The sequence below is a fragment of the Esox lucius genome, chromosome 24, assembly GCF_011004845.1.
Source record: "Esox lucius isolate fEsoLuc1 chromosome 24, fEsoLuc1.pri, whole genome shotgun sequence".
In the NCBI taxonomy this organism is placed as follows: Eukaryota; Metazoa; Chordata; class Actinopteri; order Esociformes; family Esocidae; genus Esox; species Esox lucius.
Genome location: NC_047592.1, coordinates 26,654,760 through 26,798,938, shown reverse-complemented (window position 1 = coordinate 26,798,938; position 144,179 = coordinate 26,654,760). Strand labels below are relative to the sequence as shown.

General features: G+C 42.2%; 2 protein-coding genes across 2 annotated transcripts; one reads left to right on the top strand and one right to left on the bottom strand.

Annotated features, from left to right (window-relative positions):
- Positions 1–7,553: 7,553 nt before the first annotated feature.
- On the bottom strand, positions 7,554–34,187 carry si:dkey-183c6.7 (urea transporter 1). Its single transcript, XM_034290448.1, is given in 9 exon segments — positions 7,554–7,735; positions 8,104–8,153; positions 9,136–9,270; positions 21,541–21,688; positions 24,266–24,455; positions 28,012–28,022; positions 28,024–28,141; positions 28,269–28,458; positions 34,148–34,187. Coding segments are annotated over 9 exon segments (1,062 nt in total). The 3' UTR covers positions 7,554–7,555.
- A 16,999-nt stretch (positions 34,188–51,186) lies between these two features.
- LOC109615009 lies at positions 51,187–118,424 on the top strand. Its single transcript, XM_034290447.1, has 7 exons — positions 51,187–51,523; positions 51,734–52,007; positions 52,118–52,254; positions 52,354–52,449; positions 52,619–52,735; positions 52,812–52,991; positions 118,260–118,424. The coding sequence occupies exons 2-7, from the start codon at positions 51,836–51,838 to the stop codon at positions 118,422–118,424; spliced, it is 867 nt and encodes a 288-aa protein (XP_034146338.1). The 5' UTR covers positions 51,187–51,523; positions 51,734–51,835.
- Positions 118,425–144,179: the final 25,755 nt, after the last annotated feature.

The window sequence follows — 144,179 nt, the reverse complement described above, 5'->3', positions numbered from 1 at the left end:
AAATCACCTTCCACCATTTCCAGTCAAACACAGGTTTAATCCCAATTCAACATTTAGCTGCTCCAAGCTTTGATAACAAAAGAAGACAGCAGTGGTCTCCCTCAGGTAATTAGGGCTGCATGGCTTGTTTCAGATTCACAGGAATAACCTTTAGTTCAGTTGAAGGGGCAATATGTAAGATTTTGAAACAAGCAAAACATAGACATCTACCATTTAAATGTTTTCAGTGAAGCTTTTACATAATATTTTTCTACAAAAAAATGTATCAGTGACTTATTCCCCATTTATACTCTGTTGCTAGTCTGTTTATCAGCTTGCATTGACGCTTGCAATACTATTTTTCCCAACCTAGACCACCCTGGACTAGCTAGTACTATATCAGTCTCATTCGGTAAGGGAAGATGAGGATATACTACTTTTCAAAAGTTTGTGGTCACTTAGAAATGTCCTTGCTTTCGAAAGAAGAGCACATTTTGCTCATTAAAAAAATATCAAGTTGATCAGAAATACAGTGTAGACATTGGTAATGTTGTAGATGAGTATTGTTGCTGGAAATGGCAGATTCTTTATGGAATATATACATAGGCTTACAGAGGCATATTAGCAGCAACCATCAGTACTGTTCCAATGGCACGTTATGTTTCTAATCAAGTTTAAAATGCTAAATGATCATTAGAAAACACATTTGCAATTATGTTAGAACAGCTGAAAACTGTTGCTTTTTAAAGAAGCAATAAAACTGTCTTTCTTGTGACGGTTGCTCTGCGTGGTGCTGCGCACGCTCTCCCTCTCTGGCGCTCCACCTCTCCAGTGAAACAGCCAACAGGAGACAATGGCAAAAGCACTCCATACACACGCAACACGCGCATGCGCGCACTTCATTAGTCAGTATATGGAAATGTAGGTTCCTTGTTTGTCACTCACACCTCATGTGTTATTGTGTTTGTCAGTTTGACCGTGTGGTACTGCTTTTTTGAAGATCGCATTAAAAGAAGATTAAACATGATTTGCTGTTTTGCAGTGTTCATTTTTGCCTCTCTTTTTACGCATACCTTTTGTAGATGTAGTGATTGTATGAGTTAGTGAACTGTTGTAAGCTGTTGTAACCAATGTAGATGTATTGATTATATAAGTTAGTGAACTGTTGTAAGCTGTTGTAACCAATGTAGATGTATTGATTATATACGTTAGTGAATTGTTATAAGCTGTTGTAACCAATGAAACAAAATATTAAATGTTTGTAATATGAACCGAAACTGAAGGAGCAAGTAGGAGAATAGGAAACCCTGTTTAAGCAGTTGCGGGGGAGAGAAAGATTTAGTATGTCTGTCTTTTGAGAAACAGGACACATGTTAGAGACACACACACATAGTCTGACAGGCCAGACAGAAACCAGGAGGAGACAAGAAGATGTTTGCGTTTATCCTTATAAGGAATAGAATTGGAACTGGACCAATAGCACACTTGTTCTGTGAATTTAATGACTCTTAGACATTGTGCGGCGACACGTGTCTCCAGAAGCTTCTGTAATAAATGGACATATAATACGGTAATTGACCTGACTGCTGGTGTTTTATTCTCCTTTCCAACAAACCAACTCGGGGAAGTGTTAGACTTCAACACTTTGCACCTCACATTTCTTTACACCAGTGGCTCCCAACCTTTTTCTGTTACTGTACCCCCAAAAATTATTTGCACTGCTTGGAGTACCCCTGAAGTACCCCCTCATGTTCATTTCACTAGTAAGTCTATGGTGTCATGAGTGTTTTCAAGTACCCCCTGTGGAAAGGCCAAGTACCCCCAGGGGTCCTAGTAACCCTGGTTGGGAACCACTGCTTTACACAAGTTGAATATCTGAAGAATCTGCAATTGTGGGTTCATTTACATGCCCAAAATGGCCATAAACAAAGAAACGTGTGAAACTCACTTGTGAAACTCACAAATATATTCTTGTTCTGACAAATTAAAGCAATTCAATGCAAGAAATTGACAAGAAACTGAAGACCTTGTACAAAGTTATGTACTACTCCCTTCACAGAACAGCGCAAACAAACTCCCTTAGGGATAGGGTGAGAATCTCAGCCATCCGTGAGGAACTCGGAGTAGAGCCGCTGCTCCTTTGCATCAAAAGGACCCAGTTGAGGTGGTTCGGGCATCTGGTAAGGATGCCCCCAGGATGTCTCCCTAGGGAGGTGTTCCAGGCACGTCCAGCTGGGAGGAGACCTCGGGGTAGGCCCAGGACTAGGTGGAGAGATTATATTTCGAGACTTGCCTGGGAACACCTTGGGATCCCCCAGTCAGAGCTGGCAAATGTGGCTCGGGTAAGGGAAGTTTGGGGTCCCCTGCTGGAGCTGCTGCCCCCGCGACCCGATACCGGGTTTTATTTTTATGTGAAGATGAGACTAACGTACACACAGAAGTACCACATTCAACCAGATGCAATGTTAACACCAGGCATAAGAACACAGTTGTTCTCTTGTGATTGTCATTGCTCATGTAAATTGTTTCCAAAAACATCCAAATCAATATCATTTCAAGCCCCGTATACAGTTTTGGGGCAAAGTGTTTAAACATTAAGTGTTCCATAGAGGATTATGAAGCACTGAGCATACTGCCATTATAAAGTGCAGTTTGTTAGAAATACAAAGACTGTCACAGTGGTTGTACCTGTATCGAGTCGGGCTGCTTTTTAGGCACTAGGTTTTTTGTTGTATTATCACTATATAATGTTGTTGTAATATAATGTCAAACTTCTTGTGAATCTGAATCCTCAACCAGCCTTTTTATAAAGGCCTTTATTCAATGACTCCTTTGTTATTAAATGTTTCCTTTGGTGTCAATGATTTGCCTGTTGTTTCTTGATTGTTTCAAAAAGTGTGTGGCTGTTTTACCATTCACTTCAAATAAAAATAGGATTTTTTTATTTTTTATTTGGCTGAACGTGTGAGGGGATATACAGTACACCCCTCACATTTCTGTAAATATTTGAGTATATCTTTTCATGTGACAACACTGAAGATATTACACTTTTCTACAATGTAAAATAGTGAGTGTACAGCTTGTATAACAGTGTAAATTTGCTGTCCTCTCAAAATAACACAACACACAGCCATTAATGTCTAAACCGCAGGCAACAAAAGTGAGTACACCCCTAAGTGAAAATGTCCAAATTGGGCACAATTAGCCATTTTCCCTCCCCGGTGTCATGTGACTCGTTAGTGTTACAAGGTCTCTGGTGTGAATGGGGAGCAGGTGTGTTAAATTTGGTGTCATCGCTCACACACTCTGGAAGTTCAACTTGGCACCTCATGGCAAAGAACTCTCTGAGGATCTGAAAAAAAGAATTGTTGCTCTACATAAAGATGGCCTAGGCTATAAGATTGCCAAGACCCTGCTACTGAGCTGCAGCATGGTGGCCAAGACAATACAACGGTTTAACAGGACAGGTTCCACTCAGAACAGGCCTCGCCATGGTCGACAAAAGAAGTTTGAGTGCACATGCTCAGCGTCATATCCAGAGGTTGTCTTTGGGAAATAGATGTATGAGTGCTGCCTGCTTTGCTGCAGAGGTTGAAGGGGTGGGGGGTAAGCCTGTCAGTGCTCAGACCATACGCCGTAAACTGCATCAAATTGGTCTGCATGGCTGTCGTCCCAGAAGGAAGCCTCTTCTAAAGATGATGCACAAGAAAGTTCAGTTTGCTGAAGACAAGCAGACTAAGGACATGGATTACTGGAAACATGTCCTGTTGTTTGATGAGACAAGCAGATGGTTTCAAGCATGTGTGGCGGCAGGTGAGGTGTACAAAGACAAGTGTGTCTTGCCTACACTCAAGGATGGTGGTGGGAGTGTGATGGTCTGGGGCTGCATGAGTGCTGCTGGCACTGGGGAGCTACAGTTCATTGAGGGAACCATGAATGCCAACATGTACTGAGACATACTGAAGCAGAGCATGATCCCCTCCCTTCAGAGACTGGGCCGCAGGGCAGTATTCCAACATGATAACGACCCCAAACACACCTCCAAGACGACCACTGCCTTGTTAAAGAAGTTGAGAGTAAAGGTGATGGACTGGCCAAGCATGTCTCCAGCCCTTACCCTATTGAGCATCTGTGGGGCATCCTCAAATGGAAGGTGGAGGAGCGCAAGGTCTCTAACATCCAGCAGCTACGTGATGTCGTCAGTAGTAAATGTAGGGTATACTGTGTCAGATTGGTTATTTATGATCCTGGTGGACAGGACATCCGGTTTTCAGCGTGGGACTTCCTGTATGACGTGTGTTTGGGGGGAACTTCTGGAATGACGTATGCATGTCTGGTGACTTTGTAATTTACAAAAAATGGGCCTTTAGATCAGATCTGCCCATAGTACAAACTGTAGTATGTGCAGGTTGTAAATCATCACACGTTTCACAGTTTGTAGTCCAACAAAGCACTACAGTAAACAAACACTGCATGAGTAATGCTATTATTGTGAAGGAACAGTCATGGCCTGGGCCGACCACACATTATGCCTAGGTTGTTTGTGTCGTGGTTGGGTTTAGAATATTGTTAAAAATAAAAACAATGATTTTGGTACATTGGTATGTATGAGCAATGGTGCTTTTTTTAAATAAAAAAAATTGTTTTAAGTCAGCATTAACTTTTAAGTTGCATTATATGGCAAATTAAGTACATTTCTGATTTCAAAAAGCCTTTTCAAGAGCTTTAAAAGCCAGGCCGGACCAATAATGTAGACGTATGTTTGATTTGCTAATGTGCCAACGCCAACAATATAAAATTTGAAGACAAATCTTCCACTTCACATACGCACAAATCCGAATTAATCTCCACTACACATACACTATAATGCATTGACTGAACAGATTAAAAAATTAAACCCACAATCAGACCCAGCATCACATGCCTTAGACTCAGCTCCATTAAATTCAAGCCCTTCTGATGCATTGCACATACAGTGGGGAGAACAAGTATTTGGTACACTGCCGACTTTGCAGGTTTTCCCACTTACAAAGCATGTAGAAGTCTGTAATTTTTATCATAGGTACTCTTCAACTGTGAGTGATGGAATCTAAAACAAAAATCCAGAAAATCACATTGTATGATTTTTAAGTAATTAGTTAGCATTTTATTGCATGACATAAGTATTTGATACATCAGAAAAGCAGAACTTAATATTTGGTACAGAAACCTTTGTTTGCAGTTAGAGATCATAGGTTTCCTGTAGTTCTTGACTAAGTTTGCACACACTGCAGCAGGGATTTTGGCCCACTCATCCTGTCGTGGAAAACGAAGTCCACAACGACTAAAACAAAAAGCACTTCAACTCGAGGAACTTGTGAATCCAATAGATTTTAATGAAAATCATAGGAGAGTGACAGACATCAAAGCCCTTCTGCAGATACACACAAATTCTAAGTACAGGACCATGGCTTTTATACAAAATGTTCAAACATCACGCCATATGATCATCACCTTTGGAAGTCCCCTTTAAGGCGGGGTTTATCTCTTGCCCCTGTATTTTTTATATCAAATCTTCAAATATCACGCCATCTGACCAACCATCACACCATCTGACCATCCTTCTTTGGAAGTTCCCCTTAGGGCGGAGTTTACCTCTTGCCCCTCATCACTTCCTGAGTGTCCTTAACTTAACTTGAAGATCTCATGGTTCATGTTGGGGTCACACTTTCAGTGAACCCAAGAAGCTGTACATTTCAAGGCCATACATTTCTGGACACAGGATGCTGTTCTGCTGAATTGCACTATTACTGATAAACCCCTATGGAGCATCAAGACCAATTGCCCCAATCTCAAGGCCATATGTTTTCTGAGGCCTTTCTGTCTGTGTGTGTGTGCGTGGGCTGCATCATGTAAGAATTCATAGTGTTTTTGGATCACTCGTTAATATATTCCCTAAAAGGTGGGATTATGCATGCATATTGATATATTCATAAAACGTGTGATTATATATGCAGTTTATAGAAAATTCCCTCACACTCCATACAGACCTTCTTCAGAACCTTCAGGTTTCGGGGCTGTCTCTGGGCAATACAGACTTTCAGCTCCCTCAACCATCTTGAACTTCTTCCATTTTCAAATAATTATGCCAACAGTTGTTGCCTTCTCACCAAGCTGCTTGCCTATTGTCCTGTAGCCCATCCAAGCCTTGTGCAGGTCTACAATTCTATCCCTGATGTCCTTACACAGCTCTCTGGTCTTGGCCATTGTGGAGAGGTTGGAGTCTGTTTGATTGAGTGTGTGGACAGATGTCTTTTATACAGGTAGCGAGTTCAAACAGGTGCAGTTAATACAGGTAATGAGTGGAGAACAGTAGGGCTTTTTAAAGAAAAATTAACAGGTCTGTGAGAGCCAGAATTCTTACTGGTTGGTAGGTGATCAAACACTTACGTCCTGCAATAAAATGCAAAGTAATTATTAAAAAAATCATACAACGTGATTTTCTGGATTTTTGTTTTAGATTCCGTCTCTCACAGTTGAAGTGTACCTATGATAAAAATTACAGACCTCTACAAGCTTTGTAAGTAGGAAAACCTGCAAAATCGGCAGTGTATCAAATACTTGTCCCCACTGTATATGGATTTGTTTCTACCCTTAGGCCATCTCTGGGGGAACGTCTGGCCGAGTCTCCTGTCAGAGAGATCTTTATCTCCCACCTCCGGCAGAGCTTCGACTGGATCCCGAGGGAGGTTGGAGATATTGAGTCCGAATGGACCATTGTCAAAGCCGCCGCTCAGAGCTGTGGCCGTAAGGTCTCCGGTGCCTGTCGAGGCGGCAATCCCCGAACCCGGTGGTGGACACCGGAAGTAAGGGATGCCGTCAAGCTGAAGAAGGAGTCCTATCAGGCCTGGTTGGCTTGTGGGACTCCTGACGCAGCTGACGGGTACCGACAGGCCAAGTGGACTGCAGCCCGGATGGTTGTGGAGGCAAAAACTCGGGCCTGGGAGGAGTTCGGTGAGGCCATGGAGAAGGACTATCGGCTGGCCTCGAAGAGATTCTGGCAAACCATCCGGCGCCTCAGGAGAGGGAAACAGTGCCCTACCAACACTGTTTACAGTAGAGGTGGGCAGCTGTTGACCTCAACTGGGGATGTCGTCGGACGGTGGAAGGAGTACCGTCACGTCTTCCATTGAGGAAGCAGAGGATGAAGGCTCAGAGGTGGACTCCTCCATCACCCGGGCTGAAGTCACAGAGGTAGTCAAGAAACTCCTCGGTGGCAAGGCATATCGTTGTACTGTACTGTACTTGTACTTTTCAATGACAATACAGTTGAATCTAATCTGAATCTAATCTATTGAGCTGTCGTTTCAGATGCTAGTAATATTAGCAAAATTGTGATTTTTTCCAAGGCACTCAAATGCATCTCCTTGTATTATGAAAGAAATATGGTACCATTCATGTTTACATAGTCAGTCCTCAAGATCTTATTCAATTTGTTGTCAAAGAATTCATCTGAGAATAGTTTTTTATTTTTAAGAGAAAACCTTTTCAGTTTATTTTCTCTCTTTTTTCAATTATTGAATGTGTTTGTGTGTGTCTAAACGTCAGTGCTGTCTGAAGTCTCTCCAGCAACCCATTGGCTATGACAGCGGATATTCTGCTCCGGAGCTCTGACTCGACTACTAGGGATGCGGTACACTGACAGGCTCTGCCCTGTTAATAGCAGCATTATAATGATGGTCACAGTTGCTGCCCAGTTGGATGCTGGGAGGCCCACCTAAGAGGCAGGGAGAGAGGGGGAGAGAGAGAGAGGGGGGGAGAGAGGGAGGGAAATGAGAGAATGAGGGAGGGGAGAAATGGAGAGCATGAGAGGAATGAACAATAAGAAATAGAGCAAATGGGAGTTAGGAGAGGAGAATTAGGGTGAAAGAGAGTATGAGGTAGGGGGAGAAGTTGGAGGGAGAGAGAGAGGAGGGAGTGTAATAAGATAGGTAGAGAGGGATTTCAAGGGAAGGAGAAAGGGCGGTTAAGAGAGTCAGATTCTAGGAGTTATGGTGAGGATGGATAAACAGAGGTGAAATGAAATGTTCTTAATTTAAAACCTAGAACCTTGCTTTAGGATTGATTATGTGTGTGTGTACTCACTGTTTCAAGGATATTGCCGAGGGCAATGTCACCGTAAGCAGACAGGAAGGCTGTGGGGCAAAAAATATTTATATACCATTGTATATAAGCTGCACATACACACACAGACTAACGTTTTGCATGTGACTTTGATGAGGATGATGCCTGTGTCCCCAATAGCATTCTGTGCAAAAAATTGATTCCTAGGTGACGTGGTGATGCCAGGCACCAATGTGTGCACATCCAGGTAGCCGAGGAAAGGCCAACCCCTATTTTCTCATTAAACAGAACCGATATTTATGTAATTATTATTTTAAACATAGAAAAAACACTGCTGGGTTCTTACATATATATATTTTTTTGGTCGATTATAGAACAGTTTGCTGACATTTGTTTTATTTTGGAGGCAGTGGTTGTTAGCTAAACAGCTAGCTTACTGTCCTTTTAAATGAACAGGAGCAAAGGCAAGCCAAAGAGTGTTTTTAATGGTGGATGTTGAAGTCACGCTAGACTTACTCATTTGGGTCTGGAGCACTGTTCATTTTACAGGAAAATAGCTAACATGCAGCATTTGAACACATTTTGCAATAGTGATGAACGGAAATGCCTCAGGGTTTTTTGTTATGGGGCTAAGACAAACACGTTTCATTTCTTGCAATTAACATTAGCCCAACTTGTCTGTACATAAAATTCAACTACCTCTTACCATAGCACCGCTATTGTCATTTATTGTGGTTATTCCACATTTCATTACGTTCCTATATTGATAATTTTTCTGTTATTCTTCATCCATAATATTATCCAAAATCCTTTTTAATTCTACAGTATTGTTGTTTACAAAGCATTTGACAAATATTAATGTCCCCACCACAGCATTCAGATGCAGTTACATATTCTGTAGGTGTGCGGTGCAGGAACAATTAAAGAAAATCAAGTTACATATTGGCTTCCTGAGCACCCATTCAGAATCAAGGGCATTTACTGGAAAAGAATATGGACAGTTAGAAGAAAAGGGTGGGGTGAAAGAGAGGACATTTCAAGCCTGTATCTTACCGCTGGCGATGGAGAAGAGGTGTGTCCTCTAGCTGAAGGTAAAGAACAGTCCTCCAATGGCCATGCAACCCAATGCTCCATTAAATCCTGACATCCCAGAGTATAGTACCCCATGACGTACTGAAACTGTTAGACCTATACACACACGGGCACGCAGAGATAACTGTGTGTGAATGTGCAATACCACATATGTCAAGGAGGTGGAGACAGAAACCAGTGTGAATTTGTTAAACCAATAGATTGAGGCAATCAGAATAATCTATGCCATTTTCTTTTTCTTGTACATGATTGTACTGGACTGTGTTTGTGTGTGTGTGTGAATCACTCTGTATCATCTTTGCCTATGCTAATGGTTTATGCGTCAGAGCTCTTCCCCTACTTTCTCATCTGCTTTGTCCTCTCCAGAGACCCTTCAGTACAAGCCAGAGCTTTCCCCTTTTACTATGTTTTGGGGCCTTTTTCTTCTTTCTTTCAACTCTACATGTTCATTCTTCTGTCTACTGCTCTTCTATAGATGTGTGTGTACAACATATAATGGCAGAAAGTACAAATAAGATGGTTGTCTGGACGAGAGTATTCATTTGTCAAAGAGCATGCATGTAGGTTTGTGTGTGCATTTTTATCAGTAAACAGCATTTTGTCACTGGATTTAGATATTTTTTACACTCAATCTCTGAGGTTTTCATAGTTACAGCTCTATACCTGTGTGTGTGTGTGTCTCTATGTGTGTGCATGGGTGGATGTATTCATTGTTTTTCTTTTAAATCTCTGAATATACAGTACAGTAAAAAGGTATTGTAGAAAGTCTTCTTTCTAAAAATTTCCATTAGTCCATGTATTTGAACTATTTCGTAGAACGGTGTCCATTTTAGTCCATGTATTTGAACTATTTCGTAGAACGGTGTCCATTTTAGGCACATCAGGCACATGATTATCCAACAGGCTAAATGTTTAGACTATCTCTTCAAGTAGCCAACCTTATGTATTTTGTTGAATTTCAGAGTAATTTCATAAAGACAAGTATTTGGTTGCGGCTAACCATCCATCAGGAAATCTAGTGTTGACAGGCCCCCGCAGAACCCCAATCTAAACAAATGTTTGCCTACAAATCAAGCTTAGGTGTGATTTAGTGCCGGATCAAATGCCTGCACACTCAGCTGCTCCCCAGATAGGAACTGATATGTGTTTTATACTGTAGACCAGGCATGGGCAACGGGCGGCCCCTATCCCCTCTTTGTGCGTCCCTCAGATGAATTTAGAATACTGTAAAAGGATATATACACCAACAAATTATTGATATAGTATATATATCATGTTTTACCTTTCATTTGTTGAAAGGGGGTAGTATGCTGATGTGTGAGTGTGTGTGTGTGTTCCAAGTTAATCTGCAGCCTCCTGATGACCAGTACATAGATTCTGTGGCCCCCACCACCATCCAAGTTGCCCATCCTTGCTGTAGACTAACATCAATCAATCAATCAAATGTATTTATAAAGCCCTTTTTACAACAGCAGTTGTCACAAAGTGCTTTACAGAGACACCCGGCCTTAAACCCCAAGGAGCAAACAACAATAGTGTTGAATTTCAGTGGCTAGGAAAAACTCCCTAAGAAGGTCGAATTTTAGGAAGAAACCTAGAAAGGACCCAGGCTCAGAGGGGTGACCAGTCCTCTTCTGGCTGTGCCGGGTGAGATATTAAGAGTCCAATTGGAATAATACATTTCTCTGGGCAAAATCCAGAGTCCAAACCCAATATGGGTTTCCAGTCTCTCTAAGAGAAGGTAGTGATCAATAGTGTCAAAAGCAGCACTAAGATCAAGAAGCAACAGGACGGATGCGGAACCTTTGTCTGAGGCCATTAGAAGGTCATTTGTTACCTTCACGAGTGCAGTCTCAGTACTATGATGGGATCTGAAACCGGACTGGAGTATTTCATAAATGTTATTTGTCTTTAGGAAGGCATTCAGTTGTTGGGAAACACATTTTTCTAAGATTTTTGAGAGGAACGGGAGGTTCGATATTGGCCTATAATTGTTTAATATATCGGGATCCAGATTAGATTTTTTTAGAAGAGGCTTAATTTCCGCTATTTTTAGTGAGTTTGGTATGCATTCGGAAGAAAGGGAGCAATTTATAATGTTTAACATTGGTTGACCTAGCACAGGAAATAGCTCCTTAAGTAATTTTGTTGGAATCGGGTCTAGCTGACAACTCATTACAAATTTAGTGAATGTGTCGAGTGATACGGTATCAAAAAGTTCAAGTGTCCCCATTGACACCTGGTCAGGGAGGTTCAGGACATTCTCAGGACAACTGTGATTTTGGGGAATATACCTATTTAAGGAGGAGTCAGTTATTTGTTTTCTAATGTTGATGATCTCTTCATCAAAGTAGTTAATGTATTAATTACAGCTAAAGTGAAGACCCACTTCACTTGTTGAGTGTTGCTTTTTTGTTAACTTTGCAACTGTATCAAAGAGACATGTTTTGATTTATTTTGTTCGCCTTAATCAGAAATAAGCTGATTGAGCAAATGTGAGTCATTTTCGGTATTGTTGTGTTACAATATACACTCACCTAAACTCACCTGCTCAATTTCTTATTAATGCAATTATCTAATCAACCAATCACATGGCAGTTGCTTCAATGCATTTAGGGGTGTGGTCCTGGTCAAGACAATCTCCTGAACTCCAAACTGAATGTCAGAATGGGAAAGAAAGGTGATTTAAGCAATTTTGAGCGTGGTTGTTGGTGCCTGACGGGCCGGTCTGAGTATTTCACAATCTGCTCAGTTACTGGGATTTTCACGCACAACCATTTCTAGGGTTTACAAAGAATGGTGTGAAAAGGGAAAAACATCCAGTATGCGGCAGTCCTGTGGGCGAAAATGCCTTGCTGATGCTAAAGGTCAGAGGAGAATGGGCCGACTGATTCAAGCTGATAGAAGAGCAACTTTGACTGAAATAACCACTCGTTACAACCGAGGTATGCAGCAAAGCATTTGTGAAGCCACAACACGCACAACCTTGAGGCGGATGGGCTACATCAGCAGAAGACCCCACCGGGTACCACTCATCTCCACTACAAATAGGAGAAAGAGGCTACAATTTGCATGAGCTCACCAAAATTGGACAGTTGAAGACTGGAAGAATGTTGCCTGGTCTGATGAGTCTCGACTTCTGTTGAGACATTCAGATGGTAGAGTCAGAATTTGGTGTAAATAGAATGAGAACATGGATCCATCATGCCTTGTTACCACTGTGCAGGCTGGTGGTGGTGGTGTAATGGTGTGGGGGATGTTTTCTTGACACACTTTAGGCCCCTTAGTGCCAATTGGGCATTGTTTAAATGCCACGGCCTACCTGAGCATTGTTTCTGACCATGTCCATCCCTTTATGACCTTTATGGCTACTTCCAGCAGGATAATGCACCATTTCACAGAGCTCGAATCATTTCAAATTGGTTTCTTGAACATGACAATGAGTTCACTGTACTGAAATGGCCCCCACAGTCACCAGATTTCAACCCAATAGAGCATCTTTGGGATGTGGTGGAACGGGAGCTTCGTGCCCTGGATGTGCATCCCACAAATCTCCATCAACTGCAAGATGCTATCCTATCAATATGGGCCAACATTTCTAAAGAATGCTTTCAGCACCTTGTTGAATCAATGTCACGTAGAATTAAGGCAGTTCTGAAGGCAAAAGGGGGTCAAACATGCACAAGGATTTAGTATTTAGAGTGATGAATCTGCTCATCCAGGTCATAAGTCCCAAGTAAAGGAAATCATCCCTGTGACCTTGTATTAAAGACATGATGATCAGTCCAACAATGCTTTTAAAAAGTGATTTGTGTATGTGTGTGTTTCAGCAAATCTCTAACTGTTAATCATGTCTGTCCATCTGCCTGTGTCTGTCTCTTGGCTCCGCTGCCTGCCAGCATGTGAGGGAGAGTGAGGGAAAGAGATGAAGAGGAGGGAGAAAGGGAGCTGTCATGTTTTTTTTTTTAGTTCAATTCTCTCACACAGATGATGCAATCTGTTACACACGTATGCATGCACTTATGCACACACAAATGTATGTCTCTCGCGTTGAGATCTTTCAATTAGGTTTGTGTTATGGGGCAATCTATAAGCCCTTTCAATTCGTCAGACTTCCAAAATGCCAACGAAGAAGTACGTTTTCTGTGGATGTGTTTGTGTTTTCGTATGAGTCATAGGACACTGGAGAGAGAGGCTCAGAGATTGATGGCACAAACTAACAAACACACACACACACACAAAATCACATGCACACACATGGGATCGAGGGTGTCTAGAAGTAATTGTCCCAGCTTTCAATAGCCAGAAGCTGGGGGCTGGACACATCTCTCTCTTTCTTGATCTGGTTCATCCCTATTATGTGCTTGTTAATGATAAAAAGAATGAGACAGAGTAATAAAGAAAGGGGGTAGAGAGTGAGATATCCCACACTAGCTGTGTCTTACAAAACTAGGTACCAGCTCTGAATTACCAGCTACTAAATTGCCTGATATACAGCTTGCTTAACTCGTTTTATTTAGCATATCAGTTTAGACATGCAATTGATGGCAACCAAATGTATATTTTGGTCCCCTTTTTTATTTAATAAAAATACTTTTGTGTAAATGCTGGTAAAGTTAGTTATTGGCAGGTAACACGAGTCAACAAGCATACGGGAATATCAGTTTATTATTGCAAAAAAGATGATCCTGCCCAATCAACTAAGATAAATCATAAATACAATGATAGGGAATTACTGATATTTTTACAATTTAATTTACATACAGATGTGCTCAGAAGTTTGCATTCCCAGGCAGAAATGTTGGCATTGATTTTGAAAATATGACTGATCATGCAATTTTTAAAAATTTTATTCAAGGATAGTGATCATACGAAGCCGTTTATTAAATCCTAATAAAAAATCCTAATAAAAAGAGAAATCACCCAAAAACCCCAGATCAAAAGTTTACATACCCTTCAATGTTTGGCCTTGTTACAGACACACAAGGTGACACAGACACACAAGGTGACACACACACAGCTGAAAATGGCAATTAGAGGTGAATTAAAATTGGAATTAGTGTCTGTGTATAAATTGTCAATGAGTATGTTAGCTCTCACGTGGATGCACTGAGCATGCTAGATACTGAGCCATGGGCAGCAGTAAAAAACTGTTGAAAGACCTGCAGAACAAGGTAATGGAACTTTATAAAGATGGAAAAGGATATAAAAAGATATCTAAAGCCTTATAAATGACAGTCAGTACTGTTCAATCATCTATTAAGAAGTGGAAAATTCAGGGATCTCTTGATACCAAGCCAAGGTCAGGTAGAACAAGAGAGATTTCAGCCAAAACTGCCAGAAGAATTGTTCATGATACAAAGAAAAACACAGGTAACCTCACCTTTTCTGGAAAAAGACAGTATAGTTGTTTCAAGGAGCACAATATGACGATACTTTAAAAAAAGTGAGCTGAATTATCAAGTTGAAATCTCCCTCTCGCGCCCTGCTGCTGCTTGGTCTGTGCTGCTGCTAATGAGTTAGGAGAACACCTGTTAATTAGTGCTTTGATTGTGAGAGCAGTGCATTTGCACTATTGTTTGTGTTAAAATAATATTTGAGTTAGAACATGTTTCATTTGTTTCCAGGGGGAAGGGGAAAGCTATTGTGCTTTAGACAAGAGGCACTGGGTCATACACCACTCGTAGTTTTACTCTGTCTAAAAACACTAGGTAAGAACTGGTCAAACCACCCCCTGTATTTTGGTTAGAGCACTGGTGCTAGAGGTGCTAGTTAGGTTTGTTCTTTGTTTGGCATGTAAGGTAGTGTTTGGGTTTATTTTTGCTTCTTTTATGGTCACATCCATAAGCACTATGTTTGGAGAGGGGTCAACAAGGCCTATAGTGAACAGAATACCATCCCCACTGTGAAGCATGGTGGTGGCTCACTGATGTTTTTGGGGGGTGTGAGCACTAAAGGCATGGGGAATCTTGTGAAAATTGATGGCAAGACGAATGCAGCATGTTATAAGGAAATACGGTCAGACAATTTGAATTCTGCATGAAAGCTGCACATGGAATGCTCTTGGACTTTCCAGCATGACATTGACCCTAAGCACAAGGCCAAGTTGACCCTCCAGTGGTTACAACAGAAAGGTGAAGGTTCTGGAGTGGCCATCACAGTCTCCTGACCTTAATATCATTGAGCCACTCTGGGGAGATCTCAAACATGCAGTTCATGTAAGACAACCAAATACTTTGCATGACCTGGAGGTGTGTTGCCAAGATGACTGGACAGCTATACCACCTGCAAGAATGGGCCTCACACAACTATTACAAAAGACTGCATGCTGCATTGATGCTAAAGGGGGCAATACAAAATATTAAGAACTAAGGGTATGCAGACTTTTGAACAGGGGTCAGTTCAATTCTTTTTTTTGTTTTCATGTTTAGTTTTGATTGTGCCTTTCTGCTAAAGCCTACAGTTGAATGTGAATCCCATAAGGAATAAAATGTTTTGCCTGCTCACTCATATTTTCTTTAACAATGGTACATATATTATCAATTCTCCAAGGGTATGTAAACATTTGAGCACAACTGTGTCAGGAATGGTTTTCTTGTGCAGAATTCAACAGAAAAGAGATGCTTGCTAAATGAGAGTTTTAAGGGTCTCCAAACTTTTTGTTCATTAGTGCTACAATGTAATAGCTTTTTTGTTTTCAATTAGGCACTTTTCTTTCTGGCATTTTACCTAGATCCTTAGAGAAAGTCCTGCAATATTCTCAATATATATCCTGGTCAAAATGGGATTCATCAAGTACTTGTTTATGTCAAAATTGAAAGGTCAATTTTTATATTTTCCTTTTTTACAAAACCTAACATTACCCTTACAGACATACATTTGATGAAAGAAGCCAAATACAAGAATCCAAATGAACATGGCACTTACATCTAAACAACAATTGAAAACAGTAACAGATACAAGGCTCCAAATAACAGTAAACCTTAGAGACAAGTATAACAAGATAAATACAGCATGGATTTTTCCCCTCCATCCCAATCAACAGACAATGAATACAAGATTTCACATAGACATTGCCCTACAAACATCCACATAGACATAAATTAATTAAAGGTAGTGATAATTAACAAAAAAAATGAACTACCCACACACCTGCTCATCACTTTGTCTTTCTTAGTTTCTAATGTTTTTATAACTTTTTGCTATACTACATTAAATTAAAATAAAGTAAAATTTTGTGTCTTTCCAGTGCAAGATTTTTCTCTATATATAAACAATACAACTTGAGGTTTTTCCACTTTCTTAGAAATGGTATATCCTTGATGGTATATTTAAGCAACAGTTTCTTGACTATTATTGCTGAGATAATCCCCCATCCCTTTGGGTATCTCATATCACCCCCATATGTCAGATCCTGAAATAGGCAAATACATATGTAATATGTAAAGCATCATATAGCCAACTTTGCAGTTTGTACCATTGCTGTTTTATTTTATTACACTCCCAGTGTGACGTCTGCGCGGCGTGGCACAGCATCTTTTCTTTTTGGGCCCTCCGCTGTACTAACCACCGGCTGGAGAGTGATGGCAGCAGCACCCCCCAAGGATGCTCCTTTTTCCAATCACCCATTAGTTGTTTATATACAGCTCTGGAAAGTAATTAAGAGACCACTCCTAATATTTCTTTAATCAGCATCTCTACAGGTATGGCAGCCATTCCATTCCAGTGTCTGTTAAATTTCAAAGACGGCGGTTCATAAGAACAATGTCAAGCAACAGACATTGGGGAAAACAAAGCTGCAGACTGGCAGGGAGAGAAAATGACTGTTCACTGACCGAGATGACTGTCAACGAATTCGAATGTCACTCAACAACCGTAGGAATGACCTACAAAAAGTGTGGTTCAAAAGGACGGTTCAAAACAGGCTCCTAGGGGCAGGGCTGAAGACGTGCAAAGCTAGAAAAAAGGCAGAGCTACTTGAATTCTTGTGCCAGGAGTGGTATAAATTCACCCAACAGCAATGTAACTGACTGGTGGAGAGCATGACAAGACGCATGTAAGCTGTGATAAAACATCTGGGTTATTCCACCAAATATTGATTTCTGAACTCTTCCTAAGTTAAAACATTAGTATTTTGTTGTTGAAAAATGAATATGAATTAGTTTTCTTTTATTATTTGAGGTCTGAAAACTATACTTTTTTCTTTTGTTATTTTGACCAGTTGTTATTTTCTACAAATAAATACTCGAAATGACAATATTTTTATTTGGTATTTACGAGAAATGACCTCACAGAGCTGGTGGATGTTAGAGACCTTGCGCTCCTCCACCTTCCGTTTGAGGATGCCCCACAGATGCTCAATAGGGTTCAGGTCTGGTTGACATGCTTGGCCAGTCCATCACCTTTACCCTCAGCTTCTTTAACAAGGCAGTGGTCGTCTTGGAGGCGTGTTTGGGGTTGTTATCATGTTGGAATACTGCCCTGCGGCCCAGTCTCCGAAGGGAGGGGATCATGCACTGCTTCAGTATGTCACAGTACATGTTTGCATTCATGTTTCCCTCAATGAACCGTAGCTCCCAAGTGCCGGCAGAACTCATGCAGCCCCAGACCATGTCACTCCCACCACCATGCTTGACTGTAGGCATGACACACTTGTCTTTGTACACCTCATCTGATTGCCACCACACACGCTTTACACCATCTGAACCAAATAGGTTTATCTTGGTCTCATCAGACCACAGGACATGGTTCCAGTAATCCATGTCCTTAGTCTGCTTGTCTTCAGCAAACTGTTTGCGGGCTTTCTTGTGCATCATCTTTAGAAGAGGCTTCCTTCTGGGATGACAGCCATGCAGAACAATTTGATGCAGTGTGCGGCATATGGTCTGAGCACTGACATGCTGACCCCCCACCTGTTCAGCCTCTGCAGCAAAGCAGGCAGCACTTATACGTCTATTTCCCAAAGAAAACTTCTGGATATGATGCTGAGCATGTGCACTCAACTTCTTTGGTCGACCATGGTGAGGGCTGTTCTGGGTGGAACCTGTCCTGTTAACCCGCTGTATGGTCTTGGCCACCATGCTGCAGCTCAGTTTAAGGGTCTTGGCAATCTTCTTATAGCCTAGGCCATTTTTATGTAGAGCAACAGTTCTTTTTTTCAGATCCACAGAGAGTTCTTTGCCATGAGGTGCCATGTTGAACTTCCAGTGACCAGTATGAGGGAGTGTAAGAGCGATAACACCAAACTGAACACACCTGCTCCCCATTCACACCTGAGACCTTGTAACACTAACAAGTCACATGACACCGGGGAGGGAAAATGGCTAATTGGGCCCAATTTAGACATTTTTACTTAGGGGTGTACTCACTTTTGTTGCCAGCGGTTTAGACATTAATGGCTTTGTGTTGAATTATTTTGAGGGGACAGCAAATTTACCCTGTTAGACAAGCTGTATACACACTACTTTCCATTGTAGCAAAGTGTCATTTCTTCAGTGTGGTCACATAAAAATATATAATTAATATTTGCAAAAATGTGAGGGGTGTACTCACTTTTGTGAGATTCTGTATATATTCTGTAAATTATTTTATACTGGATTAATTACAGATTTTCATTCGTTGAAATTAGTTGATAGTTAGTTCCAGCACTCTGTCCATCTTGTCCTAATAATGGTTATTTTTAAGTCCTGATTCCAATATTGAAAATAAATTTCAAAATGTTATACATTATTTTTGTCTCCTTTTCTGACTCAAAAATAATTTTGATTCTGCTTTTAAGGCCAAAATATTGAAGGTTTAATTTCTGTAGTATAATTTATACATTCATCAAATAATTTATACATTCTATAACTTTTTCTTTTCCATGTAGACCAATTTATAGGTGTATTCTGAATGGTTATCCAAGGATTATTCCATAGGGATGGGTTTTTAGGGGAAGATACAGATATACAGCTTCCTTTCAAAAAAGTTGAAAAGGAAAGTTTTGAGTGAAAACAGAAGCTGTTTTGCAGCGGTCTCTTAATTTTAACCCTTCTGTAACTCCCTCAAAACCTTCCTTTTTGACTTTTCTGGAAAGGAAAGAAAAAAGTGCAGTGGTCTCTTAATTTTAATGTATTTCATGGTATGACAGAGTGTATACAGTATATATGGTTGGGATGGCTATAAAAGTACAAGTGGATAATTGGGGAGTCAGAGAGGGAAATTGAACAAGGTTCAAAGTGTTCATTATATGCAACAATGATGAGAATGTTCCCACAAGACCACAGAGTCTGCTGGTTGTCAGATCAATTCCGTATAGTCTTCAAATGCAACTTTAACCAAAATAACTTTTGCTGAAATTCAATGTGGGCAACAGAACATTTATTAACAACACAAAAGTGTACTCTTGTGAATCCCAAACACTCTCTCAAAATAAAATCCAAAAAGTATTTTGGGTGCATATTACAGCCATTTTTGTGCCCTTTGTTGGGGTTGGATGGGTGGAGACTAGGGGATGGGACGATAGACTATTTTAGTACTACTCGGGATGGAAAATATTTATGAAATTCCATAATCAGGATAATCGTTAATCGGGATAATCCTCACAAGTGACTTGAAAAAGTTCTGCCAGTTGCTGAAGTGGAGCGCACATCTCATCCCACGTTGTACTATGATACTATACATCCTCTGCAGTGTATGGTCAATGAAGCCAAATGGCTCTGCTAGCTTAAGTAGAAGAATAGTGTTAACTACAATAAAAATCGAAATTCTATTCTTAAATGTCATTATGAGTTGGGATTGTATTGTAATGATATAAAGAATATACTTGTTTTCCAATTCCTTTACAACAGTACTAGTCTAACCACTACACTTATTAGTCTACAAAAAAAGCTATATGCAAATACCTGTTCTAAAACAACATTTAATCGGTCGAGTCCAAAGTTCAATACAGGTTTTTTAATTTTTAAATGCGCATGGGATAATCAATATACGGCCACCTAGTATGACCGCACTCCAAGTAATCAAAGAATCTAGGTACGACAGGCGTCTTTGTAACTCCTTCACTGACCATGCCCCCTACTCAAATTACTCACACATTGAACACAGAACAGATGCTATGTCATTCTCTGTTCAAGCTAAGATCTCTTCAACAGATAAACAGAGAACCCTTTGGTCTGTTAATTAGTAATTTACCTAGGTCACAGCATACTAAATTAAAACCACTATAGAAATGAATATAAACTCAGAACTGCCAATGTAATATAAAATAATAATAACATCAGTACTTCTCAATTTCAAATTTCAAATCACACTGTCCATTCCATTACCATGGAAAATAAGCAGTTGAAACAATGTTGAGCTGAAACAAACCAATGATAATAGAAGACATGCAGCAACGATGCATGCGGAAACAACTTGTTAACAAACTGCAAATTGTAGAAAATATAAATAGGTTGGAACCACACATGAAGAGATCATTCATTCACCCCCTTTGTGTCTCATAAAAACACAGTGGTGGGAACCAAAAATCTCACATTTTGACTAGTCAGACTAAAGGGCAGATTTCCACCAGTCTAATGTCAATTTCTTGTGATTCTTGGCCCAAGCAAATCTCATCTTCTCATTAGTGACACTCAGAAGTGGTTTCTCTGCAGTAATTCCACCACAAAGGCCTGGTTCTCCTCTAAACAGTTGAGATGTGTCCATTACCTGAACTTTGTGTAGCCTATATTTGGGCAGCAATCTGAGATCCAATCTGCAGCAGATGTAACTCTGGTTCTTTCTTTCCTGTGCTTTCCTGTGGTCCTCATGAGAGTCAGTTTCAACATAGCATTTGATGTTTTTTGCTGCTGCACTTGAAAAAACACATAAATATTCCAAATTGACTGTCCTAGTTTTGATATATTCAATATTATTCTACAATGTAAAGAAATGACCCTTGAATGAGTAGATCTGTCCAGACTTTTGACTGGTATTGTACATGGTCATCATATTGCATGGGTCGTGACATAAAGAGTCGCAGTCTTTACTAGATTGAACCAGCATGTTATAGTTCCTTATAGAGTCAGATGATATATATTAAATTATCACAAAGTTTACATTCTCTTGCAATAATTTCCTACCTGTCTCCTAAGCAAATAGGGACATTTTTCCTACTTAAATGCAGCAACCTCCATCACTCTCAGAAGAAATATTGTCATCAGACATAAGAAAAATCCATAACAATTGTTCTTAAGAATGTTGTTACTTTGTTTAATATAACGGCAAGGTTTACTGTCAATATCACATTAAAACCAAGTTTCTTGACATTTTGCTAATATTGGGTCGCAACTGAGACAACCTGGTTAAATTTGGACAAAACCAGTTGAGAACCACTAGCATACTCACCAGCGAGGGTACCAGCCCCAGAGCCCAGTAGAGCATGTGTCCCCAGTAGAGGTGAGTAGAGCAACGTTGCACCCAGGATCATGAGAGAGGGGCCTAGGGCCTCACAGGCAACGATCTGGCCCACACCCAATGGCACCCCCTGCAGAAGCTACACAGACACACATTTTATGTTTTACTATCCTTGGGGACACCTCAAAGACAATTCCCATTCATCCATATACTATGCGACAGGCAAACTGTCAGTGCCCAGAGGGCCGTACAAATTAGTGCAGCACCGTATAGGTTGGGTGGCTACTTGCTGTTGGACATAGCTACATTTGCGTTGCACTTTAGCAACACCTTGTGGCAGGTCACAAGCACAAACGTGGTTCATTTTATTTAATTGTAACTTTTACCCTAAAAATAATGCTTATGATAAAACTGTTTTCTTCATGTCTCCTCAAGGTGAAATATTTGTGGTTATACCATCTTTGCAGATTTGTTTTTGTCCCTGCCAGTTTATTAACACACATCTCTATCTTTGTGGGTGCACCAAAGTTTATTACCATTAAAAATACTATATCTCCCTTAAACCAAAAACATAAGCCCAATGTTTTCTGTGCCTAAACCTTAACCCTAAGCCAGAAATAGCATTTTTACTAATGGGGACCATCAAAATGTCAATTTTTTTAAAATTATACAGACATAAAAAAGTCTCAAATATAGATGCACATAAATTATTTACATACTTTCTAAAAACATATCTGTAAGAATATCATTACAGTCTAGCCATGTCTGAAATACTCATTTCCTCTCCTCTATTTTTCTCTCATCTCTTATCCTCCCCTCTTATTTTGTCTATTCTCCTTTCCTCTCATTTTCTCTTCTGTCCACTCCTCTCCCCCTCCACTCTGCCCCTATCCTCTCTGATATTCTCTTCTCTTCATTCTCTTCACTCTTCCAGGCGATGACAGGCTGATGATGTAGATCTTATTAATCTTCTGTCTGTGTCCGAAACCCAAATGTCACCCTATTCCATATCTAGTACACTACTTTTGACCATGGTCTATATAGGTAGATAGTACACTATATAGTGAATAGAGTGCCAAATGGGTTGCAGCCTGTGTTCTACTGCGGATTCCAAGGTCTGAGACGGGCCAGTAAATTTCAAGAACCCCACAAAACCATCGCCCACCAGCACCCACACCCAAAAACACACAGGCACACTTAAATACACACACTCACACACACACACACACACACACACACACACACACACACACACACACACACACACACACACACACACACACACACACACACACACACACACACACACACACACAGCAGTTACCAGTTTCCATGGAGATGTGACGAATGCACCTGTCTATTGCTAAGATGTATATTTACTTGCAAGCCATAACATGATTATAGTGATATCACTGCTATCTCAGTTTTACTTGCTCTCTCCCTCTACCTGTAAATGTTTGTGTGTATCTGTGTGTAACACAATTAAGAATGTCATGCTTTCAGTGCACGAGAATCAGTTAGCATAAATAGGATTAATTTCACCTGCAGTGAGAAGGGGAAAAAGAGCGATAGAGTCCCGAAAAATCCACAGAATTAGAGATTTGCTGTTGGGGGATGGAAATATGGAGAGGTAAATTACAGTCAGAGTTAAAGAAAAAAAATACAAATAAACGATACAGGGGTGGGAGAAAGGAGAAGAGAGGAAATGAAAGAGCAAAGGAAGGGGATGTTGCCATGTCGGTGACAGATAGGATGAGAGGACCAGAATATCAACAAGAGAGAGATGAGATCAAAGAAGGGAAAGTTAGCAGGAGGAAGAGATTGAAAGCAATACAGAAGGTGAAAGTGAATGAATCAGAGATTGAATCAGAGAGAACATTTTAAGTTTTTTTGAGTAATCTTCTCCTCTAAATTCCAGTAAAATCTCTGTTACACTCAACAACAACAGAAAAGTTGTGAGTTGTACTTAAAGGGACACACATGCAAGTAAACACTTTATTATATCCAGAATATAACATTAAAATAGCCAATGGTGTACTTACAGACCATTCTTACTGAACTTACTTAAACACATTGTGATTAAGTGTCAGTATTTTCATGGCCACAGAAATATTTTTGTGCAGTGTGTGCTGTGGAATTCAGCGGATGTTGAACACAACGGAGACGAATGCCGTCAGTCAAAATGATCTCGCTGACCGACAAATGGACTACCGGAATCTTGTCAGGGAGTGCTGAGTCTGCGTTAGGGGTTTTGCAGCACCCCCACCCACCATACGTCCTGCAGATATGATCACTTTTTTCAGCACCCCCACCCACCATACCTCCTGCAGATATGATCACTTTTTTCAGCACCCCCACCCACCATACCTCCTGCAGATATGATCATTTTTTTCAGCACCCCCACCCACCATACCTCCTGCAGATATGATCACTTTTTTCAGCACCCCCACCCACCATACCTCCTGCAGATATGATCATTTTTTGCAACCTTCCTTAGAGTGGAAAAAATGTGCTTTGGTAGAATGTTGGGTAATTTCAAGCAGTGATAAAAACTGGGTATTTTACTGTTTCAATTTTAAGGAGTCTTTTTCACTTGTATATTGTGGATACTGTGTGTAAATGAAGGAGGAGAAAGTCACATGCGATGACATAATACATTCGAAAATGTTATCAATCATCCTTTGCCAATTTCCAATCCCCCCTGCTCTTCTTATACCGGAGTGACACTGAGCTGGCTGGCGTTGCTCTCCATTGCCCCTGGTGGCATGACAGAGTGGTGAGGGTAGTAGGGGTTACAGGGGCCAGTACAGGCCAGGTAGAGCAGGAGGACTGTGTTAAAGGGGAATACACTGACAGGCAAATCCCATTGATCCAACAGGGGGGACAGGCCACTGTAGAGGAATGTACTAGGATGGAAAACAGAGTGGGAGGATTAGAATTTGGACACATACATTACACAAGAATATTGGTGAATCTGTTGATTAATGAAAATAAAAATAGAAGCAGTATGTGGGGATACCAAGCGTGCCGCACAAGCCCTGAAAAGTGAAGCCAAAGCGTCTCGATCGCCCCCTGGTAGTGGTCCCAGTATAGGTCATAAACCCTGCCCTCCCCATGTTATTCAATGGGACGCGAGATCAACTAAACAATTAAATTACCCTTCAAATATATTTTTTCCGAAGCTGGTTTCTGTCATTTACTGTAGTTTGTATCACGCTAATGTAAATTCAAGAGTTTGTTTTTAAAATAAGTTTGTTTTTAGTTAATTATTTAATGCTCTAAAAACGGTGGTGTGACGTCGTGATTCACAGCTGTGATTGACAGCTATCTGAGCCGAGGAGCCACTGAATCTTCGGAGGACTGAGGAGATTGGAACTTTACATTTAATCTCTAAATTTCTATAATTGATATAATTTCACACGGACATCATGGGTTGTTCTGCAGTACATTGTGCTAACCGATCTGGCATTTCCAATCGATCTTTGAATTTTTTTCGGTAAGTTACATTTATAAGCTATTTAATTAGTAAATAAATGTAATGGGCTAGCTAACGTTAGCTAAAAGACAACAAGCCTCGTTAATAGCCATGTTAATAGCTAGCAGGTGATCGTTAGCTAGAAGTTACCAATTATTTTTGTATTAGGCCTATTCTAAATTAAGGTTAAACATGATGTAAGTTAGGCTATAACATATCGTCTAGGTTTAACAAGCAAAGGTTGTACTGTACTTGGACTTGCGATTGATTACGGTATGCGCATTCTGCGAGGGAGAGTGAGGGCGGGGCACAGGGGTGGCGCCGTTGATTTCGCGGCTTTACGGCTTTACTTCCTTCTCGCTACTGCGCATAACTACTGCGCCGAACTGGTCCTAAGATCGCTATCTGCGCAGACGCAAGTACAAGATGTCCGCGCCGTATCAGGACACTGGTGGCTTCATTTTTCACCAATGGAAAAGAGCGAAAGGGCGTCGTCCATTATATATACAGTCTATGGGGTATACAAACATGTCTCTTCTGGAATAATAGAAGCCTATAGTGACCAAAATAATATTTAGTATGGAAATAGCAATTGAGAGTGTGTCAAATAAAATCATGTAAAATAAAATGTAAAAAGTTGGTCATAGCTGTTACAAACTACTCTGTTGAATGTGAACCTCTTCAGCACGTCTGCAAATCTTCTTTGTATAATTGTTCAATCAGCAATCAGTCCTTATTCATGCATAAATGAGGTCACCTTTAAGGTGCTGTTTGTAAGACTGGACCAAGAAAGAGCCAAGCGACGACGGCAAGTATAAAAAATAGGTAGGGAGGCAATAGAGGAAGAGAGGTTCACATGCATGGTGGTGAATTAGCTCAAAGGGAATACAAAGAGCTTATGTAATGTAAAACAGTTAGGAATTGCTCATTGCTTTAACATATATGCAAATGCTAAGCATAATTTTGCAAAAGAGTCAACACAACTCTCTACAAAAGAGGAAAACCTAAGTTGACTAAATCATGTCAAACTAAATTTGGTCAGTATATAACCACTACTCAGTTGAATTTGAAACTCTTCTGCACATGCATTTGTGCTCATAAGTTTGCACACCCTGGCAGAAATTGTGAAATTTTGGCATTGATTTTGAAAATATGATTGATCATGCAAGGATAGTGATCATATGAAGCCATTTATTATCACATAGTTTTTTGGCACCTTTTTAAATCATGATAACAGAAATCACCCAAATGGCCCTGATCAAAGGTTTACATACATTTGAATGTTTGGCTTTGTTACAGACACACAATGTGACACACACAGGTGAAAATGGCAATTAAAGGTGAATTTTGCACACCTGTGGCTTTTTCAATTGCAATCAGTGTCTGTGCATAAATAGTCAATGAGTTTGTTAGCTCTCATGTGTATGCACTGAGCAGGCTAGATACTGAGCAGAAAAGAACTGTCAAAAGACCGGTGTAACACATTAATGGAACTCTATAAAGATGGACAAGGATATAAAAAGATATCCAAAGTCTTGCAAATGCCAGTCAGTACTGCTCAATCATTTATTAAGAAGTGGAAAATGTGTGGGGTCTCTTGATACCAAGCCAAGATTAGGTAGACCAAGAAAGATTTCAGCCAAAACTGCCAGAAGAATTGTTAGGGATACAAAGAAAAACCCACTGGTAACCTCAGGAGAAATACAGGCTACTCTGGAAAGAGATGGTTGTGGTTGTTTCAAGGAGCACAATACGACAATACTTGAGCAGCATGTGTGAGTTGCCAAAAAGAAGCCTTTACTGTGCCAATGCCACAAAAATGCCCGATTACAATATGCCCAACAACATCTTGACATGCCTCAAAGCTTCTGGCACACTGTAATTTGGAGTGATGAGACCAAAATAGAGCTTTATTGTCACAACCATAAGCACTATGTTTGGAGAGGGTTCAACAAGTCCTATAGTGAAAAGAGTACTGTCCCCACTATGAAGCATGGTGGTGGCTCACTGATGTTTTAGGGGTGTGTGAGCTCCAAAGGCATGGGGAATCTTGTGAAAATTCATGGCAAGATGAATGCAGTATGTTATCAGAAAATGTTGGAATTGGAACGATTGGAATTCTTCTGCACGAAAGCTGCGCATGGGACGCTCTTGGACTAACCAGCACAACAATGTCCCTAAGCATAAGGCCAAGTTGACCCTCCAGTGGTTACAGCAGAAAAAGGTGAAGGTTCTGGAGTGGCCATCACAGTCTCCTGACTTTAATATCATCGAGCCACTCTGGGGAATTCTCAAACGTGCGGTTCATGTAGGACGACCAAAGACTTTGCATGACCTGGAGACATTTTGCCCAGACGAATGGGCAACTACACCACCTGCAAGAATGTGGGGCCTCATAGACAACTATTACAAAAGACTGCATGCTGTCATTGATGCTAAAGGGGGCAATACACATTATTAAGAACTAAGGGTATGCAGACTTTTGAAAAGGGGTCAGTTCTTATCTTTTTTTTGTTGTCTGATATACATTGAATGTTTTTGTATAATCCCATCTTCAATTTGCATTGTTCATGCTTTTGCCTCTATATGTGAATCTGGATAGACTAACAACGTGCTAATTTCTCTGAAGCATTCTAGAAAGCTCTTCTGCCCAAAAAAGGACCCAGAATGCTATTCTTTCAGAAGTACAAGTCAGAGAGCTCTGCTTTGTGTAGCTCCAGCCCAAGCCATGTGCTGTAGATAGTTGTAGTTAGTATTCAATGGACTGTTGTCAAATAATAGATAATTTTAGAAATGATTTCGTTGCATGTTTTTACTGTTTTGACTGTCTTAGTGCATTTCATAAAACGTACTCAAGCAATTGACAAAATCTGTAATATAGTGAAGTTGGTGGGGCAGATTACCTTATAGGTGCTACCCTTAATCTAACAGACATCATAAAGTGAACTTTACAGAAATGATTTATCTATTATTCTTTATGGTCTTACCAGGTAGCTCTCCCGAAGACAGACAGGCAGTAGTAGCCACCAATACCAGTCCCCTGCAGAGCTGAACACACCCATTAGCAGAGCCACCAGCATACCATTAAACCCATGCAGACCTCCAGATACTGCCTCACTGTTAACAAACACACCCAAACCAAATTATACTTCATATGCAAATATGAAAAGATTAGTATGTGTGGGTCTCTGTGTGAGTGTCTGCGTGTAATGTTTCTCTCTGCATGTGTGTCTATTTTCAGCACTTGTCCTGTCCAATGATGACAGCAGTGAGCGTAGAGGCCAGAAGACCAATGGTCCCCAGCATGGCCTGCCAGGGGGAGGCCCAGACCAGTGCCCCCAGGATCAGAGCCCCACTCATGGGGTTGTTGGCCAGGATGACCCTGGCTACCCCCCACAGGCACCAATGAATCAGTTGAAGGATGAAAGGTTTGTCTGAGGAGAAGATGAGGAGCAATGGGTACAGTATTCAGCAAGCAAGTAAGTCCACAAAAATGATTATGACATAAGTTAATCATATTTTTGGTCATTTAAAAAACAATGTCATGTGATGTGATGAAGTTAGACTTCTAAACAAATTTTTTAGGTCAATAGGAAGGCCTTAGGCTAAGTAATCCACTTGTTCAGAGAAACATTTTTGAGACTTTTTATAGCAATCCTGTTTTTCTTGTGATCATGTTTGGGGCTAAACGCACCCTCTCTTTTCGGGCAAAATGCCCGGGGCGGGATTTTACACCAGACAATATATTGGGAAAATATAACAAAATTATAACAAAACAATTTGCTGGAATATAACAAAAGCTCAAGATATAGCCTAACATAAGTATTTTTTTGTTCAATAGCTAGTCTACATATACATCTTATACAATAGGCCTATCAGCCTTAACATGGTGGATAGGCCTATTGTAACATAACATATCAGCCTTAACTATAGCCTTAACATGAAATAGGGTGCAGGTCAGGCCACAGGCTGTTAGCCAGCCTGCTAGCATAGTGGAGTCTGTCGATAGCATAGCCAGAGTAGTCAGTACAGTTTTGCCTATTGCCACTGTGACTCGTTCCAGGCTGAGAAAAGTTAAACAAGGTAGTGCTAACAAAAACAACCTTATTAAGATAAAGCCTTCCTCCACCTCGGTCACAAAAAAAAATAAAAATGAATGTATCACCTCGCATCTCAAAATGGGACTCCTAAATGTTAGATTCCTTGCTCCAAAGGCAGTTGTAGTAAATGAATTAATCTCTGATCATAAACTAGATGTTATCGGTTTATGTGAAACGTGGCTAAAGCCTAATGAATTCATTGCCTTAAATGAGGCCTCTCCTCCTGGTTTTACTAGTGATCATATGCCTCATGCATCCCGAAAAGGAGGGGGTGTTGCTAATATTTATGACAGTAAATATAGATTTACTCTCAAACATATCACTGAGTTTCATTCTTTTGAAGTTTTACTAATGAAAGTTAACCAGGCCAATAAATCGTTTTACATAGCTACTATTTATAGGCCCCCCGGGCCATACACATTGTTACTCAATGGGTTTCCAGAATTCTTGTCTAACCTTGTAGTCATGGCAGATAGTATTCTAATTTTTGCCGATTTCAATATTCATATGGAAAAGTCCAATGATCCTTCAAAAAGCCTTTGAAGCCATAATTGACTCAATGGGTTTTATCCAACATGTCTCAGGTCCAACACACTGCCACAATCACACCTTAGATTTAGTCCTGTTACGAGAAATAGATATTGTAGATCTAATAATTTCCCCCCAAAATCCTGGATTATCAGATTACTGTCTTATTACATTTACCGTTAAAACAAGAAATCCACTTGCTCCGCAAACAATGAGTTTCAAAAGCCATACTGTAAATTCTCGGACTACAAATAAAATCCTTGATATTCTTACAAGTTCGCTCATTAACGACAGAGTAAATAAATCTGTAAACGATCAAATTGAGGATCTAAACTCAAGACTGCGAAATACATTAGACACAGTTGCACCACTAAAAACAAAAGAAATACGCAACAAGAAACTTGCTCCCTGGTACACAGACAATACAAGAGCACTTAAGCAAGCCTCCAGAAAATTGGAGCGAAAGTGGCGCTCCACCGAGTTTGAAGTATTTAGACTAGCCTGGATAGACAGTACGTTACAATACCGAAAATCATTCACGTCTGCTCAATCAGCTTATTTCTCCAACCTGATTGAGGTGAACAAAAACAATCCAAAATGTCTCTTTGATACAGTTGCAAAGTTAACAAAAAAGCAAAGCTTAGCAAGTGAAGTGGGTCTTCACTTTAGTTGTAATGAATACATGAACTACTTTGATGAAAAGATCATCACCATTAGAAAACAAATAATGGACTCCTCCTAAAATAGTTATGGTCTTCAAAATCTCAGTTGTCCTAAAAATGTCCTGAACCTCCCTGACCAGGTGTCAATGGGGATACTTGAATTTTTTGTATCGCTCGACACATTTACTAAATTTGTAATGAGTTCTTAACCCACAAACTCTCAGCTAGACCCGATTCCAACCAAATTACTTAAGGAGTTATTTCCTGTGCTAGGTCAGCCAATGCTGAACATAATAAATTGCTCCCTTTCCTCCGGATGTGTAACAAACTCACTAAAAATAGCGGACATTAAGCCTCTTTAAAAAAAAAATCTAATCTGGATCCCGACATATTAAACAATTATAGGCCAATATCGAACCTCCCGTTCCTCTCAAAAATCCTTCCTAAAGACTGATAGCATTTATGAAATATTCCAGTCCGGTTTCAGATCCCATCATAGTACTGAGACTGCACTCATGAAGGTAACAAATGACCTTCTAATGGCCTCAGACAAAGGTTCCTCATCCATTCTGTTGCTTCTTGATCTTAGTGCTCCTTTTGATACTATTGATTACTCCCTTCTCTTAGAGAGACTGGAAACCCATATTGGGTTCTAGCCTGGTTTAAATCCTATTTATCTGAAAGATATCAGTTTGTTAGTGTGGATGGCAAATCCTCTGACAAGTCATAGGTATGTTTTGGTGTTCCTCAAGGCTCGTTTCTGGGCCCATTATATTTCTCACTATATGTGCTGCCTCTGGGTGATGTAATCCAGAATCACAATGTCAACTTTCACAGTTATATATTTCAATGAAGCATGGAGAATCCCCAAAATTTGCTACTTTGGAAGCATGCGTTTCAGATATTAGGAAGTGGATGACTCAAGGAAAACAGAAATGCTCATTTTAGGACCCAAGAAACAAAGAGCGTTGTTAGAAGATCTCACTGTGAACCTCTGCATGTCGTATCCCAAAAAACTGTAAAAAACCATGGCGTTACCCTTGACCCTGACCTCTCCTTTTAAGAACATATAAAATATGTCTCAAGTCTTGCTTATTTTCATCTTCGAAACATTGCAAAAATTTGAAACTTTCTATCAAAAACTGATACAGAAAAACTAATCTATGCTTTTGTTACTTCTAGACTAGATTACTGCAATGCTCTTCTCTCTGGTTATCCAGACAATTAGTGCTGCACACGGCTGCTAGAATCCTAACTAGAACAAAAAAACTGTCCTAGCGTCCTTACACTGGCTGCCTGTTAGGGTTAGGGCTTTTACTCTTTACCTATAAATCAATACATGGACTTGCTCTCACTTACCTTGCTGAATTGATCCAGCCATACATACCTACATGTAACCTTAGATCGCAAGATGCAGGCCTTTTAATTGTACCTAGAATTTCTAAACAAACAGCTGGCGGCAGGGGCTTTTCTCATAGAGCTCCACTCCTGTGGAATGATCTGCCAATTAAGGTTAGAAATGCAAACTCAGTGCAAACTTTCAAGTGTCTACTAAAAACTCATCTCTACAGCACGGTTATAATTATGCGTAGAGTTGGACCAATGCCCATAAGTCATGACCTGGCCTGAGTCATTCTTCTGCTAACCTTATCCATCTAAGCTCATTCAATTACTGTTGCCAGCTGCGCCCTGTCTTACTTGGGTGGGTGGTTGCATTCTTCCAAAACCCGAATCCCCTTCAGTCGTCATAGTTCTTTTGATCTCTTCCACTGAGCAATAGATAATTGATGGGTTATTTTTCCCACTTCCTGAATCTAAAAGTCATCTGGGAACAGCAATATTCCTCTAGGTTGAAGGAAGAGAAATGGTCCTTGGAGGTGGATGATATAGAAATAATACTTGGAGCTGGATGATATGGAGCAAGTGAAGAGAGGTTAGCAACCTATCTAGTGCCTCCCTCCTAGTCACTGTGTGTGTTCCTTTAGTATCATAATCTCAATCCAAGTTTACTAAATAGAGCTGTTGGCAGAGTTCAGTTGAACGCTGGAGGATGCTGTTCCCTAGTCAGAAGTCCTCTGAGATTTGGACTTGGGCCAACATGCATTTTTTCAGTTTCAAAAGTGCTTGGCATAGACGTGGGCACAATAAAGGGAGCACCTTTCTGTAAAAAAAATTATAATCTTAGCACCATGAGATTGAGCAATGTGATAAGTATGTCCCTTCCAGGATGCTGAAGTGTTGAGCACTGAGCATGGAATCGAGGAGATAGTTACAGGGATTTATGTGATCAGATCTGAGGGAGCAGATACTGGCGACCCCACTGCAGATGTCGGAGTGGTGTTGGAAGGAGTCAAAGTTCTTGAGGTCCTTGGTAACATGTTGCCCTACCACTTACACACTTGATTGACATAATCTATCAACAAGTCTATAATTTGAATCAGGTGTGAATGTTAGGGCAAAAACAAAAATGTGCACCACTCTGTGTCCCAAGGACCATAGTTGGGACACACTGACCTACAGTAACAAACAAACTCAGTTTAATAAAATAAAATCCTCGCTAATATTTAACCGTTTTAAACAGTATATCATTGTCACATCTTATCAAAAGAAATATAACAATACTCATTGTTCAGAGTTTCCCTCTCTTCATTTGATGTTTTGTCTGTTGAATAAAATAACTACATGCCCCATTATCCAGATCAAGGTGTTATCAGATTTAATCTAAGGGAAACCTGTTTTTTGTGACAAAGCCAAAGAATTTCCATAGAGACCTTGTCATTTTTTTGTTGCCACTTTTAAGGTTGAGACCATCATGCAGTATCTCCAACTGACATGAACCATTCATCTGCAAGATGATAGTCACACCTAAACTACAAAAAACATGTGGTTAAAATGTTTGTAATTAATTTGTTTAGCTTCAGGTAATAATGAATTTGTATATACATCATTAGGTATGTGTAATGAATGATCAAAGGAGTCAGTTATGTATACATTTTTTGGAATGATGGAAGTACTGTGTAATATAATACAGTATAACAGATTTATGTATGCTTACTGAAAGATGACAGGGATCACACTTTAGAATAAGTACATCATCATATGATATATCAAATGTACGTGTGTTAGGTAAGACCAAAGGGTTCAGACTTTAGACTAAGTGCATTTGCACATATATATAAGAGCTTTATGTATGAGTTATGAATGACCAAATGGTTTAATCTTTTGAGTAAGTTCAATGTCATGTGACATTTTAGTCACATTAAAGTTGTTACACGTGCCATCATGTGCCATCCTGCAGCACAACATGTGCCTGCCTAAGGACAGCCTTTAGTCATGGCCCTTAGTCATATAAAATCCTCTCTGGCCTTGGTCCTCAAACACAACATTTAGCAGTTGTTTTTTTCTCAAAAATGACATAATTTATTATCCTGGTTTCATACAATGGGTGGAGCCAAGAATAAAAACCACTATCCTGGCATTGTATGAAAACTGCCATGTGAAGCCACCACTGAATATATTTTATAAAGCCTTTTCTAAGCAGTGCTTATGCCACACCTTAGGAAGAACACATTTTACATATTGGGTTACGTTACATTTGACATTCCACAGTTATACCATTCTTATTAACCTTTTTTTCGTGCTTTGTAACACGTTTATTTATATTGAGCTGCTCGCTAGAGAGCAGTTATGGTCATGGTATTAAAGAAAAGTACATCCACATTTTACTAGCTATGAATAAAAATAAAAGATACGTTCACAATTCTACTTGAAGAAAATAGGCAAAAAAATGTAGAGTAGGCAGTTAGCTATACACTGGCACAAACCAACCATACTCCATTTTGGCACCGGTTTGGCCTTTTCCGCTACCGACATTCTCACTAAACTTAATCAGCGGATGGTGACAGAAGCCTGCATTCCTTGGGTTTGCGTGTCCAGGTTATTCCTCTCTCATACTTTGTCTTCTTCCCCATCCTCCTCTCAGGCAAAGGATAATGTGATTACTTATAAACTTCAGACCCAGATGCTTTAACTAACTGGGACGAACACAAACACACACACACACACACACACACATGCACACACACACACACAAACGGGACACCATACAAAGTCCACATAGTCTGCAGATGTTTTTTTTTTATCCTTCAATGGATATTCAGTCCCTCAGTCAGTCTTCCATTATCTCCCTTACTTCATCTCTCTGTCACTCATTATAAGTTAACTCTAAGTGACAGTTTAATATGTACTTTGCCCCCCCCCCAAACAATATTAATAATAATATCAAAATACCATGTGCTACACATTATCTAATGTGGTTTCTCTGCCAATGAACCACACAACAAATAAACAAAACAACTGCAAACTGATGACAGATATTACTTTAGGGCTCATACATTTTTGGCCTAAAAGTATTTCACAAAGTATTTTAGCGCTAAAACCAATCTGGTAAGTCCAAAATCACAAACAATCCTAAAAGCTGCTGCCAGCAATTGACCTTGTAATCCGGTCAACATTTTAGAAACACTTTCTAAAATGTATCGGCTTAATAGCGAGAGTATTATGATCATAGTAAAGCTAGTCATTGATGCAGTCACTCCACCAACAAACAGAAACAACCCAATAACACTGGAATTCAAGGTTGAGACAACTCTACGCTACTGTCACAGTATGTTGAGGATCAGTGCCACCGTGCCGTGCACCTCCAATTCCCGTCACTCCAAAAACACATCCCGGACTTGTTTGTGTCACATGTCGTTAATCATTCACACCAGGTCCCAATCATCTCATTAGTATGTGTTTAAATGTTTCTCCTCTGCTCCCCTCACTTGTCATTCATTGTTTCCCTGTCTCCATTTGTGTTGCATGTCAGTGGTGAGTGTCGTTTTGTGCAAACCTTTGCTTTACATTCAGTCTGTTTAATGGTGCTCAGTGTTTATTTTCCATATTAAATATTACATCGCCTGCCACTGCGCCTGGTTCCTCCTCTCCATCACTACATCCGATCGTGACAGCTACTTGGCCACAGGGAAAATGCAGCTATGCAGCGCAGACACACTACATAGCCTATACCTCTGTCATCTGTTAGTTGAATATTACATCAAATAATAAATGCCCTCTCCAAACCCCATATCGTCTGAGAAATAATTTGGTTTCCTCATTTGCCAACTACAGAGAAAAAAAGCAGACTTTGTGCCCACAGCTGGACCCCCCCAGTGTAGTTGGTGCTATAAATGGGTCACATAATTGTACAAATTATTGAAAAGATGCACATAAAAGATGCACATTAAGAATTGTCATTGTTATTTGTAATTTTTTAACACTTGTTAACAACCTTAACAACCTTGGTGCTGCTATCTCTGCATCCTGGTTGCTCATGCTGTTGAGGATCTTTATTATGATCCAAGAGCTGTGCTCATCAAAAAAACTCTGGTTTATCTCCACCTGTGTTTGGATGTCCTTTTTTGGAACATCACATCTGCACATTCCACAGGTAATATACATATACTTTATACTTCTAAATACTTACAATACTTATATCTTGACTAGTCAGTATGTCATTCTTGATTTAATGTTTAATCAGTGACACTTACCCTACATTTTTATTTTAATATCTTTCTTTCAGTACGGCAACATGACACATCGTTCTACAGTATTGTAGAATGATGTGTATTATGATGAATTCACTGACATCAAAAGCAACAGGGTCAACCCCGCCCTTTCTCTTAGCTTAAGACTTCTCCCTATTCCTTCTGCCCAAAAGTTGGTCTTAGCAGCTTTGTGAATAGATTTAAAGAGGAAACTATTAGCTAGGAACATTTACTTCTGTTTTGGGGAAAGTGTTTTGTGAATACGGCCCCTGGCATTAATCAAAATTCTTTGATTGTATCCTTACAATGAAACTCAGGTCACGTCAGAGACTGAGACAGAGACAGCTTGATTCGCAACAAGACCATCATTATCACAAAAAACAAACATTACAGCCTCAGTAACAACAAACACAATTATAATAATAATACATAATATAAAATAAGATGACAAGGAATATAGCACATGCAAACGTACCTAAATGTTAAACAATGTATCACTACCTTAATGTTCTGCTCAACCATTTGGTAGAGCACATTTTGAGTCACAATATCTTATTGAAAGCTGTCTAGAACTTAACCTGATTAAGCCACCTCCCCCACTCGGTTTAGGTATGTTATGCAAGAAAAATCCACTAGATGATGCTGTATTTTTAAATAGTATGCCTTTTCAGTTTGCCTCCTTTCATGAAGTTAGCATAAAAAAAGGCACTCCAGACATGAGGACTCTGTTTGATGGAATTTTAAAAGGTAAGAATATTTTTTTTGACATTATACTTACAGAGGTGTTACTAATTATGTAACTTCATACAAAAAATGTATTCTAATAAGGGTTGATTAACTTTCTAAAAACATTCTCTACCAAACGGTTTGTCACTTTAAGGTAAAGGAAGTGAAGCTAAGCTAATGTAATAAAAATTTATTTGCAACAAAATGAATTACTTAATTTCATTGCAAAACTTAATGTATCATTGTTGTTAAGACGATACATGTAATGTTATTCCATTATATACATGCAGACAATTTTTATATCATTTTAATGCTTAAAAACATGCTTTATCTAACGATTACATTTTTTGTCAGTTACTGATAATACTAAGATAATACATTTACTATTTTATTTTGAAAACATTCACTCTTTTAATATCATATATTTAATGTATCAGTATGATTTTTCATAATTTCTGAGATGTTTTCAAAGTACTATATATATGGTAAATATCTAGACTAGATAAACAAATGTTGGGATACTAACATATTACTGCATTATAATAGTACATGGCTTGTAACTGTGATTTTTCCTTTCTGTTTTACAAATAATAGATGGACCCTAAAACATTATATGGTGCAAGGCCACAAGACTCTGATGCTGATCTGAGTGATGACGATGACAAAATAGAGGATCCTGATTATCAGCCCATGCAAGCAGAAGTCACTGGGGACACTTCCTGCCTACAATCAGCATATGGGTGGCATTGATCTTTCTGACATGCTGGTACATGACCCCAGCCAAGTCAAGGCGATAGTACTTTCCCCTGTTCGGATACATCCTTGACCTGTGCATCTCAAATTCCTGGCTGGTATACAAGAGGGACTGTGGCCTACTGCACGAGAAACCAATGCCCCTCAAAAGGTTCCACCTGGCAGTTGCCCACAGTTTGGGGCAAGTCAATCCAAAGTTGGGCCGGCCATCATCCCCCTCTCCACCACAGATGTCATCTCAGGAGAAACGCTACACCCAAAGACCCTCACAACCACAACCAGATGTGCGTTATGATAACTGCAGACATTTGCCACTTCACTGTGACAAGCGGGGGCGGTGCAACCTCTGTCCAAAGGGTGTGTCGAGATGGAAGTGTCAGATATGCAATGTTTACCTATGTTTGAATGCAAACCAGCAATGCTTTGTAACATACCACCAGAAATAAAGTGGATCTTGTGTCCAAAAAACATTTGTGCTGTTGCACCACCACACAGATGAGCAAGTCTGACTTATTTCTGCAAAGATTTTAGCATTTTGTTTTCTAAATGTTCTTGTTTTTAAAAGTATTTTTATACTTTTACTGTGAAGCAACATCTCAACCGTTTGGTAGAGGACTATATTAAAAAAAACTATTGGGTCTGTAAAAAAACAAACATTGATTGTTGTTGTTATTGCCCCAAGGATATAAAAAAAGCATAGATCTTTTTTTTTCATTGCTTTTTTGTTAGTGAGGAAATTTAAGGGTTAATGTATGATTTATTCCTTTCACATATGCTACATTTTTTTTTAATCTTATTTCAGTTGTTCATGCATTTTTAAGGTTTCAATTGCCTGGTATGTAATGCACTAGATAAATAAACTTGCTTTGCCTTGATTTTCCTAAGTCACTCATGCCTATGTGGAAGATGGAAAATGTTCACGATTCATAGGTAGAAGAACTTCTCAGACTCTGGTATAACAGTTGATTATTTCAAGTTTAATTACGTGGCACCATGGGAACAACCGTCACAATACTGACAGAGAAGGAGTACAGAGACAAGAAAAAGTAGCGTCATGACAGATTGTTCTGATTATGCATTTCAAGTTTCAAGCTTATATCCTCTTCCAACTGTACAGATGACTGAATTAGCATTTGCAGAATGTACATACAAGGCATAGTAGCCACTACGGTCTACTCTAAAAATGCAAGGTTGCACAAATAGCTCCAGGAGAAATCATAGAATGTCGGTTGCGGGGACTTAAGTTGACTATACTCTTCCCAATAAGGAATAGAGCTCTGTTCACCTGTAGGATGTAAGTAATAATAACCCCCTGCTTCCTCCTAGAGAACAGTTTCTTATGACGGTTTTATGGCACAGGCAGAGGCCTGTTTCTCTTACTGCTAAAAGGAGCCAACATTCCATTCATCCCTGCCCCTGAACACAAGACACTGGCCTTATAAGTTGGAGACAGAGAGAGAGACTAGCTTTTCAGCATAGGTGTAATTGATCAAACATACAGAGTAGAAATCCTTTCTAATATGAAAATGAATAAATAAAAATGACAAATTATTTTTCTACACCTAAATTGACATTCTTGGGAGATCATAGACTGTTCTTGTTTAGCTAACATGTCTTAAAGACAAGAGTATAAATAAACCAGTGGCTGTGTGTCGAGCAGTTAACCTAATAACTTCAGAGTAACACTTTCCGATAAGGGTTCATGAACAACCATTAATGAATACAGTAGTTAACGTGAACAAATGATGAACAAAGACATGAACAAACGGTTAATAATGATAGCCCTTGATTAAATATTTTACAACGCAATAAATAACAGTGTGTACTGCACCTTCGAGAAAGGTTGCGCAGACAATGTACCTATACAGAGTAATTAACTGACTAGAGGACGCTCACCCTGAGGCAGCTTTTATTGTTGTTGGCGACTTCAGTTAGGCTAATATGAGGAACGTTTTGCAGAAATACCACCAGTACATTGATTTTCCTACCCATGGGGATCAGACTCTTGACCATTGTTATGCACAAATATGAAACAGCTCCCCCGCCCGGGCTTGTAAGGTGGATCCCACCTCCATTCTTCTCCCAATCTACAGACGTCTACAACAGGACAAACCGGTTTTTCGGGCAGTTCAACGCTGGAATGAGGGATCCATTACAACTCTCTATGACTGCTTTGAAACAAACACAGATGTTCTGTGTTGCAGCTGATGGGGACATTGATGAATACACAGACTCTGTCTCAGCATACAGTGGGGAGAACAAGTATTTGATACACTGCCGATTTTGCAGGTTTTCCCACTTACAAAGCATGTAGAAGTCTGTAATTTCTATCATAGGTACTCTTCAACTGTGAGTGATGGAATCTAAAACAAAAATCCAGAAAATCACATTAGCATTTTATTGCATGACATAAGTATTTGATACATCAGAAAAGCAGATATTTGGTACAGAAACCTTTGTTTGCAATTACAGAGATCATACATTTCCTGTAGTTCTTGACCAGGTTTGCACACACTGCAGCAGGGATTTTGGCCCACTCCTCCATACAGACCTTCTCCAGATCCTTCAGGTTTCGGGGCTGTTGCTGGGCAATACGGACTTTCAGCTCCCTCCAAAGATTTTCAATTGGGTTCAGGTCTGAAGACTGGCTAGGCCACTCCAGGACCTTGAGATGCTTCTTACGGAGCCACTCCTTAGTTGCCCTGGCTGTGTGTTTCGGGTCATTGGCATGCTGGAAGACCCAGACACGACCCATCTTCAATGATCTTACTGAGGGAAGTAGGTTGTTGGCCAAGATCTTGCGATACATGGCCCCATCCATCCTCCCCTCAATACGGTGCAGTCATCCTATCCCCTTTGCAGAAAAGCATCCCCAAAGAATGATGTTTCCACCTCCATCCTTCACGGTTGGGATGGTGTTCTTGGGGTTGTAGTCATCCTTCTTCCTCCAAACACGGCGAGTGGAGTTTAGACCTAAAAGTTATATTTTTGTCTCATCAGACCACATGACCTTCTCCCATTCCTCCTCTGGATCATCCAGATGGTCATTGGCAAACTTCAGACGGGCCTGGACATGCGCTGGCTTGAGCAGGGGGACCATTGCGTGCACTGCAGGGTTTTAATCCATGACGGCGTAGTTTGTTACTAATGGTTTTCTTTCAGACTGGTCCTAGCCTTCTCACCAAGCTGATCGCCTATTGTCCTGTAGCCCATCCCAGCCTTGTGCAGGTCTACAATTTTATCCCTGATGTCCTTACACAGCTCTCTGGTCTTGGCCATTGTGGAGAGGTTGGCGTCTGTTTGATTGAGTGTGTGGACAGGTGTCTTTTATACAGGTAACGAGTTCAAACTGGTGCAGTTAATACAGGTAATGAGTGGAGAACAGGAGGGCTTCTTAAAGAAAAACTAAAAGGTCTGTGAGAGCCGGAATTCTTACTGGTTGGTAGGTGAACAAATACTTATGTCATGCAATAAAATGCAAATTAATTATTACAAAAGCATACAATTACAGACCTCTACATGCTTTGTAAGTAGGAAAACCTGCAAAATCAGCAGTGTATCAAATACTTGTTCTGCCCACTGTATGTGAGTTGGCAGCTGTGAGATACCACCACATTCTTAATTGTTTTATTAAATCTCTAGATGATGCTCAGTTTGACATCATTACCTGTAGCAACATATTTCTCGTCTTCATCAACAATTCAAAATGTGAATTAAAAAACATCTTCCCCTTGTCTGTTTGGACCTTTTTGTGGGTTCTTCCTTCTTTTAATGTCTTCAAATGCACGCTTTACCTCGATAGTGCTTTTATTACATGAATCCAGGCATATTTACTTACCACATTTATACATGTTAACATACAATTCATGTTAATCGTTTTCCACACTATAAACAATCACCAGATCCAACCAGCTGAAATTCTGAATTTATATCATGAACAATAACTCTATTTCTTAGAAAATGTATAGCTACAGGCCTGTGCAGCGTGTATGTATCCTGGGCCAATAGCCTATTATTTGCCACACCATTTTTAAGGATCTCTCTGGTTTTCTCCAAGTATGTTCTTTTCAAACCATCTCTACCCACGTAAGCACCAGCGTTTGATAGGTGGTTGTAAATACTAACCTGTTCAGACATCATTAAGCATTGGGTCAATAATGAGAAGTAATATGTGTTTAACCTTTTCACACGTGAGTTTCAAATATGCCTTAACCGCCCCCCAGCGTGAGTTAAGCACTCACTCAGAGTTCCAGAATTTGATTGTGACATCACAAAACATTTAATCTGCAGCTTCCCAAAAACACCACGCTGCTTACTAGTTATGCATCTAATTTTTTATTTCAATTATATTAACAAACCTCTACCGGTAGTACCTGTTAAAAATGTATATTGAATAATTATGAACCAATCTTAAAAATGCTGTCCTTTTTCTAAAGATCTCGGCGAGAAAGATACTGAAACGCTTCACTTGATGTATCAATAAAACATATGCAATCTATCAGGCAATTGTCACGTTGGTAGGTATGGAGACGGAGGCAAGCGCAGAAGTTCGAGGGTTTCCCACTTTTATTAAACAAAAATAACGAAGAAACTAAACTGAGTGCCGGGCACTACGATAAGTCCAATGGCACAGGAGCACAGGAGCACAGGAGCACAGGAGCACAGGAGCACAGGAGCACAGGAGCACAGGAGCACAGGAGCACAGGAGCACAGGAGCACAGGAGCACAGGAGCACAGGAGCACAGGAGCACAGGAGCACGACAAGTGTACATAACATATACACACACAATGACCAACAAGGACAAGAAGAAAAGGGCTGAACTAAATACACTGAGAAACGAGGAGAACAGAAACAGGTGGGGGCTAAAACACAGGTGAACTGAATATACCGTTTAACAGAAACAAGAACAGGAAAGACCATACAAGGACAAGACAAGGACACACAGAAAACACGAAGTGGAATGGCCCCTTCAGGAAGGGACCATTACAGCAATAGGTGGTGTGTAAATTGTTTTACGTAATTATTCAGAAGCTCTCAAAAAATTATGAATTCCGATTCTTGCATTTAGTAATGGACAAATACGATCAGTGAAAAAGCAGATTGTTTAAGATTACGTTGAGCATTTTTCTCAACAAAAGTAGTGCTATAATACTGTTTTAGTTTGCGCCACTACTAGATCTGCCAATTGAGCTATTGTGCGTGAACTCTACCAAAACAAACTGACTGGATTAACCCCACATTAGCTACATGCTTTGAGTGGCGTTCAGATGGTTGACATGAACAGTCACTTTGCCATCTAAGGAACACATACATTGCATTGCAAGCTTCTCTTTTTGACTCGAATTCAAAGCGCTGCAAAAGCTGGTTTATGTGTAACTGTAGCTAACTAGCAAACGTCAGCTAACTGCTAGCAAACGTCAGCTAACCGCTAACTAACAAAGTTTGACCTGTAATGCAGTGCAGCTAAAATGAAGATCATAGTTTTTTCAGGATGGCAAATCAGTCCGAAAGACTGGCAAATGTAAATGACTATCAGGTCTTAGAGTTACTCACCTTTCTTTATCTTTGGTTGAAAAAAAGCATAGCAGCACCCTCAACAGGTAACGTAACGTTTTTACACAATGATTGTGACCAGTTGTCAGCTCTTTCAGGAAATGTTTAGATGCTCTATAGTAGTCGCTAATATAATTAGTTTTTGCGTATTATGTTTATTGTAGAAAATCTAACTGCTAGTGTTGGCTGCCTGTTGGTACGAAAGTAACACTTTTTTATGCTTGCTACCTGTTTAATATCATAGTGTGGGTTTTGAAACAATTACAATCAGGAAATAAAGTTCTAAATGCTGTTTGAGCTAAATGTGAGTAAATAACAGCGCAGTCTGACCAGCCATTGTTACGTCGCTCGTACCTATGCGTTCTAAACAATACGTTCTAATCACACCGGTGTGATCGTACACTTCAGGAACCACTCTAGACTGATCACACAGGTGTGATCGTATGCGTCAAAGGGTTAACATGTACGGCTCAGACTTGAGTTTGTGCAGAAAGTTCTTAGCTCCCACATGAATTTCATGTGCTTGAAAACCACATGCATTCCAAGCCTTGACTAGCACGTTTCAGTCGCAGTGTTAAAACTCATCATAATGGGTCTAAAAAACATAACCGGGCAGGCCGAGTGGTTGAGTGGCTTGAGTGTCTTTTTGGCTTGAGTGGTTCATTTCACATCCGAGGCATGCTTTGTGGAGAATAGCCACAACAGCGTTTTCCAGGATCATACCCAATGATGCTTTGTTGATCTTTAAAACCTGTGGTGCAAGGCATTTGTCCATTTTGTGATAACTCTTGTCAACATTTGACAGGTATGATAGATTAAGAGGTCCTAGCTGAGCGCCAAGCCGGTCAAGTCAATGGTAGTTTCTTCGTGGGTAAGACAGTTGAGTCAAGGTGTCAGGGCCCGGGAGAACATAGCCGGATTCAGCGTGGTCATCCAAGGCATCACCCAGCCAGTCCTCAGCCTTGGGTTCTTCAAACTCCAGTTGGTAATATTCTTGACACATTTCGTAAAGTCTGCAGGGTGCTTGATAGTCACAGGCAATCTTTCTGTTTTTATGCTGTGTTGAGGATTGCGTTAGCTTAAGGCAGGGCTTCAAGGTTGTACGTCAGTCGAGCAGTCGCAGTCACACTCACACTGTAATTTACCGACATTTTCCAGAAATAGCTCCAATCTAACAGTCATACTGCTTCATTCCTTCGATGACTTTAAACAACACATCTACCGTGTTATGTGTGCCTTGCTTTGGCCCCAAATAAAACACTTTTCGAAAGGTGCTCCATAAACTATCACTAAAGGTAATTTGCTCAGTCAAACCCTGTTTAAACACCTCGCCTTCGGACAATTCATAAAATGTGACTTCTGGTATCTCTGGGTTGAAAATGTATCCACCAATTCGTCCGTCTTCCAACTTCCACTCCTGTGCTAACAGATCCTGGTGTAATTGATGAATTTGAGCTGTACGCTGCTTCGGTTTCTTCATCGTGTCATCGCCACCCAAATGTGTTCTCTTGCCGGCTTGCTGTGCAGCGGTTAAGCTGTTAACCTTCACCGGTGTTTCAAAACCAATGTTGATCGCTGTAGAATCCCCCATGATTTTTAATGTACATGTAGATCTACTCAGGGTAGTCTGAATGACCAACACCTGGGGTTTGTGTGGTATAAATACACAGACCACACCAGCCACCTAAAAACATGCATTGTAAAACATGAAAGGTACCACCAACTGGTTATAGACCATCTGTTATACACACTTAGAACTTATCGTATCATCGATTTCCTGTGTGTTTTGTAATGGAAATTTCATTAATTGATGTGTTCTTACTGAAACGACTGAGCCCCCATGTTTAGATGAGAAAAGGAATGTTGGTTGTGCTGTGGGAAAGGAAGTATGAGGGGTTGAGGTAAATATAAATTTTCAGCAGGACGGGGGTAGATGCAGAACAATGGGTTTTACGACAGGATAGAGGAAGATACACAACCGGGGTAGGATGGATAAGGAACATATGTTGTTTTATGGTACAACCATGCAGATTCCTACCCCCACCCATTTCAAGTATTGCATGTACTTCCCAATGCTTTAGAGCAGAGGTCTCAAACCGGTTCCACGCAGGGCCATCATGTGGTTTTCATCATCCAATCTCTTTAAGGTGTGTATCATCATTCCCCGGAATGTTTGGTGCAGAGGAGTTTTCATACCAGACATTATCTCACAGCCATAGATCTCTCCTTCTCTTCTTCAATTGCCATCTATTGTCTCCTTTCATTCCACTTTCTCTAACTGTCAGTATATTTCCATTTACCTCTTGTTTCTCTGTATCTTTACATCTTTAAGTTCACCTGAATGATTGAGCCCTGATTTCCTGTTTCACTGGGGTATGAAAATGAGGTGACACACAGGCCAAATTCCCATAGTCATCTATCACAATGGGACAGACTTGAGAATACAGTAATAATGTTACAAAACATTGTTAAGATGCACAAAGCAGGAAATGGGTATAAGAAACTAGCTCAATGGTAAAATAAATGACAATTTCCATTCTCAACGCAATAATTAAGAAGTTTAAAGCAAATGAAGATGCCAGCAATCTGCCTGGACGAGGGCATGTTGATTCCATGCACAGTTTTATATACTATGTACCAATAACATAGTTGAGCTACTATAGGTTGTACCACTTTATTGCATATTCCAATGAGAAACCGCACACAATGCCAAGTGTATTTTGGTCTTTATAAACTGTGAAACCTGGATCAAGTTATCAAGTAAGCTACAGACAATGAGGTTCCAGGAAACTAGACAAAGCACTGCACGCGCATAGTTTGAACCTGACCACAACCTCCAGCCTGTTTGCATTGTAACCATCAAAAAGAGCAGACATGTTTACGACAAATCATAAGGAGTCCCAACCGGGTCACTATAGCACAGCAGCATAGTTTGCATAACAGCCCAAAGCAGGGGTGGTTAAACATTTTGGTTTAAGGCCCAAACAGGGATTTTGAAGTTCAACAGAGGGCTGCACATATTTTTATTTTATTTCAAATGTGTTTGTCAAAATCTATTTGCTGGCCAGAAAAGCATTTATTTAGACATTCATAGGTCTGTAATAAGTGCAATGTACTTCGGTTTGAGTTTGAGATGTCCAATAGAGGGTTGGAGTGCTTTTAATAACCTCAAAATACATACATTGAGCTGGACTGAATTGTATTTATGATTACATTTGGAAATATTTGCCATAATGAACAGCAGCCAGAATCAGTATATTAACCTGTAATCAAATGTAAATGTAGAAAGGATGAACAGACCTCCTGAGTTGATAAATAACCCCATAGATTACATGTGGGATGAGCGGAAGAGTGTGGATCTCAAAAACTGAGGGACTGTAGACCTGAAAACCCTTTTTAAGATAATGTCAGCAAATATGAAATTAGCTACTAAATAAACCAACCTAGCTATCTACAGAAGAATACACTTATAGCATTTTTTTCTATTGGTATTTCACCATTCAGTATTTGTTTGCTAAATAAATCATGATACGTCAGTATATTTCTGTGATAAATGAGAGCACTTTAACAGATTTAACAGGAATTAATCAGCAGGAATTAACGAGGGAAACAAATGATGAAATGTTCATGCATAAAGTTTAAAGCATATGTTAGAATGGATGCTTCTGTGAGTATGAAGTAATAATAACATTAAATTGTTTATTTTATATAGCTCTATATAGCCCCATACAGGACTCCATTCAGGATCTCCAAGAAGGCCAAGTATTCCGAAATGCTGTTCGGGGCATATGCACAAACAACAGAGATCCCCCCCCCCACAATCCGTAGGCGTAGGGAGGCGACCCTCTCATCCACTGGGGTAAACTCTCAACCCCCGCCTAGCGCCTCACACCCTGGGCAACTCCAGCGAAGAATAAAGTCCATCCCTTATCCAGGAGTACGGTTCCAGAACCGAGACTGTGTGTGGATGTAAGCCCCACCAGATCTAACTGATAGCGCTCCACCTCCCTCACAAGTTCCTGCTCCTTCCCCCACAGAGAGGTGACGTTCCACATCCCCAGAGCCAGCCCCTGCCGCCCGGGTCTGGTCCGCCGAGGCCCCTGGCCTTCACTGCCACCCATATGGCAGTGCACCCGACCCCAGCGGTTCCTCCCATGAGTGGTGGGCCCATAGGATGGAGAGGGGGGTGCCACATTGCTTTTTCGGGCTATGCCCGACCGGGTTCCGTGGCAAACCCGGCAACCAGGTGCTTGCCAGCGAGCCCTCCCTCTGGGCCTGGCTCCAGACGGGGGCCCCGGGCTTCCTCCGGGCAGGGTAACTCCTCTTCCTTGTTTGTGCGTTTTTTTTAACCATACTTAGTCTGGCTCCTCCCCTGAGACCACTTTGGCATGGGAAACCCTATCAGGAGCACTAAGGCCCAGACAACACAGCCCTCAGGTTCATAGGAACACACAAACCTCTCCACCATGATAAGATGATGGCTCCCAGAGAGGCTGTTGGAACATCTCGCAACTAATTATGTTGATTGGCAAAAGGTCAGTAACATTATTGGTTATTAAAAGAGCCTTTCAGAAGTAAAGATGGAGAGGGGTTCACCACTCTGTGAAACACTGTGCAGGCAAATAGTGCAAAAATTTAAGAATAATGTTTCTTATCTCATCATCTATATTACATTATATAATTTAAAGATTCAGAGAATCTGGAGAAATTAGATTATACTTTGTAGTGTAATGAGAAATGTCTGTTGGGGAAGAGGGGAGGTGTATTTGACAAAGAGGTGATGGAACTGGATTTTGACCAATTTCGATTCATTCCAAATAGTAAATGAATTAATGTAACAATATAATTTAATATATAAGAGAGTATTACAAGTACAGTACAAGTATCAAAGCTTAACCATCCATAGTCGACATCCGCGATACCGCGGACAGTGCTCATTTGCATAAATATTTCGAAAAATAGATTCGCCATAATCGTCCGATTTCCTGAAGCGTTCCGTGTATAATTGGGGTTTTCCGTGTATAATATGGGTTGTGTAGTTGTATAGTTTGGGTTGCTATGAGAACGTTTCACCAGGCAACGACATTGCCAATGCATCTTAGAAAGGCTCATTTGTAGACAAGGATAGATATTATACGCGTGTACATCACTATATATGATGTTTTGAACCATAATACATTGTTTGTATTATATATAAGATATAAAAATTAATATCTAGTCAAAATAGTATGGGGATGTTCTTGAGTTTTTGGGAAGAAGTTGGTAATTTTTCTGAGTTTATAAAATATATAAGTCCAAACGTAACTAGCGATCTAGTGCTGCCATCTGCTGGCCATTTTGAGTCATTACATGCAAGAAGAGGGTTTCATACATTCAATCTTATTTATTTCATAATGTTTTATTTCTAGGTAGAAGAACCAAATTTTTTGGGGGTGCCTATATTTTTTACCTTCTATTATATAATTATTTCATTATTTTCAACCCAATTACAGTGTAATTTGATATTAAAGGCATGAAAGTATGAGGAAATACCATTGACACAAAATCTCATAATGCATTAAAAAAAAAATCTTTATGCTGAATGGCAGAAATGTTTTCCGAAATTTTTTTTTTGCCTTTCAAACAGATGAGTTTTATAAATAGTGACCCAGAAGTTATGTGTTTTTATTGTAGCCAGAGGGGTTGCTATTACCAGGATACATCATAATAGGTTGTATCTGTTACAGAAATGAATCTAGGACCCAAAATGTCCCAGTAGTGAAATCCGTCCGAAAGCCCCATAGGCTACCAATCTATATTTATGCAAATTAGCACTGTCCGCGGGATCGCGGACGTCGACCATGGATGGTTAAAAGGAAACTGTTAACAGTACGGTGGTTGGTCCACTGTGTTAGACACTGGTGTAAGGTATATCTCGCGAAAGGGCTGACGAGCTTATTAACCCATGCTGGGCACATTGATCGAGGTACCAGGGTGACTGGTAGCGGCTTGATGGCCGCACCGTTGTGTTCGCCCTGGAGCCAGTGTTTTTTCGCCACGCTTGGGTTTGCTGGGTTTAATTATGGATAAGTGCGGCGGTACATCTTTGACGGCCTCTCTTGTTTGCGCTGGACCGGCGAACATTGTTTCTGTCGTTTATGGTGTTTTGACATGTGAACAAATGTTTCTTTGAGTGTGATTAGGTTTTCCTGCGACTGGCTTTTTCGTTCTTCTTCCTGGCCGGCAACAAGGGAGGACAGTCAGACAGAGATCAAGTGTTTAGTGAACCAGTACATTCCCAGACATGGCTTCCCAGAGAAAATCAGGTCAATAGTGATTTACAGAAGGTAGAGAGCTTATTGGGCCTAAAACATGCTTTTGGCACTGTATACCACCCACAGTCCCAGGGAAAAGTAGACAGGATGAACCAAAACTTAAAAAACAAGTTGGCTAAGATATGTGCACAGACTAAATTGAACTGGGTAGATGCACTGCCACTGGCACTCATGACGATTGGATGCTCGTTAAATCAGACCACTGGGTTCACCCCATACGAGCTGCTGACGGGGAGACAGTTTCCAGGACCAGCTGCGGGGCCTGCGGTCCCGGAAGGGAAAAAGTGGCCCAAAGATCACTGAGTGTATTTTGATTAATTGCGAGCTCTCGTTTCAGAATTCTCCAACAGAGTCGGAGAACGGAGTAACCTGCACCCGCTGAACCAGAACCTGCCCCAGGCGGAGTGGGTGCTGCTGAAGGTCATCAAGCGAAAGTGGTCGGAGCCAAGGTGGACGGGTCCTCATCATGTGGTGGAGAGAACGAGTCATGCGGTCCGCCTGAGGGACAAAGGAGAGACGTGGTACCATTGGAGCCAGTGTACACCAGCGCAGGAGTGGCAGCAGGAGTCAGGGAGGTCGCTGACGGACCTCATCCAAACCGGGAAGGAGGAGCTTGCCCCAGTGTGGATGGAAGGAGGACCAGAACTAGCCGGACCAGTGCCAGGAGCGGACCCCAGGATACTGCGGGACTACGAGCCAGAGAAGGAGACAAAGGACGGCGCCAGGGGAATATACTTTTAGGGGAAGGAGCTGAAGAATAAGTGGTACATGGGCATTGGTGGAATAATGATGTGTGTTGTATGTTGTTACAGGTTTCCCAGGTTGGCATCGGGTCTTCATTCCCCCAGCAAAGAGGTTCGCGACCCCACCTGAGGACACCTGTTTGAGGAAATCTGGGGGCATTGAATTGGACTAAGTCAAGGGATCGCATACGAGCATTCTGGGATAGATAATCTGCTGGAGGAATGGATGACCTCGATGTTCGGCCAGAGGAAAGGTTTGATAATGTCTGTTCTTTTATCGCTTGCTACATTTTGTGCTATAATGGTTACTTGTGGGTGTTGTTGTATCCCATGCATAAGAGGGCTCGCCATGAGAGTGATTTCTACAGCTATTGAGAAGGCTCCAGGACCGCCACCAGGGATGCTGATACCTCTACTGGAGCAGCATGACCCGGGAGAACTGGAGCTTGGCGAATAGGGGTGATCAAGAGATCAAAAGGGGGAATTGTGGATATATTGATTGAATAAGATGTTAAACTGTTGTGAGCATTCAGGCAACATATTAGATGTCTGTGTCACAAGCTGAAACTGAAATGTTACAAGTAGAGAACAGGAAGTGTAGGAGAGCAGACAGCCTGTCTTTGACAAAACAGGAAACATTAATAACGCACACACATATTGGGGAAATTCAAGATATAAAACATAAAGGGCAAAGATGATGCTTGTGCTGCATTTATACATATAAGGTATAGAACATAAATTGGACCAATGGCACACTTGCTTTGCTAACTTAACGCCTCTATCTTTTGGGCGTATTTGAAGTATAAATAATGTTGTATGACTGTTGATCTTCGGACATTGTGCGGCGACACTTGTCTCCAGAAGCTTCTGTAATAAATGGATATACGATACGATAATTGACCTGACTTCTGTGTGTCATTCTCCTATCCAACTCGGGGAAGTGTTTGACTTCAACAAAAGCAAATGCAGAGGTAGGTGGTGTTGGCCTGTTAGTCAGAACAGGGAGCATAGACAGAGTACACTAGCACTTTGAGATAGTTTTTTCAATGTAAAGTGCACTACAAATAAAATGTATTATTATTCACAATCAGCTCCGGTCACTGGCAGCATAATCACCTAAACATGGAATACACTAGCTTTATTAATTACATAATTTGTGTTCTAGGCAATGGTCCTTGGAACCTTGGCGGAGCATTCAATCCTGTTTTCTAAGGCTCCTGTAATTGTTGAGCTTGCCCAGACCCTTTCCTTAGAAAAAACAGCTTTGCAGGGAATCAAGCTGTCGCGGACGGCAGCTTCATACAAGATGATCCATGGTCTAGGTATTTACATTTTCTTTCTTGTGATGTGGGGCAGCAAGACCGGCCTCGAGACCAGGATGCACCAATACTGTCCCAACCTGCTCAATGTTGATGGGGACTCCTGTCATCATATACACAATGCGGCAAATAAGTTCTCAGAGCGCTTTGACAGCTACTTGGAGAAACTGTTCAGTGATCTCCAGGTTGACCATCAGTGGAGTCCAGACCAAGTAAACAAAATGGCAAGCACATTTGACACTACAGCTCTTTACCTCCCTCTGTTGAGCACACTCCACCTATGTGGATTTGGTATAACCTGAATTTGGCAGCTCTAGTCTACACTACGGCTTCTGGCCCTACTGTACTGTACTGTGGTAAAACTATGGAATCTGTAGAATGTCTATGTGTTACTTTCAAAATCTTTTTCTGTCTTTTGTCAGGTGAAGTACCTTAAGGAGATAGCTATGATTCTAAATCTCCCCGCCTCTAGCCCACAGAGGGGCTTTGTTCCTCATCGCTGGCTGTCTGCATAGGATGCCAGCATGGCAACCCATGCCATGATGCCTGCGTACAAAGTCCTCTATTATGGCTACCTCTCCACTGCAGATAAGGAGCTCTATAGGGAGCCTTTGGAACTGATGTACACCAAGTACCACATCAAACAGGCGGCAAGAGCCAGTATCAAGGTGGTTCAGGAGGAACTCAACAGGAAAGGTGATGAGACTTGATGTTCCAATCCCTTTTAATAATTAGCACTTATACTTGTTATGAAGTTACCAATGATGAGGAATATGTATAAACTTACATTAATTCATCTTTCACAGGCATGACTCCACAAGGCCGTGAGAGAAAAAAGAGGGTATGTCAGAAGCTGTGGCATGAGGAGACGACAACAGTCCTACGGCTCAGCATCTACATGGGTGTGCTGGCTATTCTCAAGGAGTATGTCATGATTTTCCAGGTGGGAGTTAGTTGTGCTTGGAATTACTGCAACATGACTGCACGTGCATGTACATCCAATGTTGGCAATCAATCAATTTCATAAGAATTACATTCACAGGGTAGCCAGACATTGGTTCACAAACTTCATGATCGGCAGCTTGAGCTGTTCCTGGCCTTCCTGGCTTGCTTTGTGAAGGCCAAACACATTACTCAGGTAATTAACTCCTCCTTACACCCACTCTGCCTACATTAGTATATTGATTTTATCCCTATTTTTATGTTGTCTGTGTTATCAGTTGAGTGTTAACTTTTTTGTTAAGCAACCTGGGGTCTTTCAAAAGGTGCTTAAGTTATTACTCCCATTAATTACTTCCCTTACACAGCTGTCTCCCAGGGCTCTGAGGGAGATGGTCCTCGAGGATCATATACTGCTGCCCTCCAAGGAGGTCTATGTGGGAAAGGACGCTGACACGTTCAGGAGCCAGAATCCCAATCATGCTGTAAGTACCCTGCATCACCTGCATGACCTTTTTAAAAAACTTAAAATAATGGTCAGTTTTTGGTGTTTTGTGTCAGCTGTTGGTGCCATTCCTAGCAGACGTCAGGAAAGCCTACATCACCACTGCAGTGTACCTCCAGAAGAAGCTCCCCTTGGCTAGTCCGACTCTGACAGCCCTGTCTGCTCTGGACCCTCTTCTGAGAGGCCACTCACAGGCAACCATCCAGTTAAATTTGTTTTTTTTGCCATATTACCATGTACTTTGGGATTTTTGTAACCTCATCAATCAATCAATCAAATGTATTTATAAAGCCCTTTTTACAACAGCAGTTGTCACAAAGTGCTTTACAGAGACACCCGGCCTTAAACCCCAAGGAGCAAACAACAGTAGTGTTGAATTTCAGTGGCTAGGAAAAACTCCCTAAGGTCGAATTTTAGGAAGAAACCTAGAGAGGACCCAGGCTCAGAGGGGTGACTAGTCCTCTTCTGGCTGTGCCGGGTGAGATATTAAGAGTCCAATTGGAATAATAAATACATTTCTCTGGGCTAAATCCAGAGTCTATTTGATTTTAGACTAGGTCAGAAGTATGACCAGGTGGACAAGGACAGGGACAGCAACGGGCCCCCCCAAACCAGGTAATCCGCAGGTGTGGACCAGGACCTCATCTCCTTCTAAAATGTAAAACTGGAGGAAACTGAGAAAAGTTAGTAGTACATCCCTCATATCCCCCAGCACAATAATATAGCAGCGTAACACCTTGGAACTGAGACGGGGGGGTCCGGTGACACTGTGGCCCTACCCGGGGGAGGCCCCGGACAGGGCCCAACAGGCAGGAAATCAATCCAACCACATTGCCAGGCATCAACCAAAGGGACACCCACCAACCGCAACCCCCCTGAATGACGGAAGAGTATAGCTAGCGGCGTACAGCCCAATTGCACAAGTGCGCAACAGAGAGTCAACAACAAGCCAGTGACTCTTCCCCCGAAAGGCATTGGAGGGAGGGCATCCCAGTGGCGACGAGAACCCACCTGGCAAGACAGCAAGGGTGGACAGTATCAAGCCTACTGGTCACCTTCACGCCCCCGGGCCAGGCTACACCTAATTATAAACTGCTGTAGAGATGAGTTTTTAGTAGACACTTGAAAGTTTGCACTGAGTTTGCATTTCTAACCTTAATTGGCAGATCATTCCACAGGAGTGGAGCTCTATGAGAAAAGGCCCTGCTGCCAACTGTTTGTTTAGAAATTCTAGGTACAATTACAAGGCCTGCATCTTGCGATCTAAGTTTACGTGTAGGTATGTATGGCTGGATCATTTCAGCCAGGTAAGTAGGAGCAAGTCCATGTATTGATTTATAGGTTAAGAGTAAAACCTTAAAATCAGCCCTAACCCTAACAGGCAGCCAATGTAAGGACGCCAGGACAGGAGTAATGTGTTCACATTTTTTAGTTCTAGTTAGGATTCTAGCAGCCATGTGCAGCACTAATTGAAGTTTATTTATTAATTTGTCTGGATAACCAGAGAGAAGAGCATTGCAGTAATCTAATCTAGAAGTAACGAAAGCATGGATTAATTTTTCTGCATCAGTTTTTGATAGAAAGTTTCTAATTTTTGCAATGTTTCGAAGATGAAAATATGCAACTCTTGAGACATATTTTATATGTTCTTCAAAGGAGAGGTCAGGGTCAAGGGTAACGCCAAGGTTTTTTACAGTTTTTTGGGATACGACCATGCAGCCGTCGAGGTTCACAGTGAGATCTGCTAGCAACGCTCTTTGTTTTTTGGGTCCTAAAAGGAGAATTTCTGTTTTATTTGAGTTTAAGAGCAAGAAATTCTCTGTCATCCACTTCCTAATATCTGAAACGCATGCTTCCAAAATAGCTAATTTAGGGGCTTCTCCATGCTTCATTGAAATATAATATTGAAACTGTTTGTCATCAGCATAACAGTGAAAGTTAATATTGTGATTTCGGATTACATTGCCCAGAGGGAGCATGTATAGTGAGAACAATAATGGGCCCAGAACCGAGCCTTGAGGAACTCCAAAGCATACCTTTGACTTGTCAGAGGATATGCCATCCACACTAACGAACTGATATCTTTCAGATAAATAAGATTTAAACCAGGCTAGAACATGTCCATGTAGCCCAATATTGGTTTCCACTCTCTCTAAGAGAAGGGAGTGATCAATAGTGTCAAAAGCAGCACTAAGATCAAGAAGCAACAGGATGGATGCGGAACCTTTGTCTGAGGCCAGGTCCTGTCAGGTCCTGGCTGGGGTCCTCTAGGCATCTCTGTGGTACTCTTTTCTGTTCTCCCCAATTAGTGGCAGCTGGACCTTGTATCTAATTGGGGACGCTATTTTAGATGCCCTTTTGGATCTTCAGTTTGTCGGTCATTGTTTGGGGTTAGTGTTGCTGCTCTTTATTTTGCAGTTTGATGCCTTTTGTTGTTTTCTGTTTCGTATTGACAAGAAGAAAATAAAGTTCTGCGCCTCATGTCCTACCTCTCAACCATGACAACCAGGGTTTGAAACTGTTTCAACTTAATGCATTGCAGATTTCTGCGTGCTGGTTCACCACCCACTGAAACCAATGGCTTTACAATATTTTACCTTTGCTGATTGAACAAGTGTTCAAATAATTGTTGGGTTGTGTTGAAAGTTCCCATTCATGAGTGTAGTTTGTTTTAGCTTTGTTACATTTTCTGAACATGATTTACTCAACTGAGTTTTACATATTTTTGTAGATGTGTAGTGTTTGATAAGCATTGACATTGTGTGTGACAGCAGAAAAATGGTTTTACAAAAAAAGAACACTGCTGTGCTCAAGGTTTTAATGGAAATCAACTTGACACCAGTTTCAGTATGTCAACAATCGAAAAACTGTAATCGCCTATCTAAGTTTAAATAAATAAAAAGCTTTATGGAGCAATACACTTACATTAATATAAGTTTAAAGTTAGAAATGATTTAAAGGATTAGAAGTTTTAATTTGGGAGCCACAGGATTTATAGATAAAACCTCATCTAACCCAGTTTTAAAGTGAATCCATTTTGGTGTGTGCCATCCTCCCTCTCTTGCTCTTTGAAACACACACCACCCTTTCAGCATTATTGATTAGGGATCTATGGATCAATAGCTCTTAAACTGAAGGTTTTACAAGGTGATGTAAGGGTTTCAGAACTAATTATCTTAGCTACTGTATGTGTGTGTGTGTGTGTGATTTTTTTCTGTCTTTGTGAGAACCAAATCTCCTCACAGTAAATGTTTTTGGATTAGAGTTCAGATTACTGTTTTATGGAGACATAAAAAACAAAATGTGAATTTATCGTACTACATACAATTTTTGTAAAAATAAAAACATGAATCAATTATCTCCACACCATTTTGGAAAAGCCTAATCTCTACATCCAGACGTTGAAATAAACATGACTTATGCGACGAAAGATCATTTTTAAAATGGCCCATACAATTAAAGTATTTTTGCACACTCATGCCTATTGTACTGAATGTGCGTGTGCATTCACGGTTGATTCATTGAGAACACCTGTGGAGGACCTGAATGTGGCGTTCTATAAAAAGGACTATTCACAAAAGAGTTGGCACACAGGGGACTATATTGATACAAGGCTGGTGTGTGTGGGGAAAAGCAGTCTCCTGTACCGGACCAAACCAGGTTCATCAAAGGTGGTGGCAGCTACTCTATCCTGTTGTTCCAGTTGGCCCTACCACCATGTACTGTTGGTCAGGAGGGTTTTATTACACTACTATGTTGTATACACGTGTAGGTATTCTGACCTACTGTTTTAAATAGCAATGTATGGACCCTTATATGAACCCTAGAGACGTTTCACTAAGTCATGGCCACCCCTCCCACACTCCCACTTCAGTCTTCTACCGTCTTTCTGTCTTCCACCACATCCACCTTTCACCAATACTATAGCAATAAAGTATTGCAGAATGTGTTACGATACTTCTCTCCAATTTATCCACCCCTCGACAGGGGCTAATTAGGTCTCTAGACGGGCTAACTAGGTCTCTAGACAGGCTAACTAGGTCTCTAGACAGGGACTAACTAGGTCTCTAGACAGGGACCAACTAGGTCTCTAGACAGGGACCAACTAGGTCTCTAGACAGGGACCAACTAGGTCTCTAGACAGGGACTAACTAGGTCTCTAGACAGGGACTAACTAGGTCTCCGAGGACTACCTAAGATATACACTCACCTAAAGGATTAATAGGATTGTGCTGAAAGTATTCTTTGGAAATGTTGGCCCATATTGATAGGATAGCATCTTGCAGTTGATTTGTGGGATGCACATCCAGGGGACGAAGCTCCTATTCCACCACATCCCAAAGATGCTCTATTGGGTTGAGATCTGGTGACTGTGGGGGCCATTTCAGTACAGTGAACTCATTGTCATGTTCAAGAAACCAATTTGAAATGATTCGAGCTTTGTGAAATGGTGCATTATCCTGCTGGAAGTAGCCATCAGAGGATGGGTACATGGTGGTCATAAAGGGATGGACATGGTCAGAAACTATTTGTAGTGGAGATGATTGGTACCCGGTGGGGTCTTCTGCTGTTGTAGCCCATCGCCTCAAGGTTGTGCGTGTTGTGGCTTCACAAATGCTTTGCTGCATATTTCGGTTGTAACAAGTGGTTATTTCAGTCAAAGTTGCTCATCTATCAGCTTGAATCAGTTGGCCCCATTCTCCTCTAACTTCTAGCATCAACAAGGCATTTTCGCTCACAGGACTGCCGCATACTGGATGTTTTTCCCTTTTCACACCATTCTTTGTAAACCCTAGAAATGGTTGTGCGTGAAAATCCCAGTAACTGAGCAGATTGTGAAATACTCAGACCGGCCCGCCTGGCACCAACAACCATGCCACGCTCAAAATTGCTTAAATCACCTTTCTTTCCCATTCTGACATTCAGTTTGGAGTTCAGGAGATTGTCTTGACCAGGACCACACCCCTAAATGCATTGAAGCAACATGTGATTGGTTGATTAGATAATTGCATTAATGAGAAATTGAAAAGGTGTTCCTAATAATCCTTTTGGTGAGTGTAGCATTACGTGATTTGGTCGTTAATTGGTATTGGGTTTTCGACTCCCCAACTGGTCGGTTGTTCACAGTGACCAGGAACAGAAAAGCCAACTTCCTTACGGGTGCACACGCAGTCAGCTTCAGTGTCTTAGAATCTCCAGCAAAAACTGTAGTTTTTCGGTAGAACCAAACCTCCAACCATACGGCTCACAGCACCAACTGATGCTGATCAAATAATAGAGAACCCGCACAAATCAAGGGAGAAAATACATTCAGTATTTATTGGAATAATGCAGCAGAGTTGTCCTTTTCAATTAACGTATATCAAAATCTTTGATATATACAGCTCCGGAAAAAATGAAGAGACCACTGCACCTTTTTCTTTCCTTTCCTAGAAAAGTCGAAAAGGAAGGTTTTGAGTGAGGAACAGCAGGGTTAATATGTAGATACCATTGCAAATTGAACGCTTCTGTTCCTCACTCAAAACTTTACTTTTCAACTTTTTGTGCAGTGGTCTCTCAATTTCTTCCAGAGCTGTACATACATTGAAGGGCAATTTCTAGCACAGATCATGTTTCCAAGACGATAACCCCTTGCCAGATGGTCAATGTAAACATTCCACATTCCTGAGGTTTGGCACAGCGCAACCTACAGAAAGATAATCTAAACACAGATGTGTCTGCTGTTCTCATTATCTAGGCACATTTGTCTTCCAATGAAATGTACATTCATATTGTCGTTATACCATGTGAATACTTCATAGTTAATGCTCATATTCCACATTACTCCTTCAGCTCTATCTCCTTCTTTCCTCCACCTCTCCTCCCCCATTCCTCCCTCCATCTGCTGGTGGTCAGGTCGCAGTGTATCCATGGAAACAGAAGGAGTCTCAAGGTAACTGTTTAGAGCAACAGTAAATCTTTTCAGCTCCAATAATTTAGCATCTGAAGTCTTGTTCAATATGTCTTGGAAAATGTAGTAGAACATAAACAAGCCCTGAGAGAGGAAGAAGAACGAAAATATTAAAGAGTGGGAACTTTCATTCCACCTTTTTCTGTCTCGCTCTTCTCTATCTACATGTATCTGTCTATCAATGCAACGACTTAATTGACATGGAAGATTTTTTGTCATATTTTAAGGCAATACTCTAAAGTAATAGCATTGGCAATAGCAAAATGGCAATACAAATGTGACAGTTTAACAGTGAGCTCAGTTTATTCCTCATTAAGAGGGGCACAAATCAATATTATGTTCTTGTATATAAAAATTGTTTATTGTACATAACAAGATTCAATATCTGCAATATCACAGGTCAGGTCTATGCCTTGTCTTGTCTGAAATGCTGATGTATTTATTCAAGTACATAAAAAAGGCTATAATCTGAAACCAACCAAAAAAACAACATAAGACATCTAACCTAGCAATAACACATTGTTTCAATTAAGATAACATTAAATTATAACTAAATCAATACACAAAGAAATTATCCTACTGAATAACACGTTCCACAGAAGCGCTTTAAATATTAAGCAGTACATGCCACCTAAGTACATCATTTATGTTATTAAATCACTGCCTGAGGAGCCATCCATCCATCATCTACCGCTTATCCGGGGCCGGGTCGCGGGGGCAGCAGTCTAAGCAGAGATGCCCAGACTTCCCTCTCCCTAGACACTTCCTCCAGCTCTTCCGGGGGGACAACGAGGCATAGTCCCTCCAGCGTGTCCTAGGTCTTCCCCGGGGTCTCCTCCCGGTGGGACGGGACCGGAACACCTTCCCAGGAAGGCAATTCCGGAGGCATCCGAAACAGATCAGCTGACCCCTCTCGATGTGGAGGAGCAGCGGCTCTAATCTGAGCTCCTCCCGGGTGACCGAGCTTCTCACCCTAAGGGATTGCCCAGCCACCCTGCGGTGAAAGCTCATTTCGGCCGCCTGTATCCGTGATCTTGTCCTTTCGGTCATGACCCAAAGCTCATGACCATAGGTGAGTGTAGGAACGTAGATTGACCGGTAAATCGAGAGCTTCGCCTTACGGCTCAGCTCTTTCTTCACCACGACAGACCGATACCGCATTACTGCAGAAGCTGCACCGATCCATCTGTCAATCTCCCGTTCCATCCTTCCCTCACTCGTGAACAAGACCCCTAGATACTTAAACTCCTCCACTTGAGGCAGCCACTCTCCACCAACCTGAAGTGGGCAAGCCACCCTTTTCCGATTGAGGACCATGGCCTCAGATTTGGAGGTACTGATTCTCATCCCCACTGCTTCACACTCGGCTGCAAACCGTCCCAGTGCATGCTGAAGGTCCTGAAGGGGCCAACACGACAACATCATCCGCAAAGAACAGAGACGAAATCGTGTGGTCCCCAAACCTGACACCCTCCGGCCCCTGGCTGCGCTTAGAAATTCACCACCCCGTAGAGGGTATAGAGCTGGTCCAGTGTTCCACAGCCCGGACGAAAACCACACTGTTCCTCCTGAATCCGAGGTTCTACTATCGGCCGTATTCTCCTCTCCAGAACCCTGGCATAGACTTTCCCGGGCAGGCTGAGAAGTGAGATCCCCCTATAGTTGGAACACACCCTCCGGTCCCCCTTCTTAAAAAGATGGACCACCACCCCGGTCTGCCATCCCAGAGGCACTGTCGCCGACCACCACGCGATGTTGCACAGGCGTGTCAACAAAGACAGCCCCACAACATCCAGAGACTTGAGGTACTCAGGGTGGATCTCATCCACCCCCGGTGCCTTGCCACCGAGGAGTTTCTTGACTACCTCTGTGACTTCAGCCCGGGTGATGGACAAGTCCACCTCTGAGCCCTCAGCCTCTGCTTCCTCAATGGAAGACGTGACAGCGGGATTGAGGAGATCCTCGAAGTACTCTTTCCACCGCCCGACTTCATCCCCAGTTGAGGTCAACAGCTGCCCACCTCTACTGTAAACAGCGTTGGTAGGGCACTGTTTCCCTCTCCTGAGGTGCCGGACGGTTTGCCAGAATCTCTTCGAGGCCAGCCAATAGTCCTTCTCCATGGCCTCACCGAACTCCTCCCAGGCCCGTGTTGTTGCCTCCACAACCACACGGGCTGCAGTCCGCTTGGCCTGCCGGTACCCGTCAGCTGCCTCAAGAGTCCCATAAGCCAACAAGGCCTGATAGGACTCCTTCAGCTTGACGGCATCCCTTACTTCCCGTTTCCACCACCGGGTTCGGGGATTGCCGCCTCGACAGGCACCGGAGACCTTAGGGCCACAGCTCAGAGCGGCCGCTTCGACAATGGCGGTGGAGAACATGGTCCACTCAGACTCAATACCTCCAGCCTCCCTCGGGATCCAGTAGAAGCTCTGCCAGAGGTGGGAGTTAAAGATCTCTCTGACAGGAGACTCTATCCAACTTCCTCCCCTGCCATCCAACTCACCACCAGGTAGTGATTAGTTGACAGCTCCGCCCCTCTCTTCACCCGAGTGTCCAAGACATACGGCCGCAGGTCAGATGAAATGACAACAAAGTCGATCATCGACCTGCGGCCTAGGGTGTCCTGGTGCCACGTGCACTGATGGACACCCTTATACTTGAACATGGTGTTCGTTATGGACAAACTTTGACTAGCACAGAAGTCCAATAACTGAACACCGCTCGGGTTCAGATCAGGGGGGCCGTTCCTCCCAATCACACCCCTCCAGGTGTCACTGTCGTTGCCCACGGGGACGTTGAAGTCCCCCAGTAGAACAATAGAGTCCCCAGTCGGAGCACTTTCCAGCACCCCTCGCAGAGACTCCAAGAAGGTTGGGTACTCTGCACTGCCGTTCGGCCCGTAGGCACAAACAACAGTGAGAGACCTATCCACGACCCGTAGGCGCAGGGAAACGACCCTCTCGTTCACCGGGGTAAACTCCAACACATGGTGGCAGAGCTGGGGAGCTATAAGCAAACCCACACCAGCCCGCCGCCTCTCACCATGGGCAACTCCAGAGTAGTGAAGTGTCCATCCTCTCTCAAGGAGTATGGTTCCAGAGCCCAAGCCGTGCGTAGAGGTGATCCCGACTACCTCTAGTCGGAACCTCTCAACCGTACACACGATCTCAGGCTCCTTCCCCGCCAGCGAGGTGACGTTCCACGTCCCTAGAGCCAGTTTCCGTGTCCAGGGATCAGGTTGTCTAGGCCCCCGCCTTCGACTGCCGCCCGATCCTCTCCCCACCGGCCCCTTATGGTCCCTCCTGTGGGTGGTGAGCCCACGGGAAGGCGGCCCCACGTCGCTCCTTCGGGCTGAGCCTGGCCGGGCCCCATGGGGAAAGGCCCGGGCCTGGCTCCAGGGTGGGGCCCCGGCTGCGCCATACCGGGCGACGTCACGGACCTCAACATTTTCCTCATCATTAAGGGGTTTTGAACCGCTCTTAGTCTGACCTGTCGCCTAGGACCTGTTTGCCTTGGGAGACCCTACCAGGGCATATAGCCCCAGACAACATAGCTCCTAGGGTCACTGGGGTACTCAAACCCCTCCACCACGTTAAGGTGGCAGTTCATGGAGGGGTGCCTGAGGAGCGTGGACCAAATATATAGATCAGATGTAGACCAGACACCCCACCCACACCAATATTTTATTTATTGCAGATCTACACAGTAAAAACTGCTAATTTCGCCGAAAGGTGACAAGTTTGCACCCCTGCAGTTACTGTCTTCGATGCTAATGGGGAGCACCCCCATCTCAGTCAGTCCTTGGCAAATGGGCTTTGACCACTATCCTCCATTTTGGCACACTGATGCAAATGCTCAACCGTCTTAATGTCTTCCACCCGTTTTTCTTTAGTAGGCCCAGGGTCCAATGGTAACTTTTTTTTTCCTCACTGGCCCTATTAAACAGAAAAAAATAAATAAACACAATACAGTTGTATTGTACAGAAGTTTTGTATGTAAATATCAAATGATCCGAATAAATATTTATACCACAGTTTTGCATGTGATGCATTAGCTAATACAAGCAATTGCTGTTTACATAAATATGATTACTTTTTAATAAATAGTTATCAATATATTGCTGTAAATATCATTTGCATTTGATGTGATACATAAAAGCAAGTTGGTTCATAGGCTTCTTGTGAGTCACTGCTAGTAAGCGTGTAGGCAGCCGTAGTTAACATGACACTTATTGTTGACAAGCCATGTATGAATGGTTTCTCCATACGTATTCACGTACTATGTCATGGACGTAATCCCTGGATGGTATCTCCCTCATCACAAAATGGTAGGCAGTCATAATTAATTTTTCAATTTGGCTATGTGCCACCTTATTCATTCGTAGCAGGCAGACGTTAATTGTTGCAGCCACAAGGTTGTCAGCAGCCCTTTTGGCCGCAATACAAGCCACTAGTTGCAGGAACATAAGAGCATTTATTCGGTAGTTGTTCGTTCAAAAAAGATTACTAGTGTTTCCACCTTTGGCTAGCACAATTCGACGACACAACATACACAGTAACCAAACCATTTCCCAACGAGAGAACAGGCCCCCTTTTTTAACCAGTTCTTTGTCATCCATCTGGCAAATCAACCCCACTAGCATTATTTATCCTTAATGCTTGCTTACTCATGCTAACAAAATAGTTTATTCTAATGAATGTTCACTTCCTCTGCAGTTGCACATGCTTGTTTGTTGACTTTCATTGACTGGCACAATGTGTGCAACATACAGTGGGGAGTATTTGATACACTGCCGATTTTGCAGGTTTTCCTACTTACAAAGCATGTAGAGGTCTGTAATGTTTATCATAGGTATTCATCAAATGAGAGAGACGGAATCTAAAACGAAAATCCAGAAAATCACATTGTATGATTTTTAAATAATTAATTTGCATTTTAGTGCATGACATAAGTATTTGATCACCTACCAACCAGTAAGAATTCCGACTCTCACAGACCTGTTAGTTTTTCTTTAAGAAGCCCTCCTTTCTCCACTCATTACCTGTATTAACTGCACCTGTTTAACTCGTTACCTGTATAAAAGACACTTGTCCACACACTCAATCAAACAGACTCCAACCTCTCTACAATGGCAAAGACCAGAGAGCTGTGTAAGGACATCAGGGATAAAATTGTAGACCTGCACAAGGCTGGGATGGGCTACAGGACAATAGGCAAGCAGCTTTTGGCGCAATTATTAGAAAATGGAAGAAGTTCAAGATGACGGTCAATCTCCCTCGGTCTGGGGCTCCATGCAAGATCTCACCTCATGGGGCATCAACGATCATGAGGAAGGTGAGGGATCAGCCCAGAATTACACGGCATGACCTGGTCAATGACCTGAAGAGAGCTGGGACCACAGTCTCAAAGAAAACCATTAGTAACACACTACGCCATCATGGATTAAAATCCTGCAGCGCATGTCCAGGCCCGTCTGAAGTTTGCCAATGACCATCTGGATGATCCAGAGGAGGAATGGGAGAAGGTCATGGGGTCTGATGAGACAAAAATAGAGCTTTTTGGTCTAAACTCGCCGTGTTTGGAGGAAAAAGAAGGATGAGTACAACCCCAAGAACACCATCCCAACCGTGAAGCATGGAAACATCATTCTTTGAGGATGCTTTTCTGCAAAGGGGACAGGACGAATGCAACGTATTGAGGGAAGGATGGATGGGGCCATGTATCGCGAGATCTTGGCCAACAACCTCCTTCCCTCAGTAAGAGCATTGAAGATGGGTTGTGGCTGGGTCTTCCAGCATGACAATGACCCGAAACACACAGCCAGGGCAACTAAGGAGTAGCTCCATAAGAAGCATCTCAAGGTCCTGGAGTGGCCTAGCCAGTCTCCAGACCTGAACACAATAGAAAATCTTTGGAGGGAGCTGAAAGTCCGAATTGCCCAGCGACAGCCCCAAAACCTGAAGGATCTGAAGAAGGTCTGTATGGAGGAGTGGGCCAAAATCCCTGCTGCAGTGTGTACAAACCTGGTCAAGAACTTCAGGAAACGTATGATCTCTGTAATTGCAAACAAAGGTTTCTGTACCAAATATGAAGTTCTGCTTTTCTGATTTATCAAATACTTATGTCATGCAATAAAATACTAATTAATTACTTTTGTGAATGTGATTTTCTGGAGTTTTGTTTTAGATTCCGTCACTCACAGTTGAAGAGTACCTATGATAAAAATGACAGATATCTACATGCTTTGTAAATGGGAAAACTTGCAAATTCGCCAGTGTATCAAATACTTGTTCTCCCCATTGTATATGCTTTTAGTTTTTCAAAAACAATATTATACGAATTTAAACAAGCCCTCTATTATCACTTGACATATATTTTAAACAAAAACGCTTTATTTAATACATTTATTAACATATCGTGATATCCGTGATATGGCCAAAACCACATCATGGCAGAACGTATTCGCATTCATACCGGTATATCGGCCACCCCTACTATGAACTACGATGGTTAAAAAAATACCAGACATCAAATTTTATTGGACAAAAGGACGACACAGGTACTGCACCACACGGAGGGGGGAGAAGAAGCGGTACAGACACATTTTAATGTGAGAACAAGCGAAATTACTATTAATATAAATGGGTAAATTGAGCACTGGCCATCGTTAATGTTGAAACCAAAGGCCTCTGCCTCCGTCACCAACATCACAGGATGGCCATGGTCACTGGGTCTGCTTGCTGTTGGGCTGCAATAAAGTCAGTGGAATAAACTGCAAAACTAAATGAGGAGCCTTGTTGATTCATAAAAAAAACTGCATTACTAGCACTGATTCCAGCTGCTCTTAACCTCTTCAATAGTTCCAATGGTATCCAGTGGATCCACCAGAGTTCAGTCTTTGTCATTGTACTGTCTGGAAAGGGTGTCTGCATTTCCATTCTGCAACCTGTCGATTTCCAAGAAAAATGTCTTGGAGAATTTGGCATTGCCAAACACTAAGGCTGAAACTAGTTCATTCAGATTCTATATTTGGTCCATGGGAATGCTGAAATCCTTACTATGGTGTGTTTTTGTAGAGATGTTGTCACAAATATTTGTTCCAATTGTTTGCAAATCTCTCCACACAATTGTCATGATGTTGTCATGTAGAAAACATTACCATTCATTAACCCTTTGGCGCGTACGATCACACCAGTGTGATCAATCTAGAGTGGTCCCTGGAGCGTACGATCACACTGGTGTGATTAGAACGTCATGTTTAGAACGCACCATTAGCATACCTAGCTACAAGTAACGTAACAATGCCTGGTAAAACCGCGCTATTATTTACTCACATTTAGCTCAAACAGTGTTTATAACTATATTTCCTGATTGTAATTGTTTCAAGACCATACTATGATATTAACCAGGTAGAAAGCATTCAAATCGGGACAAGAAGTGTTAGTTACGTACCAACAGACAGCCAACACTAATGCACAAAAACGAATTATATTAGCGACTACTACCGATCAAAACCATTGCAAAAACTTTCTAGAAGTTACGTTCCCCGTTGTATGCATTTTATATAGTTTATTCATTTTCACTGCATTGAATAACTGGTCACGATTTGTTAGCTAGCAGGCAGCTGACGTTTGCTAGCGGTTAGCTGACGTTTTCTAGCTAGCTACAGTAATAAATCAACCAACTTTTGTAGCTCTTAGAATTCGAGTCAACGAGAGAAGCTTGCAATGCAATGCATGTAGTGTTCCTTACCTAGCAAGGTGACTGTTCAAAGGCTGGCGTGAGTTCAAATGCTGCAGAGTACCGAAGTCACGTGCAAAAAAACTCACGCTGGGGGGTCGGTAAGGAATATTTGAAACTCACGCGTGAAAAGGTTAAACTAACATCATCGCAATTCAAAATCTTAACAAACAGTTGTAAAGGTGTTAACACCTTTACAATTAGGATGTCAACATTAATAAAAACGGCCGCATACCTGTGTTTTGGAAGAATGTATGACAAAAGAAGCAGCTAGTGTGAACATGTAAAAAACAACATTATACATTTCAAGAAATCCATATCATAAAGAATAATTCCAGCCCTTGGTATTTTTCAAGATGTAGAGAAAATGTAATATCTTCAGAAAATATATAGCCTGAAAAGTTGGTGAAAATCTCTAGCTCAGGTCACTATCTTCCTCCACTTAAGTTCAAGTGTTGGTGAATTATCGTGCAAACACCCCACAAAATGATCAATTATGGTTTTGGGGTATTCTCTGTACACTTCAGAATACTTTCTGGACACAATTTAATGTCTGTAATATCAGGTGAAGTGAAAATTAATAGGGGGAATACTACAACACAATATGGTTATTGATTCATTAATACATTCTTATAACAGTCTTTTCAGTTCTTACCAGATGTGCAAGGGGTATAGAAGTAAAATAATATTTTTTTTAAAGCTTTTGAGGGCATATTTTAATCTATGTATTTAATCTATACCAGATCGTATGGATTTCAATAAAATGTTTGATGTTGTGTTAAAAATCAGTGGTTTGGTCAAAATGGTGTACGTTTAGAGAACTGTTTTATAGTTTTGCGAATATGGCTTGTAAGCCCTTGTTGCATCACAGCCCACTCTAACTTGACTTTAGTTCACCAGTACAATTATCATTGTTAAAGCTGAGGACTTTCTGGATGCTTTTATATAGTCAAAACTTCATATCATTATGAAATCAACAAAGAGCTCAGTATGCTAAAGAAACACATAGGGGCATCCTGACATAAAAATATCATCCAAGTTGCTGCGCTCAAACTAATTTTAAATTTCACTCCTGAAGTTACCTCCCAGACGGTAAAACACAAGGTCTGGTAACAATCCTAGCTTTCATCACACATTCAGAAAAAATAGATAAACATTTTAAGTTATTGGGAACATTTATGTTTTACTGACTTTTACTCAATTAAAATGTTCTCAGCATGCTCTGCTTCAAGTTGATATTTTCAAAACGTTTTATTATCCTTTTTTTGCATGTACTTTGACTGCTTAATTAATCTTAACTACACAAACATCAAACACATACATTTGTCTAAAGTAATCCAATCATTTAGTCACACATATATTTTGCGCCCACTACTGAAATTATTGTAAAAATTCCATAAAATATCCATCTTTGTGTCAGGCATTCTGGTTCCAACAGGAATTATGCATTCCTTTGCAAGCCAATGCCTTGTGGGTAGCTTTGCCAAACGCTGCTAAAGTTCCTAGGATTTCTTAGAAGTCTTAGCAGAAGTGTTGATTGTTATTTTGAAAATCAAGGAATTTCCTAAAGTTATGAATGATTTTTAAACATGACGTTCTAGCTACTGTGCTAGGATTTCAAGCTGACATTTCACAGCATATTTTGACAGCATCTGAAATTACCAGTCCATGAGCTTGTGGTGGGGGTTCACAGTTCAATATTCTATAATGGTTGGCAAGGAAATGATAAAAGGAATAAATGTGTTGAATAACCATGTCTCAGGCATTAACAAATACAGTCATGGGTGGTAACTCTAGAGTTCATTTAAATAGCAATGCATATTGGGAAATAATTTTCTTCTATATTTTTATGTGCAGGAAACTTGAAATAAAAACTTACTATTAAGTTCTAATAAATTTAACTTAAGTAATTAAGTACTTAAAATTAAGTTAGTTGACTTAAATATTTTGATGTAATCAGTTTCCACAAAAGTTTTGAGTATTCTGAACTTATTAGGTTTTACAGTGCAGGCAAAATTAAGCTCTAGCGGATAGGCAATGATGTCACTTTCCTCGGTATGTTTAACCTCAAACAGCCTATTTGGGAAAAAAATTACATAAGTTTTACATATGTCTATACTGTAGCCATTCAAAGACAGTGAAAGTAGAGGTCTGGTTAGAGAGAATATACAATGGGTGATCCAATAATTAGTTGAAGAGAACAGGGAACTGACAGATCATAGGTGTTCAGGGCCATGGAGAACATTTTATTAACAGAACTTAAAATGGTAGGGCAGGAGTTCAGGGAGGAATCAAAAACAGAAAACAAATCACTATGCTGTGAAGGCAACATCGTCAGGGCAGCCTGTTGTTGGTGGTTGGGGAGGAAAAGGTGCTGACAGTTGTAACTTTGGCAGCCTCTCCACCTTCACTGACTGTCTCAACCAAGCTTAACTGTCCTGGTCTCTATCCAGATTTTATTGTCTAAATGCATTAAAAGATAACTTCCTGCTGGAATATGCCCTGGAAATCGTATTTCAGATTAGACTTGTCATATGCAGTATCTTCTCAAAGTTACAAAAGCCAGATGTTTTGTCAGATTGAATATTGGATCTCTCACTCCTAAAACTTACTATAGACAGAAACATAAACAGTTCCGGAAAAAATTAAAAGACCACTGCACCTTTTTCTTTCCTTTCCAAAATACTCGAAAAGGAAAGTTTTGAGTGAGGAACAGAAGCATTCAATTTACAGTGGTCTCTTAATTTTAACCCTTCTGTTCCTCACTCAAAACCTTCCTTATAGACATTTTTGGAAAAGAAAAAGGTGCAGTGGTCTCTTAATTTTTTCCGGAGCTGTATATGTTATGGTTTTATTGGAAACCTAGAAGAATGTGTCTCTAAGTGAGGCCTTTCTGTTGTATTATTTCCATTATGCTTGGAACTTAACTCATATTACTTTACCAATTGTAACCGTAGTGCATTCTGCACAAGCGCAGCACTTACACTGATCAGCCATAATATTATAACCACATGCCTAATATTGTGTAGGTCTCTCCTTTGCCACAAAACAGCCCTGACCCATGAGACATGGACTGTCCTAGGCCTCTGAAGGTGTGCTGTGGTATCTGGCACCAAGACGTTAGCAGAAGATCCTTTAAGACCTGTAAATTGCGAGGTGGGGCCTCTGTGGATCAGACTTGTTTGTCCAGCACATCCCACAGATGCTCGATTGGATTGTAATCTGGGGAATTTGGAGACCAAGTCAACACCCTGACCTCATTGTTGAGTTCCTCAAACCCTTCCTGAACCATTTTTTGCTTTGTGGCAGGGCGCATTATCCTGCTGAAAGAGGCCAATGCCATGAAATGGTGCTCATGGTCTGCAACAATGCTCAGGTAGGTGGTACGTGTCAAATTAACTTACACATGAATGGCAGGACCCAAGGTTTCCCAGCAGAACATTGACCAAAGCACTACACAGCCTCCGCCGGCTTGCCTCCAGATGGCATCTTGGTGCCATCTGTTCTTCAGGTAAGTGACGCACATGCACCCGGTCATCCACGTGATGTAAAAGGAAATGTGATTCATCAGACCAGACCTTCTTCCATTGCTCCGTGCCCATTGTAGATGCTTTTGGCAATACAGGGGTCAGCATGGACCACTTTTGATAGGTACTGACCACTGCAGACCGGGAACACCCCACAAGAGCTGCAGTTTTGGAGATGCTCTGACCCAGTCTTCTAGCCATCACAATTTGTCCCTTGTCAAAGTCGCTCAGATCCTTACACTTGCCCATTTTTTCTGTTTCTAACACATCAACTTTGAGGACAGAATGTTCACTTGCTGCCTAATATATCCCACCAACTGCCATGATAACGAGATGATCAATGTTATTCACATTACCTGTCAGTGGTCATAATGTTATGGCTGATCGGTGTATTTAGTATCAATGTTCCAGGTAGCAACATAAAGTATTGCCTATTGTCTGGTTTCTGTGATGAGGCAAACCGATCAGTATCATTAGACTGTGCTGAGACTTCTCGAGGTGTTGCATCCTGTAGTTAGTCAACATGTCTGTGCCAGATTGTGTTGGGTTCCACAATCAGTGTAGGTTAGGGGTTCTGTCTTTGACACTATATTTCCATTTACCCATCTTTGTGTTGGGTTCCTGTTCTTGGGAAGAACTATCCGTCCAATATCAAAAGTCTGTAGTTGGGTTTATTTCTGATTTGCACAACAATGTTTATTTTTGAATGTGTAGGTGGAAGTTTGGCTTTTGTCTGATTATTTAGTATAATCTTGGACATATTTTTTTGGAATTATTACAGTTTTGATGATAACATTTTTTTTTTTTTAAGGAAGCCTCTCCCCAGGCTACAATAAGAGTGAACGGAGCAACGGTTATAGCATTCGAAAATATATTATATATTTGGTTTTCCAAAATGGGAGTTTACACCCATTCAGCCTAGTTCACACACTCTTAGGCCTTAACCCCACCCAGCTATTTAAGTATTCAAATGGGGACACTGGCCTTGTGCTAAACTGGTCTGGTTGGTCTGTAATACTATATCAAACCAAATAAAAGTTTTTTTCACATCCACTTGATACATCAGGTATAAACGGTACAGTGAAATGTAAAGTGGCTTAGCAGCAGGCTTCATAATAAATAGTAGCAGCAATGTGCAGATAATTTGAGTGCAAGTGGACTGCCACTGAGCTGTTCAGCAGTCTTACTGTACGGATGGACTGGGATGTCCGCATCAGAATCAGGAGTTTCATTGCCAAGTAAGTCTCACAACAAACAAAAGACAATGTAAACATAATAGTTAGGCATAATCACACACACCTGGATGAAACACTGGTCAATCAAGTTGCTTAATATCACACTAAGTGACTTTCTCACTTTTGTGAAAACTATGCAAACATAATAGCTGGTCAAAATTAGAAAGTACCAGGTTTTGAATGTACCTGCGTAAAGTTTTGATGTACACGCTAGCGGACGACACGTTTACATTGTCATAATGCGCAATTGGAATTATAGATGAACAGATCAGTGGCAATTTTTTTATTATTTTATTTGTTCTATTTGAGGTCCATGACTATAGCCCCGGACACCCAGGGCTAACGACGCCACTGGTGTTCAATGCAAGAATCTGTGCATCTTTCATTGTCTCAATCGTAGATTCCATGGTTGTCCTTTGCTTGTAAATGAAATGTTGTTTTATAAAAACGAGCCTGCTTCTTCCTTTTATCCACTGGCATTGCAATGAAATGCCTACATTTTGCCTGAAAGTTACGAACAGTATCCAAGTCAGGGATTTCCTCATCGTTGTCCAATTCATCTTTTGCGTCATGGCATCATTGTCCTCCAAAAAGTAGTATCTCACAACTTGTTCCCACTGAGATTTGTCAATTACACTTCGCAGTCTTGTTTCTTATTAAGTCAAATTAAAGTTAAAATCTTCAAGAAGGCATTTCTGCAAAAAAGACAAAATGTCCCAGAACATGTTTTTCTTCTTACAAACTACTCTCTTGAAAAGTAGTGACATGCGACGTAAGCCCATTTTCCGGAATTCTGTCTAATTTTGATATAGATCTCCGATATAGTTTTCCGAAAACAATCTGTTCCAAAACAAGCATTTAAATGGTTTTTGCTGTTTATACTTTCTGGAAAATGGATAAGCAGCTGGCACACGGATGAATCTATCTGTGAGGATGCTGTATCTGTAACTGGCTTTGTTTATAAAACCTTTGCTCCCGTTAGCTAGTTTAGACTACTAGCTCAAAGACAAATGCCAAAAAGTTGTTTTAGCTGCTGGTAAACCGACGCCAATCTGTCTGCGAGGAGGCTTCATCCAGCAACCAGCTTTGTTTACAAAACTGTAGCTCACATTAGTAGTGGGATTTATTGCTACTTAATACCACCAAGAACCTTGTCCGTGGATGAGGCTGAATCGTCTCCAACGTGTGTAACAGACGGCATTGACTTTCAAGCTCTTATCAACCGGCCAGTTTTGGAAACCTTCCACATTCCCAAAGTAACTGAAAGAATAGGCAGAGTCTGGAGGAACCAAACAGACAACTCTCAATTCTGTAATAAGCATGTAATAGCTTTTTAGATAATTATGTCCAGTTCTGCAGGAATAGTATTGGGGAGGTACTGAAATGATTACTACTACGGAGCATTGGCACAATATTGATACTGTCTGCATTGGCCATGTCAGTTATTTTCCCTGACTGATAACATTCCGGAATGACAGCATGTCTTTTAGACTATTAGCTAGATTTCATTTCATCAAAACAATAGGGGATTAAACATTCTCGAAACATTTTGATAAATGTCCATAAATTGTGCTTGTTGCTAGCTAGTGAACTCCAATTCAGCACCGTAGTTCAGCAGTTTTGGAACAGCACACTGTTAGCTAGAGTGCGGACGTTTACAGATGTTGTGAGGTAGTACATTGTTTACCCCAAAGATTGTTCGGTTTCACGTAGAACATAACCATTGATATAATTCTCATTGTGGCACAATTTGTTCAGAAGAACATATGGAGACCTATATCACTACTACACCATGGCCTTCCCATTTTGGAAAACCGAATGTATCATATTATTTCGAACACTACATTGGTTGCCCCGTTCAATTCAATATTAGCCCAGAGAGAGACGGCAGGAAAAATCTGAAAAACTCAAAACTTAAATAATTTCTGAAAATAATGCTATGAACTAGGATCATGCTAGATAATCTGTAAATCAGCCCAAGTTCAATAATCGTACTGTAAATAATAAAACTTCTCCTTTAACCTTTTCACCCGTGAGTTTCAAATATTCCTTAAAGGCCCCCCAGCGTGAGTTTTGCGCGTGAGTTCAGTACTCACTCAGAGTTCCAGAATTTGAGGTATGCAGCAAAGCATTTGTGCATACCTCAGTGTTTATAACTTCCATGAACCGCACGTTTGAGATCTCCCCAGAATGGCTCGATGATATTAAGGTCCGGAGACTGTGATGGCCACTCCAGAACCTTCACCCTTTTCTTCTGTAACCACGTGCAGCTTTTGTGCAGAAGAGCGCAAATTGTCTGACAGTATTTTCTGACATGCTGCATTCATCTAGCCATACATTTTCACAAGATTCCCTGTGCCTTTAGAGCTCACACCCCCCAAAACATCAGTGAGCCACCACCATGCTTCACAGTGGGGATGGTATTCTGTTCACTATAGGCCTTGTTGACCGGTTTCCAATAGTGCTTATGGTTGTGACTATAAAGCTCTATTTTGGTTTTGTCACTCCAAATTACAGTGTGCCAGAAGCTGTGAGGCGTATCAAGATGTTGTCAAGAATATTGTAACTAAGCTTTTTGTGGAATCGGTGCAGTAAATGCTTGTTCATGGCAACTCAACCATGCAGCTCATTTTTGTTCAAGTATCGTCGTATTGAAACATCTACACCGTCTTTTTCCTGAGCAGCCTGTATTTCTCCTGAGGTTAACTGTTTTTTTTTTCTTTGTATCCCGAACAATTCTTTTGGCAGTTTGGCTGAAATCTTTCTTCGTCTACCTGACCTTGGCTTGGTATCAAAAGATCCCTGAATTTTCCACTTCTTAATAAGTGATTGAACAGTACTGACTGGCATTTGCAAGGCTTTGGACATCTTTTTATATCCTTTTCCGTCTTTATAAAGTTCCATTACCTTGTTCCGCAGGTCTTTTGACAGTTCTTTTCTGCTCCCCATGGCTCAGTATCTAGCCCACTCAGTGCATCCATGTGAGAGCTAACAAACTCATTGACAATTTATATACAAAGACTAATTCCAATTTAAAAAGCCACAGGTATGGGAAATTCACCTTTCATTGCCATTTTCACCTGTGTGTGTCACCTTGTGTGTCTGTAACAAGGCCAAACATTCAAGGGCATGTGAACTTTTGATCAGGGCCATTTGGGAGATTTCTGTTATCATCATGATTTAAAAAGGAGCCAAACAACTATGGGATAATAAATCATATGATCACTATCCTTAATCAAAAGATTTTCATGATCAGTAATATTTTCCATAGCAATGCCAAAATTTGCAAACTTATTTGCAAACTGCCAGGGTATGCAAACTTATGAACCCAACTGTATATGAATATAATTAACCTCCATCCAAAGTTAGACTGGTCTCATTCTGCTTGCCATCGTGCTGGCATTTCCTTGTAAAACACTATATGGCATGCACAATGTAAGGACCATTCTGCCGAATCATTGCCATTTGCATGTTGAAACTTTTCAAAATTAAACTTAATTCTATATATTTTTTAGTACAGTATCTAATAACAAACATGTTTAACTATTCAAAATGTGTTAAGGTCAATCTCAGGCAATTGCATTCATTTATTTACAAGGTTTCTTAATGGAAGATTTCATTTTTGTCTGTCCTTTTTAAATATAAATTAAAAGTCATGCCAACTAATTTCTTTGTTTTTCCCTGAAGTAAAAGGGTATTTTACAGAAATAATTGGTTACATGTTCAAAAAAGATATATCTGTAGCTAAATAGTACGTTTTTTAAATACCAAGCCATTTTTTCATTTTAAGGGAGACCCCCAACCTCAGTATTTTCAAAAGTCGATCATGTGATTTATCATAAAATTGTTTAAAAGATGGACCGAACATAATTGAAATCGAGTTCTTTATCTTTTTTATATATATAAAAAACAATTAAGTAACAGGAATGAGCACTGAGAAACAGGATCGAGTGCTTATGTGTGTGAGAATAACTGGATGTCACGCAACTTTCAAAGGTAAAACAGATTATATTTGGGAAAAATACCTTAGACTTAATAGCAACAGAAAAGCTGCAACAATTGTGTGTGCAGGCTTTTGCAAGAGTGTGTGTATGGAGTGTGTGCTTGTGTGACTGCTTCTTCCCTGAATAATTCTTGCATAGTTTGAAGCTGTGCTTTGGTTCATTGTCCTGTTGTAGGAGGAAATTTGCTCCAATCAAGCGCTGTCCATAGGCTATGATATGGCATGGCAAAATGGAGTGATAGCCTTCCTTCTTCAAGATCCCTTTCACCCGGTACAAAACCCCCACTTTTGTACCACCAAAGCACAACCAGACTTTTACATTGCCCCCACCATGATTGACAGATGCAGTCAACCACTCCTCCAGCATATTTTCATTTGGTCTGCATTTCAAAAATCTTGCTCCTTGTGATCCGAATACCTGAAACCCTGGATTCGTCTGTCCATAACACTTTTTCCAATGTTTCTCAGAAGTGTCTTTATTCTTTTGTTCATCTTAATATTTGCTTTTTATTGGCCAGTCTGAGATATGGCTTTTTCTTGGTAACTCCAGCTCCAGAAGAAGTCCAGCATTTCAGAGTTGCCTCTACATTGTTCACCTTGTGACTGGTGTTTTGAGGACTATTCAAATGTTCACATAGCACAGCCAGAAGAGGACTGGTCACCCCTCCAAGCCTGGTTCCTCTCTAAGTTTCTTCCTAAATTTCGACCTCTCCTTAGGGAGTTTTTCCTAGGCACTGTGCTTCAACACTATTTTTGCTTGCTCTTTGGGGTTCAGGCTGGGTGTTTTGCAAAAGCACCTTGTGACAACTGCTAAAATAAAAAGGGCTTTATTAATACATTTGATTGATTGGTTAATGAAGCTGCCAGTTGAAGACCTGTGAGGTGTCTCTCAAACTAGTCACTAATGTATTTTTCCGCTTGTTTAATTGTGCACCAGGGCCTCCATCTCCTGTTTCTATTATGCTTAGAGCCAGTTTGTGCTGTTCTTTAAAGAGTAGTACACAACATTGTACGAGATCTTCAGTTTCTTGGCAGATTCTCCCATGGAATAGCCTTCATTTCTCAGACAACAGACTGATGAATTTTAGAAGAAAGTTCTTTGTTTCTCGCCATATTGAGCCTGTAATGAAACCCAGAGTTTGTTGGTCCCAATCTCAATACCCTGGATTTTAACACCTCCCTTTGCAACTGGATCCTGGACTTCCTAACGAGCTGACACCAGGTGGTGAGAATGGGCAACCTTCCCTCCTCTGCACTGACCCTGAGCATCAGAGCCCCTCAGGGCTGCGTACTCAGTCTCCTCCTGTACTCCCTATTCACGTATGACTGTGTGGTCCCACACAGCTCCAATGTCATCCTCAAGTTTGCGGCCAACACCACCATACTGGGTCTCATCTCCAACAATGATGAGACCGAATACAGAGAGGAGGTAAGTGACTTGGCAACATGGTGCCAGGGCAACGACCTCTCTCTCAATGCAAGACTAAGGAAATTAAAGTGGACTTCAGAAAGCGGCAGATGGGGGATCACGCCCATATACACATCGATGGAGCTGAAGTGGAGAGAGTCTCTGACTTCAAGTTTCTTGGTGTGTTCATCAAAATTGTATTATATTTGACGACCTCACCTGGACCAGGCAAGCAGACTCTGCAGATTAAACTGCCCAAAAGGGGCATGTCTGCAAAACCTCTCATCAACTTTTACAGGTACACCATTGAGTGCTTCCTCTCAGGCTGCATTATTGCCTGGTACGGCAGATGCTCCACTGCTGATCGCAAGTCTGAGGAGCACAACATTGGCTGCCATCTCTCTTCTGTGCAGGGCATCTACCATACTCAATGCTTTAGAAAAGCACAGAACATTATAAAAGACTACAGCCATCCAGGCTGTGTCTGTTCACACTGCTGCTGTTTGGTAGATCAGGGAGCATCAGGGGCACGTACTTCCGGAGCATCAGGGGCACGTACTTCCACTAACAGTTTTTTCCCAACTAGCAACTTGTGTTCTATTGATCACCTGAACACTTAATATGCTCTGGTCACTTTCTACATACATTCAGTGTACATTAGCATATTGTATTGTATCCATTTATGGGCACTACTACACTTATTTATAATATTAATGATTCCTTTTCATTCTGTCCATATTCCCATTTCGACATTATCTGGAAATGCTGCTTGTTTCTATTGTTAGTGACATAGATCAGCCATAAAATCTGACCACTGACAGGTTAAGTGAATAACACTGATAATCACATTATTGTGGCACCTGTCAGTGGGTGGGATATATTAGGCAGCAAGTGAGCATTCTGACATCAAAGTTGATGTTTTACAAGCAGGAAAAATGGGTAAGCGTAAGGATCTGAGAGACTTTGAAAGGGCCAAATTGTGATGGCTAGACGACTGGGTCAGAGCATCTCCAAAACTGCAGCCCTTATGGGGTGTCCCTGGTCTACAGTGGTCAGTACCTATCAAAAATGGTCCATGCTGACGCCTGTATTGCCAAAAGCACCTACAATGGGCAAGTGAGCATCAGAACTGGACAATGTATCAATGGAAGAAGGTGACCTGGTCTCATGAATCACGTTTTCTTTTACATTAGGCTGACTCCCCCTCCCCTTCAACCTCAGCAGCAATTTTGGCAGCACTCATACGTCTATTTCCCAAAGACAACCTCTTGATATGACGCTGAGCATGTGCACTCAACTTCTTCGGTCGACTATGGGAAGGCCTGTTCTGAGTGGAACCTGTCCTGTAAAACCGTTGTATGGTCTTGGACACCGTGCTCCAGCTCAGTTTCAGGGTCTTGGCAATCTTCTTATAGCCTAGGCCATCTTTATGTAGAGCAACTTTTTTCAGATCCTCAGAGAGTTCTCCATGTTGAACTTCCAGTGACCAGTATGAGGGAGTGTGAGAGTGATAACACCAAATTTCACACACCTGCTCCCCGTTCACACCTGAGACCTTACAACACTGAGTTACTTGACACCGGGGAGGGAAAATGGCAAATTGGGGTGTACTCACTTTTGTTGCCAGTGGTTTTGACATTGATGGCTGTGTTGAGTTATTTTGGGGGGACAGCAAATGTACACTGTTATACAAGCTGTACACTCACTACTTTACATTATAGCAAAGTGTCATTTCTTCAGTGTTGGCAGGGTGCCCCTTCCTCCCACAAAAGGAGCACTCCCTAGGCCGCACTGTCTCCCTTTGTGCGGCGCCCTCCCACTTCCATGGGTTCAGGCCTGAAGATGGGGTGTGCCGGAGGGTGCAGATCATTCCCTGTGCGTCCGCGGGTTGCTAGCAGGTTGTCCAGCCGGATCGCCATTTCAACGAGCTGGTCAAACGTCAACATGGCGTCCCGGCATGCCAGCTCCCTACGGACGTCAGGCTGTAAGTGGCAACGGAAATGATCAGTAGTAAGGAGACAGTCTCTGCTGGTTGGGCTTAAATCCCAGTTCCGGTGACAGGGCAGGAAAGGTATGCACAAAAACAGTGTGTAGGGAAACTACCCTCAGTGTAAATCATGCCGGTATGGCCTCCCTTGGTGGGTTACTTACGGAATTGACGGATTCTTCAAGGTTAAACCATGTCCAGATCTTGAAACAAAGCCTGAGTAGAATGTCTGAGGACACACTATTTCAGTGCTGAGGACACCTGAGAAACATGTTTGATGGTGAGGGTATTAGAATATCCGTGATGCACAATTTGGTGACGATGAGGGGCTAAATTATTAGAATATCCAAGAGAGCGCCATTTGGTGCTGAGGATACCTTGACCCACATAGTAGTGGAGAGGAAATGAGATGATAAGGTTTGGGGATACCCGAGGTATCCTGGTTTGGGATATCTGTTAACATTAACTGTATGAATGGCCGGCATTGAATGGAGTGTGAGGAAACGAGAAAGTATGAGGTATGAATGAAACGAATGGAGAGAACCATCCTGGTTCATGAGCTGTGTTCGAGTTTAAAACATTTATAAAATTTAAATAAAATACAAAAATGTTGTGCGATACAACATTCAAACAAATGAAAGACAGAAACAAAAAGATTATTTTTTATTTGCTAAATAATTTCGCATGAGGTTTAGATTGAGTCGTGCCGATTGGGTCCCCAATCGCATGATAATCCCTGAACAAGTTAGAATTGATGACTGTATTCTGATTACAAACATGCAATTCACTGGTAAAACTTTCCTGTTGAAACGATAGCATTTCATGTACACGCAATTGCTGGACAATTGTGGCCATTGAAAGACCATGGCAAACTTAAATTAGAATCAACGTTGAATGTTAAATGTATTGTTTGTGTGTGTGTGTTCGTTTAAATGTTACATGTCTTTGTTATGTCGAAATTGCACATACTGCTAACTTAAAAAAACTAACAAATAACTGCATGCCTGCTTATTTGTGCTTTAATTGTGTATGTCTAAATGTTTGTACGTTATTTAAAGGTTCACTATGAAAGGAGAGAATAAAATGTGTGCGACATTCATGACAACATTCGTAAAAGGTTATTATCAATGTAGGCTACATATTCTAGTTTAGATATTCTAGTTGCAAGATAAAATAATAGAATAAAGATAGTATTGATCATATTGTGAATACACTGGTTAACTAGTATGAAATTCATCTCTGTGGTTGGTCATTGTCGTTGTCCACGTATGAGTGTTAAGACAGATGCTAATTCCAAGGAGGGTGTTTAATTGGCTTTGAATTAATAGTTAGGAAACTGTGATGGCAATTTCTAAAGTCCAAATAGTTCTATGAAAATGGTAGGTAAGACAGGAGAAATCAATTGCGCAATAAACGGTTTTAATTTTACTTGCAAGGAGAAAGTATACAGGTTACAAGGTAACAGTGAATAGTCTCTAAATAAAAACATCATTTCGACAGTATTTATTACATAGGAAAAGGGGTGTGGTAAGATGCTGCCATCTGTCTTATGTCAATCAAACACATTCCCTTTGTTCTATCACACAAGTCAAATGCTATCTTCCCCCACCTTATCCTTCCTGCCATAATGTTTACTGTAGTGTTTACCCAAAGGGGCCAACTGACCTTACTGCCCCCTGTTGTATTTTCTCCTATCCTGTCCTAAAACCCATTGATCTGCATCTGGACAGACAATAGATGCCCCCTATGCAAATACCAGATCCCCCACATTCCTCTACCTATCTTAACAGTGGGACTCAGTCCTTTACTACATTGTATAAAGAAATTTCCACAACAGAAACCAACTCAAAGAATGTAGACCATGGAATTAACCTATAGATCAGTGGTTCCCATTCATAGTTACTGTAGGGCCCTTGGTGTTTTTTGGCCTCCCCACAGGGGGTACTAGAGAATACTTGAAATTATAGACACACTACATGAGCGGGTCCTGCTGGACTAATCCATGCTGAGTAAAATCACATTGGTGGTATAATTATTTTTTTTAAACCACTTGTGGACAACCGCCATACATAGTCAACAGATATACACATAGTACTGATACACACTCCTCACATGCAGAAACCTAGACTCAGCCACTGTTGAAGATTATACAGGATATTTTTGTTTGCAAACAACAGAGGCTGAATACCATTCATAAGAATTTTTATGTTTATACCATAGATTTTTTCCGGTTCACACCCTCTGGGATGAAATGCTGCATTATAAATATAGGTTGAACTAATTAGAAAGTATCTTCATTAAAATATATATATATATATATATATATATATATATATATATATATATATATATATATATATATATATATATATTAAAATACATTTAAGAGAAAGGAAAGGTTTAACTAGAAGTAACAAAGGACTGTGAGAATTATTTTAAAATATGCCAGAAAGTCATAGAAATTAAAAGCACTTTGTGGTTTGTACTTGTAAAAATAGGTAGTATTTGTAGAACCATATTTAGTCACCACAAAAGATAGTCCAGTTCCCTAAAAGCAAGGTTATATGAATGGAATTAACTAAGCATGGTGATCATCTTACCATTAAAATTGGTTTAGCCCATCATTAATTACGTTTGATAGAAAAGGTATGTAGTCCTCTATTAGTTACTATAATATTGTATTTGAAGTAGTAGTATATGAAAACATTTCTGCTCCCCTAAACATCGAAAAAGATAAAAGCTTGGTCTCCAGAGGACATACGTTTTCTAGAGTAAGAAAAGGGGGAGAATAAAGTTGTTAACTGAAATATAGAAGAATAAGATGGAGTATGAGTTACGGGTTTATGATAACTGAAGTATTTGTGAGGTATCTATTTGGGTGATAAGATAAAGGATAGGGCATGTTAAGGTGATTCATTTAGCAGTTATCAATACCTAGATTTATTTTGTTTTTTTAGTTTTTATTTATTTTGTTCCTAAATGTCCCAGCCTATAAACGTTCCCTGTACAGCTGGGCCAGGCATTTTTGTTTTGTTTCCGGTAGCCCTTGATAGTAACATTAAGATGTTTCCTCAATCAGAGGTTTTAGCAATGGGATATGACACTGAGTACTTTTTGAATTCATACTTTTCCTTTATGGTGGAAAATGCAAGCATTGATTGGCATTTATGTTGTTTTAATGGGTTAGTCTATGAAGCATTGACAACCTTTGATCATATATCTGTTTCAGAATCGATCTGGTCTGGGGCATTACAGTCCCAGTGTAGTATGGATCAATCTGAAACAAATCATTTTAGTTAAATGGAAAGAGGGTTTCCCTAAAGTTAAAAAAAAAGAATAAAAAAGAGAGGGAAAGATATGAAGATGCTAGATTGGGAAAAGGCAATACATAATATTGGTAATACATTTAGGTTAGTTAATACAAAACTCTTTGGTTAAGATTTTTACTTTTTGTTGTGTGAGATTCCATCTTTGTTTCCCACAAAGTAGGAGTTCTGAGTACTGCACCACTGATACACCTTGTCCTGGGGGAAATGTACGGCTCAAATAGCCCAACATTACCCCTGCCATAGACACTGTCACTGCAAAGAAACATTGGCAAGAGCCCTGCATACAGTTAGTGGTGGATGGAAAACCAGTTACTTTTCTGATTGATACCGGAGCCACCAGCTCTTGCATCGGATAGGAAACTCAAGAATTCCCGCTGTCATCCAAAACACAGGCTGCTAGAGGATTCAAGGGAATCCTGACAATAAATAGAATCACCAAACCCCTAAATGTCGAGTTGGCAGACCAGTCCATGGAGCAAGAATTCTTGTATTGCCCAAAAATACCCATTAACCTCATGGGAAGAGATCTCCTTAGCAAATTGAATGCTACCATTCACTGCTCCCCTACAGGCCTGACCTGTTCCTTTCCAGGAGTCTCAACTGAAAGATTGATAATGGTTGTCAACACGCCTATTCAAGACACTGTCTACTGGCTAAAGCTATAAGAAAACAATGTATTAAAGCAGGTTGCTGAGTCCATGATACACAAGACCCCAATAAAAGAGATGTTGTCTGAATTTCACTTCAACCTGGACAGTCTACACATGACCCTCCTCTACGACCATGAGTCTCATCAACAAGAATACACAGAGAAAGCCGAACACTGGTTGGAAGACACTATCATAATGACGTCACATGTGTACATTGGAAAACAAGGAATAGGAGCCAGTGTATCCCTGAACAACGAACAGGACCCACAGTACCTCACCGACCCACTAAGAGACCCACACATCACTCTGGCAAAATCTGAAAACTTTCCTACAAAGGAGCAGATGTGGGAATTATGGTAAAATCACTGAGCACCTTGATAGATTGGGTTCTACTACCAGGCCTCCATTGGCACACTACAATGTATGAAGGATCCAAGGTGTATCGGTGTCGCCGACACTGTCAATCCTGCCACCTACGAGGTACACAAAGTGAGCACCCAGTATGTAGAATCCTACACACGCCCGGAAATCAACAAGATCATTGAAGACGCACTGGAAGGCAAGGTCTGGTCAACTGGCCCAAATGATGTCGGTTTAATCCTATCTGCCCCAACAGTTTATATCGTTCTCAAACCACACATGGACAGGCCCCGGGTCTGACTATACAAAATATCATTGGAAGGAGAGAAGGGAATAGAACCCACCTTCCAAGATCTGAGATGACAAACTGTACTCATTCCTACTGTCAGCCCATTCAACACACCACTTTTGCCAGTGAAAAAGGTAGGCACCGGAAAGTATCGCATGGTTCAAGACCAACGCCTCTTGAAAGACGTTGTTCAAGCGGAATTCCCTGTCGTACACAACCCTGCCAGCATCAATCCCAAAAGACACCAAGTGGTACACTGTGACCTCTGCTCTGCATTCTTCTCAATCCCTCTGCACCCTGACTCCCAAACATACTTTGCCTTCACCTACCGCGGACAACTTTACACATTCACAAGACTTTCACAAGGCTACTGTGAGTCTCCATCCATCTTCAACTGGTTTCTTGCCACTGACCTGGCAGACGTCAGATTGCAGGGAGGTAGCACCCTGATACAGTATGTCGATGATCTACTCCTGGTCTCGCCCACGGAAAATTCCTGTATTCAAGACACCATCAGTCTCTTGCAAGCATTGGAAAAGAAAGGTCACAAGGTCTCACGCCAGAAGGTACAGATGGTTCGCCAACGTGTCATTTATCTGGGTCATGTATTGGAAGGTGCTAAAAAAAGTCTCTCCTCAAGCATCATTTCCGCCATCTCCAACTGCCCGCAACCAAGAACTCCAAAAAAATTGGCCACCTTTCTAGGCATGACAGGATACTGCCGGATGTGGATACCCGAGTATGCTCTCCCACACTTTACGTGAGCTGGATGCTGACGAAACCAAGAAGCTGATCTGGAGCACGGAAGCCCAGAGCACGTTCACTGAACTGAAGCATGCCCTCCAACAAGCACCCGCCCTGGGCCTACCTGACTACACAAAACCATTTGACCTTTATGCAGCAGAAAAGGCTGGGTTTGCAAATGCAGTCCTCATTCAGAAGCACAATAGGGCTAATAGGCCTGTGGCCTGGTACAGTCACTGGCTGGATCCAGTGGAAAGAAGGATGCCAACCTGTGACCAAGGCCTAGCTGCCATTGCCTTCGCACTCAAGACATCAGCAGGCCTCACCCAAGGCAGTCAAATTACCCTTCATGTAACACACAGCATCGCTGCACTGTTGGTACCAAGGACTCAACACATGACTGCCCAACGACTGTCCGGATATGAGATTCTATTGACTGCCCCAAACATCACCATCAAACGATGCAACACTGTGAATCCTGCTGCCTGTATGTCAACAGCCACTGATGGAGAAGAACATAATTCCTGTCTCTCTGAAATTGCCAGGACAATCCCCTGTCTGATGCAGAACTAGAGTTCTTCGTAGATGGATCATCCCGGTGAATGGATGATGGCACTGGACTACAGTCAGGATATGCTGTCGTCTGCATAGACAATGGGGTAATTGAACAGGGTAGTCTACCCACAGACTTTTCAGCTCACAAAGCAGAACTGGTTGCACTGACTAGGGCATGCGAACTTGCTTCTAAAAAATCAGTAAACATCTAGAGTGACTCAAGGTATGCCATAGGTGTAGCTAGCGATTTTGGCATACTGTGGATGCGTAGAGGATTCTTGACCTCTACTGGTACACGCATCACTAACTCACTCCAGGTCAGCTGTCTTTTAAAAGCCATTATAAAATGTTCTGCACACACAGGAGGAAAGGACAGGGTATCCATTGGAAACTCTATGGTGCCCCTCATGGCTGTGGTTAATAGTTCAGCTGCAAAACAAGTTAGTTTAGGTCCTAACTACACTGTGTCACATCTGGGATCTTCATGAATCTGTTGGCCGAACACAATTTGTGGAAATCAGCTGGCTGTAAGCCGGGAGCAGATGGAGTCTAGCTTCATCCCTCTGGGATGCCTGTCGCTCCCACATCCTTACTGCCCAGTCTTTCCCGAGTGGCACATGGGACATGCCACACGGGAAAAAAGGGAATGATGGATTTGGTTTGCCTCAGGTTTGCAAAAGGCATGTGAAAAGATCTGCAGGGAATGCTCAATCTGTAAAGTCCATAACATATGGAGAACAGGCCCTGTGAAACCAGGCAGAGCACCCCAACCACATGGCCCATTTGTACACTTTCAGATGGATCAAATTGGGTGGAAGCTTTCCCAACACGAAACAATGATGCAAAGACTGTCGTGAAATGTTTGATGAGGGAGGTAATACCGAGGTTCGGTGTACCAGAAATACTTTCATCAGATCAGGGAACACATTTCAAGAATGACCAAAGAACTGTGTAAAGCGCTAGGGATCAGTCAAAATTTCTCCTGTCCTTGGCACCCTCCAAGTGCAGGGAAAGTGGAGAGGACCAATCAGACACTGCAAAACAGACTGTCCAAATGCTATTCACACACAGGAAGAAACTGGGTGGAGTGCCTACCCCTGGCACTCATGTCTCTACGCTCTTCTCCTAGCCGGAGAGCTGGGTATACCCCACACAAGATAATCATGGGTAAACCAATGAGAACTCTAGAGCCCCCGCCAAACATTGATTTTCAAATCATGACAGATTCCCTGTTGGATTATTCCACAGAACTAACTAGAACTATCAAGAGTATGCATTCACAGGTAAAAGAGGCCCAAGGACTACCCTTCCCAATGCAGCCGTGCCACAAGTACCAACCAGGTGACTGGGTCTACATCAAGATCTTTCAGGAGAAAATGGAAGGAACCAAGATGGAGCAGACCACACCAGGTCCTTCTAACAACCCACACAGCTCTACATGTATCCGGAAAGGACACCTGGATCCATGCCAGCCACTGCCAAATGGATCAAGACCATCCAGTCAAAGAGGACAACCCACAGGAGACAGAGGAACAGGCCAAATCGAGGAAGGAGTAGACCAACAGTCCCCCAGGAAAAGAAAACCTGGAGCATCCAGAAGTGCCCGACTTTATGCCATTACAGTGTTTGCCATAGTCTCGGTAATACCAGTGGTGGGAACTTTGCTGAGTCTAGAATCAAAGGACCCCTCCAATGGAGTACCAGACAATCCGGCAAACAACAGCGATAAAAGGGACAACTGGACATCAATACGAGTAACTGCACTCATAACCCCCACTTGCACGCACACACACAGACACCCACACCAGAGTTACTAAAGAAGGAAACAGGGAAGGACCGAAGTCAAAGGCATAGAATGTCAAGAGATCTCAGTAGACCACAAGTGGTTTGCGCAGAAACAGAAATATCCTTGTTTTGTAGCAATATTCAAAGCACGGCTACAGAGTACATGCTTCTGGCCATCCAAGAATATGCAACAGGATCATATTGTATGGTGGGACGGCAAAATCAAACCAGTAACGAGGGATAGAACCCAACTGTATTCACCTCTGCGATAGGATACTGTCAGCACACCTTACACGCATATGAATTCTCTACACCCACAATTAGAGAAGGATCTCTCTCATACACATTACACATAGACGGGGAACTAGACTACCCTCACCAGTTCTACTCTGTATGTATGTAAATTGTCCTTACAACTGCCACAGGAAGTTCTATCCCCAATCAAGGTGTTCAAATGCAGGAGACCAGCCATGGAAAGAAGGCAGCCAAATGAGGAGAAAGTGGAGAACTTGCATCCATCTTCTCCTCAGCAAAGAATGAACTGTCAACACCCACATTCAAAGCTCAGAAATATGTCACCCCTGAAGGAATGTTTAGCCGAACCGCCATCTCAAATTCATTTGTAAAACACATTACATGTAAAACAGATAGAGTAGACCTACAGTGTCAGCTTACACCAGGGTCACCCATGACCATTGCTAGCCTAGTCTCTGCCCCACCAAAATCTGTTTTCTTGTGGCCTCATGGGACCAGGAGAATAGAATAGCCATAGTAGGAGAAAGGTGCCCAGAGGAGGTAATGATAACCCATGTACCTATACGATTTGAATTTGGTGTACTGTTTAATGTGGTCCCATCCAAGAACTGCCACCTTAACGTGGTGGAGGGGTTTGAGTACCCGAGTGACCCTAGGAGCTATGTTGTCTGGGGCTATATGTCCCTGGTAGGGTCTCCCAAGGCAAACAGGTCTTAGGCGACGGGTCAGACTAAGAGCGGTTCAAAAACCCCTTAATGATGATTAAAATTATGTGTACCGTGACGTCGCCTGGTATGGCGCAGCCGGGGCCCCACCCTGGAGCGGCCGCTCGGAGCTGTGGCCGTAAGGTCTCCGGTGCCTGTCGAGGCGGCAATCCCCGAACCCGGTGGTGGACACCGGAAGTAAGGGATGCCGTCAAGCTGAAGAAGGAATCCTATCAGGCCTGGTTGGCTTGTGGGACTCCTGACGCAGCTGACGGGTACCGACAGGCCAAGCGGGCTGCAGCCCGGGTGGTTGTGGAGGCAAAAACTCGGGCCTGGGAGGAGTTCGGTGAGGCCATGGAGAAGGACTATCGGCTGGCCTCGAAGAGATTCTGGCAAACCATCCGGCGCCTCAGGAGAGGGAAACAGTGCCCTACCAACGCTGTTTACAGTAGAGGTGGGCAGCTGTTGACCTCAACTGAGGATGTCGTCGGGCGGTGGAAGGAGTACTTCGAGGATCTCCTCAATCCCGCTGTCACTTCTTCCATTGAGGAAGCAGAGGATGAGGTATCAGAGGTGGACTCGTCCATCACCCGGGCTGAAGTCACTGAGGTGGTCAAGAAACTCCTCGGTGGCAAGGCACCGGGGGTGGATGAGATCCGCCCTGAGTACCTCAAGTCTCTGGATGTTGTGGGGCTGTCTTGGTTGACACGCCTGTGCAACATCGCGTGGCGGTCGGGGACAGTGCCTCTGGGATGGCAGACCGGGGTGGTGGTCCCTCTTTTTAAGAAGGGGGACCGGAGGGTGTGTTCCAACTATAGGGGGATCACACTTCTCAGCCTCCCCGGGAAAGTCTATGCCAGGGTTCTGGAGAGGAGAATACGGCCGATAGTAGAACCTCGGATTCAGGAGGAACAGTGTGGTTTTCGTCCGGGCCGTGGAACACTGGACCAGCTCTATACCCTCTACAGGGTGTTGGAGGGTTCATGGGAGTTTGCCCAACCAATCCACATGTGTTTTGTGGATTTGGAGAAGGCATTCGACTGTGTCCCTCGCGGCATCTTGTGGAGGGTGCTTGGGGAATATGGGGTCCTGGGTCCTTTGCTAAGGGCTGTCAGGTCCCTGTACAACCGAAGCAGGAGCTTGGTCCGCATTGCCGGCAGTAAGTCAGACTTGTTCCCAGTGCATGTTGGACTCCGGCAGGGCTGCCCTTTGTCACAGGTTCTGTTCGTAATTTTTATGGACAGAATTTCTAGGCGCAGCCAGGGGCCGGAGGGTGTCAGGTTTGGGGACCACACAATTTCGTCTCTGCTCTTTGCAGATGATGTTGTCGTGTTGGCCCCTTCTAACCAGGACCTTCAGCATGCGCTGGGACGGTTTGCAGCCGAGTGTGAAGCGATGGGGATGAAAATCAGTACCTCCAAATCCGAGGCCATGGTCCTCAGTCGGAAAAGGGTGGCTTGCCCACTTCAGGTTGGTGGAGAGTGCCTGCCTCAAGTGGAGGAGTTTAAGTATCTAGGGGTCTTGTTCACGAGTGAGGGAAGGATGGAACGGGAGATTGACAGACGGATCGGTGCAGCTTCTGCTGTAATGCAGTCGCTGTATCGGTCTGTCGTGGTGAAGAAAGAGCTGAGCCGCAAGGCGAAGCTCTCGATTTACCAGTCAATCTACGTTCCTACTCTCACCTATGGTCATGAGCTTTGGGTCATGACCGAAAGGACAAGATCCCGGATACAGGCGGCCGAAATGAGCTTTCTCCGCAGGGTGGCTAGGCGATCCCTTAGAGATAGGGTGAGAAGCTCGGTCACCCGGGAGGAGCTCAGAGTAGAGCCGCTGCTCCTCCACATCGAGAGGGGTCAGCTGAGGTGGCTTGGGCATCTTTTTCGGATGCCTCCGGAACGCCTTCCTGGGAGGGTGTTCCGGTCCCGTCCCACCGGGAGGAGACCCCGGGGAAGACCTAGGACACGCTGGAGGGACTATGTCTCCCGGCTGGCCTGGGAACGCCTCGGTGTGGGGTGATGCAATCTTTAGATCAGGTGTGAGACCTAGCTATGGAAACAGAACACCTAGCCAATGTCACTGCCATGTCTAGCAATCTGATGTCTAGAGAGATAGGAGCTGTACATTTGCTTGCACTACAGAATGGGGCTGCTTTAGACTATTTGTTGGCATCCCAAGGAGGTACTTATGCACTGATAGGTCAAGACCGCTGTACCTTTATACCAAACTATAACTCCACTGTTGCTGAATTAGTTAATGAAATGAAAGACATCTCTCATCAGGCTCACCTTGAAGAAGTTTCAGGTCCATTCACCTGGTTAACCATACTATGGGGACAGTGTGAGTGGTTAGTGTTTGAATGGGTGGGCTCAGTCATACTGATTGTAACAATTCTAAGTCTGCTAATGTTGCTACTGCGGTGTTGTTGCCGAATTGCCATAAGCAAATGTGCAGGTACCCATGATCAGTTTAGTATCATAATGTGAGACCAATCTAACATCTTTACCCTTCCAGATTTCCCCCCTCTGGTTCACACTGATTCACTGAAGTCCACACATAGTTTAAAAGCCTGGAGTTGTCACAATGGTATACATCAAACCCGGAAGGGGCCCTGGCCCAGTGTGGTGAATAGTCCACCAACACACATGGATGCTATGCGGATATCCAGAAGAAAGAAGACTAGCATATTGATGTATTATTAAAAAAAATCCATTAGGTATAATATAAATGTTTTGTATGTATAACCAGTTATAATTTCTTGTTGACATACCTTATGAAGTAATAGTCAACCACTAGTCATCAAGTCACTGAATGGGAGAGCTATAAGCAGTAGTAAAATGTATGCATTAAAAATTATACCTCTTTTACTTCGGTAGAAAGGGGAGAACATGATTTTGGGGAGTCTCATTACCCCCTCATTCTTACAAAAGCCTAATCAAGGGGTATGGGTGAGACTAATGGAATAAATGTAAATGTGGGACTGCCGGTTTCTTTGTATCATTGTTGGAGAAAACAAAGGAAGATGGCATTAGAATTTGGCGTCAGTTCTCCTGAGTTTTCACACCTTTTGTGACAAAGTTATCTACCTTTTGGTCAAGAGTATATAAAGCCCCCTGTAACAATAAGATTTAAACTACTGCAGGATGGGTTGCTCTATCTTCTGATTCTGACGTGCTGTTGACTTGCTCCCATGCAACCAGAATAAATCGACATAACCAACTGGTATCTGGGTTTGAAGACTTTTGATTGTAAATCGTATTACAGAGAGAGAATTGTTGAGTTTCAACACCTGGAACAGTTCTCTCCTGGTGTGAAATCTCCACAGTTCCTAACCTCTGTCTCCAATGCAACCTTGCTCTAGAAAAACATTATAATTGCACAAGGGGTTTACATGCTTTCATGCAGCACTGTATTATAGAGAACAAAACCTAGATACTTTTACTAGACATGGACTTGACATGGTATGGACATATTGATTCATATTATAGATCCAGATTTATTCAGGTAGATTATTAGTTATTATTGGTTTAAAACAATTATTGTTTAAATACACATATTAAAGACATTTTTCATCACTTTTTACACCCGGTTGTATGTGGGGAAGGAGTAAAACTTGAATGTTACCTATGAGACTTTGACAGAGCAAAGTTACTTTTGTGTATAGTGAGAAGAAGCCAGTGGATAAATACAGCAGGAATAAATCAGAAGAGGGAGAATCAATAATTTTGGAAGGGAGAGGATATAGGGTTGAATCCAGCTCCTCCCAATCGGAAAGATCTCCTTGGTCTGCAACTGTGCATCGACTAGGATGATGATGGTGAGGACTTAGCCAGTGTGGTTTGCTATACTGTTCTTATAAGACTGACTTAACTTTTGTCTTTAAGAGAGAACACAACATCCACAACACTGTGATCACTGAGTGGGGTCTATATCTATCTGTCATATATTTATATTATCTATCATGTCATCTCTTTCCCCCTGTGGTTTGTCTGTCAAAAGTCTAAATCTGTGGCCTTCATACTGTTGCTATGGCGACCCTATTTCTCTCTCTCCCTCTCTTTAATGGAGCATGCTGCCATTAGCTGTGATGCATTAGGATGTATTTTGATTGGTTGTGCAGAGGAAAAAAGAAGGGTTGTCCGTTGATGAAATTCTGAGTTGCCAGGATCCATTACCTTGTTTTCAAATGGTTTTTGTGACAGGTGAGGTCATAGTTTACCCAACCTGGCTTCACAGCTTTTGGAGACATTCTGTATGTATTTCTGAAACACACCATTTTGTATGTGATTTTACATTGTTAGATTACATTAGTCTACCATTTGAATAGCAGTCTTCCAATATGTTTCCAATGTGATGTTACGAATTTGATATGTTTTGAATCTGCTACATGTGTCATCGCCTACAAATTCCACATTTGGGGTTAAGGTAAGAAATTAAGACGTAATTAAGTTTAGGGTTAGGGTGAAGATTAGGGGTTTAGGACTTTTGTATGTCCATGGATTTAAACCAGGAGTGGGCAAACAAAGGCCCGCAGGCCGAATCCGGCCCGTCAGGCAATTACATCGACCCGCAGTAGGTAATAAAATAGTTTTGGGACAAAGTAAAAAAATTCTCTCACCAGCCCATTCTTATACATCTGATTCTAAATTGAGGTTATGTAGACATTATATTGGACGTACGGTATAAATGTTTTAAGTATTGCCTTTTTCTGGCTCGCAAATCATTCATGATAAACAAATAACAAAACATTTGATTTCAATCCTGATGTGGCCCCTGAGCTAAAAAGTTTGCCCTCCCCTGATTTAAACACTCCACCGTTGTTGTCAAGATTATTTCTTATTTTTCTCAATTGTTTGAGTACTTTTGTCAATGCAGACTTCACAATTTTAAAGTTAACATGCACAACCAACTCGCTCTCCCAACTAATGCGCTTGATAAAACAAAGTGAAGAAATACATTGACTATGCGAAAAACTAACAAAATAGATTTAGGTTGATTGACAAACAAGTATAATAAATTTTTTTCCCATCAGTGATGTTGTTAGAGTTATATAGAGTTTACATGCATTTAGTCTTTTAGTGTCTGTTGCTCTTATGAAAATCCAAACTTACTTTTTTCATTATAGGTACTGTATTTTTATTAGCTGGTCATCTATGATAATTGGTTACTAATTTAACCCGTTAAATGTACATTTTTGATTCACAAATGGTGTTCCATACACTAGGTTTCAGATTAGTGTGGGACACTTATCACAACCCCAGTGAGCAATCGCTGGTGCCGCGCCGGCGTTTAGCTGCTGGCGGGTCGCCGGTGGCTATAATGTCGTACATCCAGCGGGCCACCAGCTTTTGGCGCTTTTCTCCTGATCTCAATTTGCATAAGCTAATTTGCATCTCAGGTGGCTTTCCACCAGCGGCCCGACTGCGTTACGTTGGCGGCTAGCCGTGGAAAAGAGGGCGTGTGCTTTAGTCTGCTGTATCTGCTTGTGTTGCCATTTTCTTCCAGCAGAGATGCTATTGTACCCCTTTTATTCCTGTAATGATTATTTGATTTATTTTAATATTGTTAAATCTTAGTGTACAGAATTTTGGTCAACATTGGTAGTTTATATATAAAATAGACTTTGACTATTGCACTATTGCTTGTGTAAAGGACCTTTGTGTAGACATGTACAGTAAACACATCTCGCCATTGCTTACCATAATATTTTCACGAACTAATGGCCATTTTTCACTACTTGGTACCAGCTCAACTCGTCTATAGCCTCGACTTTAATGCTTCATGGGGGACAGTTCTTTACTGTGTTTAAACACCACCGTGTCCATAGATGGCGCTATAGTAGCAAATTGCACATGTGTAAGGCAAGAACATGAGGCTATGGGTAAGACAGCCATTTGGATTCCACACTGTTGTACCGTGCAAACTAGAAAATTCATTTTAGCGACTTGGTTCTTTCGTCAACTCTTGTTCAAAGTGTATAGTTATATGCTCTGAATTGGACAATACAACATGTGGATTTACACATTGTTTTACTACAATTTGATAAACTCCTGAAACAAATGAAGATCAAGGATTTTTTGGACATCAGACCGAAAATTGTTGAACGCCCAGTCACCTACATTGCTATGGTGAGTTCTGTTCTGTGATATTATAAATAACTAGTATTAAGTGTTGTTAGGATAATGAGTCAGAACGTAATGACTGTTTTGTATTAAACAATGACTGTTTGCAATATTATGTTAACATTCAAATTCTTTAGTCAAGTTACTGGTAGCTGAACGCAAGTTCTAAACCATAGGTGGGAAAACAGTTATAGAAACTGAGCTTGAAAAAAACTGCGTTGTCCTGAGATTAAATACCTACAGTAACCCTTGTTTCTTCGTGTGTCCCCAAGTTTGGTTGCTTTCTATTTTTTGTTTCTTCGTTTATCTTCAAGTTCGGATGTTTTGTGCTTCTTCGCATATCAACAGTTGAATAGGTATGGTAACATTGTTATCTAACTTGTCTAAATCGTGTTTCTTAGGGTATCAACAAGTTAGAATTTTATAATATGTGCTTACTCCTTGTAACTTTTATCAACTGATACGTAACGTTGGCTGAATCGTGTTTCTTTGTGTAATATTATCCACATCATGTGGATAACGTTACTCTTGGCAGTACATTTTGATTGACTAGCTCATTCCGTTACTGAGGTATCTGTGTATCCACATTGTTCTTAGCTAGCCTGTGTGTGTCTTATGCTGCCGTTTTTTTTAACTTATTTTCTAAACGTTGCTTTCAGGTTATGACGTTTTCGGTAGTTTTGTTCCCGGAGGAGGATGACTGTGTGGCAGCAGTTCCACGCCAGGTATGTGAATTACATGTTGTCCTCGTAATTGCTGCAATGTTTACTTGGTTTCACCATATTTACCTGTTCACCAACTTTTATGTTTATTTTTAGGATGGAGCAAGCACAGTACTCCAGGGCACCAGAGAGGTACTCGAAGCCACCATGTAGAGGATGGCTACATAGGTAAGTGTGGGTTCATTCACTTAACCCAGATGCTTAACTTGTTATTAAAGCATGTTGCTTCCAATTTTATTTGTCAATTTCAATTTATTTTTAAGGGCAAGAAGGCAGAGGTAGGGGGAATTTTAGCTCTGCACATTTTGGTGGACACTGCGATTTGAGTTCTGATTGTAAAATAACCAGTTATTTAGGACTGAATAATTAACTGTCTGTCATTTGGAGAAGATCAAGCGGCTGACTGAAGAGAAGGTCGAGCTGAGGGCTCTACAATCAGGTAAAAACAAGACTATAGTTAAGCTAGCATCTTGTCTTAATGAAACTGCATTTGTCTGAACGTGAGCCCTTTACTGAAATGCAATACTGTACAGCCTTTCTGAAATTACATTTATATGGCAGTTTTGTTTATTTCACTATTAAGCTATTGACATTTTATTGTGCTTTTTAGCTTCTGATAAACGTCTGACTGAAAAGAATGTCAAGCCGAGGGCACAGCTGGATCTAGAATCAGGTAAAAACAAGACTATAGTTGCGCTAGCATGTTGTCTTCATGAAACATTTAATTTGTCTTGCAATTCTCAAAATCATGTCAGACCATTTAAGTACAATATCTAATTACTGTATTACAGGAGCAATAAGGAAGAATCTTTCCAACCGGGATGCCACTGATGAGGCTGTCCAGAACCAGGTCCCCAGGTACCAGAAAGGGGCAGGTGTGAGATGTCGCAGCGGTACAAGGGACCTGCCATGAATATGAATGACACCTCCAGCACAACCAATATTGCTGCTAAGCTGCAGTACTGTAGCCTATTTCTTATTATATTTTTAATATTTTGACTGCTGCTATTGCATTATCCTCTTAATATATTTATAGCTCTGTGTGAATGTTCTTAATTCTGACTCTAGTTGTAGTATTATGCCACCATTCATAAGCTTATTGCACTGATGTATCTGATATTCAATAACTATTGATTGCTGCTAGGTCATACTTATGTATATTACCTACTGATGTATATTACTGCCATTCAAGCCCTTGTTTATTTTGTATTGTCCATCCATCCATCTTCTTCCGCTTATCCGGGGCCGCGTCGCAGGGGCAGCAGTCTAAGCAGAGATGCCCAGACTTCCCTCTCCCTAGACACTTCCTCCAGCTCTTCCGGGGGGACACCGAGGCGTTCCCAGGCCAGCCGGGAGACATAGTCCCTCCAGCGTGTCCTAGGTCTTCCCCGGGGTCTCCTCCCGGTGGGACGGGCCCGGAAAGCTCATGACCATAGGTGAGAGTAGGAACGTAGATTGACCGGTAAATCAAGAGCTTCGCCTTGTGGCTCAGCTCTTTCTTCACCACGACAGACCGATACATCGACCGCATTACTGCAGAAGCTGCACCGATCCGTCTGTCGATCTCCCGTTCCATCCTTCCCTCAATCGTGAACAAGACCCCTAGATACTTAAACTCCTCAGCTTGAGGCAGGCACTCTCCACCAACCTGAAGTGGGCAAGCCACCCTTTTCCGACTGAGGACCATGGCCTCGGATTTGGAGGTACTGATTTTCATACCCACCGCTTCACACTCGGCTGCAAACCGTCCCAGTGCATGCTGAAGGTCCTGAAGGGGCCAACACGACAACATCATCCGCAAAGAGCAGAGACGAAATCGTGTGGTCCCCAAACCTGACACCCTCCGGCCCCTGGCTGCGCCTAGAAATTCTGTCCTTAAAAATTACGAACAGAACCGGCGACAAAGGGCAGCTCTGCCGGAGTCCAACATGCACTGGGAACAAGTCTGACTTACTGTCGGCAATGCGGACCAAGCTCCTGCTTCGGTCGTACAGGGACCTGACAGCCTTTAGCAAAGGACCTAGGACCCCATATTCCCGAAGCACCCTCCACAGGATGCCGCGAGGGACACAGTCTTATGCCTTCTCCAAATCCACAAAACACATTTGCATTGGTTGGGCAAACTCCCATGAACCCTCCAGCACCCCATAGAGGGTATAGAGCTGGTCCAGTGTTCCATGGCCCGGACGAAAACCACACTGTTCCTCCTGTATCCGAGGTTCTACTATCGGCCGTATTCTCCTCTCCAGTACCCTGGCATAGACTTTCCCGGGGAGGCTGAGAAGTGTGATCCCCCTGTGGTTGGAACACACCCTCCAGTCCCCCTTCTTAAATAGAGGGACCACCACCCTGGTCTGCCATCCCAGAGGCACTGTCCCCGACCGCCACGCGATGTTGCACAGGCGTGTCAACCAAGACAGCCCCACAACATCCAGAGACTTGAGGTACTCAGGGCGGATCTCATCCACCCCCGGTGCCTTGCCACCGAGGAGTTTCTTGACTACCTCTGTGACTTCAGCCCGGGTGATGGACAAGTCCACCTCTGAGCCCTCATCCTCTGCTTCCTCAATGGAAGACGTGACGGTGGGATTGAGGAGATCCTTGAAGTACTCCTTACACCTCCCGACAACATCCCCAGTTGAGGTCAACAGCTGCCCACCTCTACTGTAAACAGCGTTGGTAGGGCACTGTTTCCCTCTCCTGAGGCGCCGGACGGTTTGCCAGAATCTCTTCGAGGCCAGCCGATAGTCCTTCTCCATGGCCTCACCGAACTCCTCCCAGGCCCGAGTTTTTGCCTCCACAACCACCCAGGCTGCAGTCCGCTTGGCCTGCCAGTACCCATCATCTGCCTCAGGAGTCCCACAAGCCAACCAGGCCTGATAGGATTAAAATAAACTGAACAATTTTTGAAAGGTTGGGCTGTTTCGATTACGGCTAATGAGCGTAGAACTCCCATATATCAATTTTTCATTGTTTCGTGATAATTGGTTACATAGTTACAAGTGTTAGCTGCTGAAACATCAGCAGATAAAATTGGATGTGGGGTAAACAGACTGGGCTACTTGCAATATAGCCTAACACGTTGAAAATGTAACCTATAGCAATAGCCATCTCCCAGTGAACAATGACCGTCTTTCAACGTTTAAATGGTTGATAATACGTCAGTCTGCCCTGGACTGTTTTACTACATGTTTTCAACTGATCATCTTAACCGCTCTAAAGACAGACAGTCTGCAACTATTATTCGTGCTAAAAAAAATGCGTAAAAACAGACTACCAAACCGTGTTTACTATTATCTGAATTAATTAAATTAGGTAGCTAGTTAGGAATTTGTCAGTAGCATATTTCCGTGCATATTTTAGCTAGCTAGATAGCTATGTATGCAATCACAATGCTAACGTAAACTTGCTAGAGAGAAGCCAAGAGTACACAATTTAAATTGTAGCAGGCATTATCTGTAGGCTTTGTCTTGCAAAAAATTTAACTCCTAACATATATATAGATATAGATATATATATATATAGACATACAATATTCTGTATTTTTTTATGTGAAAGAGTCATAGATAGATATACAGACTTAAGGAATATATGCATCGGGGGCCCGCTACTGACTTATCTGTTGTTTTACTAATTGTAACCCAAACTAGGTGACAGGTGTATGCCAAGACTGAGTCAAGGTTCCATTTGTCCATCACTGTAAAGTCTTCGTAAGCCGATTGGAATGCGAAAAATTTAATTACACATCAGCTCCAACAGAAGATGACAGTCAGCAAGAAGAGTGTGACAAAAAGGAGGACATTTGAAGATTATGTTCAAGGTACCTTATTCTGGCCTATTCGAGAACATGCATTGAGCAATAAGTATTTATGTGATAAATTATCTGAAAAATTATAAAACTTTTAATTCAAATTTATCAGCAGAAAAAAATGAGGCATTGCCAAACAATAAAAGATGTGAGTACTGTTTATATATTATGCTTAATGCCAGTAAGATTAAGTTGGGTGCGTTATACTCTGCATTGGTATTCATCATTATTTTACTCTGGTTCTTTTCATTGTGCATGTTATTGTCGGTAAGAGGATACAGTGATACTTCCGGGTACACCGCCAAAGGTTAAGCCTCCCTCACATAGGGCTGAGTAAAATGTAGTTAGCTGGGCTGGTCCAGTAATATAATTCAGTCATCAAACTTAAGGCGATTGTTGGCAATATTTGAGTTTTTCTGTCATTTAATTGCTGCATTGCTTCTGGTTTTGGAATTTCTTTAGCACCCACAGGAAAGGTGCAACGCAGCTCCAAATACCTGCACACCCAGAACTGGCTAAAAATAAACAACCAGATAGTCCTGCATCTTCACACAATAATGCAATTGCTTTTATTTTTTCTACTTTACTTCCTCACAATGAAAATGTAATATAAAATACACTCACCTAAAGGATTATTAGGAACACCATACTAATACTGTGTTTGACACCCTTTCGCCTTCAGAACTGCCTTAATTCTATGTGGCATTGATTCAACAAGGTGCTGAAAGCATTCTTTAGAAATGTTGGCCCATATTGATAGGATAGCATCTTGCAGTTGATGGAGATTTGTGGGATGCACATCCAGGGCACGAAGCTCCCGTTCCACCACATCCCAAAGATGCTCTATTGGGTTAAGATCTGGTGACTGTGGGGGCCATTTCAGTACAGTGAACTCATTGTCATGTTCAAGAAACCAATTTGAAATGATTCAAGCTTTGTGATATGGTGCATTATCCTGCCGGAAGTAGCCATCAGAGGATGGGTACATGGTGGTCATAAAGGGATGGACATGGTCAGAAACAATGCTCAGGTAGGCCGTGGCATTTAAACAATGCCCAATTGGCACTAAGGGGCCTAAAGTGTGCCAAGAAAACATTCCCCACACCATTACACCACCACCACCAGCCTGCACAGTGGTAACAAGGCATGATGGATCCATGTTCTCATTCTGTTTATGCCAAATTCTGACTCTACCATCTGAATGTCTCATATGGAATATCTCAAAAGTGGAATATCATCCACTTTTTCAGACCACGATTATGAAATTGTCGAGAAATTCCATAATCGGGATAATTGTAAAGCAGGATAATCCTCACAAGTGACTTCTGCCAGTCGCTGAAGTTTCAATGAAGTTTCAAGTGGAGCACACATTTCATTTCACGTTGTACTACGACCACTAAACATTCTTTGCAATAGGAGCAATAAGCGTTAACAATTAGCCTACAATATAAAAATTATAATTAGAAAGAGATATGTATAATAAAGTATACCCTATTCACATTTTCTACAATTTGAAGATTATTTACAGTTTTTTTCTGCATGCCTCTCTCGTAGCTGCATGTCTTCTAGGATAGATATCTTTGGTTTGTTTGAGCTCAACATTGTTTCAACAGCTTATTTTCCACTGTAATGGAATGGACAGGTATTTGCAGATAGCGGGAAGTGGACATGTGATCGGAATCTATTTTTATAAGCTACTAATTGTGGTGGTTATACTAGCCTACTGCTTCAATAGAATTGGAAAACTAGTTTATTCTTTGGATCATCAGAATGAATAGCCTAAAACACTTTGTGTGTGAGGTGATGATAATATAGAAGCACATTCATTTAATTAGCCTATTATAATTTATAGCCTACACAGGTAGGCTTGATTCGTGCTCAAGCTCCTATTCAACAAATACATGAAAACACACACATTAGAGGGTGAGCGAGATACGTTTATAACACACACTCTCTTCTTGGCTCCACATTTTAAAATAGGAATGTCTTTATGAAAATACTAAGATGTAGATTCTGAGAAATCTGAGACTGGCCCAGCTATAATAAAAAATGAAGGTGCAACATCAATGGCCACTGCCAGACTGGTTAAAACAATTTAGCAGACTTAATGCAGCCTTTTTGTCTTTCAGACATTTCTGTATGGTATCCTAATTATCCCAAAATAATTGAAGATCTAATCCCTTATCCCTGGCATATTTCGGATTGGATATTGCCGACTTTAGATATCAGTCAGATTAGGTATTGATTTTACAACAAATCAGACGGGTATCCGATAAAAATGTCACGGATACAGTTCAGCTGAGATGTAAATTTTGTGATCCCACAAAGACCTCGACCTTTTTTGACGGACACTGAAGCACATTCAAGTGGTTCTAAGATGTTTATTCTTTTGCATCCTCCAGGAAGAGACCACTGATAGGCTTATGGAAATAATGTCTCTTTTTTGTAATTTATGTTTGCATTCTTGCAGTGGAGAGTAAAAAAAAAGACATTAAATTCTAAACAATACAATTAGTGAGATATGCGCTCCACCAGTTAAAGAAAACAAGTAGTCAGGAACAACAATATTCAGGAACAAGTGGCCAGGAACAAACATTTTATTTTGGCCTGCGCAAATTATATTATATTTGTCTTCTCCTGTCATTTTCAGTGGGAAAGCTTAACAATTATCCTACAATATGAACAAAATTATAATTAGAAAATTTAAAGAGATGTGTATTCTATTCATATTTTCTACAATTTTCAGTTTAACAAAACAAGTTTTTTCTGCATGCATCATAGCTGCATGTCTTCTAGGATATAATTGGTTTGTTTGAGCTCAACATTGTTTCAACTGGTATTTGCATATAGCGGTAAGTGGAGACATGATCAGAAACTTTTTTGTAGACTACTAAGTGTAGAGGTTAGACCAGGAACGTTACTAGAAAATCAATTGATGGGGGGGCGGGGGGGGGGGGGGGGTTACGCCTTGTTTTGGGTGATCTGGGCATAATGAAAATTAAAAGATAAATAGAATTTTTGCGGGCCAAAATAACATTGTCTATCTGCATCATCTGCACAATGCATGATGCACCCAACATAATGGGGAACTATTATAATGAATTATAAAGAGAGTCAACACATCAAATGTCCTAAGCTAATAAGCCTGTCCTAAGCTAATAAGGCACATAAAATGCGCATGGAAGTGCATGCACCCATAGGTCAGTACCGGTAAGAAATCACATCTATTTTTACTCCTGATCCTCAGATAAGTGACTTTAAAAATATCTTGCCAGTCACCAAAGTGTTTCTACCTGCTGGTTTTATTTAACTAGATTCAACTTTGTCATTGAACAAGTGCAAGTACAGTACAATGAAATGCAGTTAGCATCTAACAAGAAGTGCGTCTAGAGTTGTATTAAATATAATGTATGTTACAGATGTGACATATAGATGTGCAATGAATGCAAATGCAGTACAAATGGCAATTCTAAATGTCAATAAACATCCTATGCCAGTGGTGTCCAAACTATTCCACAGAGGGCCGTGTGTCTGCAGGTTTTCGCTCTCTCCTTGTACTTGATTGACTAATTAGGTTACTAATTGGTTAGTTTCTACCCTCACCTGGTTGTTTAGGTGTGAACTGGGAACCAATTTATAAGAAAAACCAAAAACCTGCAGACACACGGCCCTCTGTGGAATGGTTTGGACACCCCTGTCCTATGCAATGTATTATCAATGAAGCTGGTGTCACGATGGAGCTGGCACAGGGCGTCACCGACCCGCTAACTCACGGCAGGTCAGTGACGTCGCCTTTGTCTTTGTCTCCTCCGGCATCGCCGCTGGGCTTCTGTAGGGCGAGGTGCAGAGGCGAGGTGTGACAATGTTAGGTTCTTAAACCTGCGGGTTCCTTTTCTGTTTTGGTCGGTCATTCTGTCACGATGGTGTTGTGATGGAAAGGAGGAACCAGGCACAGGCAGAGTGGCAGTCGATGTTGTGATTTTTAATAGAAAAGAACACAGCACTCAAACTAACTGAATCGAAAAGAAAGACTGAACCGAAACGAAACACTCACCATGTACCCGAAACATGCTGAGACAAGGAACAATAACTGACAAATGAGGGGAGCAGAGGAGCAACATTTAAACACATACTAATGACCGAATTGGGACCTGGTGTGAGTGTTTACTACTGTAAACATTTCTACAGAACTTTAAATTGAACACAAGTAGCTAGTCATGTATTAAAATAAATCATTGAATAGATGCATATACAGTATGTAATTAATCCTTAGGTAGGATGAAACATTGGCTTCCATGAAAGGCACTATTTTGCAATGGTTGTTGTATAGCCTGTTAGACAAGGTATTATAACCCATTGGCTTACTTGTGTTCTCTTATGTCTGAAGCGTATATTCATCTATTCACAACTAGAATATTGCTGGGTCCAGTGCAGACAGCCCAGCTTCTGCAGCAGAGTCAAGTGCAGTGGAGGTAGGAAGACAACGTTGAGACACATATGCTGCCAGTTTCTTAATATTGTGGCTCTAATTAACCCTTAGGATATGAGGTACCTGTGCATGTGTGTCACACACATGGATCACACTCACGCACCTACCCTTACACCTAGGGTTGCCACTCTTGTGATGGTAATTCTATCGATCGACACTCTTAAAGGAGTAAGAAACAGAGACAAAATTCTCTTGGCACAATTAACAGTTTATTAATTATTTGCAAATAAGAGAGACGCGTCAAACGCCTACCAACATAATCGTCCGAGGAGTCTCTGACTCCACACACGCACAATCCGTATTTATTACAGTGAAAAGGGGTGTGGTAAGTTGTTGCCCATCTGTCTTGTGTCACAAAGGCTTTACCTTTTGTCCCCCCACCTTATCCTTCCTGCCATAATGTTTACTGTAGTGTTTAACCTAAAGGGGACAACTGACCTTACTCCCCCCAAGGACCACATTCCTGAGGAACAAAAGACTGACACCCTTATTTATCTAGGCCGGAGGACATGGCCCAAATACCTAATAATCCTCTGATATTATACAGAGATGTGTGTCACTATCAAAGTAAAGATCTACATACCCGCCAATGGAAAGACAGACATTTCTCAAATGCTCCTTAGTTAAAAAGTTCCATAACACTCGTCCTGTATAATACGGGATTGTCCCGTATTGAAAAATAAAATGCACTGTCCTTCAGGGGCGTAGGTTTGAATTTAAATGTGAGGGGGACAAAAACCGGCATAGCGTGGTGACACAGGGCCAGGGTGCAAGCTATCCTTACATGGACCCCTCTGGGATGAAAAATTGCGAAGGAGTATATACGCATGGAAAGCCAATCTCGAAGTGGATTTAATAGTTCCGTAGCTCTAGGGCATGGCATCTGTCCCTGATTTGAGATTAAGAAAGGAATTAGTCAGGGTAGCAGCTGCTTTCCACTTTTATTCATAATGGTAGCAGAAATGTTGTCCATTTTGATCCAGAATAGTTGCATTGAAGGATTAGTTGTAAGTGACAGACAAATTAAGTCAATTGGCTGATGACACAACTTTATTATATTATTATATATAAAAAATGAAAATCTAATTCCCTTAGCCTTAGAAAATATTGACCAGTTTTCAAGAGCTTCGGGCTTACAATTGAATTTAGATAAATGTGAAATGTTAACATTACATGATTATCCCCTGCAACCTCTGTTTAACATAAAGTTCAAGTCACAGGTTAAATACTTGGGGATTGTTATTAAAGTTGTCTTTAATGTTATTAAGGCCACTTCAGGCAAAATAAATATATGGAACAATATAGACAAATGTAAATTAATCTTAAATAGGGGGCTGCAGAGAGATATCACATTTTTATTTTCCAAAATGGACAGCTTATCCAGACTTATTTACCAGGCCTTCTCTTTACCCATCTCTAAAAATATGATCAAAGCCATAAACAGGGTCAATTTTTATTTCATATGGAGAAACAAATGTCAGTACATAAAGAAAATTGACATGGTTAAAAACTATGAAGATGGAGTTGCGAATGCATAGATGGTTGAAAGCTATACCAGTGTCTCGAAATCAATGGTGAGAGAAGACATTAGGTACTTTCTCCTGGTCGGCTCTGCATAGAAGTAATTGATTTTGGTGACTATTAGTGTACCAACAAAGTTATTAGAAATATTCTATTAAAGGAATATTATCCTAATCCAGTGAGAAGAAAATATATGTTAAAAGAATTTGGTGATGGAGAAGTTAAGAAAATAAGGAAAAGTCATATCTCATTTCCTCTCCTTCTGAAGGTAAAAGAGGTCAACTTTAACATTTTAAATGAAATCTACCCCACAAGCGAATTCTTAAGACTGAGATTAAATTTTGATACGAATAACTGTGTTTTTGTGAAAAGGACATTCTTTCTGTGTGAGTCGGTGCAATCTTTCTGGAGAGATCTGCAGAGCTGGTTACAGACCAGGGAAATGGAGATGCCACCTCTGACAGTGAAGAATATAAAGTTTGGTGTTTTTCTTGAAGATAATAAGGTAGATTTTTTTTCTCAACAATTTGGTGCTTTTGGGAAAACATTTTGTGATAGAAATTTGAAATTGAGAAGCAATATATGTTGTTTTGATGTTATTATAATTTTATATTACATTGGCAGTTATGAGTTAATATTCATTTCTATGGTGGTTTCATTTAGTATGCTTTGACCTAGGTAAATAAGTAATTAACAGACCATAGGGTCCTCTGTTTATCTGTTGAAGAGATTTTAGCTTGACCAGGGAATGACCTGGCATCTTTTCTTTGTTCAATGTGTAATTTGAGTAGGGGGCGTGGCCAGTGAAGAAGCTACAAAGAAGCCTGTCGTACCTAGATTCTTTAATTACTCGGAGTGCGGTCATACCAGGTGGCCGTGTATCGATGATCCCATGCGCATGTAAAAAAATATATCCTAAAGCCTGATTCGAATTATGCAATTGCCTACCTTACTGCCACTGCAACGTTCTAAAGAGGTTGAGCTTTTCTTACAGTAAGAGTTTTTGCAGTTTTCAAAAAGTTGGGGGGACATGTCCCTAACAGAATCAATACGGGATGCAATTTGTCCCATATTTTTGTGCACATCCTACTCTAATGCATGCATTATATTTTCACAAGTTTGGATTCACATGAGAAATAAAAAACCAAAAGAGTTTCATGAAACATAGTAGTAAGTAGTAGTAATTCAGAAGGACAGGCAACGTCATCATTGCCCTGGTTACGGAGACTCAAGCGTGGTAACATTTAGAATAGCGTTTCACCCAGATACACATGTTGCCAGTCCCGTAGGCAGAAGACCCGCCCCACTGCACGCGCGAGCTGTGTGTATCTGTGAGAGATATTTAGCCAATAGCCCACTTGGTGGAAAGTCAAGTCACTATTATTTATTTAGCACATAAAAAAAAAACAGGAGTTGACCCAAAATGCTTTACAGTCGATGCAGATGGATTAACATCTGCCTCAATACAGGTAGGCTATTCGTGCAGGCGCTAGAATCAACGTGTTGGACGGCGCTTTGAATTCCAATGGGCGGGCACGTTTATCCTACAAATCAACATAGAATAGTAACTTCAGCACAAGGGTCGAAAAGCGAATATTTTTTGGAACAGAAGCATTCAATTTGCAGTGGTCTCTTAATTTTAACCCTTCTGTTCCTCACTCAAAACTTTCCTTTTCAACTTTTTTGGTAAAGTAAAGAAAAAGATGCAATGGTCTTAGTTTCTCTTCCGGAGCTGTACAAACAGATCTCTAATAGTCACAGGTGCAGATCATCATCTACAATCAATAAAAGGAGGAGACATGCATACATGATTACACAAGTCATTGACGTCACCTATACATACACACATATAAATACTCAGAATAACGGAACTTGGTGGAATTATGGAATTATGCATATAACTAAGTTGAGGAAACATGGAACGTAATACTGGCCAGTAGAATAACACTAACATTCATACATCCATGCTCACATAATTACTCCATCCTTAAAGAGACCAAGAAGGTATGCTATGAAGGCCTACCTTCACATGTTGACTAGAAAATTGTCTTCCGGTAAAAAAAAAAACAGATACATTTTATATTACATAATGCCTGGTCTGTTAAAGTTACATTTTACGATGTAGAAATTGTCCAAAAAAATCTCCTCAAATAAAGAGTGAATATCATTAATTTCCATGAAAATGATGGTGGGCTTGTTGAAAGGATATATTTAACAGCAAAACACAGTTGTTTTCCAGTGTATTAAAATGTTGAACTTGAGAGGATTTATTACTAACTGGGGGAAGTAGCAATAGGAATCTAATTAGATTGCGCATCAATTTGGAATCGAATCCTAACCCCTAAAAGTGACATTGAATCAAATCAGGAGGTCCCTTAAGATTCTCACCCCTTCTGTATATACTATAGCTCACTAATCAGATGCTAAAAGGAACAATGTCATCCAAATCTCTGTCCCTGTCCTATATGTATATTTCTACAATTTCATGGGCTCTGGTAGTAAAATAATAAGCATAAATAATAAACAAAGGTGCATATTTCACTACTGTTCTGTAGTGAAACCTAGTTGACATTTGTCTCACATTTATTAGCGTATGTTTTTGTGTGTTTGCATGAATGCGTGTGTCTCTAGCTTGCTTGTGTGTGTTTGCTTGTTTGCTTGTGTGCAGGTCTCTAGGGTTATTTTAATTGCCTCTCTGTTTAAAGGTCATGACTGCATGGTAAATGGCATTGTCTGCCGTACCTAATTACACTACCCTTGACAAGAGCCTTGTGTGCCCTGGTCAAAAGAGGACTCCAAAGGGAATAGTGTGCCATTTAGGACACACAGTATGATTCACCTTCTCCTTAAGTCTAACCTCCTCTTTCCACAAAAACACACAAACAGATGAATGCATGCACACAGGGAAACACACCAATACTCATTCAATCATAACTGCCTGCAATAATGTTAGTAATTTGGACGCTGTATAATTTCCCCACATCTGCATTTTTATAATAACAATTATATATTTTACGTATATTGCCTTTGTAAACTGCTTATTATTAAACTGCTTATTATCCAGAAATACAACTCTAAGTGGATAAAAAATATTATTGTTTTTTGCTAACACAATTTCTGAGGGAACCAAATACTATTTTGAAGGAACTAAATACTTTTTAACTGCTTACACAATTTTTATGAATGTAAACATTTTCTCATAACAATAAAAATCCTTCTCAAAACAAACCTTGTCCAGGGGCTTTCAGTTTTCGCTCATCATGTGAGGCTGCGAAGTTCTGAGCTCTTCCAAAAACTTGAATATATAAAGTAATTTTAGAGGTTTATATGCTTAATTTTGTATTTATTTGTATAGCATTGTGATACATTTGTTGAATAATATGGGCGGAAAGATACAGTTTATACGCAGTACGCTTGTCCCTTAATCATGGCTAGGGAAAGTTGATAGACTTTCCCTAGCCTCTGTGGAGAAGATTATGATGGCGATTGTAACGTTGAGTATGAAAATCGACACTCAAACAGCCGTTGTCCGTCAAATAAATATTGCAAAATACAAAGCGTATTGATGATCTAGAACATTCTGCTACAGAATGGAGCTCGTCAGTCATGGTCCTGGAAGCTACAGTGTCTACAAGCAGAGGTAATCAAGCTGAAGGAAAAATGCTTGGATTTGGAAGGGCGAAGCCATCCTCAGAATATCCGACTAGTTGGCATAGAAGAAGGTAATGACCGCTACAGTTCTGTTCTGATGTGCTGAAGGAAATATTGGATCTTGGGGATTCTCAACATTTAGACCGCGGACATCGAACATTAGCACCCAAACCAAGAGAGGGAGAGAGGCCCCAGCCGTTTGTAATTTGAGTGCACCATGGAGACGTTAAGGAACACATTCTCCAACTTTTGAATCAGAAGGAGCAACTATATTACAATGGCACACGCATATACATATTTCCTGAATTTACACCAGAGTTTGCCAGGAGGCAAGCAGTTTTTACCGACATGAAGTGGCTGCTTAAAGAAAAATGATTTGGGGACCCCGAGCTGGCCATGTCTTGTGTGAAAGAGAACATTCCATCAGCTCAGTAACCATGTTCAGGGGACTCCTACGAATAACCAGGGTTGGGTAGGTTACTTTTTAAATGTAATCAGTTACAGTTACAAGTTACCTGTCCACATTTGTAATCATTAACGTAACTTTTTGATTCCTCAAACTCAATAACGTAATCTGATTACTTTTAATTACTTTTAGATTACTTTCATATTAAGAGGCTTTGGAAAACAAATAGGAATAGCCTATAACCAACTGAACACCTTTTGCGGGATCAATAAATGTTAGAGTTTACATACAGTGGGGCAAAAAAGTATTTAGTCAGCCACCAATTGTGCAAGTTCTCCCACTTAAAAAGATGAGAGGCCTGTAATTTTCACACACACACATACACACTTAAACTCACTGGAGCTTTGAAATCAGCATCAGCAGCTTAAAGACCCAGAGTAGAGTATACTGATGATGTCTTCTCACCATGAGGCTGAAATAATACCCTCAAATTTGGAAAATTATGGTCAAACCCTTTTTGTGTGCGAGCTGCTTAAAAAAACCAACAACTAGAATTTCAGCCTGTTTGGGTGGGCGGGTCTTTTTGCCAACAATTTCATTACAGAAGACCAATGACTCTAGGTAATGGAGTGGGGTTTAGACCAATATCGTCTTCGTTTTCCAATACTCACAGAACACCGGGTTAAGCCTTTGTACACTTTTGATTAAACCCAATATTCCAGAGTTTCAGGGACTAAGTGTCCAGGCTATGATTCTACAACACAAAGATGACCAAATTAGTCTGGGAGATATCTGGTACCAGGAATAGGACCTTTCTGATAAATGCAGAGCTATTTGGTCCATAGATGTATTAGTAATGAGAAGGGCCACCATTCTCGCCCTTGCAGAGAAGTTAGCGTGATACTCTTGGCCTACCCATAATGCATTTGAATTCTACCAGGTATCCCGTTATAGGAGTCATTACAGCCAGTCTACAAAACAAATTATTCAACTGATTCAATCAATCATTCTGGTGTCTGTTAATCTAAGCAGAAGCTCTGCGTATGTTTTGAGAAAAGACAATCCAGAAAATCACATTGTAGGATTTTTTATGAATTCATTGGTAAATTCCTCGGTAAAATAAGTATTTGGTCACCTACAAACAAGCAAGATTTCTGGCTCTCGCAGACCTGTAACTTTTTCTTTAAGAGGCTCCTCTGTCCTCCACTCGTTACCTGTATTAATGGCACCTGTCCACAACCTCAAACAGTCACACTACAAACTCCACTATGGCCAAGACCAAAGAGCTGTCAAAGGACACCAGAAACAAAATTGTAGACCTACATCAGGCTGGGAAGACTAAATCTGCAATAGGTAAGCAGCTTGGTGTGAAGAAATCAACTCTGGGAGCATTTATAAGAAAATGGAAGACATACAAGACCACTGATAATCTCCCTCGATCCAGGGCTCCACGCAAGATCTCACTTTGTGGGGTCAAAATGATCACAAGAACAAAAAAGCAAAAATCCCAGAACCACACAGGAGGACCTAGTGAATGACCTGCAGAGAGCTGGGATCAAAGTAATAAAGGCTATCAGTAACACACTACGCCGCCTGGGACTCAAATCCTGCAGTGCCAGACGTGTCCCCCTGCTTAAGCCAGTACATGTCCAGGCCCGTCTGAGGTTTGCTAGAGAGCATTTGGATGGTCTAGAAAAGCATTGGGAGAATGTCATATGGTCAGATGAAATCAAAATATAACTTTTTGGTAAAAACTCAACTTGTCGTGTTTGGAGGAGAAAGAATGCTGAGTTGCATCCAAAGAACACCATACCTACTGTGAAGCATGGGGGTGGAAACATCATGCTTTGGGGCTGTTTTTCTGCAAAGGGACGAGGACAACTGATCCGTGTAAAGGAAAGAATTAATGGGGCCATGTATTGTGAGATTTCGAGTGAAAAACTCATTCCATCAGCAAGGGCATTGAAGATGAACGTGGCTGGGTCTTTCAGCATGACAATGATCCCAAACACACCGCCCGGGCAACGAAGGAGTGGCTTCGTAAGAAGCATTTCATGGTCCTGGAGTGGCCTAGCCAGTCACAAGATCTCAACCCCATAGAAAATCTTTGGAGGGAGTTGAAAGTCTGTGTTGCCCAGCGACAGCCCCAAAACATCACTGCTCTAGAGGAGATCTGCATGGAGGAATAGGCCAAAATACCAGCAACAGTGTGTGAAAACCTTGTGAAGACTTACAGAAAACGTTTGACCTCTGTCATTGCCAACAAAGGGTATATAACAGTATCTTTCAGAATCTGGGTTTTTATCTAAACATAACCCAAAATCTAATAATGCTTAAGCCTGTTCTGTTATTTGTGTTTTATTCATATTCTTAATTGCTTCAAAACATTGTTGAAAAGTAAATGGCATTTACTCAAAAAGGGTATTGACAATTTTGTATATAAAATTAAGATATCCGTAGATTTTTGCGCATAAACTAAATCTGCAGTGGGCTGATTTGCTCTACAACCAACATTGTCAAAATCTTGCTGAAACCCCCAGCACACGAATGCACATTTGCAAGCGTGAACACCTGTGTACAAATAAGATTTGCCCGCGCGAACATAACCTGTGGTTATTATGGCCATTAGCAATGGATTTTCAAAATGCAAATGAAAGAAATAAACTGATTATAAACCTGCAATCTTAGCTTAAAGTAAATGACGTCAGCAGCCAATGATAACCAATGAACACAAGCGATGCAAAGCAAGCAGAATCACATGGCCTACCTGTATGGACAGAGTTAATGTGGCCATGTCGAATGTGAGTGCTTCCCAACACACCTTTTCTCCTCAAATGTCATAGTAAATTCCATATAATGTTTTATCTTGAAGGCAGCGCTATGTTACAGCTATCTAACAAATAGTTGCCTAATCTATTAAACAATTCCAGTTGAAGTACTTCGGTGCATCTCGTCCTGGCTGTGTTGTTAATGCATTTGACAAATAAACCTTGAAACTTGAAAAAGATATAAAACCAGGTAGGCCTATTACCTATAATTTTTCTGAGAATTATGCATTGAGTAGATAACTAAATAACATTTTATATGACTCAACTAATAATATCTAAGATAATTTCTCTCAAATCTGTCTAAATCTGTGTTAGTGATCCATCCACCTCACAGGTGTGGCATATCAAGATGCTGATTAGACAGCATGATTATTGCACAGGTGTGCTTTGGGCTGGCCACAATAAAAGGCCACTCTAAAATGTGCAGTTCCATCACACAGCACAATGCCACAGATGTCGCAAGGAGTTGCGGGTTGGGGTTTTTTGGGTTAAATGTATAATGTACCGCGGCCACACAAAAAAAAAAAAGGTACCTCATACTGCTCCTTTCTCAAATGCCAGAACATTATTTGACAAAGGTAGTTCCTTTCTAAGAAATAATGTACCTGTGAAAGAGGCAGAGTTGAAGCTGGCTGCCCACGTTGCTTGTCACTCAAGCACTTCAACTGTTGACCACTTAGGAAGTGTTGTGGAAAAAAGGCATTAGTTTGCATTGAACTGCACAGCACTAATTAATTCTGTGATTGGACCAGTAGTACATGAAGACCTCCTGGAGGATGTAGGAAATGGACCATACTCTCTTATTGTTGATGAGAGCACTGATATCACAACCAAAAAACAACTGTGTATAATCATCAGATATTACAGCAAAAAGCTCTCACGAATTATAAGCACTTTTGCTGGAATGCTCAATATAGTAGCTGGTGATTTGCAGCCCATAGCAAATGCTTTATTCAAATTCCTAGATAACATAATTCAGTGCTACAGAAATTCCGTGACCGCAATCCTCATATTCTCTATATAAAGTGTGTGTGCCATTCTCTTCAGCTCTGTGCATCAAAAGCCGTCAGTGTCCTCCCCAGAAATGTTGAGTATATGGTTTCTCAGACCTACAGTTGGTTTTCAAATGCCACCCAGCGTCTCCAAAAATATTCTGAACTGTACAAAACCATAAATGTAGGTAAAAGCCCTCTGAAGATTCTGCAACTGTCTGAAACTAGGTGGCTTGCTATTAGTGAATGCATCAACCGGATCCTTTCACAGTATGTGGAGCTTAAGTTGCATTTTCAGTTGACAAAAGACAGTGAGAGGAGCTATGCTGTGGAACTGCTGTACCAAATATATTGTGACAATATTAACCTGATATACCTGAAATTCCTCCAACCAATTGTGTCAGAGTTAAACAGACTTAATAAAATCTTTCAACTTGACAGACCTGATCCTGCAAAATATCTAACGGAACTTCTAACATTTTACCAGTCCCTGCTTGAGCGCATAGGTTTACCGAAGACATTCCAGAGCTGGCAAGACATCATGGAGTTTAACTTTTCGGATGAGTTATCTAAGGAAATTAGGAAGAGACTTCCAGATAACATCAAACAGTTAGAGGCTCTCAAATTCCTGTCACCGAGTCATGTTCTGTCGTCAAGTAAGCCAAGGATTGATGATATTCCCTTTTTCCACCTCTTCAAGGGAGATGTAGGAAAAGCAGAGCAACAGTGGAGAGTAATTCACACTCTGGAATGGAACAATGCAGAAGATGGCAAAACAGAGGACTTCTGGGTAGAAGTTTCTGCATACACATATACTGCAGGTGATAGAAACTTTGAAGATCTTGGTAATTTTGCATTGAATCTTCTTGCTCTACCATACAGCAATGCAACAGTTGAGCGTTCATTTTCCCAAATGTCACTGATAAAGAACAAGCTACGAAACAGGCTAGAGCAGAATTCTTTGCGAAATATAATGAGGATTCGAGCTTACATGTGAAGAAGAAACATAAGCTGCCATGAATTTAAACCATCACCACGGATGCTTTCTCTCTTTTGATAGAAAATGGGCATGAGAAACTTAACACAACACATATGTGCTGACTAACTCTGAAAGAAGGACCATCAATAAGACGTGTTGCCTGTTACTGATGGGCCCCACACATCCTGTCTATTCATTCTGTCCATACCTCCTGCTAGGAGTTGCCCATGTGACTGACATAGGCTATATGGATAGGTCCATTGACCATAGGTTGGAACATACCACACAAGGGTCTGTTGTAGGATAAACCTTTCTTATTGGAGGGTATTGGAATGTGTAATGGTTGGTTATGACCACTGGCCACCTCCTGTGTATCCTTGCATAAAAGAATGTGTTTCCTCTGTAATTATGGAAGAGATAGAAATGAGAAATGGTAGGTCAACATCATAGATTCATGCTGAATAAAGGCTCTCCCCTGACTTCTGGTTGCATTTATTTTGTTCATGAATCTAACAGCATGGTGCCGTGAGCCGGATAGATGGATTTGCACTCTGAATGGTGAGTCAAACCACAGCATGAGTATCCAGATTATCACATCTGGAACAAGAAGACCTAGAAATATCGCTTTTTTAGGAAATGGAAACCTGTGGTGAAGACATGTAAGACTTACGTTGACACTGAAATATTTGTACTTAGTCTTAGTCCAGAGACTCCACAGAAGAAAATAAATCTTCATTAAGTCATCTAGAAGTCCTTGCTAAATCTTCCTTGTTGTGATGGGAAGTACTTACTAGATTGAGTAGTAAGTGACACATGTGTAAAGTCCACTCTTTAGTGCAAAGCTTCTGTATTCATCTAGAAGTCCTTGTTATTTGGATAACAGGTTGACGCATATGTAGTAATAATTTAAATCTTGTACAAGTAAGGGGAAGAAAAAGACATCTTTAAACAACGTGGTAAATACAGGGACTGCAACCCTCCCGTTGTAATTTAGAAAATGGCTAAATCATTAGCCTATGAGATCAAAAAGAGTTTGAAAATAGATGACTGTCACCAAGAGATAATCAAAAAATATGCCATTGTTCCAGAAGAAGATTTTTGGATATACAGAAAATATGGGAAGAAATTCAAAGAATGCCTGATGAATTACAAAAAACACATTGGTCGTTGATTTTGTTATCAGAAATTGAAAAATGGAATGATAAATTCCTCAAAGATAGAATGAGAAAGAATGTGTTCGGGCATCGGCTGAACAAATGGCTGAACTGGATAAGTTGGAAAAAGGAACAACATCTAAAGACACTCAAAGCCCATTGAAAAAGAAATCATTGGACATTGGCAGGGTGAGTGTCCCAAGAAGAAGAAGATCCAAAGGAAAAAGACCGGATGCACATGAGACATTCTGCCCACATTCCGATCAGCAGCAAGGAAAGATCTCCCATGTATGGAATTCATTTCCTGGTGATACCGGGAACTGATATGAGCTTATAATCATTGATTAAGAGTTTTAAATGTGTTTCCAAAAATGTATCAAACCTAAATATTGAGTAGAGCTGGAACTTATCAAGGAAATCTGATCATTTCCCTTGATAATGACTATGCTTATTCAAGTGAATATTAATTTGAAGGCACTTAGATGGTATATAGCATGTTTTAAAAAGCATTTGAAATAGCCTGTTTTGTTCTGTCATGCTTGAACATGTTTTAATAGGTATTCAAGGAATAGCCTGTTTTGTTGTGCTTTGTCATGTTCACTATGTAAATTTAAATCAAACGTATTTATTGCATTGATGATAATGTTTAAAACTGTAAGGCCTCAAGGAGGGTCTCACTACAGGCTTTAACACGTGGGTACATCTAACCCTAGTGAAAAATTAGAAATTGGTACAATGATGATTTTGTAATCTGGTAAAATAGTCTCAGGGTTTTCTAACAAAAGGTTAAAATATTGTGTTTTCTCTCTCCTTATATATTATATCACTGATAGGATGAAGAATCCACATGGTGATAATCTTTAACGTTAAGAAGACACGCTGTTTCCCATGAGGACTGAATATGAATCCAAAAAAGCCTTTACAAAGGGTTTCCACCAAGTTGGAATGTGTGTGTGTTCTCTCTCACTGCCTTTTCACAGGACAACTGGTGAGAGGGAAACAATACACAGGGTAATAATTTTTTGAAGTAGACAAATGGCTTTCCATGTGCACTGAATTTGATTTTTAATATATGTTATACATTGGTTTTAGACAAAAGATTTGGATTAAAGTCTCAAATTATGACAAAAAGGGTGAAAACTGCCAAAAGTGAGTTCATCCCCTACAATAAAATTTCATATTTTATTTTGAATTGGCTTTGGTTAATTAGGAGCATTTTTATTTGTGTGTTTTTTGTGTTTCTCTTATAACTAAGATGACATTTGCGTTTTATAGAACTAAAAAGTTAGATACTAAAAAGTTGACTGACTGAAATTGTTTCACCCTGGGTTCAGAGAGCAGCACAGGGGGGAGGAGTGCTTGAGCCAATCCCCCCACACACCCCACACCCTGGGAGAGTAACATAGGCTTACTTGGGTGGTCATGTCTGTTTTTGGTTTGGTCATAATTTTCACCAATGTTTTGGAATGTCCACCAGAATGTTAAGTTATTGTATAGATATGATAAGCATATTTTTTACAAACTGCAAAAAAAACTAGAGATGAGTAGGACAGTAAATCTGAACCTTCACTTAACAAAGGATATCGGCTAAGTTGAAAGAATAACACACTCACCTAAAGGATTATTAGGAACACCATACTAATACTGTGTTGGACCCCCTTTGGCCTTCAGAACTGCCTTAATTCTACGTGGCATTGATTCAACAAGGTGCTGAAAGCATTCTTTAGAAATGTTGGCCCATATTGATAGGATAGCATCTTGCAGTTGATGGAGATTTGTGGGATGCACATCCAGGGCACAAAGTTCCCATTCCACCACATCCCAAAGATGCTCTATTGGGTTGAGATCAGGTGACTGTGAGGGCCATTTCAGTACAGTGAACTCATTGTCATGTTCAAGAAACCAATTTGAAATGATTAAAGCTTTGTGACATGGTGCATTATCCTGCTGGAAGTAGCCATCAAAGGATGGGTACATGGTGGTCATAAAGGGATGGACATGGTCAGAAACAATGCTCAGGTAGGCCGTGGCATTTAAACGACGCCCAATTGGCACTAAGGGGCCTAAAGTGTGCCAAGAAAACATCCCCCACACCATTACACCACCACCACCAGCCTGCACAGTGGTAACAAGGCATGATGGATCCATGTTCTCATTCAGTTTACACCAAATTCTGACTCTACCATCTGAATGTCTCAACAGAAATCGAGACTCATCAGACCAGGCAACATTCTTCCAGTCTTCAACTGTCCAATTTTGGTGAGCTTGTGCAAATTATAGCCTCTTTTTCCTATTTGTAGTGGAGATGAGTGGTACCTGGTGGGGTCTTGTGATGGCAATTTCTAAAATCCAAATAGTTCTATGAAAATGGTAGGTAAGACAGGAGAAATCCATTGTGCAATAGGTTTTAATTTACTTGCAAGGAGAAAGTATGCAGGTTACAAGGTAACAGTGAATAGTCTCTAAATAAAAACATCATTTCGACAGTATTTATTACACAGGAAAAGGGGTGTGGTAAGATGCTGCCATCTGTCTCATGTCAATCAAACACCTTTCCCTTTGTTCTATCACACAAGTCAAATGCTATCTTCTCCCACCTTATCCTTCCTGCCATAATGTTTACTGTAGTGTTTACCCAAAGGGGCCAACTGACCTTACTCCCCCTGTTGTATATCTTCTCCTATCCTGTCCTAAAACCCTTTGATCTGCATCTGGACAGACAATAGATGCCCCCTATGCAAATACCAGATCCCACACATTCCTCTACCTATCTTAACAGTGGGACTCAGTCCTTTACTCAGTGAGAATACATTGTATAAATAAATTTCCACAACAGCCTTCTGCTGTTGTAGCCCATCCGCCTCAAGGTTGTGCGTGTTGTGGCTTCACAAATGCTTTGCTGCATACCTCGGTTGTAACGAGTGGTTATTTCAATCAAAGTTGCTCTTCTATCAGCTTGAATCAGTTGGCCCATTCTCCTCTGACCTCTAGCATCAACAAGTCATTTTCGCCTACAGGACTGCCGCATACTGGATGTTTTTCCCTTTTCACACCCTAGAAATGGTTGTGCGTGAAAATCCCAGTAACTGAGCAGATTGTGAAATACTTGTTGGTGCCAGACCGGCCTGTCTGGCACCAACAACCATGCCACGCTCAAAACTGCTTAAATCACCTTTCTTTCCCATTCTGACATTCAGTTTGGAGTTCAGGAGATTGTCTTGACCAGGACCCTAAATGCATTGAAGCAACCGCCATGTGATTGGTTGATTAGATAATTGCATTAATGAGAAATTGAACAGGTGTTCCTAATAATCCTTTAGGTGAGTGTATGTTGCTACAGACTGAGGACCATGTACGGATTTTTAATATGTGGAAACCTAAATTTCATATACATTTTAAATAATCAATTTGGCCTTTATTTATGGCTTGCCCATGAGTGGGTGAAGCCAAGGGCTCCAGGAAGGGGCCAGAACTCTAGAATGACCCCAAACAACCTCTCCCATTTAATCAGGGTAGCCTATCACTGAGGGTTAAAGTTGAGTGTTCAGACTGGTCTCAACTGTGGTAATTTCTTCAACATAAGCGTATTCAGTTTTGGGATAATAAAACATTAGGATTCCACCATCCACCACGCCTCAATCACCCTCATCGGCAACTCCGCCCACTCGTTCCCCCATCACCGGAATTCTAATCATCCCCACCTGGATCCCATCACCAGCTCACCCTTGATAAACCCCCCCCACCTTTCAGTCATCGTCTGGTCTCGTCTCTACATAGACTCTCAGACTCACCTCTTACCTTCCTAACGCTTACTGAGATTTCCCGTTCTAATATAGCCTGTCTCCTGATCTTCTTCAACCTAGTTACCGTGTGCTTCTGTTCACCATCCGCTTCCTTTGCAGGAGAGGCTTTGATCATCAACAAGCTAAGTAATTTACAACTGTCATCGTTCTGTCTACTCACCATTATCTCTGGTTCCTGATCCATTCTGCAAATAAAAACATTTAACCTCATTTACCTGGCTGATTCCCGTTTCAAACGTGACAGAAGACCAGACCGAAGATGCAGAATCCTTCGGATTCCGGTGATAACCAACCGACAGTAATTCCACCTACCGCATCTTCGCCTTCACTTCCACAATCGTCCACTGCTTTGTTCTCTCTGCATGTCCCATGGCCCGACCAGCGACATACACCGGTGAGGCGGAGGATTGCAGTGGGTTCCTCCTTCAGGTATCGCTCTATTTCTCCATGCAATCTCATTCGTTCTCCACCAACTCAGCCCGTGTGGCGTTCATCATTTCCCTATTGTCAGGGAGAGCGCTTCAATGGGCGCAAGCACTATGGAACCCTAACTCTGAGGTTGTTAAGACTCTCTCAGGTTTCCTTTCCCACTTCAAAGAGGTTTTCGGCCAAGCAGCTTCAGATCTCTCCGTCCATGACCGACTTTTCAATCTCAAACAAGGAAAATCGTCTGTGAGCGACTATGCTCTCCAGTTCCGTACTCTGGCGGCATCTAGTGGATGGAACGAGACGGCCCTGATTACAGCATTTCGTCATGGGTTAAATAACATTCGTCAACTGCTGGTGGTTTATGATGACAACATGGGTATTGAAAACCTAATACAAAAGACCATCAGAGTGTCTCAACGATTGTCTGCTTGCGATGTTCTCGAGCCCACTGCAAGTCTTCCGCACCCTGTTCCGTCTACTTCTCCTCCAGCACCAGAACCCATGGACATTGGCTCCTCCCACTTACCTTCATCAAAACGTCAAAGACACACCACTCATCATCTGTGCCTCTGATAAACATCTCATCAGTTCCTGTCCCGTTCGACCTCCTCGCCCAGCGGTAAGTTCCATTCAACTCTCACCTAAGATTGAAAGGTTAAACCGTACCACTGTGCATCTCCTGACATCACGTGTTTCTGTTCCAGCACAAGCCCTCATCGACTCTTGTTAAACGGGGAATTTCATCTCCACACAACTCCTACAAAAACTGAATATCCGAAAACGCCGCAGCCATCAAGTACACCAGATCCATACCATTCAAGGCAAACCGCTGGGCAGAGGTCATATACGGTATTACACTCCCACGTTAACGCTTCGCATCGGATGTCTCCACTCTGAACAGATATCCTTCATGGTGCTGGAGGAGTCCACCGCGGACCTCATCCTGGGACGCCCATGGCTTGTATAACACCAACCAACTCTCCGCTGGAAATCCGGTGAGATCCTTCGGTTGGAAGACGACTGTCATCTGTCTTGCCTCTCTTCTATCAAGAAAGTGACATTGTCCATGTCTGCACCCTCACAACCCAATACCAAGGTTCCTGTCTGTTCCACCTCCGTCGAGAGCCCAGAAGTTCAACAACAAGCTGAGATTCCAGTGAAGTACCGGGCGTACCAGGATGTTTTTTGTAAGAAGCTGGCGACCAAGCTACCACCTCATCAGCCATGGGACTGCGCTATCGACTTGCTACCTGGAGCGACTCTACCCAAAGGACGTGTCTATCCCCTGTCTATCCCGGAGCAAAGGGCCATGGAGGAGTATGTGGAGGAAGCCCTGCAACAACAGTTCATTCGACCTTCTACCTCCCCTGCCGCTTCGAGTTTCTTCTTTGTGGGTAAAAGGACGGGGGCTTGAGGCTGTGCATCGACTACAGAAAACGCAACTCTCAGACAGTCAAGTTTAGCTATCCCCTTCCTCTGGTCCCAGCAGCCCTGGAACAGTTGCGTGGAGCCCGTATCTTTTCCAAACTGGACCTCAGAAGTGCCTACAACCTCATTCGGATCCGACATGGTGATGAGTGGAAGACGGCGTTCTTCACCCCCTCTGGTCATTATGAATATCTGGTTATGCCCTTTGGGCTTTTCAACGCTCCCGCCGTCTTCCAGGGGTACATGAACGAGATCTTCAGAGAGTACCTCAACCGCTTTGTCATAGTATACATCGACGATATCCTCGTCTACTCTTCAACTCTCTCGGAACACCAACACGTCATCAAAGTTCTCCAAACACTCAGAGACCACCAACTGTATCTCAAATTCACCAATTTCTATCGCAGGTTCATCAAGAACTATAGTTCCGTCTGTGCACCCCTCACATCTGCTCTAAAAGGCCGGCCCAAGTCTCTGTCCTTATCACCTGATGCTATCCGTGCGTTCCATCTCCTCAAAGAAGCCTTCACGACCGCTCCAATCCTCGCTCATCCCAATCCTGAACTTCCATTTGTTGTCGAGGTGGACGCATCCTCCACGGGGGTTGGAGCGGTCCTATCTCAGTGGCAGGGTGAGCCCACCAGACTTCTTCCATGTGCCTTCTACTCTAAAAAACTAACCCCGGCGGAGCGAAACTACGACATCGGCAACCGGGAGCTGCTCGCCATCAAAATGGCCCTGGAAGAATGGAGGCACTGGCTGGAGGAAGCAAATAACCAGTTCGAAGTTATCACGGATCACTGCAACTTGGAGTACCTCAGAGAAGCTAAGAGGTTGAATCCTCGTCAGGCCCGCTGGGCTCCTTTCTTCACACGATTTGACTTCCTGGTCACCTACCGACCTGGAAGCAAGAACTGCAGAGCAGATGCTCTTTCTCGTCTCTATCATTCTTCTATGGATGACAATCCTTCGGAACCCATTCTCCCCCCAGCCGTCATCCTAAGCCCCATCATCTTGGATATCGATGAGCAGATCACCCAGGAGAACCAACGCCATCCAGCTCCGCCGGGAAGTCCAGAAGGGCTCATCTTCGTACCTCAACACCTACGTACCGCCCTTCTGGACTCAGCTCACACAGCTCCGGGCTCCGGACACCCAGGTAGCAAGCGTACCCTCTCGCTCCTCAGTCAACGGTACTGGTGGCCGTCCATCTCCGAGGATGTGTCCCGGTACATCAGAGGATGCTCCGTCTGCGCCATCACCAACACTCCCCGCAAACTCCCGGAAGGCAAACTCATGCCATTACCCATTGCCAGACGTCCATGGTCCCATATAGGGGTTGACTTCATGACCGATCTTCCTAGATCTGAGGGTCACACCTGTGTGTTAGTGGTGGTTGACCGCTTCTCTAAGGGATGTAAACTTATCCCATTACCTGGTCTACCCACAGCTCTTGAGACCGCAGAAGCCCTCTCTCATTATGTCTTCCATAACTTCGCCATCCCTGAAGACATAGTTTCAGACAGAGGTCCTCAGTTCATTTCCCGGGTATGGCATGCATTCTTCAAGCTCCTAGGAGTCACCGTCAGTCTCTCATCCGGATATCACCCACAGTGCAACGGCCAGACTGAGCGGAAGATCCAGGAGATCGGACGTTATCTTCGAACATACTGCCACCAGTACCAAGACAGCTGGATCCGATACCTGCCCTGGGCGGAAAACGCTCAGAACTCCCTCAGGCAGAACACCACCGGGCTCACCCCCTTCCAGTGTATCCTCGGGTATCAACCTCCTCTCTTCCCTTGGTCGGGTGAGCCCTCGGAGGTTCCAGATGTCGACTATTGGTTCCATCAGAGCGAGGGGGTATGGGACTCGGCTCATGTACATCTTCAGCAGGCAGTGCGAAGGCATAGGGACCAAGCGGACCATCGTCGAAGTGATCCACCGCAATACCAGCCAGGCCAGAAGGTGTGGCTTTCGACACGGGACATACGCCTCCGCCTGCCTTGCCGTAAGCTGAGTCCTCGATACATTGGACCATTCACAGTGCAGAGACAGTGGAACAACGTCACCTACAGACTCGACCTTCCACCGCACTTCCGGATTGCACCCTCTTTTCACGTATCTCTTCTCAAGCCATTTACTGCACCTGTCACTCCTCTTCCCACAGATGGACCTTCGGAGGTAGTGCCTCCTCCTCCCGTTCCTGTGGAAGAAGAGCCCATCTACCGAGTCCGCTCCATCATGGACTCCCGGCGGCGAGGTCCCCGTCTGGAATACCTGGTAGATTGGGAGGACTACGGACCAGAAGAGCGTTCCTGGGTACTCCGTGACGATATCCTCGACCCTGCGCTATTTACCCGGTTCCACACAGACCATCCTGACCGTCCAGCTCCCAGGGGTCGGGGTAGGCCTCGTCGCCGGCAGCGCCGCTCTTCTTCCCAGGCGTCAGGGGCCGCCTCGGGAGGGGGGGGTACTGTCAGGATTCCACCATCCACCACGCCTCAATCACCCTCATCGGCAACTCCACCCACTCGTTCCCCATCACCGGAATTCTAATCATCCCCACCTGGATCCCATCACCAGCTCACCCTTGATAAACCCCCCTCACCTTTCAGTCATCGTCTGGTCTCGTCTCTACATAGACTCTAAGACTCACCTCTTACCTTCCTAATGCTTACTGAGATTTCCCGTTTTAATATAGCCTGTTTCCTGATCTTCTTCAACCTAGTTACCGTGTGCTTCTGTTCAGGAGAGGCTTTGATCATCACAACTGTCATCGTTCTGTCTACTCACCATTATCTCTGGTTCCTGATCCATTCTGCAAATAAAAACATTTAACTTCATTTACCTGGCTGATTCCCGTTTCAAACGTGACAGTTGCCTTTGAAAATGTTAAATTTGGGTGCTGTAGATATGCTAATAAAATCGCCCTGGTGGTTGAAGTAGGTATACCACTGGAACATGGGCTGGAGTTTTTTCTCTTACAACTTAGTTGCACAGCTTATCCCCTAGTGGGCAAACCAATTTATTTAGGCATGTGCCAAGAAACTTCAGGGTATTCTAAATTCATGATAGCCATTTAAAGAATTTGAGAGCTGTTTAGCTCTGTAAGACAAATGTGTCACTGGGTTATATGGTTTATAATTCCTTCGCACAAGACTGTGTTGCACATTGATGTCTTTGTGTTAGTGAATGTTTGTGTTTTTAACATTTTCACTTTGTTGTTTTTGATGGATATACAGTATGCAACTCCATATCGAATGGATTCTAAATCCATCCCTGTTACCAATTCTCTATTTTTACATGTCCGTCCCAAAATGATGGCCAGTGTGGGTTCAGGGTGGCGCCTCCTGTGGCCGTATTCGCCGTGATTCTGCTTTCCCTCATGGTGTCACTTTCCATTGACTTAATGAAGTGAAAGCAGGAGGGATGTATGATATGATAACTGATTATGATTGGAAAGAGTGGAGCTTAGGGCTCAAAGCCAATCAAATTGTTACTTAAAAGGAATTACTTGAACATTTAGTTTTTTTTTCTGTTTGCATAGTTATAATGGTGTATTGGAATCTGCCGGTGCGAAGAGGATCGGGCGGCAGTCGAAGGCAGGGGCCTAGACAACCCGATCTCTGGACACGGAAACTAGCTCTAGGGACGTGGAATGTCACCTCGCTGGCGGGGAAGGAGCCTGAGTTGGTGCGTGAGGTTGAGAGGTTCCGATTAGAGGTAATCGGGATCACCTCTACACACGGCTTGGGCTCTGGAACCACACTCCTTGAGAGAGGATGGACTCTTCACCACTCTGGAGTTGCCCATGGTGAGAGGCGGCGGGCTGGTGTGGGTTTGCTCATAGCTCCCCAGCTCTGCCGCCATGTGTTGGAGTTTACCCCGGTGAACGAGAGGGTCGTTTCCCTGCGCCTACGGGTCGGGGATAGGTCTCTCACTGTTGTTTGTGCCTACGGGCCGAACGGCAGTGCAGAGTACCCGACCTTCTTGGAGTCTCTGGGAGGGGTGCTGGAAAGTGCTCCGACTGGGGACTCTATTGTTCTACTGGGGGACTTCAACGCCCACGTGGGCAACGACAGTGACACCTGGAGGGGCGTGATTGGGAGGAACGGCCCCCCGGATCTGAACCCGAGTGGTGTTCAATTATTGGACTTCTGTGCTAGTCACAGTTTGTCCATAACGAACACCATGTTCAAGCATAAGGGTGTCCATCAGTGCACGTGGCACCAGGACACCCTAGGCCGCAGGTCGATGATCGACTTTGTTGTCGTCTCATCTGACCTGCGGCCGTATGTCTTGGACACTCGGGTGAAGAGAGGGGCGGAGCTGTCAACTGATCACCACCTGGTGGTGAGTTGGATCCGATGGCGGGGGAGGAAGCTGGACAGACTCGGCAGGCCCAAGCGTACTGTAAGGGTCTGCTGGGAACGTCTGGCCGAGTCTCCTGTCAGAGAGATCTTTAACTCCCACCTCCGGCAGAGTTTCGACTGGATCCCGAGGGAGGTTGGAGATATTGAGTCCGAGTGGACCATGTTCTCCACCGCCATTGTCGAAGCGGCCGCTCGGAGCTGTGGCCGTAAGGTCTCCGGTGCCTGTCGAGGCGGCAATCCCCGAACCCGGTGGTGGACACCGGAAGTAAGGGATGCCGTCAAGCTGAAGAAGGAGTCCTATCAGGCCTGGTTGGCTTGTGGGACTCCTGAGGCAGCTGACGGGTACCGACAGGCCAAGCGGGCTGCAGCCCGGGTGGTTGTGGAGGCAAAAACTCGGGCCTGGGAGGAGTTCGGTGAGGCCATGGAGAAGGACTATCGGCTGGCCTCGAAGAGATTCTGGCAAACCATCCGGCGCCTCAGGAGAGGGAAACAGTGCCCTACCAACGCTGTTTACAGTAGAGGTGGACAGCTGTTGACCTCAACTGAGGATGTCGTCGGGCGGTGGAAGGAGTACTTCGAGGATCTCCTCAATCCCGCTGACACGTCTTCCATTGAGGAAGCAGAGGATGAGGGCTCAGAGGTGGACTCGTCCATCACCCGGGCTGAAGTCACTGAGGTGGTCAAGAAACTCCTCGGTGGCAAGGCACCGGGGGTGGATGAGATCCGCCCTGAGTACCTCAAGTCTCTGGATGTTGTGGGGCTGTCTTGGTTGACACGCCTGTGCAACATCGCGTGGCGGTCGGGGACAGTGCCTCTTGGATGGCAGACCGGGGTGGTGGTCCCTCTTTTTAAGAAGGGGGACCGGAGGGTGTGTTCCAACTATAGGGGGATCACACTTCTCAGCCTCCCCGGGAAAGTCTATGCCAGGGTTCTGGAGAGGAGAATACGGCCGATAGTAGAACCTCGGATTCAGGAGGAACAGTGTGGTTTTCGTCCGGGCCGTGGAACACTGGACCAGCTCTATACCCTCTACGGGGTGTTGGAGGGTTCATGGGAGTTTGCCCAACCAATCCACATGTGTTTTGTGGATTTGGAGAAAGCATTCGACTGTGTCCCTCGCGGCATCTTGTGGAGGGTGCTTGGGGAATATGGGGTCCTGGGTCCTTTGCTAAGGGCTGTCAGGTCCCTGTACAACCGAAGCAGGAGCTTGGTCCGCATTGCCGGCAGTAAGTCAGACTTGTTCCCAGTGCATGTTGGACTCCGGCAGGGCTGCCCTTTGTCACCGGTTCTGTTCGTAATTTTTATGGACAGAATTTCTAGGCGCAGCCAGGGGCCGGAGGGTGTCAGGTTTGGGGACCACACAATTTCGTCTCTGCTCTTTGCAGATGATGTTGTCGTGTTGGCCCCTTCTAACCAGGACCTTCAGCATGCACTGGGACGGTTTGCAGCCGAGTGTGAAGCGGTGGGGATGAAAATCAGTACCTCCAAATCTGAGGCCATGGTCCTCAGTCGGAAAAGGGTGGCTTGCCCACTTCAGGTTGGTGGAGAGTGCCTGCCTCAAGTGGAGGAGTTTAAGTATCTAGGGGTCTTGTTCACGAGTGAGGGAAGGATGGAACGGGAGATTGACAGACGGATCGGTACAGCTTCTGCAGTAATGCAGTCGATGTATCGGTCTGTCGTGGTGAAGAAAGAGCTGAGCCGCAAGGCGAAGCTCTCGATTTACCAGTCAATCTACGTTCCTACTCTCACCTATGGTCATGAGCTTTGGGTCATGACCGAAAGGACAAGATCCCGGATACAGGCGGCCGAAATGAGCTTTCTCCGCAGGGTGGCCGGGCGATCCCTTAGAGATAGGGTGAGAAGCTCGGTCACCCGGGAGGAGCTCAGAGTAGAGCCGCTGCTCCTCCACATCGAGAGGGGTCAGCTGAGGTGGCTTGGGCATCTTTTTCGGATGCCTCCGGAACGCCTTCCTGGGAAGGTGTTCCGGTCCCGTCCCACCGGGAAGAGACCCCGGGGAAGACCTAGGACACGCTGGAGGGACTATGTCTCCCGGCTGGCCTGGGAACGCCTCGGTGTCCCCCCGGAAGAGCTAGAGGAAGTGTCTGGGGAGAGGGAAGTCTGGGCATCCCTGCTTAGACTGCTGCCCCCGCGACCCGGCCCCGGATAAGCGGGAGAAGATGGATGGATGGAATCTGCTATGTTTAACATATTCTATTCTTAGGATTTGTTTTAATTGTTTATTTGGAAACAGTTTGTTTGACGTAAGGTCTAACATTTTAACGGTGGAATAGCATAGATGTAACCATTTTTGATTTGGCTAAGCAAAGTCAAGTCTGATCAGACAACGGAATCTCATTCCACTGCCAGGTGCTATTCGGGCATAAATATAGCACATTGAATGAAACATCAACCAAGCCAGTTCTGGATGGAAAAGGAAATTTGACACAGACTTTTATGGAAACTTGTCTGAATAGTGTGTACACTTCACTCTGATGATGGAACTTCTGAGATCCACAAGTTTTCAGGACTGACTATTGTCTTCATTGTTGGGAGTTGACGGAACAATACCCAGTGGATGAAAGTCAGATGGACTGTTGAACCACACTAATCGTTGTTTTGCAGTTATACTTTCAACAGATCGAGACATCACAACCCCTTTTCTGATGATACATCACGTCACTGACTGGACACAGACAACTGAGTGTGTGAGTACCAGCAACATGTTCAAGAAGGATTTCTACAACCACATGGGTCGCATGTGTTCCAAATCCTCCTGACCACTCACATGGCAGAATGATGCCAGGGTCAAATCACTTGGCTTCACATTCCATTTCCAGATGAATCTTCGACAGCAAGATGAGAGGAGAGTCCTGAAGGACTCCACATACTACAGGGCAGAGTACCACGGGCCAGTTGACTGGAAAGGTCACATGGTCCCATCCCAGTGGAAGACACTGTTGTGGTGTTTATCTTGAATTAGTGAAGTTTTGGAAACTCACTGTTCCATTATACACCTACACTGACTTGTTAGGACAACCAGGCAATTTGCTGGGTCCACATCACACTGACTGCAATAGCTGATATTGGAACTTTATATCACTGATGCAAGACAGAGAAGACTGAAGACTAGAACTATAGGACATTTGATGAGAATCTAGGGTCATTCCTAACAATCAATAGTTTTCCTAAAATAACTGGTATGTTGATCTCTTATGTATGTTCATTCCTCACAAGACCGGTAGAGGACTACATATGATCACTACCCAAATATTGGTCATTGATAGTCATAATTACAACAACTATCCTGATATGTTTAATAGTGCCATATTCCTTTTAAAAGGTAGAAACTGTCACTAGTACATTCATTGGAGCTGACTGTTGTGTTATGTTCAGGATATGTTGGGTTGTTGCTATGATGTTGATGCATGAATCATGATATGGGGAGACTTTGATTGTTTAAAGGGTTTATTGGGAATTAATTATGCATTTCATTAATATGTTTGTTTCTGTTGGACACAGGTTATACTGATAGTAGCCTGGGACTTGATGTGTTTGGTAAAGATCGATCACGATGGTCACTACGATTGCAGTGTCATACAGTGCTATGTGTCAGGGCAAGCTGTGTCCATTGCATCTTATTTTCATTTCATTTAAGGAATAATAAAGCCTCATAGGCCAGATAATCCTTTTTATTATTTTTCTTTATTGTTTTTTTTAACAGAAGTGTTTGGACCTTTTCAGTTCATTAAGAATTGGATTGTACTTTTATTTTGCTAGCTTAATTAACATGTAATGATTAGTTATCACATGTTTGAAGGGGGGACTGATAGGAAATGGGCATGAGAAACTTAACACAACACAGATGTGCTGACTAACTCTGAAAGAAGGACCATCGACAGGACGTGTTGCCTGTTACTGATGGGTCCCACACATCCTGTCCATACCTCCTACTAGGAGTTGCCCATGTGACTGACATAGGCTATATGGATAGGTCCATTGACCATAGGTTGGAACATACCATACAAGGGTCTGTTGTAGGATAAACCTTTCTTATTGGAGGGTATTGGAATGTGTAATGGTTGGTTATGACCACTGGCCACCTCCTGTGTATCCTTGCATAAAAGAATGTGTTTCCTCTGTAATTATGGAAGAGATAGAAATGAGAAATGGAAGGTCAACATCATAGATTCATGCTGAATAAAGGCTCTCCCCTGACTTCTGGTTGCATTTATTTTGTTCATGAATCTAACAGCATGGTGCCGTGAGCCGGATAGATGGATTTCTGGTTGCATTTATTTTGTTCATGGATCAAACTTGGACAGAATCTAACACTTTACTGCTGAAATCTATTAAGCACCACCTGAGAAGGGTGGGGAAGAGAGCACACATGTCTAAAATAAAACAGCCCTGAGATTGTATATAGCTCTGTTCAAAGCTGTAATCAAAATGAGGCTGCACAGTAAGACCATCTAAGAAGAAAATGTGAAAGGTTCTGGAAAAAGAGAAGACAAACAAAAACAAAGGGACAAGCGTTCAAGTTTATCCAGTAAGCATTTTGGTAATAATATTGATAAAAGCCAGTCAGTGTTGGGGAAAGTTAATAGTAATGCATTACAATATTTAGTTACTCCCCAAAAAAGTAACTAGTTGCATTACTTAGTTACTTTTTATGGAATATATAGAATAATATTATATTCGGAGAACTTCCTGATCCCATAGCTATGCATGCTATATAAAAGATCAATAAACATTACAGATTATGCAAAGTAATGTGTTTTTTACTTTTGTACTTATTGTGTGGATAGAGTAAACTATATAAAGTGAATTCACTATCCATTGTAATAATAAGGAGTGTAATACTTGTTGCCATTATGAAATAAGTTATATCAGGGTAAAAGACATATCTTAAACATTTAAAATGTTTTATTAACTTATTAGAGGACAATAAGATGATACTTGAGAACAAACATCACCACCAATTAAACAGATCTGTCACTGTCAGCTTTCTATTGTGTCCTCAAAAAAAATTATTTTATGCAAAAGAAAAGTCCAGATCACTTCTGCAATACAATGCAAAAAAATGTATTGTCAATGTAATGTTAGAGCATTATCTTAATAAGAGTTCACTACTTCATCTGGGTTTTATTTTCAAAGTAACGATTGTAGCGCAGCAGGAGTAGTTTCTCAAAACGCTGGTCTGTGAGACGGTTCCTTTTTGGGGTGAGGATGAGACATCCAATACTAAACAGCCTCTCAACTGGTGCACTGGAAGGTGTTGCTGCGTTGGCTTTTAAGAAGATCTTCAAAATCCTGGGGAAATCATGTAAATGTTCCATATTGGCTGATTTCAGGTATTCACATATCTCCACGTCCACAGTAATTGCTTGGTCGTCATGTTGATTCTCCTCTTCAGGAAATGCAAAGAAGTCATTTTCATGGTCTCTGCTTTCAGGAGACTGCAGTGGCTCTTTCTGTGGTATCTCAATAGTGAGAGCACGACACTGTGCTGCCAGAATCATCTTGATGTTGTCTTTTCTTGTTTCATCCCTCAGCCACCGCAGCTTGAATTTTGGCAGGGTTACCGCAGCAATCAAAGCTTCATCGCTGTCAAGGATGGAGCTAAACCGTGTCTTGATAGCCTGCAAGAGAATTTTAGATAGGTTACACAGTTAATACAGTAATAGACATGAATTCATACCAGAATAATACAATTTATGTCAGGAAAAAATAGAGTTAAAAGTAGAATTAAACTTAACAACACGCAAACATATTGAAAGCACTGACACACACTATTCTATGAGAACTGAACTGAGCTGAATGATGACATCACTGTTTTTTCCATAACTGCTTTATAGCTACAGTATATTGAACTCATTTCATAGTTGATGAACTACACTATTATACTGAACCAAACAAAATAAACACTGAACTGATTTGAACTGTCTAATGACTGTTTACTATTTTCTTTTTAGAGCTGTTTTGCAGCTAAATTCAATTCTGTTTGCATTATTGAATCATTATTTTCCTGTTATCCCTGTAAATCTGCTTTGAAACAATCTATATTGTATAAAGTGCTATACAAATAAAAGTGACTTGACATCAAATAAAACTACAATAAATAATAATAATAATAATAATAAGACCATATTGAACAGAATTACCTGAACTATGAGGTCTGGGAGGTCAGCCATCATATGAGAGAGGCCCTCTTTCAGTGCCAAGATTTTTGTCATCAGGATTTCAAGGGTAGGTTGAAGGGTGCCATAGAAACATTGATCTTCACCTTGAAGTATATCCAGTGCCATACAGGCAGGCTTCAGAACCTTGCAGTATTGTTTAATGAAATGATACTCTCTCTCTGTAATGCATCTGATGTCCAGGCGAGTGCAAAGTTGATTGAGGTCCACTAAGGGCATGTCTGTGACTCTGCTGTGCATCATAAAACGAGTTCCACCTTGTAGTTGAAGGGACCAGCAACTTCCTTTTGCTAAATTCTTCCAGGCTCTCTGATGCCACAGTTGATCGACTAACTTTTGACCACAAGGCTGAACATTTTCCAGTTGCACTTCTGTACACTGCTTTGCAATCTGCCTTCACCGTCAAAAATTTAACTATGTCGTTCGAGCATATAAGGTTAAGGGTGTGCGATGCACACCGGTGATGTGGAGGGAGAACATACAGTTCGCTGGACTCAATGTCATCTCGTAAAACTGCGTGCAAGTCCGTATATATGACCTCGTCTTCATCATTCTCTGTTTCATTATCATCGTCAGCTTGAAACAATCTGAAAGCTTTGACAAAGTTCGAGCCATTGTCAGTGACCGTGACAGTTATCTTACCACAAAGAGCATATGAGCTGTGAATTTGCTCTAACTCCGCTGCGATGGTATCGTACGTGTGTCTCCCACGAAATCGTCTGCAGGCCTCCCGGCCTTTTTCCTGTCACAGAGATTTTGCTGATGATATTTCTAAATGTGGGCGCCTCCACAGTGGACAGGGGCTGCATCTCCTATAAAATAAAAGCAGCAACCAATTTGTTGAGTTCAGTGGAACTAATTGTTTTACCTGGTGATGATGAACTGAAATCAAGCTTTTGTTGTTTAGCTTGAGGCGGGGTGGAGGTATCATTCGGCGCTCTCTCTTCCAATTCTGTAGTGCTGTGCTTTGCATGCAGATGTTTTTTTAAATTTGAAGTGGTGTTTTTTGCAGTTGACAAGAGCTTTTCACCAACACATAATTTACACTTAACGATTATTCTCTTCTCCTTTTCTTCGACGATTTCAAAATAATGAGAATACTTCCATCGCAGTAATGTAATGCTCTGGCCTGCCATCTCCGTTCCTGACTAGAGTTTGTTCCCGCGCAGGGCGCGCACGTATCAGTGTTCTATGTGACTACGTTCATTTTAATTCAGTACTTTTTTCTTCTTTTTTCATGCAAATTAATTAAACTGAAAAGTAACTTGCATTACATTTTTAAAAAAGTAACTCAAATATTAATGTGTAAATTTATAAAGTAATGCATTACTTTACTCGTTACTCCAGAAAAGTAATATTATTACGTAACGCACGTTACTTGTAACGCGTTACCCCCAACACTGAAGCCAGTGTTAGTTTAGTTTAACAGTGTGTTAATTGTAAACTTGTGTGTAAACAGAACAACCGCAGATCTGGAGAGAAAAGCATCAGAGAGAAGTGCTGAGAAGAGAAAATGTAAGTACAAGTTAGTACTCCTGAATAGGGTCAGAAAACATCAGAGATGACGTTCTTATTTTACCTTCATTGTAAAAAAAACAGTGTGTGATATTAAGAATTTGGGTAAGACAAAAGATTTAACTTAAACATATATACATTTATTTTAAGGCCCTTTGTGGGAATCCGACGTTGTCTAATCTGATTGGACACTGTAAAATTGGGCTAGTTTTCATTCCTTTTGGGGGGTTTTGAGTTGTCATTGTGCTGGAAATATTTCTGGGACCAGGCAACCCTGCCGACTTGAGTGGGCAAATGCTCACATTCGATGGCGTCTGGCAATTTGGAGAGGTGTTCTCTTCACCGATGAATCCCGGTTTTCACTGTACAGGGCAGATAGCAGACAGCGTGTATGGCGTTGTGTGGGTGTGAGCGGTTGGCTGATGTTAACGTTGTGGATCGAGTGGCCCATGCTGGCGGTGGGGTTATGGTATGGGCAGGCATGTGTTATGGACAATGTCCCCCCGGACATTATAGAAAACATATTATATGCCAATAATATATGTGAATTGACTTGTAAAGCCTTACGCCTACTATTGAGCTAGAGGACATTGCTGGCAGCCTGGCACAACCAAAGGCACGTACACTTTTCCGGTCCTCCACCGATCATGCGGTTGCCGTGATGACAGTAACTGAAAACAGGCCACATGCTAACAACATAAAGTATATGGTTAAATGGTTCTCGAAGTGGCTGATTTTTTATCCATAACGGACAAGGAAACAATGGAACTTGTTCGTGTGCTACTTGATTGACAGCGATTTCAGTATCTCATCAGGGCCGCTTTGGAAGGCATGTCAGATTTCTTATGTCTATGTGTAGTCTGCCTGATACATTCAGTTTTTGAATGGGTGTTGGGAGAAGCATTTTGTTAAGATTGTTAAATCCAATTATAACAGGGAAGTGGAAAACATTACTTGAGTTGTGTCTGTTTTGTCTTGCCTGCCCGGACCTGGCCCTGCTCCCTCTGTTAAACAACTTGCGTCTATTTATTCTGTCTGCAACTAAAAAACATTGCTATGGTGAAATCTGTATTTTTCATACTTTTGAGCTATTGATAGGTGCTGGCAGCCTGATACAAACAAGACAAACCCACTTTACCAGTCCTCCACCTGATTACGCACTTGCCACAATGAAAGTAGCCTAACTGAAAACACAACATGCTAATTCTCTGGTTAAATAGTTCTCAAAGCGACCCAATTATTTATCCATAACAGACAAGGGAGCCCTGAAACTCGTTTGTGTGCTACATGATTGACAGCCCTCAGCTGATGGTTTCTTCTCAAGTGTCCAATCACAGTGTTCCAAGCATAAAACACACAGTCCAATATGGACAGCTCTATCAAATGGGTGAGGTCCCTCCCCATTGCATTTGGATGAGGCACAACTTCACACCATCTATTTCATTTGGACGATGCATAAGTGTATACAATGCAAATTCAATGTGTATTTTTTATTTTATTTATTTATATATTTAAGTATTTAATTATCTATATATGTATTTATATATTTAGTTATTTCATATTATGGCACATTTAACCATCCATACGCAAGCCCCAGTTATAATAATAACTATAATATGGTATCTTATCTAATTAAGATTTGGGAGAGGGGGTAGGCCTGCTTTAAACATTTAATAAACATTTAGCAATCTGAACAGCCCTGAGATTTTCAGGAAGTTCAAAAGAAGTAATTCATGGGAAGAAAATGTGCTGTTTGGAGCTGTTAAGTTTGTCATGGCATGGAGTAGATCAGACAGATCGGCTGGTCAAATTAAGGGTTTGTAGAACAGGAGAGAGGTCCAGTCATCGAGGGACAGGAAGCAAGGATGAAGGTGATGTGGAAGGATTTATCTGTTTATGTCTGGATCCTTGCAGTACTGTATTTTATTGGGTGTAATTTATTAATTGACTCTGTAGGCAGGCCAAGTACTGCATTCCCATATTTAATTCAGGGGAAAAAACTATGCATGAATAGATATTTATTCATCAGAAGCTCTGAGAGGTCATCTTTGGCAAGAGATGTTCTTCAGGTGAATGAATGAAGTTTTACAAATGTGACTTTGTCAATTAAAAGCAAGTTCAGCCGTGAATTTCACACCCAGATTTGCAATGACTAAGGAGACGAGAACAATGCGGCTGTCTATGGCAGGCCAGATTCTGCTGAGTTGGAGGAAGCCATTCTGCATCCAATATTTTGCCTCATTCAAACAGTTGGAAATTGTTGACGCAGTTGATATAAAATTGGCTATTAAATGAGCATGCAAAAAAGTTGCCCATCTATCCTCTAACAAATGTAGGACTATTAAATTAAATTAATTGTCTTAAAGACGTCATCATCATCATCATCATCTTCTGCTTATCCGGGGCCGGGTCACGGGGGCAGCAGTCTAAGCAGAGATGCCCAGACATCCCTCTCCCTAGATACTTCCTCCAGTTCTTCCCGGGGGACACTGAGGCGTTCCCAGGCCAGCCGGGAGACATAGTCCCTCCAGCGTGTCCTAGGTCTTCCCCGGGGTCTCCTCCCGGTGGGACGGACCGGAACACCATCCCAGAAAGGCGTTCCGGAGGCATCCGAAACAGATGCCCAAGCCACCTCAGCTGACCCCTCTCGATGTGGAGGAGCAGCGGCTCTACTCTGAGCTCCTCCCGGGTGACCGAGCTTCTCACCCTATCTCTAAGGGATCGCCCAGCCACCCTGCGGAGAAAGCTCATTTCGGCCGCCTGTATCCGGGATCTTGTCCTTTCGGTCATGACCCAAAGCTCATGACCATAGGTGAGAGTAGGAACGTAGATTGACCGGTAAATCAAGAGCTTCGCCTTGCGGCTCAGCTCTTTCTTCACCACGACAGACCAATACATCGACCCCATTGCTTCAGAAGCTGCACCGATCCATCTGTCAATCGTTCCATCCTTCCCTCACTCGTGAACAAGACCCCTAGATACTTAAACTCCTTCTCTTGAGGCAGGCACTCTCCACCAACCTGAAGTGGGCAAGCCACCCTTTTCCGATTGAGGACTATGGCCTCGGATTTGGAGGTACAGATTCTCATCCCCACTGCTTCACACTCGGCTGCAAACCATCCCAGTGCATGCTGAAGGTCCTTGAAGGGAACAACACGACAACATCATCCGCAAAGAGCAGAGACAAAATCGTGTGGTCCCCAAACCTGACACCCTCCGGCCCCTGGCTGCACCTAGAAATTCTGTCCATAAAAATTACGAACAGAACTGGCGACAAAGGGCAGCCCTGCCGGAGTCCAACATGCACTGGGAACAAGTCTGACTTACTGCCGGCAATGCAGACCAAGCTCCTGCTTCGGTCGTACAGGGACCTGACAGCCCTTAGCAAAAGACCCAGGACCCCATATTCCCGAAGCACTCTCCACAGGATGCTGCGAGGGACACAGTCGAATGCCTTCTCCAAATCCACAAAACACATGTGGATTGGTTGGGCAAACTCCCATGAACCCTCCAACACCCCGTAGAGGGCATAGAGCTGGTCCAGTGTTCCACGCCCCGGACGAAAACCACACTGTTCCTCCTGAATCTGAGGTTCTACTATCGGCCGTATTCTCCTTTCCAGAACCCTGGCATAGACTTTCCCGGGGAGGCTGAGAAGTGTGATCCCCCTGTAGTTGGAACACACCCTCCGGTCCCCCTTCTTAAAAAGAGGGACCACCACCCCGGTCTGCCATCCCAGAGGCACTGTCCCCGACCGCCACGCGATGTTGCACAGGCGTGTCAACCAAGACAGCCCCACAACATCCAGAGACCTGAGGTACTCAGGGCGGATCTCATCCACCCCCGGTGCCTTGCCACCGAGGAGTTTCTTGACTACCTCTGTGACTTCAGCCCGGGTGATGGACGAGTCCACCTCTGAGCCCTCATCCTCTGCTTCCTCAATGGAAGACGTGACGGCGGGATTGAGGAGATCCTCGAAGTACTCCTTCCACCGCCCGACGACATGATCCCCAGTTGAGGTCAACAGCTGCCCACCTCTACTGTAAACAGCGTTGGTAGGGCACTGTTTCCCTCTCCTGAGGCGCCGGACGGTTTGCCAGAATCTCTTCAAGGCCAGCCGATAGTCCTTCTCCATGGCCTCACCGAACTCCTCCCAGGCCCGAGTTTTTGCCTCCACAACCACCCGGGCTGCCGTCCGCTTGGCCTGCCGGTACCCGTCAGCTGCCTCAGGAGTCCCACAAGCCAACCAGGCCTGATAGGACTCCTTCTTCAGCTTGACAGCATCCCTTACTTCTGGTGTCCACCACCGGGTTCGGGGATTGCCGCCTCGACAGGCACCGGAGACCTTACGGCCACAGCTCCGAGCGGCCGCTTCGACAATGGCAGTGGAGAACATGGTCCACTCGGACTCAATATCTCCAGCCTCCCTCGGGATCCAGTCGAAGCTCTGCCGGAGGTGGGAGTTAAAGATTTCTCTGACAGGAGACTCGGCCAGACGTTCCCAGCAGACCCTTACAGTACGCTTGGGCCTGCCGAGTCTGTCCAGCTTCCTCCCCCGCCATCGGATCCAACTCACCACCAGATGGTGATCAGTTGACAGCTCCGCCCCTCTCTTCACCCGAGTGTCCAAGACATACGGCCCAGGCTCAGATGAAACGACAACAAAGTCGATCATCGACCTGCGGCCTAGGGTGTCCTGGTGCCATGTGCACTGATGGACACCCTTATGCTTGAACATGGTGTTCGTTATGGACAAACTGTGACTAGCACAGAAGTCCAATAACTGAACACCGCTTGGGTTCAGATCAGGGGGGCCGTTCCTCCCAATCACACCCCTCCAGGTGTCACTGTCGTTGCCCACATGGGCGTTGAAGTCCCCCAGTAGAACGATAGAGTCCCCAGTCGGAGCACTGTCCAGCACCCCTCCCAGAGACTCCAAGAAGGTCGGGCACTCTTGTTGGGTTTCTGAAGCCTGATGCATTCTTACTGATTAAAGGACTTGAGTCCCATTGTTTAGATAGGTAGAGGAAAGTGGGGGATCTGGTATTTGCCAAAGGGGTATCATTGACTGGTATCAGCTGATGAAATGGTTACTCTTTATCTCCTCATCTGTATAACTCATCAGGGCATCTATTGTCTGTTCGGGTTCGGTTGGAACTCTTAGAATTGAAGAAGTTACTTATGGCGGGAAGGAGAGCTTGTCCTTTGTGTGAAGCTTAGGTAGTAACATAACAAAGGGAAGTGTTTTATTGACATAGGACAGCATCTTACCACACCCCTTTCCACTGTAATAAATACGGATTGTGCATGTTTTGAGTTAGAGACTCCTCAGACGATTATTTGAGTAAGCGGTTGACGCGTCTCTCATATGTGCATAATAGTTAATAAAACGGTTAGAATGTACAAAGAGAACTTTGTCTCTGTGTCCCTTACTCCGAGTGTCGATACATGGAATTTCCATCACACTCTGCACTGCCGTTCGGCCCGTAGGCACAAACAACAGTGAGAGACCTATACCGACCCGACAACTCCAACACATGGCGGCAGAGCTGGGGAGCTATAAGCAAACCTACACCAGCCCGCCGCCTCGTACCATGGGCAACTCCAGAGTGGTGAAGAGTCCATCCTCTCTCAAGGAGTGTGGTTCCAGAGCCCAAGCCGTGTGTAGAGGTGATCCTGACTACCTCTAGTCGGAACCTCAGAACCTCACGCACGATCTCAGGCTCCTTCCCCGCCAGCGAGGTGACGTTCCACGTCCCTAGAGCTAGTTTCCGTGTCCAGGGATCGGGCTGCCTAGGCCCCTGCCTTCGACTGCCGCCTCTCTACACTGCCCCTTATGGTCCCTCCTGTGGGTGGTGAGCCCACAGGAAGGCGGCCCTACGTCGCTCCTTCGAGCTGAGCCCGGCCGGGCCCCATGGGGAAAGGCCCGGCCACCAGGCACTCGCATACGAGCCCCAACCCTGGGCCTGGCTCCAGGGTGGGGCCCCGGCTGCACCATACTGGGCGACGTCACGGTACTCAAAATGTTTTCCGTCATTAAAACTGTTTTGAACCGCTCTTAGTCTGACCCGTCGCTTAGGACCTGTTTGCCTTGGGAGACCCTACCAGGGGCATATAGCCCAAGGCAACATAGCTCCTAGGGTCACTCGGGTACTCAAACCCCTCCACCACGTTAAGGTGGTAGTTCATGGAGGGGCTTAAAGACGTCCACAAAAGGGAAATCTGCCACCACCAAAATCGAACACACAGCGTAACAATGCAAATCATCTCTCATTCCTGCACACTTGGGCCCAAATTTGTGGAAGGTGTGGTTGAATAATACATCAAACTTGAGGAAGGCTTTAAGAAATTCACTGCTGTGATAGACAATAGCTTTATCGGCTTAGTCTACCGACCAATTATCTTGTGTCTTGTGCCACCAAGAACCAATACAATTTTTTTTTATGTGGTACACTTGGATATACAGCATAATGTTCTCTACAGTTACAACACTGACTCTAGGCATAATATCACTGTTATTGCTTCATTAAACCTGGTTTAATGTGATAAGTTGTAATAATAATAATAATAATACATGGGATTTATATAGCGCTTTTCAGTGACCCAAAGATGCTTTACAAAAACAAGCAAAACAAAGAACACTGAGAAATAAAATATACAACAACAAAGGGGCTATGGGAAGGCTTGTTTAAACAGAAATGGCTTAAGGCGGAGGCGGAAGGTGTTAAGAGAGTCAGAGTCAAGGATGGATTGTAGCAGTGAGTTCCAGAGCCGGGGAGCAACCCTGGAGAATGCCCTATCACCAAAGCTCCGTAGCTTGGATCTGGGGATGATGAGGTGGCCTGCTGTACAAGAGCGGAGTGAGCGTGAAGGTTGATAGTGTTGAAGAAGGTCCGAGAGGTAGGGGGGAGCAAGTTTGTGGAGGGCTTTGTAAGTCAGGAGGAGTATTTTGTATTCAATGCGCTGTTTGACAGGGAGCCAGTGAAGCTCACAGAGGATGGGGGTGATGGGGGTGCTGCCAGGACTTTGAATGAGTAAGAAGCCTCGCAGCAGAGTTTTGAACCATTTGGAGCTTATGGAGGTATGAGGAGTTGATGCCGGACAAGAGGGAGTTACAATAGTCAAGACGGGAGGAGATGAATGCATGAATCAGAGTTTCAGCTGCAGGTGGGGGGAGGGAGGATTTGAGTTTTGCAATGTTACGAAGATGAAAGAAAGATGATTTGACAGTCTGTTTAATGTGTTGCTCGAAACAGAGGGTGGAGTCAAGGATGACCCCAAGCACAGGGGGAAGGAGAAACTACAGTGTTGTCAATGGTGAGAGAGAATGTGCCAGTTTTACTAAGGGTGGATTTGGTGCCAATGAGAAGAAGTTCTGTTTTTTCACTGTTGAGTTTGAGGAAGTTGTGATGCATCCATATTTTTATTTCAGAGAGACATGATTCAATATGGGCCAGAGGTGGGTTGGTGAGAGATTTGGTGCTGAGATAAATCTGTGTGTCATCAACGTAGCAGTGGAAATTAAGGTTGAAGTGGCGGAGGATCTGACCAAGGGGTAGGATGTAAATAATGAAGAGTAAGGGACCCAGAACAGAGCCCTGGGGGACCCCCTGCGTGACTGTAGATATTTCAGATTTTTGGTGACTGAGGGAGATGTAATGGGTTTGATTTGTGAGGTAGGTTTGCAGCCAGGAGAGTGCGGTTCCCTCAACACCCAGACCCCTGAGCCTGGTGAGGAGGATCTGGTGGCTCACGGTGTCAAATGCGGCACTCAGATCCAGGAGAATCAGGATGTTGAGGGAACCAGCATCAGCAGAGATGAGGAGGTCATTGACAACTTTGAGTAGTGCAGTCTCTGTGCTGTGGAGTGGGCGGAAACCAGACTGGAGGGGTTCAAACAGGTCATTGTGAAGCAGGTGTTGTTGGAGTTGAGAGGCAACCGTCCTTTCCAGGGTTTTGGCAAGGAAGGGGAGGTTGGATATCGGGCGGGAATTGTTCAGGATGGTGGTATCTAGTCCAGGCTTCTTTAAGATGGGAGTGACAGCAGCAGTTTTATAGATGGACGGGACAATGCCATGGGTGAGGGATAGGTTAATGATGCGTGTGATGTAGGGACAGAGTGCAGGCAGGCAGGCTTTAATGAGAGAGGCTGGAATGGGATCAAGGGAACAGGAAGTTGATTTGGACGAGAGTATAATTTTGGTGATATATGGAGTCAATGGGGGAGAATGTATGAAGGTGAGTGCGAAGGACAGGCGGTGGACAGAGTGAGTAATCAGCGGTTGGAGAAAGGGAACAGGGAAACTGACCTAACAGTGATGCATTGATTTTTTTGATTTTGTCTTTGAAGAATGAAAGGAAAGTGCTGGCAGGGAGAGTATGTGAGGTATGGTTGTTATGGCGAGGCTGAAGTAGCTTGTTGACTGTTGAGAATAAGGTATGTGAGTTCATATTAGAGCTACTGATAATGTTGCAGAAGTAGGAGGACCGAGCAGTACTGAGGGCATCTCTGTATGTAGAGAAGTGATGTTTGTATGCTTCGGTGTGAATAGTGAGCCCCGTTGATCTAGCCAGGCGTTCCAGGCGTCTGCCAACCTGCTTCAGAGAACGGAGCTCAGGAGTAAACCAGGGAGATGAGGTGGTGAATGAAACATGCTTAGCTCTAAGTGGTGCCAGAGTGTTAAGGGAGGAAGAGAGAGCGCTGTTGAACTGATTTGCCAGATCATCAGGGTTGTTGGGAGCATGTTCCATGGGTAGTGCAGAGCAAATGGCAGTGGAGAGATGGAGAGGGTCGACAGCTTTGATATTACGGAAGGAGATTAGACGCTTATCAGTGTTGTGGGGTATTTTGGAGGAGAAAGAAAAATGTAAAATCTTGTGATCAGACAGGGGGAAAACAGAAGGGGAAATATCTGAGAGGTTAAGGCCGACAGAGCAGACAAGGTCGAGTGTGTGGCCCTTAATGTGAGTGGGGAAATGGACGTGCTGGGTGATATTAAAACAGTCCAATACAGCAATAAAATCAGAGGCAAGTTTGGAGTTTGGTGTGTCAACATGAATATTCATATCACTGAGCAGGAGTAGGTGGGGTGAGGAAGGAGTAATGATTGTGAGTAGGTCTGCTAGATCAGATACAAATGATTCGTTGTGTTTTGGGGGACGATATATAAGAATGGTGGTCAGGGAGTTGTGTAGGATGTTGTAGGATATTAATAGCTTTTTGAATTATGAAGTAGTTGGTTAATGCTAGACTGGACATAATATATGTTGATTTACGTGATCATCACAAAAACAGCAACATTTGATGCCACACCTTGCAGTATTATTTAGTATTTGAAGATTAGCTTTCAAAGACTTTACTCAGTAAACTCACTCCCACAAGACAATAGGTTCAACCAATTCTAGAGATCCCTTACCCTAACATCCTGCTACACAATTAGAACCTTACCTAAGGGAATGTTTGATGGGTTATTTGTCACCCCTTAAACAATTCAATTTGCATTTCAACTTAATGTAGTTTGGCAGAATTATCCCGAGTGATTTACTGTTCCGAGGGCATCCTAAGGGAAATACTTAAGATGTTTTATGCAAATAAGCTCCAGGGCCTAAGTCAAAATATATATATTCTTTTTTTTGAAGATTCAGTCTCTGTTCAAAGTCTTCCAGTTTATGTCCCCTTTATGTCCTCACAGATAGGGAGAGAAAGGGAGGTAAAAAAGCACCTCTTCACTTTCTCTCTCTGACCTCCATTGTCTTGAAAAAGCCAGTCAATAAGTAAATGACCGATGGATCCCAAAATAAATTGGGTTAATTGAGTGATACCAACAAATTAACCCCAAAACCACCAAGGTTATCTATGGTTCTGCCCTTCCGTAAGGCACTGAAACCAAATTGCTTCAAGCTTTCTATTCACTTTTGCTGAATTCTGGTAATGAGCCTACTCTCAGGATGTCTCGTGTTAGGTTATGCAAAAACAAGTGTCTATTTCGCACCATGCGTATATCAGTTCTATGTGCATGTACACCTGAACAACTATAAAGACCCTGTATTTGAACTTGACACACATCCACAGATACATTCATCCAGAGCCAAAACTACGGCAGTGAGAGTGTGCATCACTGTATGCATCATTCAAACATCTACATATGCGCACACACTTTCTCTTTCACACCTTGATCTTTCTATCTTTCATCTTCTTATTTCTTTGATCATTGCCTCCATGGAAAGTTTCACATGAACTTTCTCAAAGACAGCTGTTCCTCTCTGGAGGTACGTGTCATTTTGCATGTATTTCTGTGTGTGTTTGTGCACTGTCTATGTCCAGTCTTTCATAAGTGTTTCACAGTAAATTAGCAGACAGCTGTAGTGGCATGCTGACTTCCAGATAAATAAAATTTCTGTCTCATATGGCACTCTATTCCTAGCGAAGAGCTATTCACCTCATATAGGCCCAGTTCTAAAGTAGTCCACTACATTACAGAAGAAGCTTTCATTTAGGGTGCACAATTTGACCCACCCTCAGATTCATCTTCAAGCTGCCACTAAACAAACTATCCCTACAGTATGTTGATTTGTTTTAGAAAGTCCTTTTTTTCCTTCACTCAACGCACCTTGAGTTTATAAAAAAGTACTTTAAAAGTTTAATCTATTATTATTATCTAGACTCCAAGAATAAGCATCTGTGTAACACACTGCATGTACAAAATCAGATTGCAGCAGTCAAGAAAGAGATATGTTCCAAGTCCCAAAATATTAATGAATGCAATCAATACTGGCCCATTGGGGTGAGAAAGCTAAAACAGTGAAGTAGGCTGGTGACTTGCTAAGCCCTGGAGTGGGATGAAAGATGAGAGATAGGCATAAAACTTAGACTAGCTTCTTGGGTCAAATGTTTAGTCCCAGTGAAGGACAGTGATGTGGCCTCATGTCACATTACTTTGTTTTAGCAACTTGAGATTGGAGATGAAAAAACACTAGTAAACAGCATTGGAATTTCATGACAGTGATGGCCGTCATTGCCCTTCACTCTGGCTGTGATGCCCAAAAGATCATTGTACACCCTACGGCCACCATGACCTTTGTGCCCTTGCAAATTTAAAAAGCTTGCCGTCAGCAGTCGGTTTGTTTGTTTGTAAGTTTGTTTTGTAGTTCGCAAATGAGAACAGAATACATGCAGGTAAACAAGCATGCTAGTTATTGATCGTTATTTTGGCCCGCGAAAATGTCTTCTTTGTCTTCTCTTTTCATTTTCGGTATGCCCAGATCCCCCAAAACGAGGCTTCGCCCCCCATCCATGATTTTCTAGTGACTTCACTAATCTAACCACTATACTTACTAGTCTACAACAAAAGCTTCTGATCATGTCTCCACTTTCCACTATATGCAAATACCTTTCCATTCCATTACCACGGAAAATAAGCAGTTGAAACAATGTTGAGCTCAAACAAACCAATGATATCCTAGAAGACATGCAGCTACGATGCATGCAGAAAAAACCTGTTAACAAACTGCAAATTGTAGAGAATATGAATAAAATATACATTATACACATCTCTTTGGATTTTTCGAATTATAATTTCATTTATATTGTAGGCTAATTGTTAATGATTTCATATTGAAAATGACAGGAGAAGACAAATAGAATATCATTTGCGTGGGCCAAAATAATATTGACTATCTACACAATCTGCACAATACATTATGCACACAACATAACCGGGAGATGTTATAATGATTTATAAAGTTATTATGAAGAATCGACACATCAAATAAGCCTATAGTTAGCTAATAAGGCACATAAAATATGGAAATTCATGCAGCCACAGGTCAGTACCCATAAGAAACAAGAAACCAAGCAAGCCTAGTTCAGCCAGGCCGCAACAGAAAGTGTTGATCGTGGCTGCCCTCTCGAGATTTGAACCCAGGTCGACCATGTGAAAGGCTGTGTCTTGAACCACAATGTCACAGAGCTGACCGTTTATGTTGTGTCAGTATCACATATTGACATTATATAATATTGTCATGCATTAAAATTATGTCTAGTTTGAATATTCTGTTAGACACTATTGTGTTAATCTGAGTAATGTTTACCTCCTTCTTATTAAGTTTACCTTCACAAATAGTAACTATTTACTGTATGACTTTTGCCACTAGCCATTTTAACAGCTTATTAGCCATTCGTGAATGACATTGATACAATAACTACTGTATTAATATAGATGACTATAACAAGTGAAAAGAGAGAGAATCGTGTAGCCAGCGAAGTGTTTGACTATTCTGAATAAATCCTAAAACATAATTTGAAAATCCACCAGAAATAGTTGCAATATAACAGTAAACTAGTAATGGCATTTCTTCTAGCAGCAGGATACTATGCTAGCAGCGCTAAGTCAGATTTTCGTTTTTAAAAAAAAAGCCATCATTGAACTATATAAAGCAATATAGTTAACAATCTAGTCTGTCATTTGATTTTATGTTTAATGTCTG

Bases quoted from the DNA above. Each gene is read 5' to 3' on its own strand.
- LOC109615009 (XM_034290447.1), top strand. From the start codon at position 51,836: ATGGCAACCCATGCCATGATGCCTGCGTACAAAGTCCTCTATTATGGC. The intron at 52,255-52,353 runs GTGGGAGTTAGT...TTACATTCACAG, and splicing joins AGTATGTCATGATTTTCCAG to GGTAGCCAGACATTGGTTCA. The intron at 52,992-118,259 runs GTACTTTGGGAT...CCCTATTGTCAG, and splicing joins TTTTTTTGCCATATTACCAT to GGAGAGCGCTTCAATGGGCG.